Genomic DNA, 110,902 nt, shown 5'->3' on the forward strand with positions numbered 1-110,902 from the left:
GCAATTTAACAATAAAAAACATCAACAACAAATGCATATTTAAAAGCAATTTCCAATCCAGTACAGACTGGAATAAAAAAATTACCCACTTAAAGGTAAAGGTAAATGACCCATGGACGGTTACCAGTAAGTCCAGTCAAAGGCAACTACAGGGTTGCAGTGCTCATCTCGCTTTCAGGCCGAGGGAGCTGGTGTTTGTCCACAGACAGCTTTCCGGATCATGTGGCCAGCATGACTAAACCTCTTCTGGCTCAATGGAGCACCGTGATGGAAACCAGAGCACACGGAAACACCGTTTACCTTCCTGCCCACAGCGGTACCTATTTATCTACTTGCACTGGCGTACTTTTGAACTGCTAGGTTGGCAGGAGCAGGGACAGAGCAACGGGAGCTCACCCCGTCACGGGGATTCAAACCACCGACATTCTGATCAGCAAACCCAAGAGGTTCAGTGGTTTAGACCACACCACCACCCTATTCACTTAAAATACTTGTTAGGAAGGAAAAGCCTATTAAAGGTGCAGAATACAGACAGCACTTGTTATTTAACACAAGTTCCAAATGGCAGATGTCTCCACACTAAAGGTCCAATTCTGACATTGTGTAGACCAAACCTCCCGACTGGGTGATGATGTGCTGGATGCTGTTGTAAACAAAAATTGCCCTTTTCCCTTATGGGGTATCCAAGAGCTCATATAGAGTCCTTACATAGGTTCCCTATTGGTAGGAGAAGATAACAGAGGCCAACCAGAGAATATTGAGAAGCAAAGCAGCCAGTAAGCTTGATCTTTATTGAACTGTTGCAACAGGGTGCTCCCCTCACCCACAGGAGAGGAGGAGGAACCCAGAAAAATGGCGTGCAAGGCCTTATAAAGACTTTTGAAATTGCCCCCCTGTAGATCAAGACCCTCCCCAGAAACATCATACATACATCACAGAAAAGGCGGTCTTAAAACAGAAATTTGAATGTTGTTTTTCTCCTGTTGTTTTTCTCCTGTCCTGGCAGGTTACTTGATTGGATTGCCTGGGTAGCCTGGCCAGTCTTTTGTAATGATAAATACTTAGTTCCTGGGCCAGGTCACAGGCTCACACCCTATTCATATCTTAAATGTGCCCTTAAGACAGGATTTGTGAGGAAAGAGACAATGGAAGGTTTCCCACTTTGACACTGCAGAGAAAACATTTGCTCAGTTTAGGAATCAAAATGGATCCAGGTCGGTCTTCCTGTGCTGATCTATGTACGTGCTTGGTTGGTACACTTATGAACATTACCATATAGCTAAGACCATATAATTCCTATCACAATGCCCTCTCCTGCAGCATGCAGTGACCAGTTTGGTGTTGTGATAGGAATTTTGATGTCTTAGATATATGTTAAATGTTCATAAGTGTACCAACCAAGCACAAACATAAATCAGCACAGGAAGACCGACCTGAAACCATTTTTTATTCCCAAACTTACCTCAAATTATTTCTCTGCAAGGTCAAGGGAAAATGGAAAAGCCTCCCCACTGTCTTTTCCTTCACAAATCCTGTCTTAAGGGCACATTTAAGATATGAATAGCGTGTGAGCCTGTGACTGGCTCAGGAACTAAGTATTTATCATTACAAAAGACTAGCCAGGCTCCCCAGGCAATCCAATCAAGTGACCATTAAACAGGTAATCTGGCAGACAGGAGGTAAACAAAGCACTCAGATTTCTCCTGTTGACCACCCTTTCCGTGACATAGGTATGATGTATTGGGGGGGGTCTTGAGCTACACCCCTTCTGTGATGTATGTATGATGTTTCTGGGGGTGGTCTTGATTTACAGGGTGGCAATTTCAAAAGTCTATATAAGGGCTTGCACCCCATTATTCTGGGTTCCTCCTCCTTTCCTGCGTGTGAGGGGAGCACCCTGTTGCAACAGATCAATAAAGATCAGGCTTACTAGCTGCTTTGCTTCTCAAGATTTTCTGGTTGGCCTCTGTTATTCTCTCCTACCAATAGGGAACCTATGTAAGGACTCTATATGGGCTCTTGGATACCCCATAAGGGAAAAGGGCAATTTTTGGTTTACAACAGTGTGTATAAGAGAGATGAAGTTTAGCTGTCCTGGTCCCAAACTGTACAGAGCTTTATTCACCAGCACCTTGGATTTAGCCCAGGAAGTAACTGGCAGTCAGTGTAATTCCTTCAGCAGCGACATTAATATTGTTGCGCACTACCTCAATTGGTGCCACATTCCAGGGCTTCCAGGCGCTTACCTAGGGTTTGATCTCATTGGGATGAGGGGCAGCAGAGACTGCGAGGTATTTAGGATATACTGTGGTACCTCGGGTTAAGTACTTAATTCGTTCCAGAGGTCTGTTCTTAACCTGAAACGGTTCTTAACCTGAAGCACCACTTTAGCTCATGGGGCCTCCTGCTGCCGCTGCACCACCGGAGCCTGATTTCTGTTCTTTTCCTGAAGCAAAGTTCTTAACCTGAAGCACTATTTCTGGGTTAGCGGAGTCTGTAACCTGAAACATCTGCAACCTGAAGGGTATGTAACCCGAGGTACCACTGCAGGTCTTATTTACAACCTGAGCCTACGTTGGGGGGCTCACAGCATTAACACCCCACGAGGATCTTCTCCCATAGCCACAGCCTTGGATTCAAGCAGAAATCCAGCATGGTTCTCACTCTCTGGCTTCTGCCTGCTCCTGGCCCAGCTCTTCCACATTTCTCCTCCTTCCCACTCACGACCAGCCAGGGAGGGGGGATCCATTTGCCCCTTGCCACGCAGCTGCCAAGCTGGATATATACACCGCTTGGTTGTAGCGGGGGGAGGGGGGACCTCGAAGCGGAAGCGTGAAACGATCGCTTAAAAATTTACCAGCGTAATTTAAGACGTGCAGAAGGTTAAAACCACGCTGGCATAGACTAAAACGAACACAAACAAGGCTCATGTGAGTCCCTCTTCTTCGTGTGTCACTCTACCACTTTTGCCTCTATGGCGCTTCTTCGAGTCCATACGACGATCGCCATAGAGATGGGCGGCATCGACCGACGCACCTGAAACGTAACTGTCAACGCAACGCCCCACCCCTACGCAAGCCAGTACCGGAAGTTCGGCACGCATATCCTCTTCCTTTCTTTCTCCCAGCGGGAGAGGAAACGGAAGTACGCATGCACGCACGCACGCACGCACGCCCAGGCTCTCTTGGGCGAGGTCACGCAAGCGTCGGCCGGTGCGCGGTGCGTGCGTCTCCACACGCATGCGTGGTTGTCGACGGCGACGGCGGCCATCATGGCGGTGTGTGGCGCGGCGGCTGCAGCAGGAGGCGGCGGAGGGCGCTGGTATTTCAGCCGAGAGCAGCTGGCGCGCAGCCCTTCCCGGCGCGCGGGGCTCGACCCAGACAAGGAGCTGTCGTACCGGCAGCAGGCAGCCAACCTGCTTCAGGATATGGGCCAGCGCCTGACTGTGTATCCATTGGGGGACTAGGCCGCGGCAGCTCGAGCTGGGCTGGGTTGAGCAGGGTGCGGGAAGCGCGCTTGGGCCGCCGGGCGAACTAGGCCTCGCCGGGGCTGAAGCCTCGGGGGCGAGAGACCAAGGCCGGGGCCTCGCGGTGGTTCGCGGCCGGCTTGGAACGGGCCACGTTATTAGGCCGCGTCCTACGAAGACCGCGCGTTGGGCCGGGAGCGGGTGGGAGTTGGGACGCGTTTACGGTTGGCCGCGGAGGGTGGAACTAGGTGGGGTCGGGGAGAGGAGACTAGGCCCTGAAGCCTTGATCGAGCGGCAAGGCCCGAGAGAGGAAGCAGTTATTGAGCAACAACTTGGAAGGCGCGCTCATTTGTTAGCAGGCCGGCTTGGCTTGGGATTGCGAATCTAAGATTTGAGCTAAATTTCAAGAGGGTTATTTGCTGGTGGGAAAAGAGGCCAGTCTTGGTTCCTGTACGGACATTTCTCTTTTGCGCAGGTTAATGCTAGTTATACTTAATTGCGGTATATATTTTTTCAAAATGCAGCCAAAGTTCCGTCAGTGTTTCTTGTATTAGGTTTCTTGATTATGGAAGAGTAAATGTTGGTGAGCCCTTAGCAATGCTTTAAAGCTTGGTTCTGATTTCAAAGATGTGATTTAGCCTGGAAAATTAACGTTTGTGTATGTCTGTTTAAAATGTGTGTTCAGAGAGAGGGTCTCTTTACTGTCAGTACAATCCTAGCCAGGTCTACTAGGAAATGAATCCTTTTGTGTGTAGTGGGGCTTATTCCTAGATAAGTGCTATTATGACTGTAGCCTTAGTATAGTGAGTTTACTTAAAGGTCATATGGCACTTAGTGTGATTCCATGCACGTTTATTTGGAAGTCCCATTGGTGTTTACTCTTGGTAAGAATGCAGAGCATTGCAGCCCAATATTGTTTTAGCATTTATTGGTGTTGAACTTCCTGTGTAAGCCTGCATCTGAAGGATAAGTGTTCTAATCATTTTGTAGACATCTGGGATTTGCTAATGTGTGATGTACGTTACCTCAAAAACACTGATTCACATCAGTGTGTGTTGTGAAGACTGGAATACATGGGGCAGTGCAGTCCCTTAAAACCTACAGTTTGCAGATAACCCTTTTAAAATATGCTTGGAAAGCCTTTGTCTGCTTTTTCCTTAACCACAAGATAATAGTTCCCAACTGACTATCAATACGGCTATTGTCTACATGCATCGGTTCTACATGGTTCAATCTTTTACTCAATTTCATCGAAATGTAAGTTTTATTTATTTATTTCCCTATCCATCTGACAGGGTTTCTCCAGCCACTCTGGGTGCCTTCCAGCAAATATTGAAAATACATTTGTATCACTTGTATTAGTACTTTTTCTTAGTTAGAATTGTACATAGATATGTTTCATATTCTCCCTTATCCCACGCAGATTAAGAGAAAGGGTGTGTGCTGAGTATTGTGGTGGAAATCTTTAAAGGTTTTATTCTATGTCACATTTTTCAGAAATTAATTCCAAATAATTTATTATGAAGAGTGTATGAGAGCGAGGATAATCTCTATTAAACATTTGATCTCATTTTTCTGATCTAAAACTACATTTAAGGTCGCTACCAATTATACATAAAGAAGAACAGAACATGAACAGATTCATTTTGTGTTCACTAGTTCACACTAATAGTTAAACAATAAGATAATAGAAGAGTGAAATGTAGTGGCAACAGCAATAGCAAATCCATAATGAACTTAGAGGCATCACCTAGGTCAAATGCTTATAGGAACAATACCATTTTGCTGGTGTCCATTTTTTGCTGAAGAAGAGAGGAAGGTAAACTTCCTGAGGCAACACATTTTAAAACTTGGATGCTGTAACTAACAGGGCACACATTCCATATAAAACTGGATGGTTTTAACCTAGGTTTCTGTTTCAATAGATCTGTATCAAGTTTTGGACTCTATGGTGATCAAGGTAGCTCCTAAATTGATCATCAGCTTAGCAGTGGTCTTCACTTAAGGATCAGCAGTAGAATGCCCCAGGAAAACTTGAAAACTTGCACCCACAGTTCCTTGTACAAGTTGTTCATTTTTGTAACTTAGTTTTCCTGTGATGATAAGACCTGGAGTCATAATGTTTTTAAGGAAAAAAATAAGCCTATAATTCCCAGAAACCATCCTCTGCATTAAATTATAGCTTCTACTGTGCATAATTTGTGCAGTGTGAAAACCCAGGTATTTATATCCCAAATTAGCACTGGTTGACTACTGTTTAATAGCTTTCATATAAAACATTGGTTTTATACAATCCAGTATGTTCTGCAGGTTATGATGCCTTGCCAAATGAATCTTTTAATGTTTGTATATACAATTCAGCTTGTGTACATTTAGTCAAATAGTAGAACTACCAATTCTAAGTTGTTGTTAAGATACTTTCTCTGGCCTTTTTGAGACCAAGGAGGTTTGCTGCCATTTGAAAGAGGATGTTGCATTTAAATTTATTTTCTCTGTAAAGTCTGTAGCACCAGCTGCCCTTTTCCTGGCAGCCAAGGTGGAGGAGCAACCACGAAAACTGGAGCATGTCATCAAGGTCGCTCATGCCTGTCTGCATCCTCAAGAGGCGCTTCCAGATACCAGGAGTGAGGTAAGTAATTGAATACCTGTGAAACATATACAGTGCTCAACAAGTGAGGGAGGGGAAAGGACGAATCCTGGCAGTGCAAGTCCCCTGTGCTTCATTGGATCTAGAGTGCTACAGCTTTGTTGGAATATTATCTGAACAATAGTAATTAGTTCTTGAATATTGCTGGTGCATAGTACAGAAAGCTTTGGGGTTTTGTAAGCCAAATAGCTTGTCTGTCCTGTGTGTTCCTGCTAGAGTGTTGTGAATTAAAGCCAGATGTGTAGCACTGTTTGTATGGGTGGATATTGCCTTCCAGGATCACCCTCTTATGGTGACACAGAAAACGTTGTTTGAAATTCATTCCTGTCACTGCCATTCAAACAGGAGGATTGTTAAGCATATTGTTTTACATCTCACCACAGCCCTTCCTGACAGGACCAGCACATCTAACCTTGCCAACAAGGGGGAAGCTTTATTCTGAAGCCAAATTGAAGGAAAGGGCAAATTTTTAACACACACTGATAACTTCATGGCAGTTGAAGCCATTATGGAATCAAGAGCAGCCTCTTGAGCAAGCATTGTGTCTATTGGGCACTTAACATTTTTTTCCTGGGAATGGGATGCTTGTGCCAATTCTCTCCAGCATTGACTATGATAAAGATTCCCCCTTGATATTTTTTTGCCTCCCCAAGAGAGTGTTAGAAATATGCAGGCTTGATACAGAGTGCCTCATCACAAGTAACCTGCCTGTCCTCTCAACCCCAGGCTTACCTGCAACAAGCCCAAGACCTGGTCATTCTAGAGAGCATAATACTGCAGACCCTGGGTAAGTTTTTCCAAGCGGACGGGCTGCTTCATGAATCTCAGACCCAGGAAAGTTCCGCAGAGTGGAGAGTCTAATCCCAGTCTTCTTCACAGCTGGAGGGCAGAGGCACAGCTGGCCAGTGTGGGAGAGCATCAGTCCAGGCGACAAACCTCACAATTTATGACTTGTTTGATATGTTTTGTTTAGGGTGAATTTATTGACATTCTTGTAAACCAATATGAATGCAAAAAATTGGTTTGGGTTCTTTTTCAACAGGATTTATATTGTTCAGGTTCCATGCAGTGTTCTCTGGATTGAAGGCTTAGCAACATGACAGCCTATTGTTCCAATTGTATGATTAGCTTGGTCATGCAGGGTGGGAACTGGATACCCAGACAAACTGACATGAATTGTTGATGTTGAGCTTTTGCTACTTTGTAACTAATTCAAACAGGTTTTTTGATAGCTGAAACAATATTATTTCTATGCCTTTGGTAACCTCTTGGCTTACAGATACTATCTCTACTGTAATTAGATGAATGATATGATGCCCAATCTTGTTATATGCAGATATTTCAAACACTTTTTTGAAAACACCTCAGAGGTTTTTTTACAATCAAGTGGTATATAAATTATAGTCCCCAATGTACAAAGAAGTTATCCCTGGCTGCAAGGGACACAACAAAATTATCCCAGTAACAATTTCATCAAAGAACATCGCAGAGGAAGAACTTGCTTAACTTAATTGTTGCTGGTAGTAGTTACTGTCTGGCAGAAGGCAAGGCTTCAAATAATATTTTTAAATTGTCTTTCCTGAGCCATTGTCCACTGGGACTTCTCAGACCAGTCCATAGCTGGGCCAAACATTTCCCCTTAAAAGAAACCATTTAAAAACTAGGTTGATACTCAGTGAGCATCTGTTGCTTAAGAGGAAAACATTGCTTGTTGGTGTTTGGTGTGACAGGAAAAGCGCTCTTCCAGTAGATTGTAGAATTTTCTTTTCCTGTTGTTTTAATACAGGTTAGTTTTCTGATTTAGAATGTTCAGTTGTATTTTAGTATATTTGCAGCAGAGAATATGGTTGCCTTAGAAGCTAGACGTTTCTGTCATTTTCTTGTGCTGGATAACAGATTCATTTGAACCTAGGAAGATATTGTGCTTTCTTCTTGCTTGCAACTGAAAACAGCATGAGCTTTAATGGGGAAGAATGAGCAATCTACTTGCCTCCCAGGATCCAGAGGCATTTGTGGTATGTAGAAGCACAAGTATGTTATATCCATGACCTAACTGTCACCTGTTTTTCTTCCAGGGTTTGAGATCACCATAGATCATCCTCACACTCATGTGGTGAAATGCACACAGCTAGTGCGAGGTAAGCAGTGATTCAACACTGCTGTGATTCTGGCACAGCACTTATGACACTTTCACACAGAAGTGGTTGCGTTTCTTAGTCGACAAATTGTTTCTTGGTCAAAGGAACAAGTAAAATAAACAGAGGGTGTTGCTATACTAAATATTCACCCCTTACTCTGGCTTAATATGGTGGTAATGAGTTGGATACAAACTTTCAGAGTATGGCAGTATTAAAGTGGGCATTTACAGCTGATGAGTATATATATATATATAATCAAAGTAAATTCAATATGCTGAGCTATTTCCCAATAGAATATTATTGTATATTAAAGAGGTGCTTTGCAGCACTAACACGTGGTTTTCCTTTTTTTTTTTTTTTCAGCCAGCAAGGATCTGGCACAGACGTCCTACTTCATGGCTACCAACAGGTACATGTTGAAGGCTTACTCTTATTAGCTTTTTTATTTGGGAATGTAGTTCTTGACAATTGTAGAAGAACATCCTTCTAAACTTACAGAAGAAATGCTTTATTGCGCATTTGAATATCAGGGCAGTACATGTCTTACTCTAGAATAAATTAAGGTTTTGTTCTGAAGAAATCTAGGAAATAAGTTGACAATGCTACTAGCTCATGTACTAGCCTATGTTGTGGCCTAAACAAAAAAATAAACAGCTTTTATTAGGATTTTCCTGCTTGGTTACCCTGAAACAATTCTTGCTTGCCATAGGTGGCTGGCTATTTATAATTCCAGGCTAAAATTGCTTTGCAACTAAGTGTGGATCAGACTGGATCTTTCCATCTAGAAGTCAGTGAACACTTAGCAGCATTCATCTGAGATGAAAAGAATTAGATTTTCTTTTGGAAGAAGCTAAATTGTTGGCTTGAGATGGCTTTTTTCAATCTGGAGTTCTCCAGAAGAGAGATGCCTCTTCAGTATTTGAACCCTGCAACATGGTTGAAATCACTTTTTGGAACTATATTGTGTGCAAAGGCTGCCGTTCTATAGATTTTATATTTCATGTTTAGATTTTGTTCTGATAAACATTGCTCAGTTTAGTGCTCTTCTTGACAGTGTTTCAGACACTCATACAAACTAGTTTTCTCTGAATTCAGATGTGGTCTGGTATATGCAGCTGTTTAAATGTTTCAGCTTTGTACTTCATGGAGGATTGAAGTAGGGAATTTTGTGTCTAACACAGCAGTCAGCATCCTTAGGATTCTACTATTCTTTTTTAAAGTAGGGCATATAGAAACTTGGTGACATATGTTGTGCCTTGTGAAATTTCAGAAGCCAGAGAGTAGATACATAGGCCTTCCTGTGACCAATTAATGGGGTTTGAGTTCTCTTTCTAATTTCTTGTAGGATTTTAAAAATGCAAAATAACATACATGTAGATTTTCTTATTTGGGTTACCTTGTTGCAGAGTATATAGTCAGCTGATGTATAATATGCAAAGAGTACTAATTCTGCTGGAGATTAATTTATTTAGAAGGAGGGGGATGGAATGGGCTTGAGGCCTCATCCTTCTCAAAACGCTGCTTGCAAGTCCCATCACCACAGCAGTTGCTTCTTCCTCCACACCTTGTTTCATCTCTGGCAACTGGTGTAGGGGAGGGAAAGAGCAGCTGGCAGATCTCCCAAGGACCACTTTTGTCCCAGCAGACACCATTTACAAATCAGTGCCTTGCCCTGTAGTGTCTCCGGAAGAGTTTGTTGGGATAGAAATGTACCATGAGTAAAGTAGTATCTTGCCAGCATCTCTTTGTTATCAGCCTTCTGGGGCCCATTCCTGTTAGGTTGTTGTCATGCAAGATGATTTGATGCTCTGTGGAACTGGCCAAAGCTTAAAGGGAACTACAGTTTGTCTAAGGCACAACTGCTTGAATGTTGGCTTTTGGATCTGATGCCAAAATCTACTGCCATCACTGATCAGATTGTTGTATCTGGAGGTTTCTGGCACTTTTTGGCCTGGTGAATAAAATTCCTTTGAAAAAGAGCAAAGTAGCCCAAATCTCTTGAGATTGTTCTCTGGTGCTATTGGATAATCCAGCCCTGTGGAACCCCAAAATAGTAACTTCAAATGCAGCATTTTCCCTTTGCCCGCCCTGTTGGCCGTATGGGGGTCCTGGAGCTCCAGGCTGACGGGAGCTCCTGGAAAACCTCGTGGAAGAAGGCTGAAACAGTGTTGTTTTAAGCAGGGCCTGCTTGACGATGCAGAATAATTAAGGCTTTTAAAGCTGAGGGATGCTCACTTCTTGCAGTGTCTGTCCAGCGGGCGGTTGTGTGTGCTGCTGCCGTTCAGGCTTGGGAGCTTACAGCTTTCTGTTTCTCTCTCCCTGCTGGTGATGTCAGCCTTCACCTAACCACCTTCAGCCTGCAGTACACCCCTCCCGTTGTGGCCTGCGTCTGCATCCACTTGGCCTGTAAGTGGTCCAACTGGGAGATCCCAGTCTCCATGGACGGGAAGCACTGGTGGGAGTACGTTGATGGCACTGTAACTCTGGAACTCTTGGATGGTAAGTTTGGAGCAAGGTCAAATACATTCCCATGCACAATGAGGTATTTTATTACCTTGATATCTTCTAAGGGACATTCTCACCAAGGTTTCCAGCATGGCAATAAAAAATTAAGTGGGATTAATTTGATAACTTGAGCCAGTATCATTAGTCCCAGGAATGCTCCATCTGTTGCTGGCAAGGGCAGAAGTTAAAGCACCCTTTGGGTTCTGGCTTGTAAATTTCACGCCTCTTACTACTTGGTCTTCTTGTGTTTATCTTGCAGAACTTACTCATGAATTCCTGCAGATCCTTGAGAAAACTCCTAACCGGCTGAAACGAATCAGGAATTGGCGGGTAAGGTCCTCTGCACACACTGAGCATGGCTTGGCAAAGTTGTGTGCGCTCTTCAGTTTGATAAGTAATGCAGAAATATATGTATAATAAACATCTTCTGGCTGTGAGATGAATATTCAAGAGGTGTATGCTTCTCTACATAAACCCTTCTATATTTTTTTGAAATATCCAAAGGTTTCATCAGACAGCAAGCCGGGGTGTATAGACCCCCTTACTGCAGCCTTCTCCCATAATAGAATTTTCTAAAGTGGCAGGATCAAATGTTGTATGCTGTTGAAATGCGATGTATTCTATTTTCTTGCAAGACAATTTGTGAATGAAAAAATTGTTTATGGAAATGGCATAACAGGACAGCTGCAACAAAACAGGACAGCTCCTTCCTTCCTTCCTTCCTTCCTTTGTCCAGGAGAGAGATCTGGCATTCTAAAGTTGGTATTGCTTTTGTTTTTTCCCCTAGGCCTGCCAGGCAGCTAGGAAATCAAAGACTGATGATCAAGGTGATGATGATTGCCTCTCAGAACAGACCATTCTCAGCATGATCTCCAGAAGCTCCTCTGACACAACCATTGCGGGTCTGATGAGCATGTCTACTTCCTCGACAGCTGGAGGCCTTGCTTCGCTTTCAGGTGCAGCAGGCGACTCTCCAGGGGACCTTGGCACAGATGTGATGTCAGCAGACAGCTGGATGGCTCAACACCCGTCACATAAATTGGAGGTCAGCCACAGGGCCAGTGAAATGTCTTCCAGCACAGATCATCCACATCTCGATAACAGTAGTGGCCCCTTCTCTAAGCAGAGCATTAAAAGTGCACCACTGGCAAAAGTATCATTAAAGGAGTATCGTGCCAAACATGCTGAAGAACTAGCTGCACAGAAACGTGAGCTGGAAAACATGGAGGCAAATGTACGTTCTCAATATGCCTATGCTGCTCAGAACCTGCTTGTGCAACAGCAGCGGGAACGGGATGTGCAGCAGCAAGAGAATAACCCATCTCCCATCATTCTGAAAATCCCATTGGGTGGCAGCTCTGATGGTTCTGAACGGCTCCCCACTGAAAAGCCTGATAAGACCTCATCTGCCCTCAAAGTTCGGCTGACTGCACCAGGGGACAAGCCTGCTGTCTCTTCCTCCAAACCGGAGGAAATAAAAATGCGCATCAAGGTGCCGACTCTGTCAGAACGGCCGGGCTCTTCTGATGAAAGTAGCGGCAAGAGCCGAGGAGAGCACAAGGAAAAACATAAGGTCCATTCTTCTAACCACCACCACAACCACCATTCTCACAAACATTCACATGCACAACCTGTTGCCAGCACCAAGCGGCCAGTGGACTCCAAGCATGGTAACCAAAGTGGCATTGCATCCCATAAAGGTTTTGTCCCAATTTGTTCCTTCCGCAAGAGACCACTTTCTGAGGAGGCATCAGCTGGAGCACATGAACATCAGCCGAAAATCAGCAAGAATTCAAAAGGGGCCCCCATGCCATTTCCCTTTCCCCAGCACCCTGGGCATAGCTTGGATGCAGCTGGTCTCCCTTTTGTCCAGGGCAGCAAAACCAGAGGGGCTCCTGGGAAACTGGACAAGAGCACTGCCGGGGCCAATGGGCATAACATGAACCAGGCCATTGATTACCAGGATACAGTGAACATGCTGCACTCCTTGCTCAGCGCACAGGGCATGCAACCCACCCAGCCTCCCACCTTTGACTTTGTACATTCATATGGCGAGTACTTGAACCCCAGGGCTGCTGCGAGTGTGGATAAACCACGGCCGCCCCCTCTACCTTCGGAACCTCCCCCTCCCCTGCCGCCTCTCCCCAAGTGATTCCCGTTTTTAACTACTGAGGTTGGGCTGCCGTCTGCTGAGGGCATGTTGCTCGTAGTGATCTCCACTGCCTTGTGTGAATGCCCGAGCCCCTTTTTAAAACATTTTTATTATTGGTATGAGAATGTGGAGCCCTTGAAGCTGTGAAAAGATGCACCCATCTTTCTCCATGTGCTTCCCCTCCCCTCCAGTCCTACTGGAAAGAAACGGGGACATGTTTCCTGTCAGACTGATTTGAAGGTCATGAACCAACAGGAGATGGCATAGGGCTATTTAAAATTGTTGCAGTCTTTCTCCTAAAAGACATTTAAAATAATTTAAAAATAAGTTATATATGTTCTTAGTGTTGGTTTTATTTTTCTAAGGTGGACAAAGGAAGGGGATTACAGCAGAAACTGAAATGAAGGCAGGGCTCATGGGCTCTGCGCGCTCCTTAAGTGTTACTTGTCCTGGTGGAAGTTGCTTCCCTCTGAATGGAAGGCAGTGAAGGTTTGATAGGATGAAAAGGCATGAAAACTCTGAGGAAGGCATGAACATTAACTAGAAGCATAATGGTTGGGTAGGGGGTGGAGCTCCCCCCCCCCTCAATTTCTCCCTACTGTGGCTTTTGGTTCCTCACCAGTGAGTGTGGAGACAGATGGCAGACCCGTATTTCCAAGAAACTTTGGAAACAGCAAAGTGTGTTTTAGTTTCTGGCTTTGTCCAGCCCTTCCTGCTGAGCGGGAAGGATGTGGGAACGTGTCTTCCTTAACCTTTGACTTCCTGCCTTGACCACATTTCTTCCATTTGGGTGCCCTGCTACTGTGTGTCCCACCTAGCATAAGGCATTGAAAATAATTTTGATGGGACTGCGTTCTAAAGGTGGTCAGGACTGTGTCTTCCTGCAGGAACTCTGAGGGTGCCTTCAAAAAAGAGGGTCTTTGCAGCAACTTATTTGGAAGTGGGGGTTAGTTTGGGAAGAGGAGTGGGAAGGGAGGCAGAAAGTCAATGTGAATGTTAGAACAGTAATCGTGATTCTGGGATGCTTTGAACTGCATTATGGGATACAAGATTTTCATATTTGCTAGAAGCAGAAAAGGCTTTTCAAAGTATTTGTAAAGACAGCAGTGAGTGGAATCAGGCATATTTGGATTGGAGAATAGAGGAGTGAAAAGAGCTGGTAAAACCTAGATGAATAAATGGGAACTTGTCTCCTCATTTAATGATGCCTGCCGACAATATAAACCTATGGCCAGGTTTACTGTGTCCTGACTTTGAGATCTACGGGAAAATGTGGGAATTGACCCTGTGTAAATTGATTCAGAGACGTATTCCAGCCTAAGTTTGTATTGCAAAAGGCATAACATTCTGACCTGATTCTCCAGTACTGTGTTAAAGTTAAATGGGGTTATTCTTTTTTAAAGTGGCCATATATTTAGTGTTTCTGTAGATGACATCTGAGTGCTTGTTCATTTGACAGGATTCAGCCTTGGTTTGTCGCATCATAACAATTGGACTGAACACTTGGGTTGGTACTCATAAATCCCAGCTTTGCTGTCCTTTGAGTATACATTTCCTAGGTCAGCAAAGTATTTCAGGGCATTCCCACTGCTCTGAAGAAACTTCCAAATTAAAATCTGGAGGATTGTGTGGTGTAAAGCATTGTGGTTTTCTTAGCTGGAATGGAATGCTTTGACTAATACATATCAATAGGAATCTATTCCAGTGTGTTAATAGCAACTAAAAGTTGTGAACAAACAAGGCTAGCAATGGCCTAGGTCTGCAGTCTCATGTGAGAAAAGTTTAATTGCTGCTGGTTAGATAGAGTGTATCATGTTTAAAACAACAAAAGACACTCATCTGTGGGTATCTGTTTGGTTTTTATTGAAGTGTTTTCTCTTAATTTGGAACAATAACTATTTTCCCACCACCTCTTAATTTTTAAAGCAATGGTGTCTCAGCTGTTGATGGTCACAAACTTTGGTCTGGTTTCACATAATCTTTCAGAAACTTTCTAATTCCCAGCTCATATTATTACTATTCTAAGTTTCAATAAATGTACTGTCTCCACAATTTGTCTGTTCTTCTATATTTCAACAGTTGCAAACTGCCTTGGTCACATCCCAATATTTATATACAGCAAAGAAAGTCTGTACAGAAGCATTGGGGAAAGAACCTTGTATCATATAATAGTTCTGGATACAGGACTCATTGTTATCCTTCCTCCTCTGCCTTGTGGCTCTAATTTTTTACACTGGGATTTTACCTATCTTTAAACTGCTTTTCACTTCACCAGTTTTCTGCTTACAGCAGTCTGGGAGTGGGGCAGACAGAGGGAAGTGGCAATGCTGGGCAAATTATTCCCCCCCCCCCCAAGCAGTAGCAGTAGCACAATATCACTTTTCACAAAGTACCATATTTTTCGCCCTATTGGACGCTCCGGCCCATAGGACGCACCAAGATTGGGGGGGGGAATAAAGGGGAAAAAATTTATTCCCCCCCCCACAGGTGCAGGGCTGGGGGCGGGAAAAGCCCGAGCTTCCCCTGACCCCAGAACGGGTCCCAGAGCGAGGTTTGCTCTGGCTGCGCGCCCGGGAGGTTTGCGCGGAGCTGCGCCAAGCCCAGGAGTGCAGGCAGCTCTGCGCAACCCTCGGGAGCCCGGCGTGGCTTCGCGCCGGGCTCCCGAGGGTTGCGCAGAGCTTCCTGAAGCCTGTATTCGCCCCATAGGATGCACACACATTTCCCCTTTATTTTTGGAGGGGGAAAAGTGCGTCCTATAGGGCGAAAAATACGGTAGTAAGCCACCTTGTAAGATCATTGGAACTCCTCTCCAAGCTGCATATTAAATAAAAAGGACGTTGCTGAGCATGGGGAAAAGCCAGAGTCTGCCATCTGCAATAGTTTTTTTAATATCTCAAAAGAAATACAGTCGGACCTTGGTTCTCAAATGCCTTGGTACTTGTATGTTTTGCCTCCCAAACACTGCAAACCCGGAAGTAAGTGTTCCGGTTTTCAAACGTTTTTTGGAAGCCGAACGTCCGATGCGGCTTCCGATTGAGTGCAGGAAGCTCCTGCAGCCAATCAGAAGCTGCACCTTGGTTTTCAAACATTTTCGGATGTTGGACGGACTTCCAGAATGGATTACGTTCGAGAACCAAGGTACGACTAGATTTTTTTCAGGTGATCAATTGTCAGCTGCTATTGATTAACTCTTGCTTCTGCACAACCTGTGTTATGTTTGTGGGGCTTGCTGAAGGTTCCTGTGTGAGCCTCATTTAAATGAGTGACAGTTGCACTGGAGTGATGCCTACTTGATAATGCTCAGTACATCTTTGAACTGGGTGTTCTAACAGAATATTCTTGCCTTGGGCAGCTTGATGGCACAGGTATGCACTAGTATTTCCTTAGCACTTGGGGAGTTTGAAACTAAATGCTCAATAGCCCATCATTTGTATATTATACATCCCTTATACTCAATGCATTCACTCCTTTATTGATTCACAAATATGTAATGAACATTTCAGAAATAAGCTATGCAAATCAAAACAAAAGTACTAAGTAGTTTTTTCTTGGTCACCTCAGTTATGTATTAGGAGGAAGTAACTTAAAGTAAATACCGTATTTTTTGCACCATAACACTCACTTTTTTCCTCCTAGAAAGTAAGGGGAAATGTCTGTGCGTGTTATGGAGGGAATGCCTACGGGTGGCATGCCTATGGATTTTCCTCCTCTAAAAACTACTTGCGTGTTATGGCCGGGTGCGTGTTATGGAGCGAAAAATACGGTAGTTGGTACTTGTTTCCAACTGAGTTATTGCTAGTACTTGCATATATTTAGATCAGTGAAGAGGAATTTGTGGCTCTCCAGATGTTGCTAGATTCCAAATCCAATCCGCTCTAGCCATCATGGTCAGTGGTTAGGGATGATGGGACTCATAGTTCAACAGCGTATGGGGGGGGGGGCAAAATTCCTACTCCTGAATTAAACCTAAAAGAAAATAAATTAAACTCCATTTTTAGGCAATCTAAATTCTACACAAAATAATTTTTTTAGCAACCTTCTGTTATTTCTCACTGCAAAATTCTGGTTCTGCTGGGCTGGGCAATGAACTCTGCAGGGCACTGACGCTCCACCCCGCAACCACTGGCTTACGGTATTATGTTTTCAGCAGGTATGGCCCATGCATTTTCAAGCACAACATACTTCTGCAGCCATAAGGGCTAGAACCTATATTTTATTAATGAAAGCTTAGATTTCCAAGAACCTTAATTGTGCTTAGTTTTCTCCCTCTGACCCCTGTAGAATTGCAACATGTAGCTCTAGTTCCTCATCCTGTGTGTGTGTGTGTGTGTGTGTGTGTGTGCGCGCGCGCATTGTTCTAAAATATGTAAGGAAGTTTGCTTTAGAACATGCTTAAATGTAAATAATGATATAGGTACAGTGGTACCTCAAGTTACAGACTCCGCTACCCCAGAAATAGTACCTCAGGTTAAGAACCTTGCTTCAGGATGAGAACAGAAATCGTGCTCTGGCGGCAGCAGGATACCCTATTAGCTAAAGTGGTGTTTCAGGTTAAGAACAGTTTCAGGTTAAGAATGGACCTCTGGAACAAATTAAGTTCTTAACCCAAGGTACCACTGTATACTGAAAGTTGCATGAACTGCCATGATAGTATGGACTGCCAATTCAATAACAATTCTGCTAGGATGCAATCCTATAGTGGTGGAAGCCCGCCTATACTGCCAGAGACTGGACTATTATTATGCATATTTGTTGCTTTAGGCCAGGCACGTCCAACAGGTAGAACGCAGTCTCCTGGTAGATCACTGACTCCCCTAAAAAAGGCCCATTTTTGCCCTGCATCCCCTAAAAAAAGCTCGACAACTTTGATCAGTCTTTAACTCTGTGAGTAGATCACAGTCTCTTGGGAGTTGGCCACCCCTGCTTTACGGAAACATCTCTAAGTGACTTAAACAAATAATAGTAAAATGCACAAAATAACATGAAAAATAATAAAAAGTCAAGTATAATACTGTAAGTTACTTAAACCATTAATAACAAAACTTTCACCACACCCCTAAAGGAAAACAGACAATTACAAATAAAAACAAATGCCAGGGGAAAAAGAGATTAGTTTGTCTAGTGCCCCAAAAGATGTCAATGTCAGTGCCAAGTAAGCCTCTCTTGGGAAAGCATTCCTTAGATAAGGGAGCACTACTGAAGAAGCCCGTTTTCTTGTTGCCACCTCTGGCCTGATAGCACTGATATGACATGTGCTCTGGCAGAAGTCTCCCAATATGCCAGTGGAGCTGTTCTGCCAGTGAAGGGGGTTATGGGTGGTATAGGGGAGAAGCACACTCAAACCATGTCCCACACCTTTTCATTTTACGACTATGCCCATGATTATAATGGAACCAATACTCGGCAACGTAGCAACGCCTGCCAGTGCCTGGGACAGACCAAAGTTGTTGAGGTTTTTGTTTTGTGATAAATTCAAAGTTTTGCCCACACACCTGCCACTCGAGGGTCATATTCCACATATCTGGTGAAAATGGGCTTTAGTCCCATAATACAGAGGTAGCTAATGCGGGTGTCCTCTTAACTCCCAGCATGTGGAGAACTATGTAAGACCTGTGGGAGATTAGCAGCCAAACCTAACAAATACATATTCTAGCTAGTTAGCTTGAGGAGGGGCTAATTCCACAGAACTGGATTGCTGATAGGCCAATGCTCAGACCATTGAAATACAATTGGTAGAGAGGAGACTCTGTGATGTCATTTCCCCTCTTCACCTGGAGAAGAAAGAGTAATATAGTCTTTCCTGTTCCTCACTTCCTTTGACCAGGTTGGATGCAGGTATCCCTCTGCTTGCTCCAGCTTTAGTATAACATGTATGAAGCTGCAAATATATTTATTCCCCCCCCCAAAAAAAATTACTGGTTATAGCACACAGACATAAACACAGACATTACATTTAACACAACATAAAAACTTAACAATAAAAACACAAAAAATAAAAGAATTTTTTCTTCTTATTCCCTGGTATATTTACATTGCTAAAAGACTTCCTCGACACCTTCCAATCTGAATTTCATCATAACACATATTTAGCAGTTGCCAATTTCCTATTTATAGCATCAATATCCTCTCTCATATAAGTATTTTGTCTGGATAGATTTTACTGGTACTGTGAAATCAGTCCATGATCATAAATGTAGGTAAATCTTTTTAAACTTCTCAAGTAGTTGCCTGATTCTTTATTAACAGGAATAAGAAAGGGAGGTCAGCTTATTCTTATGCTTTGAATTTTGCCACCAACGATGGCGTTTTGAAAAACACTTCAACTCACGCAGCGTGGGCGCCTGGAGGGATAAATTACAATCAGTATATCCTCTCCTAGGGACGCGGGTGGCACTGTGGTCTTAACCACAGAGCCTAGAACTTGCCGATCAGAAGGTCGGCGGTTCGAATCCCCGCGACGGGGTGAGCTCCCGTTGTTTGGTCCCAGCTCCTGCCAACCTAGCAGTTCGAAAGCACGACAAAGTGCAAGTAGATAAATAGGTATCGCTCCAGCGGGAAGGTAAACAGCATTTCCGTGCACTGCTCTGGTTCGCCAGAAGCGGCTTAGTCCTGCTGGCCACATGTCCTGGAAGCTGGACGCCGGCTCCCTCGGCCAGTAAAGTGAGATGAGCGCCTCAACCCCAGAGTCGTTCGCGACTGGACCTAATGGTCAGGGGTCCTTTAGCTTTATATCCGCTCCTGTCCATTAAAATTCATCCCACATGCCCATTCCTTAGAGGAAACATGGTATAAATAAGCAACAAAAGCATCCCTGCTGGCTGCGACTGATGGGGTTTGCGTCTGAGGGCGCCATGTTGGGTCCGTTCCTCCCCAGCCTGAACGCTGCGCGACGTCAGGCATTCAGCATCTAACTTCAAGCCCCGCCCTCTTACGCGGTGGAATGCTGACGACCGTGAACGGCAGCAGCTACAGCCAGTAAATTTGTGGGGTCCCTCCCACTGGCTGCGCGCCCTTGGGCGTGGAGGGGGAGAGGGAGCGGGAGAGAGGCGGGCTGTTTCGCTCGAGCGACGCACCTTTCGACCAATCCTGTCCCGGCTCTCCGCCTCCCGTTCGGGTTGGCTTGCGATGGCGAGCGGGAGGAGTTGCTGAAGCGCGAGGCGAAGTTAAGATGGCGGCGGCGGCGGCGGGAATGACCAAGGTGAGGCGTTGTTTTTTATGTCTCGTTTTTATTCCCTTTCCCCCCGCTTCTTGTGGGCAAACTGCTCCACATAGGAAGGGCTTTTCTTTGGCCAGGCGTGTGCCGGGGGGCTCTGGTGGTTTGGAGACGAGAGCCGAAGGGCAGGGATTCCCTGCTGCTGAGGGCGGCTGCGACGGCGGGTGGGAGGTCGGGCGAAGCCCCTGGCGGGAGGTGGGCAGCTCTTCCCACAGGGGAGCTAAGCAAGTGCGCGCGCGCGCGCCTTACCAGAATAAATAATAACTCTTTTATTTCCCCATTTCTATTTTCTACAACGGCTGTCTCTCTCTCCCCCCCCCCGCCATAACACTCCACTACCTGCTATATATATATATTAATTTAACCACAAGGGAAGAAACGGGTAATCAAGAAGTCTGGCCTAATAACTGAAACGAAGGAAAAGGGCCATAATGGGAAGGGTGGGGGGCGAGAGCCCATTACGTTGCTTTCCTCTCCCAAAACTTGGATCAGCTTGGAAGGGGTTTGGATATTTTTTTCCTTCGTAATTCGATAATTTCTTCGTAATTCGAAACTGATAGATTTAATAGGACCCCCCCCCCCGCCGCGTTCTTATGGTTATGTATTCACACCCTCTGTGTCAGTGGTGCTGCAGAGACTCATAACTTGCTCCTTGCAGACGCGGGCATGAACAGAATTCGCATCCACGTGTTGCCTTCAAGTCGGGGACGACTCACCCCTGTGCCAAGGCCCCAAGAGGCCTTGTCATGTGCCTTTGCTCACCGGCCGTGCTCTCAGCCTCGTTTGGAAGGACACGAGTTCTGCATAAAGCACATTCTTGAAGACAGGAATGCGCCTTTCAAGCAGTGCAGCTACATTTCCACTAAGAATGGGAAGAGATGTCCAAGCGCAGCTCCCAAACCTGAGAAAAAGGATGGGTACGTGTTACGTATGTTCAGATGATCTGTGGAGAGCTGACCAGGCTTCATCCATGTACAGTTGAAATCACATAACTTAAACCTGTGCAAGTTGTGAGATGTACCAAGTGTTCCTCCTCAAATGAAGGTGCCTGTTGTGTTACTGCATGAGTCCTTGCTTTGGGCATGCCTTTGTTAGGTGGCATATCCAGATTAATTTCTGGAGTGGCTGGTTACCTGTATGCATAGCAAAAACAAACTGCAATGGAGTGTTTATTTTATTAGAAAAATTTATAAACTGCTTAATAAAAATCTCCCTCTAAGTGCTTTATGTAAAACCTTAAAAAGTACGCTTATCAATAATACTAGATCAACAAATATTAAAAACACAAATATAGGTAACTAAATTATGTGTCTGGGTAAAAAAAAGGTAAAGGATCCCTGACAGTTAAGTCCAGTCATGAATGACTCTGGGGTTGCGGTGCTCATCTCACTTTACTGGCCGAGGGAGCCGACGTTTGTCCGCAGACAGTTTTTTTGGGTCATGTGGCCAGCATGACTGCCGCTTCTGGCGAAACCAGAGCAGTGCACGGAAACGCCATTTACCTTCCCACCGGAGTGGTACCTATTTATCTACTTGCACTTTGACGTGCTTCTGAACTGCTAGGTTGGCAGGAGTTGGGACCAAGCAACGGCAGCTCACCCCGTCACGGGGATTCGAACTGCCGACCTTCGGATCAGCAAGCCATAGGCTCAATGGGTAGGCTTGCTGAAATCAAAAAGTTTTAAACTGGCATCAAATAGCATAGCAAGAGTGCTTTCCTAATGTTAATACACAGGGAATTCCAAAGCTACTGCACTGTTACACTGACTCCTAGTAGACTCAGAACGAACAATACATGGCACTTGTAGAAGTGCAAGTTCCACAGATCAAAATTGTCAAGTAGGTCAAGTAGGCGCATATGGGCATTGGAAATCCTTCAAGTAAAGTAGTCCTAATCAGTTAAGGGCTTTATATACTAATAGTAAAGCCTTGAACTTGGCCTAGTAAAAAAATCTGTAGCCGGTGCAGATCTTTAATAAAATTGTGGTAGGCTCTCGCTTCTGTTAGTAGTCCTGCTGCAGCATTCTGCATAATTTACAGTTTTTGAGAGTCAACTGCAAAGAGAGCCCGACATACACTGCATAGAAGTAATGCAGTTACAAGCTATTCTGGTCCATCAATGGTTGCAGCTGCTGTAAATGATTTGCTCAGTTTCAGAATCTAGGCTGCCATCAACTGGTTTTGTGTTCATTTCAACACTATAAACAAAATGAAAACATACTTACTGCTTATTGTTTTATTATCAGTACTACTTTAGAAAATTTGGGAGCCACAAAAGGTTGGTTTCTCTTTTGTCTCTCCATCTAGGGTATCGTTTTGTGCTGAACATGCTCGTAGAAATGCCCTGGCACTGCAGGCTCAGATGAAGAAGTCCAACCCTAGTCCTGTGCGGGAGTCCCTTCTCTGTCAGCTGAGCTCCTATGCCAAGACAGAGCTGGGCTCCCAGACTTCAGAGAGTAGCCGCAGCGAGGCCAGCAGAATACTGGGTAAGTGGAATAGGTGGTGACGGCATTGATCTGGTCATTAAAATAGGGTGTGAAGGCTAGGGTCTGTTACATCCTAATTTAAAAATATTTTTAATTACCATTGAAAAGTAAAAGCCACCCAAGAGAGAAGATGGAAGCAGTGGGTGTTAGATTTTTCACTCAGTGTTGTTTTATATATCCTGTTTTTTGTTACATGCCCTTCCCAATGCTGCTTTTTATAACCTGCTGGCCAAAATGTCAGGATGGGCAACTTATTGAACTGTGGAAGGGAAAAGATTTGCAGAATCATAAAGTTGGTAAACTTCCAATTTTCCTTGTCTTCTGATTTCTGATTTATCATTATGCTTTACCTTATATATGTGGCCATGAGTACTAATTTTTGATTTAACAAAAACCCAAATCTCTTGGTTCTTTGGCGTGGGACGAGCAGCCCAATGTACTGGGAAAGGGGAATAATGTTTATATGGCTGGCTTGCAGCATAGTGCCCAATCTGTTCAGGGAAGTTTTTAATATGTGACATTTTAGTGTATCTTTCATCTTTGTTGGAAGCTGCCCAGAGTGGCTGGGGAAACCCAGCCAGATGGGCGGGGTACAAATAAATTATTATTATTGTTGTTGTTGTTATCTGGTTATAGTAGTGTGCAGTTTGTTTCTGTGATCAAGGCTAGGTCTCTGAAGATTATGTAGAACTGTTGGACAATGGAAACTAGAATTAGTTGGTAGGACCATCCCTTTTCTCCCCCCACCTTCCTCCACCTTATGGCCTGCCTTCTCTCTTCCTCGCCCTTCTAAATGCAAGACGCATCCACAGCATATGTTCCAGGGTTTCCCCACATGAATTGGATCCTTAATTTTTTTCCTCTCCAAATAACAAATGGGTGTTATTCTTCCTTCAGATGAGGACAGCTGGAGTGATGGAGAGCAGGAACCTCTTACTGTAGATCAGACATGGAGAGGAGATCCCGACAGTGAAGCGGATAGCATTGACAGTGACCAGGAGGACCCCCTTAAGTGAGTCATATGAATGGTGAATTGCTGTTGTATGACACATCAGAATTAAGAATTCCTCTCAACAGATGCTGAGAACTTCATTCCAAAATAAGTCACCTTCAGGAAAAATGTGGTGGCCTTTGGGTGACGTACCATATAAGAGAATGATTAGAGGACAGGTGGATATTTTAATCCTTGCACTTCTGGAGCAGATACAGTATAGCCATTCTATCAAAATGCAATCTTAGTTGTCAGTTCTGTTTTTTGAGAAGTCCGAAAATAGACTTTGGGAATTCCTTTGTCCCCAGAGACTTTCATTAAAAAGTACATTTAGGCTGCATTTAAAAGTTAAAACTTTCTCAAGGTTGAGAAAATTGTAACCTAAAATATAAAACCAGCATCACCACATACATTCATTCATATATGTGTGAAAGCACCCTTTCTATGTGCTAGCCCCCAGAATGTACAGCAGTTGTTTGTTGTATCCTAAAGGCGTTGGCCAGGTTACAGTGATGAAAGAAATGTTATCCCCTAACCTCTCTAATTGTGATCACAAACAGCAGCTCAAATGAAGCCTTAAAATGGCTCAAAAAGTGGTTTTAATTTTAGAACCAAGCCATCTCCATATTAGCCATTCCAGGTATTTGTGTTGAGTTTGTCAAGTTAGCATCCTCTCTTAAAAGGTTAACAAAAATCCTGCTCTAAGTATTTCTGTTGAAGGTCACAGGTCTACCTGATTCAGTGCTTTGCTGTTAAATGGCTTCCTTTTGCTACTTGACACTACTTTAGCTGGCTCTTCCTTTTTTAATGACTTGAGAAAATGTGACTTGGATTGCTTCCTTATTAAATTGGATCCTGTTTCTGCAGACATGCTGGTGTGTACACCGCTGAGGAAGTGGCACTGATCATGCGAGAAAAACTCATCCGGCTGCAGTCTCTATATATTGATCAGTTCAAACGACTTCAACATCTCCTGAAAGAGAAAAAACGACGGTACTTACACAGCCGCAAGGTGGAACATGAGGCCATAGGTAAACAGCCATTGTCCTGTACATAAGCATCACTGGGTTGCAGCTCAGAAGCTTTGCTAAAGCTCTTCTAAAATTCATTAGGACAATCTGAAAGCAGTTTACCAAGAGCTAGAATGCTTAATGCTTGACAAGTATTTCTGTAGATCTTTCATTACTTTCTTCTTCTGTAGATCTTTCATTACTTTCTTGTTATATCTGCTGAAATTGTTTTCAAAAGTCATCTTCCAATGAGCTAGGAAGTTTCCAAATCCTAGTTAGGAGTACTGCACATCATTTGGCCCTAATGGTAGGAGAATGCATAGGAAGGAATTCAATGTAGTGCTTAGCAGGTTGCTGTGTCAGCACAAACATTTCTGCTTGCCTGATGAAACGACCTGCCTCCCCTGCTCTTCCAGGGGTTCTCCCAACCCCCAGCAGCAATTAGGGGAAAGGGGCAAAGGCCCCACTGCACTAGTGAAAGTTCTTGCACAGGCTTCTGGCAGGGCCACAAGTGTGGGACTTGTTCCACACATGACTTTGGAAAGCATCAAGGGAGATGTGGACTCCTGTAGTTACTAACAAATAGCATACAATTCCTTGAAGTTTAAATGGTGAAGAGTATTTTCCCTTGTTAAATACTCCTACAGTTGACTACACTATAACACCAGTTGGGTAACTTTCCCTACACAGTTTCAAAACTTGATTTCCTTACACCTACCACTAATCAATCCCACAGGTTCTTTTACAAGATTTTACAAGTTAGCTGTCTTGAAACAGTTGCTCTTTAAAGGTGGCCTAAAGCATTCCATAAGGGACGCAGGTAGCGCTGTGGGTTAAACCACAGAGCCTAAGACTTGCCAATCAGAAGGTTGGCGGTTTGAATCCCCGTGAAGGGGTGAGTTCCCGTTGCTTGGTCCCTGCTCCTGCCAACCTAGCAGTTCGAAAGTATGTCAAAGTGCAAGTAGGTAAATAGGTACCACTCTGGCGGGAAGGTAAACAGTGTTTCTGTGAGCTGCTCTGGTTCGCCAGAAGCGACTTAGTCATGCTAGCCACATGACCCAGAAGCTGTACGCCGGCTCCCTTGGCCAATAAAGCAAGATGAGCGCCACAACCCCAGAGTCGGTCACAACTGGACCTAATGGTCAGGGGTCCCTTTACCTTTACAGCATTCCGTGGGACAATCTGCAAGCAGAGGAATGTAGAAAGGGTCCTGTAGAGTATAATCTTGTGGCTTGGTGCTATTCCTAGACAATTTTTTCAAAATTGTGTGAAATGTTACTGGTTTTCATAGTAAGACATTGATTATCCATTTTTACAGCATAGTGGGTTTAGTACAGATTTGTTTTTGTGTGCATTTTGTATTGAATGTAATATAATGTGGATTTATAAACAAGAAGGAAGTGTTGAGCTCAAGTAAAAAATAATCTTCTCAAAAGAGGTTCACTAAACTAGCAGGTGCTTAGTCTGTTGGGATTTACAAGAATCAGGGTAGTGCTTTGAGTCTGTCTTGAGGATGCTTCCTTGGTGTCTTCCAGGTAGCAGCCTCCTGACAGGCCCAGAGGGACTTCTGGCTAAAGAACGTGAAAACCTGAAACGGCTGAAATACTTGAGGCGATATCGGCAGCGTTATGGTGTGGAAGCTCTTCTACACCGGCAGTTGAAGGAACGCAGAATGCTTGTCACTGAGGGTGCTGCCCAGCAGGTACTTGAGTCAGGCTGTGCTTCTGTACCTACTAGGCACAGTGGAGCTAGAAATTGTGGGTTTTGTGATTTTCCTCTGAAAGTAAGGCAGGGGTATAAATTGGCTCTGAAATGTTGGAAGATTTTCAGATATGACACTATTTGTTTTGAACAGGGCACAGAATTATTGTATCGGCTCAGCCTCTTACATTATTACGAATACATGTGGAAAGAGATGTTGAGGTGATTCTCTATTGTGTGTTTTTTGATTTCTGAATGGAAGAATGTATTCCTGTAAGAGCAGCTTTTCCACCAACAGCCTGCAAAATTATCTTGTGCTCTGCAGGCACACACCACCCGTTCTAGCCAGAGGTGTTTGGCCTTTGTGGATGATGTTCGATGTTCCAACCAGTCTCTTCCAATGACAAGACACTGCCTTAATCGTATCCTTTTAACCTGTCAGTTGTCTGTATTAGTACTTCTGGAAGTAAGAGAAGAATTGAATTGTTTTTGTTTTTGTTTTTGTTGCTGTTTTGGCCCTGAATCAAGGCTGCTGGCTTGCTGTAGCCACTGGTTTCAAACAGGCGCCCAAAAAAATGTCTTCCTATGGTCTGTTGGCTGTTCAATTGCTTTAGACTAGAACAGCCAATTCAGTTGGAAGCAACAAGCAAACCTCAAACTACAATAAGGCCACTGTCTATAATAAGACTGATCCCTTCAGAATCACATACTTGAGTAGTTCCAATTCCACGATGATCCTTAAATCTTAAATTCTGAATTTAGACATAATTTGCTTCTGACTTTGTGTTATATTATCCTAGTGGTCTACTCCTGCATTAATTATTCAGCTGCTTTTGGTTTGCTAACTGCTGAAGCCCCATGAGTTTAAAAGCTAGTTTTTACTTTGATGCTAAAGTCCAGCAGTTCCTCCTTAATATGGTGGTGTATTCCTACAGTAAATTTAAGGTGCTTTAGATTATTTATGTACAGACTATGATACTGCACGTGGAGTTCAGGTGTGCACCTTGATATTTTCTTCTAAATAGAAGAATTTCCAAGGAAAATGGAAATAAACAGGGAGCTGTCACCTGCCATTGTATATATCTTATGTACTCTTCTTCAAATTATTCATTATTTTTAATGAAGCATACAAAATGGCGGGCCTGCTGACTTACTAAAAGTCTGCTTTTAACACTTCCTTTTATTTCTTATGTCCTGGAACGGCTGACCTTGCCTTTTCGCAAATCTTGCTTGTCTCCTTTGACTGCGTCTTTAGATATTTGCCAGGATACCAATCAGCTTCTATTTAAGCTGTGCCAAGGGTCAGAAGAAGCACCCTGCAGCAAGCCAGTGCCTGTAAGCCTCTCCGAAGACCCCTGCTGCCCACTCCATCTCCAGCTACCACCTCAGATGTATGTTCCTGAACAGGTACTGTCTGTTCCCGAGGAGCTGGAAGCTGCTTCCATGGATCTGTACTTGAGCGCAGCTGAACTCCGGCCCACAGAGAGCTTGCCGCTGGAGTTCAGTGATGTAAGTGAATTGTAATGCAGCACCTGCCCATGGCACTTCAGAAGGCACAGTTACCTCTAACCTGGGTATGAGTACTTCAGTAATGACATGGGTTGAAGCTACATGTAAATGAGTAAGGGGGAAGAGTTCTGATACATCAAAAACATGGATTATGTGGGAGAAGCAGGCACCATGGGCGTGGTGAACAGGGCCGACATTTGGGTGCAGGAAAAAGTGTGTCACTTGAAAAAGTAGGTTGCTAATGCCATGCCTATCGATATTTCTAGAGGACTTAAATAAATTTGGTACATTAAAATAAAGCAGACCCTATTCTCAGGTTTGCAGTCTAAATAATAGACTAAACTAACAACTGAAGGGGAACAGAGTGAAAACTCAAGAGGTGCAAGATCAAGCTGATTGAGCAAGTGAGGAGGTGAGTGTTTATCAAACATTTAGAGGGCTACTGAGAGACTTCTCGGCATAAGAAGCAAGAAAGGAGGCTGTTGGGGCACGAAGAATGTCATTTTGGATTAATAGAATACTTTCTGGAGGAACAAAGGGGGGGTAAAGAGATTAGTGGGTGTGAGAAAATAAAGATACTTGAAAGTTCTTTTTATAAAAAGCGAAGGGAAAGCTAAAGTAGAGATTGGAGGGGTAATATGATCAAATGCTTCCTCCTCCATGTTAAATAGAGGCACTTACACCTGTGGAAAACCTAGTTTTCTTTGATACATTGACTTTGTATATGCATGTGGTTTTTTTTGGGGGGGGACACTTGGAATGTGTGGTCTCCCAGCTGCTTGCAGAGGTGGTACATTCCTTGGAGGTGTGCTGTTTTGGAATATGTAGTTTCAGCTTTGTCTAGAAAAGCAGCACATAAATATTTTAAAATAAATAGATTAAGAACAAAATTATGGGTTCCTCAGTGTGTATTTGGAGCAAACACTTGTATTTGTGTAGGGCAGTGAATTGATGGCCTGTTGTCATGTTTCTTGCCCTGACTGAATTTTAAGTGAAGTAATTTTGTTGATTCATATAAAGGCATCTTGTTGGGAAAGACTAGAACACAAAAGGGTTAATTGGACCTTTTGTAACCCTTTGAAAACATCAGACCTTTAAAATCCGTATTTAAAAGCTTTTTTTTTTTTTTAAAGCAGCTTTTTCTCTATCCCATAAGTGTTTGTGTGGGTTATAATCCTTGGATTACTAGGATGGCCTGTGTGTTTGTTAAATCTATGTACTTTATTAAAAAAACAAAACATTGTAGACACAGCATGCTGACTGAAATGTCTGTCTTCTAAAAATAATAGTGTAAAATCAGCTAGCAGTTTTCATTCTAGGGCCAGCTCTGAAAGTGGTTCTGAAAATAGTGAGGGTGTCAAGCTTGTACTGAACATAAGGACATTTGTGGAGACGTGTGTAATGGGGGATATTGAGTCCTATCAGGCCATACTCTTCTGTATGGATCCTCTTCCCATTCATGCAGCATACATCCCACTGTAGGGAGAGAGTTGGAGGTCTGCCACATAGTTCAGCAAGGTCTATTGGGTACAGTGAGCACTGATCAGATTAGTTTCTCATATATAACTTGTTCTGAAGTGCAAGCACTGGGATGGTGGCTTTATCATGTGGTTGCAAATGGGGGCATTTTCTGTGGGGAGTAGAGTGTATTAATGAGCTTCTGTGTGGGCCTTTAATGTATTTTCCAAGAGGAACGTTAGGGCTTAATCCCGGCTGCTTTCTGGGTTACACTGGATTCCAGCTGCAAAGCCCTAGGCAGCTTTGTATCATCCCTGATGGCATTTGTGCCATTATTTTGCTGTTTCAATTAAAATCAAAATCTCCCTAGATAGAAGTGTCCATATATTTGTTCTGAAACTATTCTGTTTGAAGTAGAACCTTATCAAGAGGCAGCTAGGATCTGTCTCATTTTATCAAAGTGGCTGTTCTGGAATTGTAAGTATCTCCTTTCTCTGCCCACAAAAGTGACTGTTAAGCTAAAAAGCAGACTCTGTATGCCTTTTAATAAAATAAGGATGCCCGTCTGATTTTCATGTTTACTTTCAGCACATGCTGACTTTGTTTGATTCCTGCTTCCTTTCAGAAGAAGCTGAAATACTATTAGGAATGGGTTAAGGGAAAGGGACTGGAAACACCCTGTTTAGCCACATCTCAAAACGGTTTGTTTGGTTTTCTCTGTGACAGGACTTGGATGTTGTTGGGGATGGCATGCAATGCCCCCCTTCTCCTCTGCTCTCTGATCCTTCTACTTCTCTTGAGAACCAGTTAAACAAAAGTGTTGCTGAAACCCCCACAAATGTGCCACCAAGTGAAGAGTTTGCTCAACAAGGACTTCTGAACCAGGCAGCACAGCCAGGCAGAGGGTTTTTCCCCAGACAAACTGCATTTCCTGCTTCAGAGTTGCTACAAGAGCTACCCTCACAGGTACTGATCTGGGCTTGGAATAACCTGCATGGGGTTCTGGATGGGAGTCAGTAGATCCTTTTAATGAGTGCATTAAGGTTTGCTGGCGAAGGTCTTGCCTCCACTAAAGTCCAATGAGATTGCCTGTTCTGTAAAGATTTTCTTGAAGTCTGCCTGAATACATGCGTAGGCTAGCTACTAAGGAAAAGGCAACCCGTGCTTGTTTGTCAAGGGGATTAGCCATCTGCTCATTGTATGTGTTGGAGGAGGGAAGAGGACCGTCCCCCAGCCGTGTAACATTGCACAGCTGGCCTGGCACATTAATTCAGGGATGGGAAGTGGGTTAGGAGCTGGCAGGTGGCTGATGCTGGAGTTTCCAGAACTGTGATTGGGTTATTACTATTTCTTTAACGTTTTCTCATCTTGCTTTTTCGGTTGCATTCTGCTTAAAAATATATTCACATGAGTTCGGCTTATACCTGTTTGTTGTGCACATATGTGTTCTCTCACTTCTGCTTTCTCAAGATGAGACTGTTTTCCTCCCATGCCCTCCGAAATGGTTGTCTTACCAACCAGGAATCAAAACTGATCCATTCTGCAGGCCTTGAATTGAAGGCTAATGGTTTGCAGTAGCCATTGGTTTCAAGCAGGTGCCCAGAGGAAATTTTCCCCATGGTCTGTTGGCTGTTTTGAATGTTTGAATGGAATAGTCAATTCACTGGGGAGTAACATCAAACAATGGGGGAGAAAGCACCTTCTCTGGCCTGGGTATGACCTGATTCTAGATTTGCTGTATTGCATCCTTTGCATAGGAACACACTAGGTCTAGTTTCTGTAAAAAAAAAAAGCATAGGATACGATTGTCAATTTTATCCTCTCTGTTTTTACTAGAATATACAGCATCTTGTGACAACTGGGCCAGGACTGGAGGAGGGTAAAAAGGAAGAACCTGCAACCAATGGGAATTCAGAACCAGCTTCCATCAGCTGATAAAACTCAAAACAGATGGCCATTTCCCCCCCCCAAAAAAAAGATGAAGCATCTGCTACTCTTGGACTCCTGATTCTGTGTGTTCCTCCATCTCCATGTTAAATATTTCTAGATTAGTGATATCTCTTTCTGGAAGGCCACATGGCTGGCAGATTTTGGGTGCTTTTCTAGTGGCCTTCAGATCTTGTTCCGTTGATAGCCTTTTAGGGTTGGTTGGTTTTTAATAATTCTGGTACTGCTATAAATTCCAATAAGGCATGAGAGACTCTCAATGTTTAATGAATACAAACACTGAGGAGCTACACCTAGTTTATATTTGTAGTCCTAAGTTCATAATAAAAGGGGATGGCTTGGAAAACTGGATTATTGGGAATATGTTTTAAGTCATGGGCTTGTCCATGATAAAGAGGTTTTTGAACTGTGCACTTGCCTGGTGATGTTCGATGGTGTCAATGCTGCACAGCTATTCCTTCTTTTTCTTTCTTTCTTTCTGGCATTTAAGTCTGTAATCAAATATCCACCTGTAGCTTTAACTTGTGTACATATCCCATGTAGTATAATAAAAACACTGGATAATGTTTATAACTTGCTTTTACAACTATGACTTTGATTGGTACATAAGAAGAGCTGTACTGGATCAGACCAAAGGCCCACCTAGTCCAAAATACTGTTTTCACAGTGGCTTACCAAGTGCCTATGAGTAGCCTAGAATCAGGACGGGTATAATAGCCCTCTCTTATGCATAATCCCCAGCAACGGGTATCCAGAGGCATACATTCTCTGATATGGGAGGTAAGTATGTAGCTATAATCATTAGCAGCCATTGATAGCTTTATTCTCTGTGCATTTATCTAATCCCTTTCCAAAGCTGTCCCCCTTGGTGGCCATCATTCCATCTTGTAGTAAATTCTGTAATTTTAACTGATTCCTTATGTCTGTCTGGCTCTTCCAAAAATAATCCCAAAAGAAAAGGGGGGGTGTTAAATGAGAGGCACTTACTGGCATCTTTTGTGGAGTTGTGTCAAAGCAGAAGTCAGCGTCCAAAAAAGAAGAAGTAAACTTGGACTCCCTTCTTTGTTATCCATGTTTGCAGGGAACAGTGAAAAAATGTGTAAACCGTTGGTCCTCTTCATTATAATGTTGGTGCTAATGCTTGTCATGCAACGTTAGAAAGATGCCTCTAGACTTTGAACAGACAACTTGCATGTTAAGTGGGTCACCTTGGCGGTGGTGGAAAGATTAGCACAACTTCAGCAGAAGCTGCCTAATCAAGTGTAAATTGCAGGTGGACATTTTTCAGGACATATCAGAACTCAACTTCATATATGAACAGTTCAGACACAGACTGCTGGATACATGTCTAGAAAGCTTGATAATGTGTGTTAGCACTTGTACAACAAATCTCGTATCCTTCAACAATGGAGTTCTTTATCACTGGTGACAGAAGTACTTTGACTATAATGATACTCTTACAGGAAGTTGTATAATTAGATGAGCAGTGAGACTAGGAAAAGAAAATGAAATATATTGGAGCCAATAAGAAAATTGTTTGGCCACCTTGGTAGTTAGGCAATGGGTAGGATGGTGGGAGAGCAAGCTGAGCTTGGCTTGGGCTGGAACTGCTTTGCAGTAGTACAGGCAGACAAGTATAGTTTCCTTATTCATACTTGGTGCAGTGTTGCCAATCCTGAAAGATTTGATGGACATCTGAAATCCTGTCCCCTGGTGCCTTTTTACATACGTCAGACTAAATAATTGCCTGAAGATGGAGTGCAACTTCTGTTCTCAGAACTGTGTTTTTATATATGTTGTACAAGAGAGGAATAACTTGAGGTGATTTGCTATGTAATCGTATAATTATAAAGTCTTGGGCAAATACAAACTTGTATGTTCTCAAGTGACTTGAGCACAGATTGTTCAGAGCATTGGATTTGGGGTGTGTATTTAACTGCTGTGATAAATGACTTCTCTCAGGGTTGTGGAATGTGGATCATGTGTTCCTGAGCTGTCCAAGCCCTACAACATCAAGCAGAAACACACACTTTCATGTTTCACCCTTTATTACACCAAATCTTGAAAAACAGGCACTAAGTTTGGAGAGAATGGTACTGAAAGAAGATCAGCAAGGTCCTGTGGGAGATTCTAGCTTTTTACTTCCTATATCTGGTAACTCTATTAACTTTGTTTGCTTATGTATATTTCTCTGCCTTCAAAGAGGAATATGTTTTACAAATTTTCCTGAGCACCATTTATTTGCCTTTTCACAAACGCCTGTGTCCTTGAGAATCAAACTTTCCACTAATCACAGAGCAAGGCTTTGTGATGCTTTGCTTCCTTACAGCTGCAATCCTATAGAATTGCTGTATCAACAAAAATAGGACCATGGTACTCCTGTACACCCCATGCTTTCAAACAAAACACACCTCTCCTGTATTGGTCTTTATAGCCACAGCAGGTGCTATAACTCTCCCAACAGTTTGACTTCACTCCTGAAGGTGCACTCTTCACTGTATTTCAAGACAGATGGATGCCAACCAACTTGTATCTTTCTTTTCTCCATCTTGCTTTTACTGTGTCACTTAAAGAAATGCCTCTTCCTAGAGAGGAAAGGGGTGGTCATGCATTGCACATTGGGAAAATGCAGTAGGATACATCCCATACAGTTGCAATAATATGGCAGGGCAGTGCCATGTTCCTCTTGAGAAATGTGTTACTGTGGTAGTTTTCAGGGGTAGAAGAAAACAGGTCCAATAATTGAGCACATGACAATTTTGCTTATTTTCCTTCCATAGGAATGTATGTCTCCAGGTTTTAAACTACTGTATGAGAATTTGCAAGTGTTTAGGGACTCAAAAGTGTTGCTTTCTCTGTTAAGGAAATAACCCGAGCTAAAGTCAAAAGTATTGACAAGGCTCATATCCTTATATTGGTTCTCTCTTTCAATTTCCCTGCTTGGGATTGTGTGACAATTATGCATTTTGCCTTTCCCTTGATAGGGTATACTCATGAACATCACATGATTAAATATTTGTGAATGTTGTGGGGAGGGAGCAAATCAGTTATTCTAACTCAGTACATTTTAAACTATTGCTGAATAGAACAAAGGAATTGTAAGCCATAAATCTATTATTTGACTTTAGTCCATTTTGTGGACCAATGTATAAAAGAAAAAATGGTTAAACTATAATAAGTGAGGATTGTTTCAATCCAGAGTCTGCTCCAAATGACTCCACTCTCCTCATCCCTTGCTACCAGACTGACTTTAACAACTTATTAGTTACAAGAAATAGTAGACTGGGCAGGTTCTTGTAGCCTTCCTATTAGAACAATCTTAATATACTTTAATGCCAAGGCTCAGCTTGGTGATTTGGTCAGGGATTTAAAATATTAAAAGACTTATTTAGGAAAAAAAATTCAGAACAAGCAGAAACAATAGCATTCTAAATTTAAACCGTTTAAAATGGGAAATTATCTTCAGGTTACAGAATCAGAATCTGCAAAAGCAGACCTGGCATTTTCATAAGCAAAGTTTATGATGCTGGTCACTTGAGGCGGCTTCTACCTGAACAGATAAGCCTTCATGATTATATAAGTCTGTCGTTAGAGATGACCTCCTTTCCATCATGGAAGTCTGTACTAACAAGGCTTTGCAATAAGCCTTCAACCCTGTCGAGGAAAGCAGAAAATTAAGAACCTTGCCAGTTGCATATGGCAGTTATCACCAAATCTCATATGTCCATAGTGAATTATAAAGAAAGAAAAATCTGAGCATAGTTCAGGAAAAAGGAAAGCAAAAAAACCCCAAAAATTGTTGAGCCTTTTTTACAAAAATGCCAAAACAGAAGACCCAAAAATGCCGAAACACAAGATCCAAGACAAAGGACGAACTTTCAGAAATTTCCTCCGAACGTCAGTTCCACCACTGAAATCCGGCAGTATGGCAGCACTAGTTATTTATGAACTTTTCTACAATTGATATAAGAGAATGAGTTGTTCTGGGACATTGGATATGTAACAAATTATTCAGTGCTGTATTGAGCTCCTGTTTGTGCTAGGCTTCTGTTGACCTCCTTGATGGAGGGGACTGAAAGGCAGGAGGAGTTGAGCAGAGGCCTTCATTGCTCTGTGGGCATTTCAGTGGCCTCCATCAAGTTACCAATAAAGTTGCAGGCACATCTAGAAAACAAACCCATAGCTTTACAAAAGGGCTAGGGCTCCATACTCTGGATATATCTCTGATGATTCCCAACCTGACCACCCCTATCTCCCCAAAGGATCCCTCTTGCCCACAGCACAAATGTGCCACTTCTTGGTGTTAAGGCAGGGAGCCTACAGAGTTGGCAAGCCTTCAAGGGTGCAAGGGCTCCATCTCCAGCACATGCAGTTGTCTTTAGGGTATAGATCTCCCAGAGGTGGGAGATGCCATGAGGGTGCTACCACGAAGAAGTCCTGTCCTTTGTGGTAGCCAACCCAGCATCAAACAATTCCTCACTTCTGTGAAGCTTCCCTTTCCCAGAAGCTACACGAATATACAAATAGTACACTCAAGTCTGAGAACACATGAGCCTAAGGTGTATTACAAAATACAGAAATATTTTACCTAGGGCCTGAATTTTTTTAAAAAATGTAACCAACCTGTACTATTTTAGTCCTGTGTCATCGGTTGTTGGGCTTTTGGAGGGGGTTGCTGTTGGTTTTTGTGGGAATGTTCAGGGATGCAGGAGAGGATATATTGTTTGATTATATCCTTTCCAACTTGTGTTAACAAGTTCCACAATTTAGAAGAGTAACACTCCCCTTTTTAAAGTTACACAGTGGATGCTTTGCTCAGGCTTGCTAAAGTCTCAATAATACGTTTTTAAAGGTAATTCCCTTTAGGCACGACAAAAAGTATAAAAAGTATAAAAAGAGTTTACTCCCTCACATTCTATTCACAATTGGATCCCAGAAGGCAGACTTAGCTTAAAAAAGTAATGTACACCTGGAAACTATCCCATAAGGCGACAGTCCCTTTGTCCTCTCTTGGCTGCAAACCAAGAGGGAATCTTGGACTAAACAGATGTTGCTTCTTCGACGAATGTAGTCAGAGAGAGATGGCGGCCAGTCCTATGCTTTTGTTACCTGCACAGGTGAGGCCACACCCACCTATAGTCACATGCAGAGGAAGTCTGTCCCAGACAGGAGAAACAGGAAGTTCCGACTGGCTGGTCCAGGCACCGCCTTTTTATGTCCACTCTAGGGATGCTGTACTTGACTGCTCTTGTGTTTCACATCCCCCTGTTTTCTGCATCTTCTTGTTTTCTTTTTTTCGTTCTTGTGAATTACAGTGGTACCAAGGGTTGCATACGCTTCAGGTTACAGACTCCGCTAACCCAGAAATAGTACCTCGGGTTAAGAACTTTGCTTCAGGATGAGAACAGAAATCGTGCTCCGGCAGCGCGACAGCAGCAGGAGGCCCCATTAGCTAAAGTGGTGCTTCAGGTTAAGAACAGTTTCAGGTTAAGAACGGACCTCTGGAACTAATTAAGTACGTAACCAGAGGTACCACCATATGTGGAAATTGTTCAGTTAGGTTGTGTATTTTTGTGTTTATGACACAGGAGTAAATAGTTTATGGGATGCAAAGGAAACCAGGGGAGATGGGGTTTTATGGGAAACCCCCTCCCTGGCATGCCCCATTTAAGGTCAGTGGAGCAAGGAATGCATTCTGATCTCCAGCGATCCGAGGGATTCTTGCTGGGCGGAGAAGGATCTCAGGAACCCGCTCAAGCCCAGGCTCCATCTGGAAAGCAAAACAACCTCTTTCCTTGCCTTGCTCCTCAAGCGTGCCCAAGCCTTTCCCCCTTTGGCAACCGTTGCAAGCCCTGCTGTTGCTGCTTCCCCGGGGCTACTCGACTCACCAGGCATGGCGAGAGCTGAGCTCAGCCTTGGAGGCCCGAGCCCCGCTCCCAAATGAGAAACATCTGGCGCCGAGCGAGCTTGGACCAAGCGCCCATTGGCTGCCGCGGGTCAGGATGCAGGGAGGAGTCCCCACCGTTTTAAAGCCCTGATGACATCACTTTCTTCTGGAGCGGCCTTGGGAGGCGAGGAAGGCAGAAGAGTCTCGCTGCAAGTCCCGGCAAAGGGCACCCTTTTGTGGCATGACAGCATCGTCCGCTATTGACGCCGGGGTGAGTCCAGAGCAGTCCTTTCTTCCCCGCAGCACCGACCTGGATTTCCATTTCCACCTCCCCCTGGAAGACTTTTAACTCTTGCAGGCCGTTTGTGGGTGCATTAAGGGAAACGTTGCAGGCCCCACAATGCAGCCTTGGGTAGCGTTAGCCGGAGCTGGCTGCACGGCGGGGAATTGCAAGGCGCAATATCCCCTCTGGCAGCCGCGTAGAGCGCCTGCCCGGGCCCCTTTCCAAGAACGAGGGTCTGTCTCTTTAAAAACGTGGGTTTGGTTGCAGAGCCCTGACTTTAACCCTTTCCGTACTGGAGAGGCGTCTGTTGAAGGGGGTCTGGAGGAAAGACAGCGGCCCATAATAAGACCCCATCTTGCGAGGTAGGGGCAGATATATCGGGGGAGGTGGATATTTATCTGTCGCTACTTTCGTGGCGTGCCAGGGCGGTTTGCAATCCTGTGTAACAGACAATCTGCTCAGAAGCCAGACCCGTTTTCAATCGCGCTTACCCTCGCGTAGTATTTCAGCCTAAAGTAGGTTTGGGTTGCGTACAGTAAATGAGAACGCCTGGATTTCAGAAGAGCCTGCTACTAAGACATAACGATTTCGGGGCAACGGGGCATTGGAGAGACGTCCGCAGCACGGAGACCCCTGCAAGTAAAACGGCTTTACGTCGGGAATTTCCCCCTATTTTGCAATTTCCTCTGCAAAAAAAGGCGTTCTTTGGGGAATCCATCGTTGTTGCAGCTCTTTCTGGGCCAAAGCGCGTCTCCTCCCCGCCCCATGTGAGGTTCTGCTTCGTGGGGAAAGGGAGATGGGAAGAGTGGATGAGTCTCATCTCATTTCCGCAGCCCTGGAGGCTCCTTTTGCCAGCTGACTCCTGCTGCTGCGGCTGCTGCTCTGGCCAAGGGCGCGCTCGGTTGCTGCAGCCCCAAAGCGCGATAACCGGGCGCGCCTGCCAGGCTTGGAGCGAGTCCCGCGGAGATCGGGGGCGCTGCCTTCCGATCAAACGCTGCCATGCACGCGCGCGCACCGATTTGGGAGGAAACCCCAACTAACTCGGAGGAACTTCTGAGCGAGCTGGCGCAGCACTGAATGGCCGCCAGTTCTGCTCCCCACCCGCAGAATACAGTGCTGCCTTCCGGGATTACCGACCCGTTATCTGCCCCTCCTCACCCGCTTCTCATCCTAAAGCTCCCTAGTTACGCAGGCGTGAAGCGACCCGTTTTTTTTTTTCTCTCTCTCCCCCCCCCCCCATGCCCCGGCCAGCGCTTCCTTCCTTTCCGCATGTTTGGAAGGGATCCGCTCAATCCTTGCACGAAGGACTTCTGGTCGGAGGAAGCCTGGCCGCAGGAACAGCAGAGGTATATTGGGAAGGAGGGGAGCAACTGCTTTAGCCAACCGCTGTTGTGATGCGGCAGGCACATCTGGATGAAACGCTGCTCTCTAATAAGAAGCTGCATTGCAACTGCTCTGTAGGCCTGCTTGAAATAATCATCTCCGTAGCCTCCGACCAACGCAAGAGACAGGGTCCTTGCTGCTTTCTCTACCACCTTATTGAAACCCTTCCCTGCCCACCTGCTTTGGTTTGCCTTGTCTGTGAAATGGGTTTAATGTGAGGAGGGCCATATAGTCCCATATCCTTGCTCTGTGGAGACATAGATTGAATTACCTTCTCTTGCCTACTGCTTCTGTCTTTCAACAGGTGAAGTCCTCTCTTCCCATGAGAATCGGGAGTGATTTATTTGTTGAATTTAGCTGTATTGTATGGCTGTTAAAAGCACAGGAGCCCCTCCCCCAAAAGAGAAAAGAAACCCACATGTGGCAATCAGAGCCTTGCCACAGATTCTGACAAACTTGAGGCAAGTTACTTTGCCATTTCTTCTCCAAATATGCACCAACCTACAAGATCTGCATATTTGAGTGACTTATGTGATGGATGCAGAATGTGGCAGTTGAAAACCCTTGTATGCCAGTTTCATCCTCTTGGGATAAAAGCTGGATAAATATGACTTTTCTCAATTTTACCAGGTCCAAGGTTAACTAGATCTGCACTGTCCTTTGCCTTCCATTGCAGCATGATATATCGAAACAGTAAAATCATCTAGCACAGCTTTTCCCAACCTCCAGATATTTTGGACTTCATTCTCTGATAGAGCACTAGATTGGGAAAGGCTGGGAAAGCAGGCACTTTTAAAGACTGGCAAATTTATTGTGATCCATACTTTCGTGGCATGGAGCCCCCTTCATCAGATGCATTGATGTGCAGTCTTCAGTGGGCAAACATGTACACAACTCACCAACTGAAGATAACACATCATGCATCTGACCAACTAGAACGCACTTGAACAGATTGTGGCATAAGCTTTCATAAAGTGCCACAAGAATCTCTTGTTTTTGCTGCTACAGACCTGCATGCTTAGCCTTCTGGGAGCTGGCATGAGTTCAACAGGAATTTTGTGCTGGAGCACTGCTTTGCAATGCAACCTATGAGTTGTAAGAGCAAATAAGTTGTGGGTGCTGAGATACTTCAGGGATGGAACCTGGTTTAGTAAACGGGATGCAAGGCACTATTGTTGTCAAGATGATATCTACAAGCTGCTAAGGTTTTGTTGCTAACTTATAAGGCCTTGAATAACCCAGCTACCTAAGAAAGTGCCTCCTTCCATACAGATAGTCAGTCCATTTGCCTAGGCCAGAGCTTTCCAATCTTTTCATGTTGGTGACACACTATTTAGACACAGTAATTCAGTTTTACTAGCAAACCAGAGGTTAAACCAACCCCTTTCCAGGCCCAGGAGCATTTGCGTGACACACCATGTAGCTATGCCACATCTAGTGTAGATGCATCTTATGGCAACTCAAAGTAGGGTCTTTTCCATGGTGGCCCCTACTTAACTATTTATGCAGACATTTCCAGCCACTGATTCTTGGTACTGACTTTGCTGAGCTGTGGATATTTTGCCTTAAGTTTTTTTCTTACTTTACTGTACTAGTTTTATTTCATATTTTTTTTTTGCTTTATTGTGTTTCACGATAAAATAATAAATAGATACTATTGAATGCTTTCCCCCCTCACATGCCCTTCCCTCTTACGAAGCAATTACTCTGACTTTGTATTGAGTGTAAGTTTGTACATGTAGTTGATGTAGTTGTGCATGAATGGACTTGGAGAATTCCTGATAAAGGGTGTATTGTGTTGACCACCCATACAGACATGCTGTCTGTGCTCCTTTGCAAACTGAGCATTGGGTATAAGCATGGACAAGAGCCATCACAACCCACACTGAGCGTAAAAGTGAAGTCACTGGAACATTGACGTGCTGCCGTTTCCCTATGAAACTGTTTGGAAAAAGAGAAAAAAGATGCCTGTCCAAAATATTCTAGCATTACGTGGATTCTATCCTGCACTGTTCATTGCCTAGTGCTGCTGGTATTTCAGACAGTCCCAAGTGTAAGGCTGTCACTTGTATGTACCCAGGAAATCCTGACAAGGAAATCTGTCTAAAGCAGTGGTTCTCAACTGGTGGTCTATGGATCCCAGCGGGTTCGCATAACCCACCGGGGGGGGGGGGGGCGTGTCTGTGGCACCACTGACATAATGAGAAAAACCTCAGAGGTATAAAAAATTTCAAAAGTAGGGGGTACATTTTGAAAAACGGGATCTGCTGATTGGGAAGCACTAGTCTGAAGTAAAGCTTGGGTACCTGTGGCTCTCCAGATATTGTTGGACTCCAATTCCCATCAGCCCTAGCCAACATGACAAGTGGTCAAGGATGATGGGAGTTGTAGTCCAAATATCATTGGGAGGGCCCCAGGTTCTTCCTGGCCATGATGTAGAGCAGACTTCCTCAACCTCGGGCCTCCAGATATTTTTGGCCTACAACTCCCATGATCCCTAGCTAGCAGGACCAGTGGTCAAGGATGATGGGAACTGTAGTCTCAAAACATCTGGAGGCCCGAGGTTGAGGAAGCCTGATGTAGAGCATCATCTTAAGCTGATGACGGGAGTCACAGTTCAGCAACAGCTGAAGGGCTAAAGGTTTCCAACACCTGGCCTGGGGGAAGCAGGACAGTGTGTGGGGGGGTGTCTGGTAAGAGCATAATTTAGGAATGGTGAAGGGGACCAAGGTGGTAAATGTTGTTGTTGGTAGTGAGAAATCTTAACAGGATAGCCATTTCAGGACTCAAAAAGGCATTAGCTATCTTTTACAGCTACATGCCCATTGAAAGAACAGGAGGTGCCTCTGGAGAGAATCTGTGGCAGTTTAAACTTCTCCTTTCTTGCATTTACTGTGGAAATATTGGAGAAAGAAGCTTCTAACATGGTGCCTGATCTTTTCACGTAATGTAGGACAGACGACCCAAATTCTGAGGGCGTTTTCAGAGGAGTCTACCTCTTCTACAGTACTTGTACCAACCTGCCTATTTAGGGTGTGGGCTCAGCACCCTAAATACACTCTAGAGAGTCTTGCTTCGGGTGGCAGTCAGTGTCAAGCCCTTTAGATTGTTTCTGCAGCACTGGGAGAGAGTGTTTTTATTTCATTTTCCAAGAGGATCTTGGCTTTTCTCAGGCATCCGTTGAGCCAGATAAAGCAGCGGCATCCCAGCCGCTGAATCTGATGCCTTAAGCCATGACCTCCTTTTGTCTCTGACATCTGTCGGAGGCTGAAGTAGCCCCCATCAGTTCCTGGAGGTTCGAAAGCCACTACTATGTAGCAGGAGTGGGCACACACTGACTCCACAGGCAGTTCCCTTCAGGGATGATAGCAACCTGCCTGTAATTTTGCAGTAGCACTCAGTTCGTGGCGGTTGCACTCCCAAACATTCACTGCATCACCAGTGCCAGAGTTGACACAGTTTGTGCCTGCCACTCATCCCTGGAAATGTTTGAAGAGGAGCTGCTTCACAGGAACAGTACCTGAAAGAGGCATCTGATTATACCACTTCCTTGTCGTTGCAACTGAAACAGGCTCCAGGGGCATAGATGGGCTCGTCTGAAATCCCACATCCTCAGTTCTGAGAGAAGAGACCAGGAATCCTGGCTCCCAATAATGCCGTTGTTTTCTCCCCTCAATTCTAACACCATCCATGTTACTGCAGCAGGTGTCTGTACAGGTAGGTTTCTTACAAATTAAACCACTATATCTCTTTTCATGTAAAAACAGAAATAAAAAAGTTACAGAACCTTCTTGTCTTTACAATTAGGCTGCTGAATTCAGCTGGCCATCCATCTGTGTGGCAGAAAGAGGCGTGTAGAGACCTGACAATGGGAGAATCTTGCAAGTGCTGGTACTATTTTTTTAAATGCTCCTTCTAGGTAAAAAAATAAAGCTATTAGCTAGGAAGCCAGGCTTGTAGGGAGAGAGTGTGTAGCATATCCCTCTCCTTGGTTTGCAAGATTTCTACCACCTAGGAGGCTGTAGTATTTGGTTTGGTGCGCACGGTGTTGTTTTTACAGAGAGTTGTATTCTGAAGAGTGAAAAATACGCAGAGAAAGTTGCAAGTGGTACAGTCTGTCCTATCCTCGTGGGTTTTTTCTTCCTGATTTCTCTGTGCCTGAGCAGCAAATTTAAGTCCAGGTGTTAAGACCCTCCAAGCTGAGCATTTCTTCTAGGAGCCTCTCACTGTTTACTCTTAGCCATTTAATGACGCTGAATGCTGTTGCCTGAAGCTCTGCTGTGCTGGAATATGGGAGATGGATGTAATGTCTATATGAGAAAGAGATGTAGTATCTTTGGTGGAAATGGAAACTGGTGGATTGCTGGACATGCTATTACATTTGTTAATAGCTGTTCATGTGGCAGGGCAAAATGCTTGAGAAGTGTGTAAGGGCAAAAATACACACCCCCCCCCCTTGGAGAAATGCATTCCTTGTGTTTTTCTAATCTGGGCATGGCTTCTGATAGGAAGGAGCTTGAGTCCAGAGCAGTGACTTGTGTGGAGACACAAGACAGACCCCTCCAGGGTGTGTGTTGCGTTTCTTTACTGGGATGCATCAGGATGTGCAAATCCAAGCAGAAGCTGAGTGGAAGGAGGCAAGGTCTAGAGCACAGACATGCAATAGGCAACTTCCTCTGTGGGGCTTTCATGTATTTAATGAACTCATCGGTTTGGGACTTGCTGGTCTCCAGATCTCATGGTGACTGGGTAACTAGTGCCTTCCTGCAGCTAGAATTTAAGCTGGGTTCTTGTTTGGCCAGATGGACTTTTGAGCCCTGCCTGCGTAGCCTTGAGCTGCGTGCAGAATGCTAAAATCCAAAGCGCTCTGCAAAGCTATCGCCAGCCACTTTGCATCTGAGCGTGCATATTGACTGTCTCATAAATGACAGAAGCCAGGATGAGGGAGGGAGGGAGCAATTCTGCACCCCCCTTTGGGTTAGGTCCCTGGGACTTGGGTACCCCACTTCCTTTCTAGCTCCGTAATCCTGATTCCCTCTGAAGCTGTTGGGGGACAGGACGGAAAGGGGGCACTCTCTCCTTTCATGCCATTGTTTTGTGCACAATTACTGACTTTCCTTTTCCTCACAGACAGCATCTCACTTCCCCAGGTCTGCTGTTGATGTGGTGCCATTTCCTGCCATTGCTGCAGGGTGGGATGGGGGGGGGAAGGGGGGAATGTTGGAACAACAAGAGAGTAAAACTCTGGGGCCAAGTTAATGAAAGCTGGAGGAGGGGCCGGCTGGAATGGACGGCCAGGACTGCAGCAACAAGACTCTCTGCTCCACCCAGCGCAGGCAAAAAGGAAAAGCTGCAATGCTCCGTGGTGAATTTTGAACACAAGCAGTGCCACAATTCAAGCCTGCGCCTCTCTACAATGCAACACCACATGGTTGTATGGTGGGCTTAGCAAACTACTTTCCCAACAAGTTAACTTTTTAAGTATTATTGTGGCTCCTGAGGTGCAGCCTGCAGAAATAGTGTCTCTTTGGTGTGTGGGGAGGGGAGAACCTCCCCACACACCAAATTTACAGAAGTTGGCAATTGAGAGCCAGTGTGGTGTAGTGGTTAAGAGCGGTAGTCTCGTAATCTGGGGATCCGGGTTCGCTTCCCCGCTCCTCCACATGCAGCTGCTGGGTGACCTTGGGCTAGTCCCACTTCTTTGAAGTCTCTCAGCCCCACTCACCTCACAGAGTGTTTGTTGTGGGTGAGGAAGGCAAAGGAGAATGTTAGCCGCTTTGAGACTCCTGAAGGGGAGTGAAAGGCAGGATATCAAATCCAAACTCTTCTTCATCCAAACTCTTCTTCTGTGCTCTGGGACATGGGTGGTAAGTGCAAGAAGGTATATGATGTTTGCGGAGGGTTTAGCTGCACCCCAAATAGTCCTCCTTACAGAGTCTTGCTACATGGATTTTTGCTTTGTGCTCGAGATCCGATTACCACTTTCCTGGAAGGTTCAGTGAAGTTACCTTGATTCTTTGTGGGAGGGGAAGAGGCATGGAGACGGCCTTTTCTCTGCAACAAGGTATGCCTTTGGCCTTTGTGCTTCAAAAGGGAACTGAAACAGTCATTCAAAGCAACTCCCTGTGCGAGGGCTTTGTGGTAAATGGTTACCGGATCTGTCGTTGGCCACTAGAGAGCAGTTCCAAAATATTAAAACATAACTTTAATTAAAGCAGCCTTTGTGATATTTCAGTTACAGGTGTCAATACAGTGTTATAGTGTACTGATGAAACAGAAAGTTTTATGAGGAAGTCATCATAAGCAGTTATGGATCAAAAGCAATCATTATTTTGAGTTTACTTAGAAGGCCTGTGACCTCCTTGCACAGGCATCTTAAGCCACAAGTTAAGAAATGCTGATTTGGAGGGCACCGTCTTAGCTGCCCCCATTTCAATGAGCATGCATGCACAAAGGATCCTGCCCTGGGCTGGGAGTTAATGACCTCCAGTTCCTTGGCAGCCTTGACACCGAGGAGCCTTGCAAATGCTCTCGGCAGTTTTCCTTTACTTACGTAACGGGCAGCCTGGGGAGAAAGCTCTGGGATATGTGCTGTCTTAACAAGAGGGGTATTTATGTCGGCTGTTAAAAACCTTGACAGAATCTGAGCAGTTGGGTGGGGTGAGGAGGGTGAACGAAGGACAAGCTGGGAGAAATCTGCAGGGCAGGATGCAAAGTGCAGCTGGCCTGGGCATGTAGACACTGGCGAGAAGGATGTTGCAAATATCAAGGCCAGGATTGCAGGAGTGTGACAGTTACTCTGCATCTGTGCTGAAGTTGTGCTGGGTATCATGCAGAAGTAACAATGGCTGGAGTAATAATAATAATAATAATAATAATAATAATAATAATAATAATGCCCCGCTCATCTGACTGGGGCACACCCCCTTCTGTCTCTGCAGTGCCCATTTGTCTCCGCTCCAGTTCCCATCAGTTGGTCCCACTAGTGCAGGGACGGGGTACCTGTTTGCTTCCAGATGTTCCTGGATTACAACTTCCACCATCCCTGGATATCCTGGTTGGCGTTGAGGAGAACTGTAGTTTAACAGCATCTAGAAGGCCACACATTTTTCTTCTGTGCTCTAATGTGACCAAGAAACAAATTAGGATGTAGCTATTCGAATAAGAGCTGGGTGTTTTGTTTTTTAAATTAAATGATGGATGTTGCAATTGGTAAAGCATAGGGATGGATCATAGCCTTTTGCTTTGCATGAGAAAGGTCCCAGGTAGACCCAGAAGAGACTTCCGTCTGAAACCTAGAGAGCTACTGCCATTTGGTGTGTAGACAGACTGTTGGTCCATTGAGCTTAGTTAGTTACAGAGCAGCTTCCGAATCACCACCTGCCAACCCCAGAACACTCTCTTCCTGTTACGATGTTGGACGATTTTCTAGGTGCAATTGCTTTTATAGCATGTTTCAGTGTACACAGTGCTTTTTTCTTGGCTCTTGGCACATAGGTCACTGCTGTGCCTGTTTTCCCCTGTGCGGAACGATATGAAATAAACTCCACCCAAGGGTAAAAAATGTGGTCTAAACCACCATTTAAATCCATCTCAGCCCAGAGAACTCACACTGAAACTTATTTATAGATGGTACCTAACACCATGCAAGGAACCTCATCTAAATGCTGGAGAGGCTGCATTTCCACAGACACATACCTCCACATGCATGCTCCAAAATTAAATCCTTTTGGATATTGGGGCTGTAGGAAATCTGCAAAATAACAAAACTAGTAATAGAAGCAACTGGCCTGCTCAGTGGTTGTGAGACTAAAATGGAGTGGGTGGAATTGTGCATCACACTAAGCTCCTTGGATACAGGGTAGGGAAAGCATTCAAGTTGGAAAACAAAACAGCAAGGGTGGGAATAAGAAACTGAAGTAATGTTAGCATAGATTACTTCTCCCTTGGCAAGCATCTGCAACAAATTCAGTAAGGTAGCGAAATGGGGTTTGAGAGTCAGGCTCCATTGACACAGCGGTTTGTTCCTTTTACCCAACGTTTCCCTAACAGTTAATTTCTGAATTATTTTTGAGCTTGTTGGAAAACCAGTGGAATATTGTTAGCACCCATTTTCATGTTAGTTCCAGAAACAATGTGTTTGCAGCTCCCTTGCCCAGAAAAACTGTGGGAGTAAAGTGATGAAATTTGGGGCGGTGCGCCAGCGTACAGTGCTTAACTGCTGTTTTCATGCAGCAGTCATGGAGAAACAGAAGCACACATGTGCAGAAAGGGTGCGAGAGAGCAACATTGGCCAGTGGTTCCATAAGACAACAGGGTGAAAGCCACATTAGAAAATGCAACACAAGTGCTAGCAATATAATCTGAAGAGCTAATGCAATATTCCCCACATCTGAATTCACCCTGAGTGTTGGGATGAGATACTAATTCAGAATTCACCTTTGCATTTAACTTTCTGTTGGGCTTGGGCAAGCCACTGTTCTCTCATTCTCCAGCCCTGTTCCCTCTACAGTACAGGGATAACATTGGCCTGCTCTACAGGAGTGTCGTAAGGATTGCTGAAATAAGATGGTGTATGCTGAGGCCGCTCGAAATAGCTAACACCAGGCTCATCTCTTTTTCTTTGCATGCTTAGCCATGACTATCAAAAGTGGGGGGTGGACTTTTTTGGGAGAATAAAAGGGAGTAGCTTTGTGTGTACAGTGGTACCTCGGGTTAAGAACTTAATTCGTTCTGGAGGTCTGTTCCTTAACCTGAAACTGTTCTTAACCTGAGGTACCACTTTAGCTAACGGGGCATCCCTCTGCCGCCGCACCACCGCCGCCGCGCAATTTCTGTTCTCATCCTGAAGCAAAGTTCTTAACTGGAGGTACTATTTCTGGCTTAGCCGAGTCTGCAACCTGAAGCTTCTGTAACCTGAAGCTTCTATAACCCGAGGTACCACTGTACTGAAATAATAATAAAGTGTGTACCCCACCCCACTCCACCCCCACACACTGACCCTTCCAGCTTCCAGCTTCCCCCTTCTTGCTTCACACGCGTAGACATGCTGTGGTGACCAGTTGCAGCTATAAATAACCGGCCATATCCTTGCCTCCGGCTCTGCTGCTATTTTTGCTGCTGCTGCTGCTCTTGTTGTGTCTGGGCATTCAGAAGTTGGTGACAGATGCTTTTTGTTTTATTCCGCATCCTGACACAACCTCTCCAGTTTGAGCAGGGTGCAGGATGGTTGGGGGAGTGGAGACCAGGTCTCTCTCTCAGCTTTGTGTACTTGGGACCCCGGCTTGAGGAGAAGTGCAGCTGTATTGTTTTTAAATCAACTTCCTGCTGCAGACTGTTCCAAAAGATGTAATGCTGACATCCTGGTTGAGTTTCTTAAAGCTTTCTTTCTTTCCTTCTGAACAAGTTGAATGATTCTCTTGTATCTTGGCCAAATTCTTGTTTTGGGCCCCATAAATGGCCACCTTAAGCTTTCAGTTCAGGTATGTGATCTCTTCCTTCTTAAAACGTTCTCCTGAATAGGTGCTTTGTTGCTTCCTCTGAAGAGGACTGGCTTTTGCTGCAGGATGACACGTTGGACGAAATCTCAATCTCTGGAGTGCAACAGAAAACCTGGTTTTCACGCAGTGCCTTGTAAATCCGTGGAATGCCTTGCTGCAGGATGTTGTGATAGCCGGGTAACCAAAATGATGGCTAAATGGATTGGATGAATGTATTGCAGTTATAAGCACTGAGCAGAGAGTATGGTTACACATAAAGAGTGCTTGAGCACTTGCCTTGTGAGATCTGAGTGGCTGCTGTCTGTCTGCAGGAAGGGGGAGAGCTGCTGAGCTAGGTGGAATGCTGGTCTGACTCAGCACGGCAATTCTTATCTTGTTGGAACTATCTTGAGTAATGGATTTTTCACTGCAAGAGACAAGACAGCCTTAAGCAGAAGGCTGATGTATGCATGGCAGAAGTGGAGCTTAGTGTGTGTGTACAGAAAACATATTCGTGATTCACACCAAGACATGTCAGGATGTGAAATGACATGAGAGAATTATTTGTGCCCTCGGGGACCTCACTGGGTCTGACGTTGGTGGTGCATCCACCCTTTCAACAGAACAACCGAGATTCCTGGTTTTGGAGGCGGGGGGGGGGGGGGGGTGGAAGAGGGAAGCCAGAAGTTCTTCAACGGACTCATAGCGATCTGGTTCACATATCATGCAAAGCCAAACCATGGCCTAGCATGAATTTGTTCCTCCTTGGCCATTCTGCCACTGCTCAGAGCTAAGCCATGGTTTGGGTCATGTGCATCTGAATCCAGGCTCGTGGTTTAGCGCTTTCCAGACTAACGATAACCTGCAGCCAAGATTTGTCGTCTGGCTTATGGCTCAATGGTATAGAGACAGCTAAACCACGAGAAGCTAAGCTAAGCTGTGACTTAGCTCAGTGCAGTAGCAGCAGAACAACCAGAGAGGAACAAATTCCTCTCCCAGAGCTGGCTTGCTTGCTCTAGGACCCATGGTGTAGCTCGTCATGACGTGCAAACCAGGCTACGGTATGCTTAGGGGGATGGGGTGGGGGACACCCACCTCCACATTATTGTAGTGTTGCTATAAACAATATCTGAGAATTCTGCCCAGACGCCATTTTTGAAGGACGAATCCCTGCTTTGTCCATACGGCAGCCCTACATTATTGCGATCAAAGTGTAGAGTTGCCTTGGTGAAATGTGTAGAAACCAATTTTATATTGCTTTTGCAATAGCAGATTTATAGAACATGCAGTAGAGGAAAGGTTGATAATGAATGGCAGTGTCTGCTAAACCCTCAAAAGTGGTCCAATGCAAGGGTTTTCTAGCTCCTCCAGCCCCCTTTCCCTCCATGTGTGAGAAGCAGCCTTGCTTTCTTGCTTGCCTATTGCATTTATAGCCCAATATTCCTCCAAGAAACTCAAGGTGTCCTGCATGGTTCTCCTTCTCTCCAATTTATCATCACAACAACCCTGTGCAGTTAGACTGAGAGACAGTGGCAGCCCCAAAGTCTCCCAGGGAGCTTCTGGCTGAGTGAGGTCCAGATCCCTGGTCTCCCAGGTCTTAGTCCAACACTCTAACCACTATGCAACACTGCCTAAATATATTTACACATACATGTCAGGGGGCATCCTGAGCCAATCGGAATCCCTGCTTGTGCGAAGCCACAAATTGGTATGCACATAGCTCTGCTTCTCACATGCACCCAGCGGGATAGAGCTGCCAGGCGTGGCTGCTGGGTTTGTTGAGGGCAGGGCCAGCCCTCAATGCTTTTTGAAGGTGAAAGGTGTTTGTGAACTTGAGTCCACAAGAGTTTGTGCCATTACAAGTTTTCTTGGCCACAAACTTCTTCGCTTTAGTTGCAACAGACTGACATGGCAACCTCTCCAAACAGGGAATCCTATCAATCGCGTGCGCATGCACACACACACACACACACACCCTGCCCTGATACATTTCTCACGGCTTTCCTTCTGTCACCCTATTCTCCCATTATTCTAATTCTGGTTTATTCCAGTTGAAATAATCTGGGTTAGTTATTTATATAATATTGATAATTCCTAATTTCCATAACATGTTTTTCAGGGGCCAGTGTGATGGAGTCAAAATCTTTGAGCTCAGCCTAGAGAGCATCACTGCACAGGGTAGTTGTTTTTTTTTTTTTACTGTAGTTTCAAAACTTTTAGTTTCTTGTATTTGAGGCACTTGGTTTTTTAAAAGTTTCTCTTGTCTTGTCTTTTTTTAGCTGCATTTCTGTTCTCCATTTTCTCTCTCTCTCCCCCTCTCTTTCCCCCCACATAGGATAACAGATGTCCTCCTTTCTCACCATGAGTTTCAGCTTTTGGCCTGAAAAGTGTTTGAGGGTTATAAACTCTGAATCATGCTCAAAGCAGCAAACTCATCTGGTTCTAATTATCCCGCCGCTGCTCCTCTCCACTCTTGCCGTTCTGCATGTTTTCCCTAAACCATCTGATTTGGTGGGACACACCCGAAAGCAGGAGTGCCAGAGGCACCTTGTGAATTGGGACTTTGTGAGGAGGGAAAATAAATAAACAAACCAAGATGCAGGCCAGCAGGATGGCAACTTCCTGCAACTGGCTTCCCAGGAGGTGCATCACAGAATGCTTCTATGTGAAGGCAGGGGAAGGGGCAGAACCGGGCAGCGCCTCTTCCATACGCTTGGGAGACTGACTTGGGTGGAGAAGTCCATGGTGATTTTCTCTGCATGTCAGGAATAGGAAACCTGTGGGACTCGGACTCTCACCGCCGCTGAATGTTGTTCCACACTGGCTGGGCTTTATTTCACCCGGGTCAAAGGCCCAGTTTGGCACACCCCCATGTGCATTTGTGTACACACACACACACACACACACACACAGACACACACACAGGTTGGGATCTTCAGTGGTGCCCCTCTGAAGGTCTCACCCAGGGCAAAAAACCTGCCTACCCATTCCGTAGCCGCGGCACTGCCGGGGCTTGATGGGAGTTGGGAGCCCAGCAATGCTTAGAGGAGCATAGGGCACCCCACCCCTCTTCAAAGAGCTGCAGAAAACTTAGAATAAACTATTCCAGCTGCTCTGTCACTGTACCTAAACCTCATCTAGCGAGTCCCTCCCTTATCTTTATTTCTTGGCTCTTTGGCTTATGCTATGCAGTTTGAAGGGGACTGACACACCTTCCAGCCACAGCTGCTGCTGCTTCTTCTTCTTCTTCTTTGGCAATCACTCATAGCTGAGTAAGATTGTCTTCCATAAACACGGTTTTAACAATGAGACTGTGACTGTGGAGGCCAATTCTGGACCCACACGTCCTTCCACAGTGGGGACATTGGTTTCTGGGCAGGAGTTGATCGCGGTGTAGATTTGTCAAGCGTGCCTTCCTCTTAGCACGTTTCTCCCTTGCGTTCTGAGTTCGAGTGTCTTCCAAGCCCATGACACCTTTGGTAAAGACTGTTCTCCAACTGGAGCGCTCGCAGGCAAGTGTTTCCCAGTTGTTGGTGTTTATACTACATTTTTAAAGATTTGCCTTGAGAACAGTGTTTAAACCTCTTTTGTTGACCAACAGCATTACGCTTTCCATTTTTAAGTTCGGAATAGAGTCCAACCACAGAATCATTGACTTGTCCAAGGGTTGCCTGTGAAACTGTAGGCAGAGCAGGAGATTCTTGCTCCTTAAAGGTTGTCTGTGATCCTGAGGGTGATGGAGGTTCTGCCCAAGGCGCAGACCTCAGAGGGGCTCAGTGCTGACTGAGCACAGTTTTGCGCTTAATAGAACCACAGAACTGTAGAATCGGAAGGGAACCCGAGGGTCCTCTAGTCCAGCCCCCTGCAATGCAGGAATCTTAAGCAAAACCTACATGACAGATCTTATAAAATTCCGATAACAACAGTTTACATTCCATTTATATTTTGAAGAACTCTATCGCTTTGGAAGCAATTTTGTGCGCGCGTGCAAGTAGCTCTCCTTGCCTGGGGCGCAAACTAGCCCGGCGCTGGCACTAGGAGGATGGGGAATATCGACTGGAAGAAATTTAAGGACTATCTACAGAAATATTGTAAAATTAATGAATGAAAATTAATGAATGTTAGAATGATGTTGGACAGAAATTAAGTGGTTTCCTGCTGAAATGCTTAAGAGAATATGAAAAAAAAGGTTTAGAAATAAGTAATAATTAATGGTGAGGATTTGCTGAATTGGAATACAAAAAGGGGAGGTGTGAGGAGGTCTGGGAAATAAGTTAAAAGAAAATAATTAATGGAAATTCCAAGTGTTTTTAATTGTTTTTATTTTGGCATTTTTGTATTTTTGTTATTGTTTTTTTCTTTTCTTCTTTTTATATTGTATTATTTTTGAAATGTTAATAAATATTTTATAATAAAAAAAAGAGGATGGGGAGTATCGCCGCCCCCCCCCCCTCAAAAGGGCGAGACATGGCGCTAGTTTAGCTTGAAATCCTTCAGGCCGAAGGAGGGCCTGTCCGGCGAGGGGGAAGGCGCGCCGGGGCTGCGGGTCTGGGCTGCGCGCAGGCGGAGGGCGGAGCTCGGCGCGGCCCGTTCCCTCCTGCCTCCGCCTCCGCCGCCCAACAATAGCAGGCCCCGAGTCGGGCCGCGTCGGGCGGGAGGATGCCCAGGCGGCGCCGGGGCCTCCATCGCAGAGACGGGAGCGCGCTCGACCCCCGGGCCTCCCGCCCCGCCGCCGGGCGGGCCAGGCGGCCGAGACGGTAAGGAGGCGGCGGCGGCGGGGTGTGAGCCAAGGGGCCCCTTGGAGGACCGCGGGACCTCGAGGAGAATGGCTGGCGGGAGAGCCCGGGGGGGGTGTTATGGAAGAAGGGGGTCATTTGGAGCAGCCTGGGAGCAGAAACCGGGGGGGGAAGGGGGTCAATATATGGGAGGCATCTGCACAACTCTTCTTGAGCCCCGGTGGCGTTGGGGCTCAAGGGGGTCTCTGGAGCTTGGAGGTCGCTGCGTGCAAGGGTGTATACGTGTGAATGCGTGTGCCATTGTGGATAAGAGGAGCAGTGTGAGTTAGGAGGCTAGCGGAGTCCGGGGAAAGATTTGGAGCATCCTTCTACAATTCCTGTTTGGGGAAGATGCGGCTGCGGGAGGATCTTCCACCTTGGCACCTGGTTTGGGGCCCGAAAAGGCCAGCGCTGCTTTGCATGGGATCCCGCTTCCCTTCCTGTTCTCTTTGACCCCCACCGGGACTTCGGGGGTGTACCGAGGAGAGTGGCGCGATCTGAGGCCCTTTTGTATTTAGGGCAATGTGTCATTTTCCGCAGCTGCTTTTTCCTGATTTAACGGGGTTCAGACCCAACAGCCGTCTCGGATGTCTCTGCATTCCCTACGGTCAATCCCTTTGTGCTGAGCATGGAGACGTTGGCACTACCCAGCGGCTTCCCTTTGCCCACCCTCCCCCCTCCCCAAAAGTCCAGGAATGCAGCCAAGAAAACGGCAGTCTTCCCAGTATGCCGGGCTGAAGTCGGCTGAGTGCCCTTGGCTGAGAACTAGTGCGGAGAACTGTGCTAGATGCACGCAGGAATGTTGGCTGGCTGGCTGGCTGGTGCGCATCATGGTCAAGGATGCTAAAGAGGGGATGTGCATGGCAGACGTGGGCAGCTCATCTGCAAGGGAGCCTGGGAGCCAAGGGGGAGGGTGGGATTGGGGAGCACCCTTGCCTTGGAAGAGGAGAAGTGGCCTTTCCACAGGAGACTCCTTAGTGCGCTGCTTATTGGAGCATCTCAAAGCAGCCATTGACCCAAACATCCCAACTGCCAGGTTTAATTAGACCTACTGTGTGTGTGTGTGTGTGTGTGTGTGTGTGTGTGATGCGATGCTGAGGAAATTGGAGTCGCAGAGGGAGTGGGTGTTGCGTGGCCTCTGATGGAAAGCCCTGGGAAATAGTCTCCTTGACCAGTTGCAGCCTCCCTTCTCTAGCCTTTGCCAGAACTGAGGAAAGGAACCCAGAGATTTTGGCTGCTCAAGGGTTAATTGTGAGCTAGAACTGGGATTTTTTTTTAGCATGACTTAGTCCTGAAATGCATGAAATAGTAATCTTAGCATTGCTCTTTGGCTGGTGAGTGCACCATCAACACTGTATATACATAGAGAGAGAGAGGTATGTTAAGAATTGGGTCCACAAATGGATGTCTAGCCCAGAAAGGTTGAAGATCTCCAGGACTCTGAGAACATGCAGTCTTTCCTTCAAGACTGGGTAAACCTTTGGTAGTTCCCATCTGATTGGAGGCAGGGAGGGTTTTTGTGTAATGCAGTCTGGGCAAACTGGAAGAGTACTGTATATGGGCAGAGCTGAGTACACACACACACACACACACACACACGTATACTGTATTGTGTATTTTTATAAAGTGCTAGGTTGGCTTTTGGTTTTCTTGCCAGCTGTATCCACCAGACTTCCACTTTCTTGCTGGAGCGGCAATTAAAGCTAGAAATTGCAAGAGGAATGGTTTGAGAGATCATGGTCCCTTTTTATTATTTCTTTGTTTTATTTCTTTTATAAGATGTATATACCACTTGATTGTTAAAAAACAACAACCCTCAATGCAGCTAACAAAAATATAAAACAATAAAATTGAGGGGAGGGGAATTACAACCATACTTTAAAACATACAAAGTTAAAATACTAAAGCAGGTTAAAATTACCTCAACTTTCTAATCATCTGGGTAGGTTTGTTTAAACAATAATGTTTTTATGAATTATCAGAAGCAGCAGTACAATCCAGATTTCTGAAGCTTCTTTCTGCTAGGATGCGTAACATAAGAAATTTGAAATGTTGAATGTCAAAATATTAAGAAATACTAAAGACCGATTAAAATTAATTCGTAAACTAGTATAGTACACTGTAATATAATACATTAGATGTTTATTATAATAGCAATGATACTGTGTTAGTCTAAATGGCCATGACTGATAGAACAAGATAATTTTTGAAGATTATATATACACACACTTATTCATATATATTTATATTTAATCTGTGAGCATTGTATGCATTATATTCTGTAAAAAGAAAACTAGAATTTCTGCTTTCCTACCCTTCTCTGATTACAATGTTGACACATGTCTCCCCTCCAGATTAAAATATAATTCTTTCTTCCTTCCTTCCTTCTCTCTCTCTCTCTCTCTCTCTCTCTCTGTGTGTGTGTGTGTGTGTGTGAACCCCTCATGACAACAAGGAGTGGATCACTCACAAGAGTGTGTGTAGCAGCTGGAGTGTTGGGTTTAGAATGCTAAATGGGTTTAGAGTCCTGGGTTCAGATCTCCGCTCAACCATACAGCTCACTGGATAAATTTGGGCCGATTAACAACTGGGGGTAGGGTCTGCTACTCTGAGCTTCATGAAAGAAGAGAAGGATTTGATTTTTTAAATTTAAACCACCACAACCACAACATGTACTAGAACCAGTCCAGACACCCAACTGATGGGGTTAAGAAAGTTATACACTGGCGGTGGCAATAGAACTTAGTTCTTAGGCTTGCTTCTTCTTTCAAGTTAAGGTAAAGGTAAAGGGACCCCTGACCGTTAGGTCTAGTTGCAGACGATTCTGGGGAGCTCAAATAGCTGGGCTGTGAAAGACCACCTTCCCCAAGAGCTGCTGCCAGTTGGAACAGGCCATAGTGGAGTAGGTTGAAGATGGTGAGATTTGCTGCACTGTTTCTTCTTGCACCGCTCTTGACTGTTAGGGAGCCTTGTGGATGCACGCACCATGTCCTGTGTCTCTAGAGAGGGATGAAGGATCTGACCCTCCACTTACTGTTGGGTTACAGCTTCCACCATCTCTGCCCCTTGGCCGTTCTGGTTGGGGCTGATGGAAGTTGGGAGTTCAAGCACTTTCAGAGGACCACTGCTTTCTCATCCCTGCTGTGGAGGACATTCTTGGGGACATCCTCTGAATCAGACCACAGCTCTACCTTGTCCAGGATTCTGCCTCTTTAACATATGCCTTTGGGAAGCCTGTCAACTGGACCTGATGATGGGGGATGAAACTGATAGACAAGTCCTTCATGAATTTATCCTTTGGGTGGTGGTGTAGAAGCAATCTTGTTTTATCTAAACCGATTAGAGATTTGTTTGTTGATTAAATGAGATGTAAGTCTTGTCAAGTAAATAAAATCTGGACATCAATTACCAGGGCATGTTCAAGGTCTTGTTATAACATATAAAGACCTGCAAGGGGTTTGACTAGGATGACCCACAGGGTTCCTTCTAACTCTTCAGTTATATGTTCTGTGAACAACTGCCTGAAAAAGCACCTGCCCCTGTAGGGTCGCTTGGATCACCTGGAGAAATTCTCAGAATACCCCAGGGCAGTGACCCCATAGACAGGCATTTTTCTGCTGTTGCCCCTGCTCCCTTCTCCTCTGGTGTACGTGAAGCAGCAACCATCAGATACTTTAGATACCTTACAAAGGCTTGCCTTTTAAAAACTCAGGCATTTCCTGACCCTTTGAGTGCCAGTGTCTATTTTATTTGCTTTTTTGCTGGTTTTAGGTTATCTCTTTCTTTCAGCTTATATTGCTTGCTTTTTTTAGACTCTACACTGCTTCAAGATTTTTGAAATGTTAAGTGGCACATAAATACTGCTAAATAAATAAATACATATATAAAACTCAAAGGGGTGGGTGGGCGGACCTTTTTTGCACTTTGTAAATGTGAAATTACCACTGGAGTGGAGAATGGCCAAGAGGAAGTTATGGGGGGGGGGCATTTGGAGAGGTCCCTGAGTTAAAAATACCTCTCTGTAGCTGTCTGCCCCTTCCACTTCCTCTCCTGAGTGTCTGATATGCCTCTATTCCCTTTTTTGTGTTTTGATTTATTTAACAGAATTTGTATACTGCTCTTGTCAAAACCTGAAAGTGGGTTGCATAAAATGTACAATGTACTGATAAATCAGATACTAAAAACAAGCTAGCCTGAAATTTTGAAAAATAAAATCAAATTATTTAAAATCAAATCAATTTAAATGCAAATTATAAAATAAAATAACTTACTAAAATGCATGTCAAAATTTACATGCCTGGATAGGCTTGCTTGAACAAAAAAGTTCTTAGCTGGCTCTCAAAACAGTACAGCAAAGATGCCTGCCTAATTTCAATGGACAGGGGGTTCCGAAGTGCAGGGGCTGCCATACGGAATGGCTGATTCCTTGGAAGTGTGGAAAGAACATTATGTGGCACTTGTAAAATGCCAGATCTGCAGATCAAAATTGTTGAGTGGGCTTATAAGGCTATAGCCCTAGTTGGCTATTGTGGCTCAAAGTCAATCTTGAATTGCTCTAGATAGAGCAAGGAAGAGGAATGGATGACTCTCTGGGAATGGTCTGACCACCACAACTCCATCGTTCTTGAGCCCACCAGTGACTGGAGGGCCACAGGCTCCCTAGTCCTGGTTTAAAACGCACCACAAAATTTCTAGGGGGGAGGGTGGCATATATCGTTTTTTGTCATTCTATTAGTTAATCCCTTCATTGATTTTTGAATCTCTTCCTTTCAGACATCTCAAAGTGATTTACAATATAATGACATAAATGAAACATATATGTTAAAAACAAATGTGTATAAAAACAATTTTTAAAAACCAACCCTAAAAATATAAAAGCAGTTTAAAACTACAACACATCCATAAAATAAGTTCATATCCACGGCAGGTATCAACTGGGATAAAGATTTCTGATGGCTTGTTGAAACAGGAACATCTTTGGCAGGTGCCAAAAAACCAATAGAAAAGGCAACTGTCTGATATGCAGTGGGAGTGAGTTCCACAGGGTAAGTGGCAGCACACTACAGGCCCAGTCCTCCTGCAGAACACAGCAATCAGTTGGGTATCTAGGGGGTGAGGCGATCTTTTGGGTGTCCTGGTCCCAGGCTGTGTAGGGCTTTGTACACCAGTACTACAACCTTGAACCTAGCCTGGTCGCTAATCGGCAGACAGGCAATTCCTTCAGCAGTGGCATGATGTGATGGTGATTTTTCTCCCCAGTGAGCAGTCGAGCTGCTGCCTTTTGCCTCAGGCAGTAACCCAAGCAACTTGGCTTCACTTCTCTTTCAGGTAGGAGCGACTAACGAAGGCCTGGAGATCCAGTTATCCACAGTGTCTACCTCTGGGTCCTTTGAGAAAGGTAAAAGACCGACGGACACGTGGTCAGCCAAAGATACTTTTGGTGTCTGAGGTGCAAAATCCAGACTTAAGCACTCCCACTTCCCCGGAGAATGAATGATCGTGAGACCCATTCCATTAGGGAGCGTTTGCTTGTGGTCAGATGCGCCTTCTGCTGAAGTCTGCCACCCGAGGTGATGGGTTTCATTTGGCCCTCGTGGGCTTGCATTGGGGCAGATCTTAAATGGCTTGCACAGGTGGATATTTCAGGCACAGACACAGGGTTAAACCTTACATGCTTTGTATGCAGACTCCTATGTTGGAAGCTGTGGCCCTCCAAAGTTAAAGGTAAAGGGACCCCTGACCATTAGGTCCAGTCGCGGACGACTCTGGGTTTGCACGCTCATTTCGCTCTATAGGCCAAGGGAGCCGGTGTTTGTCCGCAGACAGCTTCCGGGTCATGTGGCCAGCATGACTAAGCCGCTTCTGGCGAACCGTAGCAGTGCACGGAAACACTGTTTACCTTCCCACCGGAGCAGTACCTATTTATGTACTTGCACTTTGACGTGCTTTCCAACTGCTAGGTTGGCAGGAGCAGGGACCGAGCAACAGGAGCTCACCCCGTCACGGGGATTCGAACCGCTAACCTGATCGGCAAGCCCTAGGCTCTGAGGTTTAACCCACAGCGCCACCCACATCCCGAAGTTAGAATCATAGAAATATAGGGTCATCTCTTCCAAGTCCTTGCAATTCAGGAATCTTTTGCCCAATGTAGGGCATGAGCCCACAACCCCAAGATTAAGAGTTTCGTGCTCTACCAACTAAGCTGTGTGTTGTTGGGCTCTATCCCCTTGGCTGGGACTGGTGGAAGTTGGGAGTTCAACAACCTCTGAAAGGTCACAGCTTCCCCCACCCCTGGTGTAAAGGCAGCACCAGCTTGAGACTGTTTATTCTCTCCCAGGTGGTGCTAAGAACCTATGAAGCGGTCTTACTCCAAGGCAGACCATTAGTCTGCTGAGCCCAGTACAATCTCCTTTGATAGGCAGCAGCCCATCAAAGTCTCTGGCAGAGATTTGACACCCAAGATTTATTCAATGAGAAAGGCACTCTTTTAGTCCAGAAGATTTATTCCAGTTCAGTGTAGCTTTATTATTATTTCTGAATTGTAGAAAATGGAGAAATGCAAAAAAAGAGGGGGGGGGATCAATATTGGAGAAACGGCTTAATAGTCATTCAGAGGGAGGTTGATAACACCACATTCCCAGCCGAATAAAATCGGTCAGAATGGCTCGGTTTGTACTTAACGCTAAGCCAAACTGTGGCTTAGAGCGAACGTGCAGACTTCCAGAGAGGAGATTGTGACTGCTTTGTTCTCCTCCTGTGCTGCTGTGAGTTAAGCCATGTTACCCAAACCAGGACTTGTGGCTTGTCTCATTCCAGACCCTGCAAACCATGAGCTGTAGTGTTTGCTTACACCTTGTGGATTGTCTGGTGGGAATAAAACGCAAGCCCAGGTGTAGACAACATGCAAAGCCAAACCACAGCTTCGTTCACATCGGGACCAGAGAAAGCAAAGCGGCTGAGTTCTCTGTGCTGCTGGAGCCTGCATGCTCGTGCATTTATGCTAAGCCATGGTTTGGCTTAGTGTTAAGTAGGGACCAGGCCATTATCCGTCTGCTGGAACTGGTATCTTTCCCCAGTTCTTACATCCTGAAGTCATGCACAGGGATAAGATTGTGCAACTCTCCCTGCACCTGAATCTGAAGACACTGGGTTGGGAGGAGAGATTGGCCATTTAGGACAGACTTTGCCATGTGAGCTGCCTGCTTGGGACACTGCGTACAAAGCTGAGCTCTTACGAAGGCCAGGCTGAACCGTAGTTACAGTCTGAACAAATCTACCCTCTGCTCTGCCCCTCAATAACAGCAGCACAACAGAAACTCTGTGTCTTTGTAAGCATTGCGGCAGGCAGAAACCCAACAGAAGCAGCTTCCCCCACCATGTGCAATGCACTTATTGTGCCCATCCAGCTCTGAAAGGGGGAAGAAAAGCTTGCAGCCTCGCTTTCATCACCAAATGCTGTTTCTGTAGTAATAATAATAATAATAATAATAATAATAATAATAATAATAAATTTATTACTTATACTCCGCCCATCTGGCTGGGTTTCCCCAGCCACTCTGGGCAGCTTCCAACAGGAGATTAAAAATACATTAAAACATCAGTCATTAAAAAAACTTCCCTAAACAGGGCTGCCTTCAGATGTCTTCTAAAAGTCAGATATTGTTTATTCCTTTGACATCTGATGGGAGGGCATTCCACAGGGTGGGAGCCACCACTGAGAAGGCCCTCTGCCTAGTTCCCTGTAAGCTCACTTCTCACAGGGAGGGAACCGCCAGAAGGCCCTTGGAGGTGGACCTCAGTGTCTGGGCAGAATGATGGGGGTGGAGACGCTCCTTCAGGTATACTGGACCGAGGCCGTTTAGGGCTTTAAAGGTCAGCACCAACACTTTGAATTGTGCTCGGAAATGTACTGGCAGCCAATGTAGGTCTTGGCTGCCACTCCCAGTCACCAGTCTAGCTGCCGCATTCTGGATTAATTGTAATTGTAAGAGTGGCTTCTTGCTGATGGTTTTTCACCCTCTTCCACCCTGCCCAGGATTTGCTGGCGCTCCTCTGTCTGTGGCAAGGAGCATGATTATTGGCACTTCAGCAGTCTGCTGCCCCTGGGGAGAGAGGTCTCTGCCCTTTTTCTCCAAAGGAAATGATGTCTGAAGCCAAGCTACAGGGAGAGATGAAGCCAGAAGGAGGCAGCAGTGAGCCCATGACAACCCAGGAGCTGCTTCAGAGGCTACGGGAGCTGGAGGTACGTTCCTTAGTTATCTCCCCAGAAGAGTTTAGGCACAAGGAGTGACAGAGGTAATGGCTTAAGACCCCAAGAATCCCCCCCCACACTTTTTGTGAGTGGGGTGGTTTTTCCTTTGGCGAGGGACCAAAATAGCAGCTGTTTCACTTGGCTGGGGAGCTGCCCTGGACCCACTGATGCCTCATTGGCCCTCCGAGGCTTCTGCCAGTGACTAGAAGGTTATATTTAAGATTTTGGAAGTGATGTGAGTGACATTCCGTTTTGCTGGGGAAGGGGGCAGGCTTCCAGGGAAGGAGGTTGGAGTAGGCTCACAAAAACCTAGATCCAAAACAGCTACTGTGAATCTGGTTTTTTATAACACAATAGATTTCATTGTAAATATTCTTCCATAGCAGTTAACAAAGCGGGGTGGCAAACAATTGGGATAATGAACCTGCCTTGTTTCTTTTTGTGCAAAACTAGGCTCATTAGTACATCACATTCCAGATAGGAATAACACTTGGTGGTCCATTCACTTACCTCCATTTATGAAAGATTATGAAGGGAAACAAAATTTTTACAAAGTTTTCCTGTGTCGGCACCCCCCCCCCCAGCCAGGATCTGGATTGAGTTAAACTAGGGTTAGTCAATGTGGTGCCTTCAAAAGGTTGATAGACAACAACTCCCATCATGCCTGACCATTGGCTGTACTGGTTGGGGCTGATGGGAGTTGGAGTCCAACCACTTCTGGATGGCGCTAGTTGGCTCTGCTAGTGCTGTGTTCCACAATCTCTGGAGACACATTAATTTTGTCCATTTAGTCATGTAACACTGTCCATTTAAAAAAAGGAATGTTTGACTTGCCTTTACTGGCATATTTTTGTATGGCAGAAATGGAATAGCTCCTGTCCCCTGGCTTTGAGGCAGAAGCATCTTCTCCCAAGTGTCAAAAGATCACTCTGATGGAATTTAGACCCCAGTGTGCACAGAGAGTGCAGGGGCAGGCTTGCAGGTGACTCGAGCAAGCGAGTAGAGCCATATGCAGTTCTTCTTCTGCCTCCTTCCAGTGTGTAGGAGCCCTTTGCATGAGCAGATTGTGATGTGGGTCCACTTATGGGACAGTGGGCAACAAGCTGATAGAGTGGAAGGACTCACTGCTCTTGTTTCTGAAGGCTGCCTGCCTACTGAAGCTGTTGCTTTTGACCCTTCTGTGTTCTTAAGTATGCAAGAAGATCACTGGTGGATCAGGCCAAAGTTCCATCTGTCCAGCGTCTTGTTCTCACAGTGGCCAACCCTGTGCCCCTATGAGAATCCCACAAGCAGGGCAGGAGTGTACCAGCGCTCTCCTCCTAGCAACTGGTCTTCAGAGGCATACCTCTGCCTTCAGCACTGAGGGTAGAACAGCCATTGTGGCTAGTAGCCATTGAGAGCCTTCGCTGCCACAAAATGGTCTAATCCTTTTTTTAAACCATCCACATCGCTGGCCAACACTGCATCATAGAGGCCTGGGCTTAAGCCTTGGTCTTGCCATGCTGCAGTGTAAAAACTCCCCTGTAGGGCAAGGGAGCTAAAGGAGAGCAGGAAAGGGAAACGAGTTGTGTTTTTGTTTTTAGCATATTTACAAGCAGTTTATTCAGCGGACAGCAGGACAAAAGGAAGACATGTCCGATCTCCTTCGTGTCCAAAAGCAAGCAGCTTAAGCAAAAGCTATACACAAACAGAAGTTCCCAGCAAGCTGTGCTGGAATGTAAACAGACATGTGACACACAACAATCATGCCTGTTTCTTAAGGTGGAATGGAATATTTTAACAGTCTTTGCCGTTTTTTATTATTATTATTTATTAAAGATTTTGTTGATTTACAAAGGTGTGTGCAATGTCTCTCTCTCGTATTCCCCCCCCCCCATGTAACATTTTAACAAATCAGTTTCATTTGTTGGGGAAACAAGATGTTCTTTGCTTCCATTTCTTCCTAGACAGGAAAGCTGGGATTCTGGGCCCTTTTGCTCACCTTTTGTCTGATTATATTCCCAGGCAGAGAATTCGGCTTTGGCACAAGCCAATGAGAACCAGCGAGAGACGTACGAACGCTGCCTTGATGAGGTACAGCTGCCTTCCTTTCTCATTTTCCAAGAGGGCCTTTCCCTTCCCTTTTCCTTTTTTTTGGGGGGGGCGGCGGGACGACGACGACGACTACAGCCTGTTTCAGGGTCCTTAAGAGTTTCCTCCTCTTACCTGTTCTTTACTGTTCTACAGGTAGCAAATCATGTTGTGCAGGCGCTGTTAAACCAAAAGGTGAGTCTCTTATCTTGTGCAAATCTCATCCTGCAAACAATTTAGGGTTTCCCCCAAGAAAGTTGTTTTTGTTTTTGCAGGTGCATTCTGCAATTTGCCATTGGCACCATACTAGTGCATCAGTGATAGATTTACACTGGATCTTCCAGACATCATTCTGCTTTATTAGCTGATTCATTGAAGGATGTGTCTGTAGGGGGTGGGATGGCAGGATGTGGGGCGTAGCGGTAAAGCTGTCTCCCAAACACCAACTTAGAGGGTGAAGCCCACTGACCCTTCTCTTTCCTCAGGACCTTCGTGAAGAATGCATCAAGCTGAAAAAGCGGGTCTTTGACCTTGAGCGACAAAACCAGGCCCTGAGTGGTCTCTTCCACCAGAAGCTGACCTCTGTCTCTCTCTCCCAGGTGGGTCCATTCTTCTCTCTCTCTCTCTCTCTCTCTCTCTCTCTCTCTCTCTCTCCCACCCCACTTACTCTTCTCAGGCACTCAGCCTTGCTCTCTGCATGGATGCACAAACAGGAAGCTTCTTGGTTGTGTGTGATGGAAGTCTTAGAACCATAAAACCAGAAGTGGCTCTTTTTCTGGCATGCTTCAAACTGTTTCATTGAGAGAGCAGATCCCTCTCACACAAAGACTGCTGCTAGCACAATGGTGCTTCTCCCCAATATCCACCTCAGAATTGGACTGGGGTGTGTGTAGAAGAAACCCCAGGCCAGCACATGGGGGCAGGGAGGAGAGGTTTAGACCATTCAACCAGGCCAGCAGAAATGCTTGCGCAGACAGAGTGATCTGCTTAGAACAAGGTTAAATCCCTCCCATCTTTATTTTTAGGTATTTTTATTTTTTAGAAACCTGTATTATTTTTTATCCCCACTGTCCTTTGGGTTTTAGACTGCTTTGCATAGAAACAACAGTCATGGGGTGATGGTTATATTGCATGTCTTTCTATGTAATGTATAGCCTGGTCCTCCTAACGGTGCAGCCTTCGTACATCTTACTCATGTGGTGCATCTCAGCCTACAACCCACCATGTGTTAGGGCATCTTGGATTTCCTGGGGTTGGAGGTGAAGGGACTTGGGCTGCCTTCCGGCATCGCTGTTTCAGCTGCAGTTGAGTTAGAAGACAACCAGAGTGGCTTCTTGGGACTGACCAGTGACAATTGTGCTGATAAGAAGCCTGGGTGGGTGGGGAGAGACTGCAGAAGGAGTCTGAAGGGGCAGCATCAGTGGGTGAATGAAAGTGGGATCTTAATGGAATCTCATGAGCTTTACCCTACGGGGTTTTCCCCAGCTGGCTACTATGAGATCAGGGTGTTGGCTAGAAGGGCCTTTGGCCTGATCCAACAGGCTGTTCTTATTGCTCCCTTGAGCAATACATCTGCATGCCACTCAGTACTTTCCAGTGGCCTTTTCAGCCTTGCTCATCTGGCTGCCTTGCCATTTCACCTTTGGAATTCAGGAATGCATTTTAAAGCAAGCCCGGTGTACACAACATCATCTTAAAAGCCCCATAAGACCATTGAGGGTGGAATCTATTTGTGTGTGGTTTTTTTAAAAAAAATACTCCCTTCCCTTCACCATAATGCCCTAGGGTGTGTCATAGCAATTTAAAAACAGTTTAACTTAGCTTTAACCAAAGCAGAGTGGAAATGCACCTTGTGGAGAGTGGTTTTCCCTCTGAGTGTCTGTGTGAAGGAGGTTGTGAGCCTGTGTGTATCGGCTGCCTGCCTGCAGTTCTACTGAGGCTGTTTAGAGTGGCAGTTCCCTCCCTCGCTGCAGTGCCTTTGCCCTTCATGGTGCTCCTTCTATCCCCAGCTCCCAGCCCATCCTGCTTCCTTGCTCTCGGATCCATCGTCCACCTCCCAGCCAGGCACGGTGGAGAAGCTCCCCGCTTCGTTGTCCTTGGGACACTGCATCTTGCAGAGAGAGGTATGTTCTGCAAAGCACCCCTGCCCTGGATTACCTGTGAGGGTCTTTGCTGCCTCTGCAGCACCTCCCCCCCCCCCCCGGTACTCTTCCCGTTGCATCTCTGTTTCACCGCAACTTAGAGACTGAAGGTGTTTGCTTCCTGGAACGGGGCCCAGAGCCATTAATTGCTGCTTTGCTGTGCGGCTCGGCACTGTGTGTACCTTAGATGCAGCTGACATCTCAAGGTGCCAGGCTCAACAGCTCACACTGAATCATGGGAATTTTGGACACGGCCCAGTTTCCCAGGGAAGAAGAAGAAGAGATTATCTGAGGTGGACCCAAAATTAGAATGCTGGTCTTTTTTTCCATCTGGGGGATACTTTGGGTAGAAGACCTGTTAACAGGCGAGAGACTGTTCCAATTGGTAGGCTTGGGGGGGGGGTCGTCATTCCCAGGTGGCATCGAAAACTGGGGGCAAGCTGAAGCTTTCAGATATGCCTGCAAGGCAGCAGATGCAAGACTGGGCGTTGGAGGTAAGGGCTAAAAAGCCGCCTGGTTAAGCATTCCAGCCCCACCACAGACACCATTTTCCCCTTACGGTCTCTGTATAGCTCAAGCTTCCTCCAGATTTTTTTGCTGAATTTATGCCGCAAGAATAGAGGAGCTTTGGCATGAGCTGGAACTGTTCTTTGCATGGGAAGGGACCGTAGAGCAGTGGTGGAGCACATGCTTGGTTGTGCAGAAGGCCACCGGTTCAGTTGCTGGCATCTCCAGGTGAAAGGTTCTTGGGCAGCAGAGCAGAGATAATGACTGGCTTGGACAACCAAACAAGCCAGGATATGCGTGAGCATCAGGCACCTGTGTGCATCCCTTTCCAAATAGGAAAACAGGTCAGGAACTCGGTTAGCCATAGTTTCCCATGGCATTTGAACTGGGAAACTGTGGCTTGAAGGCTCCCAAACATGCCAGGATGCGAAGCCATAGTTTAAGGGTGGCCTCCAAATCCTGCTTTGCTTGGAAGCCATTGACCACGTTTTTCCTGCTTTGGGCCTAATGGGACTCTGGGCAGCTGAGGCTTCCAGACTTGTCTCCTTGCTTGCACAGAGGGAGGAGCAAAGGGGCTGCGTGTAGATGTGGGAAGCTTGTGAGTATCCTGACATATTAAGCCATGATTTAATCGTTGGAACATGTATACTGTGTGTGTTTGTGTGTATGATCTAGAGGCTTTTACGCTTTGCCCTTTCTGACTCCCCATAGGTTATTTCTGAGGAGCAGTGTGCTGGCACTCCAGGGCCCAACCCCCAGTCCTTGGAAGCCCTGTCCCCGTTCCTGCGCAAGAAGGCCCAGATCCTGGAGGTGCTTCGCTCGCTGGAGGAGATGGACCCCCTGCTTGCTTTCCCCTCCCCTTGGAGAGAGCCTGGGCAGGGGGGCTCTCCAGAAGGGGTGACGGCTGAAGCCTGGCCCTGCCTGCTGCTGGCACAGGGGGAAGGGGTCCCTAGGCAGCCTCCTCCGAAAGGAGAGGGCAGCTCCTCCTCCTCCTCGGACGAGGCCGGCGAAGGCGACCCCCCAGAGAAAGGACACCCCGGGCAGGTGCTGCTGAGCGCTCTGGCCGAGCACAAGCTGGACTTGGGCGACATGGAGACGTACCTGCACCACGTCCTGAGGGAGGCAGGCGACAGCGCTCTGCTCAATGGGGAGCCCAATGGGCCTGGCTTGGTGGAAGCCCCGGAGGGGCAGCTGGGCAGCTACAAGCACATCCAGGCGGTCAGTTGCCTGGAGGCCTTGGGGCCGCCCTCGGCTTGCAGGGAGCCAACTTACCTTGGGGTCTTGGCACCAAGTGAGGGCAAGGACAAGTCCCGCCCAGGCCCGCCCATCCCCTCCCCCTCCAAGGTGCTCAAGTTGCTCAAGATGCCGCCCCCTCCCAGCCCCGCTGCCCTCCGCCTCAGCCCCCAGCTGACCCGCAGCTCCAAAATCCCTTGTCGCAGCAACACCTACGAGGTGTACCACTCCCCGACGCCCAGCCGCAAGGGCTCCCCGGACAGTCCCTTCCCCAGCGACTCCAGCATTGCTGGGGGACACCATTCTCCCAAGGCTGCCCGGCACCTTGTTCCGGTGCCCCCCAAAGTCACGCCAACCTCTCCTGACCCCTTTGGCTACCACAAACCCCACGAGTACGAGAATGTCTTAGAGCTGTCCCTCAGCAGCGCCATCAGTCCTCATGCCCACTCCCCCCGAGACGCCAAGCTGGATGTCCCCGAAGCACTCCCGCCCGCGTGCCGCTCTGCACCCCTCCGTGCTGTGCCGCCCAGCGACGTCTCGCTCGAGCCCTGCCCCTTTGCCGGGGGCCGGGAAAAGCCAGGCCCTGAGCGCAGGCACTCTCCGCCACTCGCTCGCCGAGCCTCCGAGGGTTCCAAGAAGGTGGCAAACGGGCCGAGCAAGCGGGCGCCTGAGGCAGCCAACATGCCCTTCAAAGAACGGCTTACTGTGCTCGGGAGGCTGAAGGGAGCGGAGGGCAAGGAGGCGCCAGGCTTTGAGAAAGGGAGGGCCCCGGCCCGACTCTGTGAGCGCACCGAGGGCTTTGGCGAGGCTCACCCCAGGCTGGGCACCGGAAGCAGCAGCCTCAAGCACCACGAGCCTTGCCATGGCGGCGAACCAGCCCCTCGGTGCTACTCCTCCCACTCGGTTGGCTCCCGTGGCAGTGACCCCGAACACCACGCCTCCAAGAGCCGCTTGCTGGGAACTCCGGGTGCAAGGAACCCTCCTAAGCCCCCGCCACCAGGGAAGAACACCAAGAGTCCTCATGGGAGCCCGACAAAGTTGCCGTCCAAATCCCCAACCAAGGCCTCCGCCCCGGAGTCCAAGCCGTGCCAGGCACCGGCCAAGACGCCCACTAGTGTCGGGCGCAAGAACCCGCCTTGCCTGGACTCAGTCAAGGGCAGCAAAGCTGGACCTCCAGCCAGCATTGAGGAGAAGGTGATGAAAGGTATCGAGGAGAACGTTTTGCGCAGGCACAAAGGAGGGGCGGCAGCAGGTGAGGCGAAGCAGAAGAACTCTAGCGGCCTCGCCAGCTGGTTTGGCCTGCGCAAGAGCAAGCTTCCTGCCCTCAACCGCAGGCCTGAGGCCCCCAAAGTCAAGGAGGGCAAGATGGTCTCCCGCAGGCTGGAGGCTGAGAGCCTAAACATTTCCAAACTCATGGAGAAGGCGGAGGACCTGCGCAAAGCCCTAGAGGAAGAGAAGGCCTACATCAACGGGTTGGCCTTGGACAAGCCCCGGCCCCACGCCTGCGACACCGGCCACAGTCAGCTGACGCTGATGTATCAGGAGGTGACTGCCGAGAACTTCATGCAGCAGCTGCTCAACAGGTAGGTGACGCAACTGAAGCCGGCTTCCTGTGAGAGTTATCGGCATCGAAGAATGAGTCTTGCTGAGGAAGAATCAGCATGGCTTCTGCAAAAGTAACTCCTGTCTCACAAGCTTCTTAGAGTCCTAGAGAGTGCCAGTCAGCATGGGGATAGAGGTGATCTGGTAATCACGGTATACTTGGGCTTTTGAAAACCTTTTGTCAAAGCCTCCCCCACGGCTTCTGAGTAAACCGATCGGTAATGGGTTAGGAGAGAAGGTCCGCTTTCCATAGATTCATAGACTTTGAAGGGACCTTAGCAGTCATTTAGTCCAGGGCCCTGCTCAGTGCAGCATCTGCAGTGCACAATGCAACTAAAATATCCCTGGTGGACAACTGCTTAGCATCTGCTTAAATACTTCCAGCGAAAGAAAGCATACCCACTTCCTGAAGTAGAATCTGTTTTGGGGATAACTAGTTAAAAGAACAGGATGCCAAGAGGAGGACAGTTAGTCTTGGGGGGGGGGGATGTAAGAAGTTGGAGAAGAACATAGGAAGAACTTGTTGGATCAGGCCAAAGGTAAATCTAGTTTAGCATCCTTTTTTCACACTGGCCAGCCAGATGCCTGTGGGAAGCCTGCAGGCTAGACAAGGGTGCAGCAACACACTGCCCACCTACGATTCGCAGCAAATGGTGTTTCTTAGGATCCCCTAAGGATCTGTATTGGGACTGGTGCTTTTTGTCTCATTCATAAATTACCCAAGAGTTGGGGGTGAGCAGTGAGGTGCTCAAGTGTCCTGATGACACCCAGTTGTTCAGAGTGGTAGAAATAAAAAGGAATTGCAAAAAACTCCTGAGTTATCTCTCAAAATTTAATGACAGCTGAGGTTCAAAGTAAGTACAGGAAACCTGTTTGCACTTGTTCAAAGAATTGTGCACACGCTGGCCATTTTTGGACCTGGAAGAGGATGGAATAGGGGCGTGACAGGCTTCTGCACACTGCCAGCATACACAGTGACCCTGAATGCACGCTCCCCCCGAGATCGGGGGTTGCCTGTAAGTGTAAAGTGATGCAAAAATTTCAAACTGCACATATCTATTTGTGGGAGTCTAAACTGGCAGTGACTCGCGAGGAAAGGGATCTTGGGAGTTGTGGTTTACAGCCTGAGGAAGACGTCGACTCAGGGTGCAGCAGCTGATCATTAGGAATGGAGCGGAAAATAAAACTCCCAATATAGTAATGTCTTCATGCATGGAATACTGTGTACAGTCCTTATTGCTGCATCTCAAAAAAAGACAGTGTGGAGCTGGAAAAGGGACATAAAAGGACATCCAGGATGCTGGAGCAGCCTCCTTATAAGGAAAAGTTAATTCATTTGGGACTTTTTAATTTGGAAAAAAGGACTCAATTATGCATGGTGTGGAGAAGTTGGATAGAGAGGTTTCCATCCCTGTCGTAATTCTGGGACCTGGAGTCATCCGGTGAAGTTGAATGTTGGAAGGTTTAGGACAAACAAATGGCAGTGCAATGTTAAACTGGAATGCACTGCTCTAAGAGGTGCTGATGGCCAGCAGTTTAAAGGGGGATTAGAAAGATTTGTATAGGGAAAGGCCATTGGTGTTTACTAGCTATGATGGCTACAAGCCACCTCCAGGATGAGAGGTCACCTGGCTGCACAAATGCAGTCACGTGCCACTTGTGGATTTTTCATGGGCATCTGATTGGCCACTGTGGGGAGACAGGATACCCATCTCTGGTCTGACCCAGCAGAAATCTTGCCATTTTATGAAACGTTTATGTGGCTGGCTAAGAACACAGGACTATTGATTCTAATGTATTAAAAATCTCTATCTGTGCAAAATCTGTACCAAGGTAATCAAATGTTCTGTACCAAACCAAGTTTTTCTGTGACCTGACTTTGAGGAAAGGAGATATTTGCATTACCGCGTATTTCATTTAATTTCTGGATCTGAGAGCTGCTACGGTGTGCAGCATAACTGAAATCCATGCCCAGCTTTCCCCCTAGGTTCTGATGGTGCACAAGGCAACACCCACAACCCTCCAATCCTCTCTTGCAGTCTCAAGGGCCAGAAACTTGCTTCTTCCTATTTATTTTTAAAAACTGAACCAAATTCCAATTTCTACATTTGTGTGATATAGCCACCCTTTCTAGGCAACCCCATTGAAAAGTGGAGGGTTAACGGCAGAAGAGGCTGTTCCTGGGGAAAACTAGTCTGGCTGTGTATGCAGTGAGGTCTCTGAAATTTTGATTTCAAATCTTGGGTGGAAAAGCAGGTATAAAAAACAGGGCAAATGAGACCCTGGTCCATTTTGCTGGGCTATAGAACTCTCAAGGAGACAGACATTTCTGGCCTGCAGGGGCTCAGGGAAATGAGGTGCTTCAGGGAGAATATGGGGTTGGCCTTCATCTTTCTCCCCTCTCACCTGCTCTGTGGCAGGGTGGATGGCAAAGAGGCCCCGTTTGAGACTCACCTGGAGCAGAAGAACGAGCTGCAGGGCCTGCAGAGAGGCCTGCATGATGCCAAAGATGCCCGCCTCATCCGGCCTCCACGCAATGGCATCGTTGGCCACCTCCATGCCTGCCAGGAAGCCCCTCCCAAGGTGAGCCAGTCGTGACTCCCAGAGTCCTCCTGTCCTGGCAATGGCAGAGCGTGTCTCCATACCGCCTGGGGCGGGTGCGTGCGGGTGCCTTCTCCGGGGGCAGGGCCAGGGACTGAGGACAAATAGAGCCCACCACTCCTGCCCAGCCCCCGCCACTGCTGGAGGGATACCAACCCCAAGCGGCTTGGCTATTGCACTCTCCTCGCACGTGAGGGTTACTTGAGAGTCGCTGCTACAGAGACAGCTGCGGCTGTAAAGGCTGCATTTCCCCCTTTGGACTCAGGCTGCCTCTGTGTTGTTGTTTTTTAACCAGCTACTTCTGCACCGTGGCAGCTGCCGTCAAAATGTACAGTCCTTAAAAAGAGCCCCCTTATAAAGACCTGCTTGTGACATCAGCGTCGTTCTGTGCCCTACCTCCTCCTCTCCCCCCTCAAAGTGGTGAGGGGTTGACACAAGAGCTGCGTTTTCCAAGGTGCAGGCAAAGCGCAAAAGCTCTTTGCGCTGCAAATGGTTTCACTCCAATGCCTGAGTATCTGAGTCCTGCTCACCAGCATCCTCTCTCTGTTTCCCTCTAGCTTCGTGATGCAACTTTGCAAGAGGAGATCCCATCCGATGACAGCCTGGCTGAGTCCGTGACCTCCCAGCACTTTGCAGGTGAGCTTTATGGGATGTCACCGGCAGAGGGGACAAAGTGTGGCAGGTGGGCACCTTCATTAGAATACTATTCTGTGCTGCTTTTAACTGAGCAAGGTGGAATGGGGAGGGAGAAGAGCCATTCAGGATGGGCACTCTCATATAGAAGGATCCACTTTCTATAATGATTAATGATTGCATTCTTCCCTAATGTGTAGTATAACCCCCCCTTTTTTTTTTTACACAAGGAGAATCAAGCTCAGTGGAGGCCTTTTGAGGATATTCCCATAATTCTTTGCAGGCTTCCATGAATTGTGCTCCATCTGTACACAGGAAATAACTGGCATAAAGAATTGCTTCCTAGAGTGGAAATGAATGTCTTCTCTGTGCCGAAGAGAAACCTCCTGCGGGAGATCTGGTGGGCCTGTCTCCAGTAACTTTCCCATGAGAAAATCTGCTTTGTAGATTTGAGCCTACTGTTAATAGAATTGTGCCCACATAAATCTATTTTTTTTTTAAAAAAAATTTATTGACAGTTTAAAAGTTACAAAAAGAAAAGATAAAAAAGAAAAAGAATTAAACAATACAATACATTACAAAACAAAAACACTACATAAAACATTAAATTAACAAAACAAAACAAAACAATTAAAAACACATCCAATAATTTCAAAATCTTGTCTTTCAATCACTTGTTTCAGCGACCTCCTCTCACCTCCCTTTTTGTATTCCACTTCAATTACCTGTTTCAGCAATTCCTTTCCATCTTTCTCTATCTTCTGTCCTGTAATTTGTCTTAACATATTCTAACCTTGTTTCCCCCCCCCCTTTAATACATTAACAATCTATCTGTACCTATTTCCTTATAACATTTCTGCTAAAGCCATATAACTTCATTCCATCATTTTTCTAACATTCATTAATTTTACAATATTTCTGTAAATAATCTTTAAATTTTTTCCAATCTTCTTCCACCAACTCTTCTCCCTGATCTCGGATTCTGCCAGTCATTTCCGCCAGTTCCATATAGTCTATCAACTTCATCTGCCATTCTTCCCGGGTGGGTAAATCTTGTGTCTTCCAATACTTCGCGATGAGTATTCTTGCTGCTGTTATTGCATACATAAAGAAAGTTCTGTCTTTCTTTGGCACCAATTGACCGACCATGCCCAGGAGAAAGGCCTCTGGTTTCTTCAGGAAGGTATATTTAAATACCTTTTTCATTTCATTGTAAATCATCTCCCAGAATGTCTTAATCCTTAGGCATGTCCACCAAAGGTGAAAGAATGTACCTTCAGTCTCATTACATTTCCAACATTTATTTTCGGGCAAATGGTAAATTTTTGCAAGCTTGACTGGTGTCATGTACCACCTGTAAATCCTTTTCATTACATTTTCTCTTAAAGCATTACATGCCGTAAATTTCATACCTGTAGTCCATAACTGTTCCCAGTCAGCCATCATAATGTTATATCCAACATCTTGTGCCCATTTAATCATAGCAGATTTCACCGTTTCATCTTGAGTGTTCCATTTCAACAGCAAGTTATACATTCTTGACAAATTCTTAATTTTGGGATCTAACAATTCTGTTTCCAATTTTGATTTTTCCACCTGGAAGCCAACTTTTTTGTCCAAATTATATGCCTCCATTATTTGGTAATAATGGAGCCAATCTCGCACTTTATTTTTTAATTTTTCAAAACTCTGCAGTTTTACTTTGTCTCCATCTTGTTCCAAAATCTCCCAATATTTCGGCCATTTGGCCTCCATATTGAGTTTTTTCTGTGCCTTCGCTTCCATTGGTGACAACCATCTCAGGGTTTTATTTTCTAACAAATCCTTATATCTTATCCAAACATTAAACAGTGTTTTTCTAACAATATGGTTTTTAAACGCTTTATGTGCTTTTACTTTATCATACCACAAATATGCATGCCAACCAAATACGTTGTTGAAACCTTCTAAATCCAACACATCGGTATTTTCAAGAAGCAGCCATTCTCTCAGCCAGCAAAAAGCGGCTGATTCATAGTAAAGTTTAAGGTCTGGCAGGGCAAATCCACCTCTTTCTTTAGCGTCAGTTAATATCTTAAATTTTATTCGCTTCTTCCAGACAAATCTGGAAATATCTCTCTGCCACTTCTTGAAACAATCCATCTTGTCTATAATTTGCAGTGTCTGAAACAAAAACAACATCCTTGGCAATACATTCATTTTTATCACAGCAATTCGGCCTAGCAATGATAACTTCAAATTTGTCCATATTTCTAAATCCTTTTTCACTTCAGTCCAACATTTCTCATAATTATCCTTAAACAAGTTCACATTCTTAGCAGTCATATTAACCCCTAGATATTTCACTTTCTTAACCAATGTTAATCCTGTTCCGTCCTGGAACTTCTCCCTCTCACTCACAGTGCCCACATAAATCTAGTTCTTACATTCGGAGCTTAACTTTTAAAAATGTATATTAGGCTTTGGATTTGTGACGAAAAGTGGTTTAATTTTATTTTTTTAAAAAAATGAATTTCAAAGAGCAAGTACTCCTGTTTGCTTCTAATTCTGATTTAAGAAGGGAATAGCACTGAATCAAGGCTGCGTTAAAACAGATGATAACTGTTGGTTTGAATGCAGTTGGAATATGTGTTCCTGGGATTTTATGGCTAATTCTAGCAGAAAGGAAGATCTGTGAGCTCCAAAGCAGACAAGCGGTTGGCTCAAGGATGCTGGAGAGGAGAGAAGATGGGAGGGGAGGTTTCAGGAACTCCTACCTTTTTTAAGGGAGTCCTTAAACTAAGATTTACAGAATCATAGAATTGTAGAATTGGAAAGGCACCCTATGTCCCATTCAGGGATCAAACTTGCAACCTGGAGCTTTCAATATATACCGTATTTTTCCCTCTATAACACGCAGATTTTTTCTCCTAAAAAGGAAGGGGAAATGTCTGTGCGTGTTATAGAGCGAATGTGTGGTCCCTGGAGCCGAAAAATCAAGCAAAAATCAAATCGCGGCGCTTCACGGAGAAAGGAAAGCTGAAAAGAGGAAGCGGCTGCTTTCCTGCATTCTGCCTCAGGGTCTTACTGCCCACCCTTCTCTGTTTCGTTGCTGTGTTTGCTGAAACGGAACAAAGAGCAGGGAAAGCCCCTCCCCTCCAGGCAAGCAGAGGGGAGAGAGGGGGGGGAAGGGAGAGAGAGGGGGGAGGGGGGAGGGAGAGAGGGGGAGGGAGGGAGGGAGGGAGAGGGAGAGGGGAGAGAGAGAGAGAGAGAGAGAGAGAGAGAGAGAGAGAGAGAGAGAGAGAGATGGCTTGGGTGGGGGGAAACTTTTGCCTTTCTTTCCTCCCTCCCGTTAAATCCCTCTCCTGCATTCTTAGACAGCTGCTTCTCTGCACACCCCTCTCATGTCCCTTATTTGTTTTTCCTTCGCTCCCCACTTAAAATGTGGTTACAAAGCATAGATCCACATGGATCCTCAGGATCTTTGCATTGGGTCACCCCAAATTCACCATCAGATCACATAGCATGTCTATGGCTACAGCCTGCCCCCCCAAAATCACGCACCCACTGTTGCCTGGGGCTGCAATGGTGCAAAAACGTGGTTAAAAAGCATGGATCCACATGGATCCTCAGGATCTTTGCATTGGGTCACCCCAAATTCACCATCAGATCACATAGCATGTCCATGGCTACAGCCTGCACCAAAAAAAGCACGCACCCACTGTTGCCTGGGGCTGCAATGGTGCAAAAATGTGGTTACAAAGCATGGATCCACAGGGATTCTCAGGATCTTTGCATTGGGTCACCCCAAATTCAACATCAGATCACATAGCATGTCCATGGCTACAGCCTGCACCAAAAAAATCACGCACCCACTGTTGCCTGGGGCTGCAATGGTGCAAAAACGTGGTTACAAAGCATGGATCCACAGGGATTCTCAGGATCTTTGTATTGGGTCACCCCAAATTCACCATCAAATCACATAGCATGTCCATGGCTACAGCCTGCACCAAAAAAAGCACGCACCCACTGTTGCCTGGGGCTGCAATGGTGCAAAAACGTGGTTACAAAGCATGGATCCACAGGAATTCTCAGGATTTTTGCATTGGGTCACCCCAAATTCACCATCAGATCACATGTCTGTGGCCACAGCATGAAGCCCAAAAATGATACATCTACTGTTTCATTCAGAATGTTTTTTCCCTTGTTTTCCTCCTCTAAAAACGATGTGCGTGTTATGGTCAGGTGCGTGTTATAGAGCGAAAAATACGGTAAGCTGTTTGGAGTAGAAAGGGTCAGAATGACAGGGAATCCTTTGATGTGAATTCTGACTCCACCTCTTGATCCATGATCCACAGTGTGCAGCTCCCTGACTCGGACTCTGGACAGTGGCATTGGCACCTTTCCGCCGCCGGACTACTGCATCGGGATGCCCTGCAAGAGCGTGCCTAAACCCAGGCCCCGACTCGACCCTCCGTCAGCCGGCCCTTTCCCGGCCAGGGGCCCTCCGCCCGTCACCCGGGTTCCCCGCAAGGCCCGGACGCTGGAGAGGGAGGTGCCCAGCGCAGAGGACCTGCTGGGCCCCAGCAAGCACCAAAGCATGCCAGCTTTCCACGGCGTCTTAGCCAGTGCCGAGCCGCCCCCCAGGCACCGGGATTGCAGGGATCGCTGCCCAGGAGGTTTGTATCGCCCAGAAGGTGGTGAGCAACGGGAAGGGGGACAACCGTTAATTCTGAATTGTTTTATTTGATGTTTTAATGTCTTGTAAACAGCTTTGAGATTTTTTCTTTTAAATTTAAACTAGTATAGAAATGGTGATGGTGATGGTGAGAATAATAATGAATTGTTCTGTCCAAATACAGCTTGTGGGGAGACATGCAAGTGAGCAATCTCTCTTTCACTTATTTGTCTGGACTCGTGCAACTTTCCTGCTGGGCTCTTCAAAAGCGACGGGGAATTTGGCTTCCCCCACCCACCCTAATGAATTTGGCTTCCCCCACCCACCCTAATGAATTGCACCTCCGCTTTCCCCTCTCAGACCTCTGCAACGAACCCAGCAAACCACGGCACGCACAGCAGAGCAAGAACTGGACTTTCCCCAATGCCAAAGCATCCACCGGCACCGACCCCTTCCTCTGCTCCCCTCATGGCCTGGAGGGCCTTCATGGTTCTGCAATGGTAAGTGAGGGTGGGGTGACTGGGGGAAACCAAGGTGCCCAGCTCAGGCCAGGGGTGGGGATCTTTTCTCCCTCCAGACGTTACTGGACTGCAACTCCCACCATTCCTAGCCAGTGGCTGTGCTTGCTGGGTCTGATGGGACTTGTAGTTCAGCAAGATCTGGAGGACAAATCTTCTCCCTAACTTGTTTAGGCCATGCCTCGCTCTAGCCCTGGCTTGCAGATGGAGCTTTCAATGTGCTGGACATTTGGTCTTCTGTTCCAGTCCACTTCCACCCCCGCCATCCATTGGTATGTTCCTCAGCTCCTAAGCAGCCTTGCTGCTCTCTGTATCCGCAGGGCTCTGCTTGCAGCGTTGTCGAGAGGAGAAGGGCCTCGTCGGATGGGCCTCAGGCCTCGCCGGCCTTCAGCACCAGCAGCAGCCGCACCCCCAGCGCATCCGACGTGGGCGAGGAGGGCAGCACGGAGGCCCGTTCCAGGGATATGGGCCCAGAAGGGCAGCCGGGCCTGGAGAACTCCGAGTCCCTGAGCGACTCTCTTTATGACAGCTTGTCCTCCTGCGGCAGCCAGGGTTGAGCGTGGCGGGAGGGGGCAGAACGGGGCACAGGTTTCTCAACATGACACCGCCACGTGCTGCTTCGGAGGGCCACACGCTTGCCCATGGGAACCTGCTTGATTCTCCCAAACCAAATCTTGGCCCTGCACCAGAGCACGGCGATGCGTCTTCCACACCCAGCGCCCCCCACCTGCCCCCCTCCCCAAAGGAAGGAAATGGGACCGTGAAAACCATGACACCAGGAGGCTCCTCTGCCCAAGAGAAGAAAGGGGTCCAAGGAGGTAATACAGCGTGGTGGTCATGCACATGGACTCTTGCTGAACGCCATTAGGCCCGCTTAGCTTATGGGGGGTGGGGGATCTAAAATGGCGACCCTTTGGTTGAAGCACGGGAGATGGGGGTGGGATCTGTCTTATTTTGCTTGAACCCTTGGCCGCTTTATTCGGTTCATAAATTCACTGTGAGAGGCGTTGGATCCAAGGTACGCTAGAAAAATCTGGCCTGGAGTTGAGGTGTTCTGAGTAGAGTATGTTTGCCAACCTGGTGCCCTCTAGGCGCTTTGGACTACACCTCCCATCATCCCTTCCCTGTGGCTGGGGTTGGTGGGCGTTGTGGTTCAAAGCGTCTAGCAGGCCCCCAGGTTGGCAAAGACTGGAGCAGAGGGTGTTCTCTTGAAAGGGTAGGTCATTGCAAAGGTGTGGGTCACCTGTGCAGAGCTTGCACTAGCGCAATATCCTCACCTCCTTGGCCCCCATTTTGCAGGTGAAGGTTGCTGAGCGATGGTGCTGCCTGGGCCTCTTAAGCGCCCCTCTTTGCGCCTAAGAAGCTGCCCCTTTTACCTCGTTGGCTGAGCGTATTTCCTTCTCTGCCTTTCATCACTTGGAGAGCATGTGCAACTTTGCCAAATCCAGTATTTCTCACCACCCAGGAGGAGGCATAGGGCTCCTCACTCAGTTACACGTGACTGCTGGAGTGTACCAAACAAGATTATTTGAGTGGGGTGGGGTGGGGTGGGGGTGGGGAGCGAGCGCAGGGATTGCCGGGTAGTGCTTCTACCTCCCTCTCTTTCATGAAGTAGCTCCCACAGCCCTTCTTCCCCACTGGAACCAACTTGGCAGGACACTTATTATCCAGAACCTCACATGCCTGGGACTTAACACTTCTGTGGGTTTCAGGAATGGCTAGCTGGGTTCCTCACTCCCCAACCCTTCCTTGTATCCCCCCATTTAAATGTTAAGTTTCTAATGTTGCTGTTTTAGTTTCCACACGTTCAGGCCCCCTCTTCTTTCCTTTCCCTGTTTCTAAAGGAGCCCCACGTGGTTCCCCCGATGGTGCTATTTTGCTGTGTACAGGCCCCTTTCCTTACGAGTCTTCCTTACGTTGTCCTTTTTTTTAAAAAAAGAAGAATTTGGGTTTGTTTTTTTAAAAAAACAAAACATTAAGATGTCTTTTGCTCCTCTACTAATTTATATAAGTTATTGTGAAATGAGGCTGTTTATTGTCTTTTGATCTCCCAGGAAATAAAGGGGTAAAAAAATGTGTGTGTGTGTTGGATTGGATACATGGATTTGGGGGGAACAACTTGCACAGCATTCTCCTTCTCCCCTGATGCCTTTTCTCTTTCCTGAAAAGGGGTCTCTCATTCCCCTAAGCGGTGTGTTTCTGTACCTTTTGATGTCTGGGGTATACCATTTCCCAGCCCCCATCCCAGTTTAAAATGATATTTTTTCAGTCTGCTCCCACTAATACAGATCCCTGACCACATGCGTGGAATTCTACATGTATTACTGTAGCAGCAAGCATGGTTTCTAAAATATTGGACCTGGAGTTGTAGGACACCCTGGGGGGATGTTATAGGCCACAGGGCAGCGGGGAGATAGTGATAGCACACCGGCTTTTTCACTTTGCATGAAGAAATGAGGTTTAGTTTTAGTATACAACAGTGGCTCACAGGCATACATCAGGGGTGGGATGCTAATAAAATTACTTGTTCCAAAGGAGCAAGGAGGGGCAGGTTCTTGAATTAGGGCTGCATATTCATGGTTCTTGTCGCAGTTCAGGATGGTGCTGGTGGTGTCAGGTGCTTTGAGTTTTGGACAATGTCTTTAAAAAGCCAGTTTCTTTGGGGTTAAACTGAGGAGCAATGGTTTCAAACTACAAGAAAGAAGATTCCACCTAAACATTAGGAAGAACTTCCTGACAGTAAGAGCTGTTTGACAGTGGAATTTGCTGCCAAGGAGTGTGGTGGAGTCTCCTTCTTTGGAGGTCTTTAAGCAGAGGCTTGACAACCATATGTCGGGAGTGCTCTGATGGTGTTTCCTGCTTGGCAGGGGGTTGGACTTGATGGCCCTTGTGGTCTAGGATTCTATGATTCCATTCTATGATTCTAGGTTTCCTAAGACAAAGTGGTAAGATCAGGCATAGGCAAACTCAGCCCTCCAGATGCTTTGAGACTACGATTCCCATCATCCCTGACCACTGGTCCTGTTAGCTAAGGACGATGGGAGTTGTAGTCCCAAAACATCTGGAGAGCTGAGAGCCAAGTTTGCCTATGCCTGGGTAAGATGGTTTCCATCACAGGCCATTCTGCCTCCCAGCTAACAGCACAGAACGACAGCTGGAGAGGGGCTTGGTGCTATGTGAGGAACTGAAAGAGTCTTCTGGTTCATCTTGCCTTGCAAGTGCAAAAGGGGGGCTTCTCTGTCAGCTGCCCAGGGTAGAAGATTCTGATCTTAAGAAATGCCATTTACTGGCTGGATGTTTAAGCAGTTGCGGGGGCCATGTGCCAGGACTATTTCTTCCATTACCTCGCTTGCCTCCTTTATTGTTAGGCTGATTGCAGAGGTTTGACGCAGGAAATCCTTCCGTCCTGGAAGAGAGCAGCATGGAAGAGATTCTTCCGTGCCCTTCCTTGCAATAGCATTGCAAGAGGCAGCGAGCTCCTCTTTCGGAGAACAGCCGCCTCCTCTTCTGCAGCTCCCTGGTGCTCCCTAGTGGCCAGAGGAGGAGCGCCAGTAGCAACAGCCTGCATTGCTCAGCCCTTACATCACTTTCCAAGGACTGCAAATAGAGGCTGTCCAGGATTCCAAGCTGGCCTGGGCTGCTCACGAGATCTTCAGAGCAGGGATCTGCAGCAGGATCTATGTAACAGTGGCAACGGCAAAAATATTCCCCCTGTAATTTTGGCTGCTCAAACCAGGGAAATTGGGGGGGGGGGGTAATTAGGAGGAGACTTTTGGTGAAATTACCAAGTTCAGTTCCGATTCTGAAACCAATTTCCTTGGCTCAGAGGAACCCTGTTCTTTAATTCTTACTCAAATGGTTCCCCCCCTCCCATTGCCTCATCTGGTAGCGCTTCAGGATCTAGTAACAAACAGCCAACAAGCCCGTGGCTTGGTTGCAGTTGCTTTAAAGCAGGGGTCAGCAACCTTTTTCAGCCGTGGGCCAGTCCACCGTCCCTCAGACCATGTGGTGGGCCAGACTATATTTTTTGGGGGGGAAATGAACAAATTCCGATGCCCGACAAATAACCCAGAGATGCATTTTAAATAAAAGCACACATTCTACTCATGTAAAAACAGCAGGCAGGCCCCGCAAATAACCCGAGATGCATTTTAAATGAAAGGACACATTCTACTCATGTAAAAACACACTGATTCCCAGACTGTCCGCAGGCCAGATTGAGAAGGTGACTGGGCCACATTCGGCCCCCGGGCCTTAAGTTGCCTACCCCTGCATTGTGGTTTTGAGTAGTAATGCAAGGCCGATACCAGTGGGATTGTAAAGGCAACTGATCTGTAGTCACCCCGCACCCCCTCCCCAAACATCCCTCCTATTAATGTCGGTCACAGACAACTGCAGTCTCACACACATAGTGTGCCTCATTCTTCCTATGCATCTGGAATGCTGAAAACCTCTGCAGTATTTTTCACTGGCTGGAGACTTTGTCTACAGTCATAGTCTGTCTTGGAAATTAAAGGAACAGGAGGATTTGAAAAGGGGGCCTGGTGGCTAACCTTTACACAGTTGAAATTTCAAGGCTGTGTTGAGGCAGGAACCATAAAGGTAAAGGTAAAGGTACCCCTGCCCGTACGGGCCAGTCTTGACAGACTCTGGGGTTGTGCGCCCATCTCACTTAAGAGGCCGGGGGCCAGCGCTGTCCGGAGACACTTCCGGGTCACGTGGCCAGCGTGACAAAGCTGCATCTGGCGAGCCAGCGCAGCACACGGAAACGCCGTTTACCTTCCCGCCAGTAAGCGGTCCCTATTTATCTACTTGCACCCAGGGGTGCTTTCGAACTGCTAGGTTGGCAGGCGCTGGGACCGAGCAGCGGGAGCGCACCCCGCCGCGGGGATTCGAACCGCCGACCTTTCGATCGGCAAGTCCTAGGCGCTGAGGCTTTAACCCACAGCACCACCTGCGTCCCGGCAGGAACCATACACTGGAGCAATTAAGTTAGCCCCAAGTGGCTTGCACAAATATACTTGCAATGCATATGAGGCTCTGAGCAATGTACATTATTCAATGTACATTATTCTTCAATTGTTACAAGCCATTAAGGTGGCTCTTTATTTATCTCCCTATTGTGGGGAGGGTGTGTGCCTTGCCTAAGGCCACTTATTCATAAAAAATAAAAGTAAGCATGCTGACTACTAGGGGGAAAACAAAGCTAAACTTGTAAAGGGAAATGCCCTTATTAGGCACCCCAACAAACCACTTTTTCATTTTTTCTCATATGTTTCAGGAAGCTTTTAATGTTTGATGTTGCTGCTGTTGTTTTCACCTGCATTTTGGTTGGAAGCCACCTAGAGTGGCTGGGTGGAGTATAAAAAAATTATTATTAGAGAGATAAGAATTTTGAACTACCTTACAGGCTTGTTGTATCAATCAATCAATTAATCAATCAAACTTTATTACAGTCACAGACCAGCATAAGATAAAAGCATGTGAATAAAATAAAGCACATAACTTAAAAGAGGAAAGGGCTAAAAGTTAAAATGTGATTATGACTCATATAAACTTAAAACAGAGAAACAAAAGACAAGCAGTTAAAAGTGACTGTAAGGGAGGGAATGTGAAGCAGCACAAATCTTGCATTATGGGCCTTCAGTTTAGGCCTGGTTTAGCCGTCCTTAGATGGATGTCCATCGTGGCAGCGCAAAATCTGGGTTTTCAAATTGGAGTGCTAGGGAGATAGAGTTGTTCTGCACATTCTGGCAGTTTGTGCAGTATAGACAGGATGAACCTAGTTCGTATATCTGTATAGTATTGGCAGTGAAAGAAAGGCATGTTCCATTGTTTCCAGAGCCACGGGGGCATTTTCTCTCCTCATATGGTGTTTTCCCAAAACAGCCTTTCTGGATGTCTGAAGGGAGGACTGGCAGTGGACCAGAGGGAAAGCCCTTCGCTGTTTTGGAATATCAAGATTGGTTATATATGGCATTTGGGAGATGAGGTGTCTCCTGGTTTCACTAATTAGGAATTTCACCAAGCTAAATCTGCTTGGTGTTCTGTGTCTTCTACACACTGTCTAGAATTGTCATCATGTTTATCACTGCCTGTTTCCATGTTGTTTGGAAATCATTCTTAATAGTTAGAGGAGCAAGGGAAGGATAGTCTCTGTCAGTCATTAAGTGTGGCAAGCCACACTCTGGCCTCAATTCTTATGAATCCAGTTTCAAGACATAGGGTAGCATTGGAGACGTGTTTAGGCACTTGTAGTGGCTGATCTCAAAACCTTAGATTGTACCAGTTCTAGTGGTGCACAATAGGCAGAGGGGCCTAGCTGGGCATCATATAAAAGCTGCATAATCGATTAGGCCTCGAATAGTTTGAGGGCTACAGGTATATCGTGTCCACCTTTAGGTCTGAGGTACTTAAGTATAGCATTTGTTTTCTCTGGGCGTCCCCTGCACCATGGTCCCCATAAGCTATTCTGATCACCCAGAGCTATGCTCAGGTTATTGAAACAGGTGACCTGCTCAGTCTTATGGCCATCGGTGTACCATGAATGAGGTCTGGGCCTTTTGACAAAAACCATAATTTTGGTTTTCTGGTAATTGAGTTCTAGTTTGCTCTCACAGTATACTGCCAGCGTTTGCATGGCTCTTTTAAGGCCTATAGGTGTATCTTGAGAGGATTGCTGCGTCATCTGCATAAAACAGCACTGGGATGTACTTTCCTGCCAATTTTGGGGGCTGGAAGTTCATGTTGAGGAGGTGGGGTACCATATCATTTATATAGAAATTGAATAAGAATGGGGCCCATATGCTCCCTTGCTTGACACCTTTATCAGTTTCGTTTGTATTGGATAGATGGCCCTGAGGGGTACATCAAACTTTTAGTGAGGGCCCTTCATTTAGGGTGTGTATTAAGTATAGCAAATGTCTGTCGTGTGGAGGTCTCCAATTTTTCCCATAGCTTTATTATAGATATAGTGTCGAAGGCTGCTCTGAAGTCTATAAAGTCCACATAGGGGGAGACAGTGTTACTAGATGAGTACTTCTCTATTAGATGTTGAAGAACTAAGCACTGGTCGCTAATCAAGTGGCCTTCTCTGAATCCTACTTGTTCCTCTGGAAGTATATTTTCTAGTTCCAGTCAATTTTGGAATTTCAGTTGTAGGTGTCTTGCATACGGTTTACTTATTATGTTAAGGAGACGGATTAGTCTATAGTTGGCGGGGTCCCCTTTCTTCCCTTTTTTTTGTATATTGGAATGATGATTGAGAATCCCCAGTCTTTGGGAATACATCCATAGGTATCAATACAGGTGAAGAGGCCCAGAAATCCAGATTGTTTTGGGTGGCCTCTGCAGATATTCCTGTTTCAGTTGAGCTACCAGGCTCTCAATCTCTGTCCCACTTTGGGAGGTTCACTCTGTTTCGAGGGATTTGGCCTCTCTCACCATGACTGGCCTTGTAAAGTTCCTGAAAATATGTCTCCCAGATTCTTGCTGGGCTATGACATTCCATCTTTGGCAGTCTGTTAGTTTGGGAGAGTCTTATGGTATTCCAAAAAAGAGTGGGATTATTGTATTTAGCTGCTGGATAACCCGTGTCCAGTCATTTCTTGCTGCTTCCTTTTTCTTCTAATCCAGGCATCCCCAACCTTCAGCCCTCCAGATGTTTTGGACTACATTTCCCATCATCCCTGACCACTGGTTCTGTTAGCTAGGGATCATGGGAGTTGTAGGCCAAAACATCTGGAGGGCTGCAGATTGGGGATGCTTGTAGTGCCTTTTGTGATGGAGGTCCAATGCAGCAGTTTGAGTTGCATTGGAGACATGAGTTTATGAGAGCTTTTTTTGCGCCGATGCAGTCCTTGTTGAACCATGATTTGGCGTAGTGTTGATGATGTCTCCACTCTATACCTCTATTTTTGAGGTCTTGGTATAGACTGAAGTTCAGTTCTGAGCTCAGCAAAGACCCAACTGCTTTGACTAGCATTACCCTCTCCTTCAACGATAACTACCACTGACAGAGACATCTGTGATGCCTTGTAACGAACAGAGGCACCAGCCTTGCACTATCACAAATGATAAAAGCACAAGGTGGGGAATGGAAAGCAAAGCTGGCAGCCTACAGCCACCATTATGTGATGTAGACTTGTTGCTTTGGGAATCAGTATAGGGGAGAGCAGCAGGGAAATATGCATGAAGTACAAGCTGTGTTGATGACCTGCGTTGCCAAATAAAAAGTAGATGGGGAAAGGTTAATAGGCCAAAGGTTTGGAGTTGCAAGAAACATGAGTCATAGGGAATGCCAATGAAGCCACATTTTTGAGAGGCAGGGGGAGGTTCCCTGTCTTAGCCTTAATATAGGGGTGGGAAACTCAGCCCCTCAATGTGGCCCTTGGGACTCTCCGTGGGCTTGAGTGCCCTGCTCCAGTCAGCCTTTCAAGGGCTTTATGTTTGACTGGAAGGTGTTATTGAACTGTGTTAATGCCTCTTGCTTGCATGAAGTGACAGTGATAGGCAGGTGAGTGTGCATCTTTTTTGGGTGACTGGAATGTAGCCCCAATGTACATTCCTCTTCAGTTATTGCTTCACCCAGTTTTGCCTCTGGCCCCATTTACCACCAGCCTGTGGCCCCTGGAATATTGCCCTTGAGGGTTGGCATCCCTTCGGCAGTTTCCTGCTGCCCCCATGTTGCCTGCTGCCTGCACAGATCTCATCCTGCAACTTGTACACAGCCAGTTAGTTAGTCCTGTGCAGCACAGCAACTGTTGGAACTTCAGCTTATTTTGATTAAGGAGCTATTTGGCTAATGTTGTATGTTATCTGACAACCGAGCTCACTTAAAGATGCCAAACTGCTTTTCCCCCCAGCTGGGGACAGAATAATGCATATCCCCCCACCTCCTATTTTTACATTTAAGAGACCTCATAGATGATACTCTCCAACACCCCCAATTATAGATCTGTGCCTTCCTCTCCTGAAATGGGGCAATTGGACTGGCATCCATCTGTTTCGGGAGACAATGGAGGGGTGACCCTTTGGGGGCAAAGTCAAGGTGTTGGAAGGTTGCAGCTCTTGCTTATGGCTGTAGTGACCAAGGCAGAAGAGCTCTTTTGTTGCAGCTGGGGCAGATGAAGGCATCTGGTTGTGCTGATGCAGATGCACCCAAGGTGTTTCTTCTTTCTGCACTCTCCCAGCCATCATTCCTCCTATGGTCACTGCTAGGGATACATCACCTATGTCTCTAGGCACTGTGGTTGTCTGGCAGGGTTGATGTTGTCAGCTCTCATGTCACATTTGCAGACATCTTTGTATGGGCAAAGCCTAAGGATCCCTGGACACTTATAGGTGGTGATCTTCCTCCAGAAAGTTAGCAATGAACAAGCTTCTTGGGGGACCAGCTGACCCCTATATACATGATCTTAAGTCCAGTCGCGAACAACTCGGGGGTTGCGGCGCTCATCTCACTTTACAGGCCGAGGGAGGCAGCATTTGTCTGCTCCGCAGACAGTTTTTCCGAGTCATGTGGCCAGCGTGACTAAGCCGCTTCTGGTGCAACGGAACACAGACACCAGAGCACGGAAATGCCGTTTACCTTCCCGCTGGAGCAGTACCTATTTATCTACTTGCACTTTTTGGTGTGCTTTAGAACTGCTAGGTTGGCAGGAGCTGGGACCGTGCAACAGAAGCTCATTCCGTCATGGGGATTCGAACTGCCGACCTTCTGATCAGCAAGCCCAAGAGGCTCAGTGGTTTAGACCACAGCACCACCTGCATCCCCCATACCTGGGCCACATATCCATCCAGCCACATATAACTTCAAGGCAGTGGCAAGGCACCAACTGTCTTGCCAGCACTTCAAGCAAGGCCACCCTTCTACCCTAGAACCCAGCCCGGAATATGAAAGTGCAGAGGGGTTCCACAGCAGACCACATGGAGAGGAGCTGAAGGCTTCCTGAGCAAAGAAAGTTTGAAAGCCGTTCTGAAATTCACAGGCCATTGAAAGCCAAAGGAGGTCCAACAGCCTCAAATGCAAAATGAAGAAGTAGAGGTAGGTTAAAGTTTGAGGATTTTTATTTTAATATTTTTCCCGTACAAAGCAAGACAATGTAAATTTCATAGTTGAATCAAAACACCTTTGTTTCTTTAAAAACCCTGTCTCTTCACAGTAGGAGTCGAAAGAATGCAGCCAGAGCCGGCCCTCCAATGAGCGACAGAGTTTAGTCATTACTATATTAAAACCTGTTAGACAAGGTCTCTATAAAGTAGATCTGCTGAAGTTTAGTTCTTGGCACTGGTTCCAGAAAAGAAGGGGGACGGGGAGGGGAAAGGGAAAGGGAGAGGGAAGGCAAATCCTTTATCCAAAGCAAGCAGAGTTGGAGTCTGGCTTCAGGTGCCAAAAGGGCAAGATAAACATCATCTCATTTGCTGGAAGGGAAGCTTTTTAAAAAGGCTCCTTAATGAGCTTGTAAGCTCCAATGTTAAGTGCATGGATGCCACCCTGTCCCAGCATGCAGGGGCAGCACGATTACCAAATTGACCTCCCCCACCATTGCATAGCAGTCCACTGTGGCCCCTCCTCCAGACTTTTGACCTGCAGGGCCTTGTGCCCAGATGCCCAATTCCAGCAAGCAAACTAGAGAAAGGGGCTTTTCCTGCTCAGCAAAACCTACACACTTTGGGATGCCAAGGCAAAAGAAAAGACGGCAATCACCTAGCTCAAAAGGACTGTGTTGGCAGTTGCTAAAAACCCAAAGGATGGGAGTTCCAGGCTAGGATTTCTCACTTACACAAATCAGCTAGTTTTTGCTACCCAGCAGCAGAACTAAATGGGATTTAGGGCGGGGAGTGAGAGAAGAAGCTGGGTCAGTTAAGTGCTGGTCCTGGCCATCTCCCAGGCACCGTCCACAACAAAAGGGAGAGCTAGAGTTTGCTTTGCATCCTAACACACCCTTGTGCGTAGCTGCTTGAGCGACGCCAATCCGGGAAGAGCCGCGCAGACTGGTTCAGTTTCTTCTCAGGCAAGTGTGGGCACCGTAATTGAAGAATTTTAAATGACAGCAGAAATGCTCCCAGGGCATCAAGGCGTGTGCCGGTTATAGTGGAAGAAAGGTCAGTGAAGAGGAGGAGGGAGCATGGGCTACCAAGTAAGAAAACTTGTGGGATCACTGCCAATATGCTAGGCCTGACTAATAGTAGGGCCTGATGGATTGGGGGGGGGGGGAAGGGAGCTTTTGGGTGTTTGTGTACGTTATGTACAGAAGTGGAGCAAAGCCAGACTCCAGGATTAGGATCAGCCAGTCAGCTTTTTCAAAAGGCTCCAAAACCTCGAGAAAAAACCCCAACAACAACCCAATTTCCACAAAGTATGAAAGTGTCACAGATGCTTCTCATTCACACGGAACAAACAGAGGGACACTTTTAATGCAGGTCAGATTGGAAGGAAACAAGAGACAAAAGGGGGGAAGGGCAAGAGAAAGGAAGCCTCACACAGGCACCCGCTGTCCCTTCACTTCTCTTTCTTCTTCTTGTTCTGAAAGAAAGGGACAACACCACATCAGCGCCCTGGATCCTGGGAACAAAACCAGCTTAGCGTTCTGGAGCATGACCAGTGGAGGCTCTTCGATGAGAGCAAATCCGGCACTGCGCCCCCAATCAGTCTACCTTCAGCACGCTCCCACCTCCCTGCCTATCTGCATAGAGTGGGGTGAGCGATGCTAAACAGTTTTCGGCCAAGGGCCACATTCAAGGTTGGAGCAACCCTCCAAGGGCCACATGTCAGCCATGGCCAAAGTTGCCACGGGACATTCGCTCTCGCAGAGAGGCACTGTGCTCAAAGAGACATGAAGGCGCTCACCACACCAATCCCCGTGCTGTGCTGGGAATGAGAATTTCTCTGCCTGAACAGCAAAGAACAGGGACCCTTCCTGCCCATCACAACCCTGGGCTGGTAGCCCATTTAAAATGTCTTGGCAGACCTGATCCAGCCTACAAGCCGTTGGTCTGCCACCCCTAAACTAGGACATACAAGGTGTGTTGTGAATAAGCGATGATCCCTGCCACCATGAGATGATGCTCACCTCGCTCATGCCCAAGATGACCATAAGCTCCCGGAAAATGTTGACAAAATCCAAGAAGAGATCCACACAATGCCTGGGCAGGGAGAGAAAGAGGTTGAAGTATTAGGCCAGAATTCCTACTGGACACCACTTCCTCTAAAAAGCACAACCTATGTAAGTGGCTGATGCTAGAGACACCATCTGCCACCCCCAGGCTTCCTTCGCCTTTTGGTATATTGCTCCCTAGTTAAATTCAGGTTCATTTAGCTAGGAAGTATTTTAAGCCTCTCTTCCTGGAAGTTCAAGCCGATTTCCAGTTTGGCCAGCCCTGTGGCCATCCAGAACAAAGGATATTTGCCTTTTTCATATTGCATCCAACAATAAAAGGCTACTGTTGCACCTTTCCCCTATCCCGTTACCGCAGCTCCCAGATCTTTACTCCTCTGTTCCTCTACTCTGTCTGGTCCACCTTGCCTTCTTAACTCCTACCCCCCACCCCACCACTGGACACCCAGCAGCTACCATTTCCACACCCCATGTACTCACCAGATGTAGTCCTTATCTCCATTCTCGGCCTTCTCAATGATGAGCTGAGTGTCGAATAACACAAAGCCACACATCACCATAAGCCCAATGTAGAGGTTAGCCTGGAGGAGGAAGAACATGCATCAGGCCAAGGGCAGCTAAATCAGATTCCTCGAATTGGCCCTACCCACCTGCTCAAGATATACATTCCTAAATCCCAGAAATCATACTGCTTTAAATTATTCAGGGCTGTGTTTCCTGCATAATCATGGCACAATGAGGAAAGACTGCAAAATGATGGGTCACCTCATTCAGAACCCCGAAAATCGTTAAGGACTGCACTTAGATTTTTATTTTTTTAAAAACCCAACTTCCCAGCCCTTCTGGTTGCAGATATGTATTTGATCTCAGAGGTCAAAAGAGTATGAATATGATTTCTATTGATCTGAAGGTGGAGCTTTAAGTTCATATACAGTGGTACCTCGGGTTACAGACGCTTCAGGTTACAGACTCTGCTAACCCAGAAATAGTACCTCGGGTTAAGAACTTTGCTTCAGGATGAGAACAGAAATCGTGCTACGGTGGCAGCGGGAGACCCCATTAGCTAAAGTGGTGCTTCAGGTTAAGAACAGTTTCAGCTAAGAACGGACCTCCAGAATGAATTAAGTTCTTAACCCGAGGTACCACTCTATAGGTCTTTGCCTCTTCCCAAGACTACCAAGAGTAGAATTCTGCAAGGTTTCTATAGTTTATACAAATCGTGGAATTTGGGTTATCCTGGGTTGTTGTTTTTTAAAAATGATGATAATAATTGTTAAAGTGCAGGAGTGCACATTGGCCTGCCTTTATTTCTGTAAAGCCAAAACAAAGGGAAGCTGAGCACGTCCCTACAGGGGACTATTCCAGGGCAGGTTTGATGCCAGCTCCATGCTGAAAAAGGCAGCATTGCTGGAATGAGATGCTGCTGCTGTCACAGGCAGCCAACCTTGCGGGCCTCCTGTAAGCCAACAGAGCCCAAGGACATAAAGACACTCACTGTGAAGAGCCAAGTCGAGCCCACGAAAATGTTGATCAGGGAGAAGAACAGCATCAGGAACAGGCCGGAGAACAGGACACCTGAAAAATGAAAGCAGAGCTGTGGTGGGCACTGCAAGGTTGCTAGAAGGGTTCTTTCTAAGGTGGGGGAGGGGGAGGGAGAGGGGAGATGATGACCACCTGGCAATCTTACCTCCTAGGTACAGGTAGGCACGGCGCTTGGCATAGAGGGCGCTCAGCGAAAAGCAGCTGAAGATCACTGCTGTCCCCATGAAAGCTGTTGGGATGATGCTATCGGGAGAGGAAAAAGCAATAGTTGATGCCTGCACCAGAATGGACAAATCTAAGCCTTGGGGACACTGTAAAATGCCCTTTAGCAGCCCCAGTGAGACCCACAGGTCCATCTCATGCCCCCATGCAAGTTACTGAACCTCATTCAAGAAGCGGACGTTCTTTGTAGAGCAAAGATGGTATTTTGCTTAGATGTATTTGTGGGGCGGGGGAGAGATTTGGGCAAATGGTGGACTGCAAGGAGATGGCTTGGATGAAAAGGCATGACTTTTGGAATCACAATCCATACCAAAAATATTGTGTTATGAACAGGAAGTATGCTTAGAGGTACAGGGTGGGAGGAAATCTTTTTGCTCTTCCGATTAAAGTTATGGTTTGATTTAAGTTCAGCAAGAACTGGTCAGGTGTTTTTTTTTTGTGCTGGGTGGAGGGTCATGCGTGTGTCCACTGGAATCAGTGGGAAATGAATCTGGTCCACCAACTCATTCAAATTTGACCCTTGAAGTGCATATGTCGGGTGTGGTGAGGGAACGGGGCAACCGAGTGGCGTTTTCTTTTTACCTTGGGTTGATGGCGATGCACATCTCCAGCAGAGGTCCTAGGTTGACTCCTGGAAGGACAAAGGGGTACAAATTCAGCCAAGAGGCAGGAGAGAGAAGGGAATTCTTGTCCATTCACCATGTATTTCGAAGAAAGCCAAAATGGTTAACCTGTGTGTATTGTGCACCCTTCAGAACAAACATACAGGTTGTCTTGTTTTTCCCCCACCTGACCCTAAACTGAAACCCAAGTACAAAATGCCATGTAGAAACAGTTTTGAAAATCTCAGTATTTAGACAGCAACTATGGGGCCCTAATCTTCAAAGTAGTTCTATATGGGGCAAATCATTGTGTGGCAACCACTCCTGTGATGATCAGAGTTGGCTGGATTATTTTGGCCTCCCTCTTGGCCCACGCACACTCATACACCCATGTCACGCAACAGCCACTCCCCTGTGGGGTGATCTTAGGCAGCTGCTGCAGGCACACATCTGAATAACAACTGCAGGCATCTTTGCTGCTCTGCCGGAAGGGCTTGGATGCATCAGGACGTGAATTGTATATTTCCCTTACAGAAGACCCATGTTTGCAGATCAACATCTTTTAAAAAAGATTTTAATATTGTATTTTTTACACTGTTCTGACCTGTCCTCGAACCTTTTTTTGCTAAAAAAATAAGTAGTATATGAACACCAAAAGCAGTTAATGAAGTGTAACTCCAGCTGACATTGCACATGTCTGCTCTTCCAGCATCACGTACCAGTGAGGAAGGCAAAGCCTGCCAGCATGCTCAGCCGTTTCTGTTCGGTTCCCTGGTTGTGGGGTGTAGCCATCAGCCAGATCATAAGACCCAGTGCTCCCAGGCCAGTCAGCATTCCAAACTGCAAGACAAAGTGGGAAGGGTGGAAGTTAGCACAGGCTGAGCGCAGAGCAGAGGTTGGGAAAGGCATTGCGCAGGAACAGAAGTGGCTGAAATCTACCCCACGGAGCCCAGGTGGTTTCGTTTGAATGATCCAGTGCATTCTATAGTCTAGACAGGGTGACAGCCATAGATAACCTGACCTGCTCAAAGATACTCTAGGCCCCTTTGCAGGGTTTTCAGCTCACTCAGATGTCCTTTAACTTCTTTTCACTGCAGACTTAAGAAAAAAACATGGGAAGCAGCATTCTACCCAACTGCAGTGTTGGAAGTGCTTCTCTCATTTTCCACTGCTCTGGCCAATGAGTATGAGACACCAAGATGCTTCATGAGTTTGCGTTTTAATGTTATTCAAATGTAATCTATCCAATAATTTAAAAACAGATTGAACTAGCTGGCACATCATTCCCCCCCCCCCCGGTCTGAAATGGCTCCGTGGCTACACCACTGGGTTCCCAGCTACCACTGTTGGGCTGCAGTCCTGAACACGCTTAATCAGGAGTAAGTCCTAGGAAATCAGTGAACATAGTGCGACAGACTGCTAGGAAAGCAGACGAAGGACTGCTCTATCAAGATATGGCCCAGATAACGATATCCAATAGGATCCTGTGCTGCTCATTTCTGAAGGCTGTGGCTGGGCTCCGTTCCCTGAAGCCATCCTGCAAGCACCAGTCCCCAACAGTCAAGGTGACCTCACAGCCCATACACACATCAGCGCCAGAGCGCACTTACCTGCACCAGCTGAGTTACCACATTGATGTAGGCACCAGCCGCTGCTAGGAACATGCATAGCGCAAAGCTAGCATAGACCTTCTTCAGGTGCTGCTGGGTTGATGCAGAGCTGCAGAGGGCAAAGTGAAGAAACAGTCAGTCAGTGTCATTGCATCTCAAAGCACCTAGAATCACAGCTGCTCCTTGGCTGGCTGTTTGCCAGTTCCTGGGCACTTAGCAAACTAAACAAACAACACTGGATCCACCACAGATCACCTGAAGAACAGAGGTGGGGAAACTTATTTAGCCTAGGGGCTGCCTTTCCAACCTGAGGAGGGCACATGGTTACAGTGGGCCTTGCCAAGACCAGGTGAGTGCAAACATTCACCCACAAACATTATGCCTAGTCAGCATCACTACGCACAGTCCCTGAACCAAGTTAGGCTTGAAAAAGCATCTTAGAGACCAACTAAGTTTGTTATTGGTGTGAGCTTTCATGTACATGCTCACACACGAAAACTCATACCAATAACAAACTTAGTTGGTCTCTAAGGTGCTACTGGAAGGAATTTTTTAGTTTTGTTTTGACTACGGCAGACCAACACGGCTACCTACCTGTAACTTGAAAAAGCATGTTAGCTTTTTTCCAAGTCTAACTGGCCAAGGGGGCAATCTTCCTGAAGAGTGCAATGGGTGGCACGTGGGTTTCCATGCTGCAACAATAAGGCTTTACCCCGGAAGACTAACTGTGGGGAGGGGCATTTTTAGTGTGGGTTTAAACACTCCCCAGCTGGAACTCCCGTAAAGACACGCCTCCTCCACTGCACTTAGGCTTGACAAAAGCCTTATACCAAAGGCAACAGAAGACTTTCTTTCCAGCCTAATTGCAGTGGGGTGAGGAAAGTGCACTGCAAGCCAGGTGGGGAGCGCACAGCAGCTGCATCTGACCCATGGGCTGACAATCCACCCCCCCAATTTAAAGGCATTTGACACACAGCTTCTGGAGCTGGGACACCACTTTCCCCTGGGAGATGGTATTAGATATTCTCAGATTGGCTAAGAGAGGAGCTAGAGCTGTTGGCAAAACTGGAAAAATCCCTGACAAGTTCGGTGCTGGTTTGCAGCACCTACTTTGTACTGGTGCTCCTAAAAAATGGGTGCTGGCACTAAACCATGTAAATGCTTTTCCAGCCTTGGCCTCTACCGACTTGCATGTAAGTCGGGAAATGCTTGCACAAAATTTGGTAAGTAACACCAAACAGTAAATCCTGAGAACCTTAAAAGATGAATTTATACTCAACAAGCCCTTTAGAAAAACAGAACAAAACAAAAAACCACACACACACACACACACACACACACACTTCAGCCTGAAGGTCTAGAGTGCGAGTCAATATTTGCAGTAGTCTCAAAAGGCTGTGATGGGGGAAGCAGGAAAAGGTTGGCTGAACATGCGAGAAAAGTTCTTTGTCTATCCCATAACTGACAGAAGCAGAACAGATTACACAAGCAGGCAAGTTAAGAAACATGCATTTGCTTAACTTCTACCAGCTGCAGAATTTAGTTTTTATTGACGTGGAAGTTTTTACTCAAGTGGAATATTTGGGTTCTGAGCCCAACACGTATACAGTCTTGCACCCAGGGCCACAGGGAAGCAGTAAAGCCCTATTTCTGGCTCCCTCATCCCCATTCGCCATCCACAATAAGGGACAGATCACAAGATTACCTTGCTGTTTTCATGAACCAAAAATGACAAATAAAAACAATCTCCTGCAAAACTGCAGCCTGCAGTAAAACACAGGCCAAGGGTATACTCACATGTGGGAGAATTTGAAGAGGGCATCAATATTTATGTTCCTGTTGAAGACATCCATTGTGCTAGCTGGTAGACTGATGCAACTCTTGGTGTCAAAATACTCAATCTGCAGAAAAAGATGAAGAAGGCCACATCAGAGAGGTGGGGGTGGAGAAAGACAGTACAGTTCTTTCCCAGGAATGAGCAATGTGATCCATGAACATCTGGAAACACCTGCCCCTTTTAGCAACAAAACTCAAGTTCTTCCTATATGGCTGCCCAAAATACTTTAAGCAATATTACTCAGCCCATAAAGCTGCTCCAAAAGGGATTCACACACAAACACACACACACCCCTGCTTCCTAGTACAGTGGTACTTCGGGTTACATACGCTTCAGGTTACTGACTCCGCTATCCCAGAAATAGTACCTCTGGTTAAGAACTTTGCTTCAGGATGAGAACAGAAATTGTGCTCTGGCGGCGCAGCGGCAGCGGGAGGCCCCATTAGCTAAAGTGGTGCTTCAGGTTAAGAACAGTTTCAGGTTAAGAACGGACCTCCGGAACGAATTAAGTACTTAACCTGAGGTACCGCTGTAGTAGTCTAGGAACACGAGTACTCCTTCAGAGCTCCTAGTCTCTGTTCAACTTCAAACAAGTTAACTAGGATACAGAGTTTCTAATAGAGATACACTGCAACTATCTTACTAACTTTGAGCCTACTTTGTCAGGGGCCAAGGGAGAGGAGTCAAAGACCCCCCCCCCCATGGAAGGTCAAGCACGATGTTACTCCTGGAATGCTGAACCTTCAAACAGCTCTCCCTACTTCAAGAAAACGCACATGCATATTCTATCCAGCCTCCCCTTCAGGGCAGATTCTATCTAAATCTCAACCAAGAACTCAGATTTCCAAATATGCAGTGAGAAGGAGGGAGGAGAAGACTTGGGACTAGCCACAGACAAAGGCTCAAGAAAAGGGTTATTTGTCCCACCCCACCGTGCTAAGGAACAAAGAAGAGGATGCTTACTTTAGACTCGCCAAGCACAGCCCCACACACTGCCTGCCTGCAAGCTGATCCCCTTCGCTGTAGTCTGGGCAATCTAGAGGCTTCAACCGTTTCACCGGCTCCAGGTCCTCTTGGTATCTATGGTGCAATTATTGCAGGCTGTTGCAAGGCTAACTACAAGTTCTCAGGGAGTGGGGGAATTGGCCTCACTGGGGAACTTTGCTTCACAGCTTGGCAGCTGGAAAACACTTGCATTAGCATTCCTAATGACCTCCCCAGGCAGAGATGGGGAGGAGTTACAAGCCATGTAGCTGCCATAGCCAGAGAGCAACCTGGAAACAAATGCACTGCTCCCTGCTGCTCAAGGTGGGATCCCTCCCCTTTGCTGTGTTATGCACCAACATGTACAGGTATTTTACTTGCCCAGGAGAGCACCACAACTGTGATATGACTGGCCCTGTCTGCTTGTGCAAATACCCCCCCCCCGAAATTATCATGATATCTGATGTAGCCTCTAGCAACTGATGCAATTGACATATGAAAACCAGTTCAGCAACTAATTCCTTACCCTTTTGACAGAGAGGAGAAGGCTCTTGGGCAAGCTTACAAAAGTAGGCCTGGATTGTCTAGCAAGGAGAGGTAGCATGAAGGAAATGCAAATACTGCAGTAATTGTACACCCATTGCATGGGGTGACATGATGGCACTTCCTCCTTTGGCAGAGATGGAAAATGCCTGTCAATATCTGTCTCCTACTTTTTAAAAAAGCAGATCTAATCTGATCATTCCTTCCAAGTGTTCAGGATGGGGCCACTTCATTTTATTCTCGCAGCAACCTGTGAAGTAGGCTATGCCAAGAAACTTCCAATGCCACCTAGCTTTCTTTCAGCAAAGGTCGGAAGACTGATCTTCCTGGTCCCAGCTAACACTTAGGGCTGGCAGATCCCAACCCCAGGCAGAAAAATCTAAGGGATCCAGCTTGTAGCCCATTATCACCCCTCTCAAGTGAAGAGGATCCTTTCTGCACAACTCAAGCGCATTTGCAGCGTCGTCATAGCAAGGCCCTGAAGTAAACCAAGCTACGGTTTACCACAATCACGTGAATGTGCTGGCCCCTTGGGAGAAGCTCACTCTCACTTTGTCCCTCCCTCAGTCCTTGTGCTTAAGTTGTCTCCTTAGCCACAAACTGTAGCAAAGAACAAACCTTTGCTAAAGAGCACAATTAAGAAGGAGAGCTTAACCACAAGTCCAGGTGCAGACAATATGTTAAGCCAAACCTTGGATGGGTTGCCATGCTAAACTAAAAGGACTAGGGAAGGTTAAAGTGGCTGTGATTTCCTCCTAAGAAGCCAGCATGTTTGCACATTTGTGTTAAGTAATAGTTTGGCTTAGTGTTACCTGCACATGTGGCCAATGGCTGAAGCCGAGGACCCTAAAACAATCGCCCCTGAGTTTGTCATTACGTTATAATCAGAGGCTTCGGTGAAGTTGCTGTCACTAGAATGGAAAGTAAAAGAGTGATAGCACACACAAGGAACATGCGCATGCACGCACACCCCTTGGCTCTTAGCAGACCTCTTCATCTGTATTGCTGCTGTGTGCAAGGCCAACCTGCTGCAGGCAAGCAGAGAGGTAAATGGAAAAATAGCAGTGTAATGACAAGGAGTGCCAAAGGCATTTTCCCTGCACCAAAAAAGTGAGTTCTCTCCAGTTTCAAGCACTCTGTGCCAAGGATAGGGAAACTGGCCCTCCAGATGTTGCTCAACTCCCATAATCCCTGACCATGGAACCTTCTGAAGACCACATGCCAGTGATAGACAAGTTCAGAGGCAAAAGTGGACAGAGCAATGAACACAACTCTTACCCTTGTGCAGTAGGCCACATTGCCACCACACAAGTCAGACACACATTTATCCATCCTTTATTCAACCAAGCAGCACAATTCCAGTTCAAGGACACATCCCAAACAGTTCAGGGGGAGAGTGCAACTTAGGAAGAGTCTCACGGGCCTGAGGTTCTTCACCCTCAGTAGAAGTGGGCAGGCCCAAAAAAAGCAGGGAGGGGAAGAATCAGAGGGGAAAACTTATCTCTTGATTCTCCCTCTCCCCCCAGTAATTTGTGAAAATATTATAAAATGTGTTATTTTACAATGATGAATAAAACATTTTAAGTCAAGGTGTTAATATATCTACTCCCCAAAAATGATTTCTAAAAATTATGCAAACAGAAGACTTACTTAAGACTATGCACAGTATCAGAGCATTACAATACCTGTGCACCGAGAAGAAGCAAGACCTGAGTTGTACATGGAGAGTACAACTCTTAAATGCAAGAGCAATGTGCTTTCTGCCCCTAGGAGGCACTGCCATGGTCAGCTGAGAAGGGAGAAGGATTCAATGCCTTCTTTGCTTATAGACTTCCTCTCAGAGGTATAGCTGGTGAATCTGTTTCTGTCCTCTTCACTAGATCTCAAAGGACTGTCCCCTTGAGTAGGTCTCAAATCTGTCATCATTTGATGACAAATATGAAGATGCGGAAATTGATAGCTAGGAAAATGAGACTGATTTAATTTCATATACTTTCACTGAGTCTTGGGTTCTCCCCCAGTCTTTTTCTTTTATGGAATTGAGTGCTTTATGTCTGCTTGACACTGTGGAGGCCTGAAGGAGATATAACAACTTTCAGAAAACATAATAATTTGCTTTGCTCAACTATAACGGTTTATGGTTTCTTCTAGTTTTATTCTGCCTGCACCATATAACTGGCTTGTAGCTCTATTTGTAACAAAATATATTTTTTGTAAAAGAAGTAAATTTATTTACAGTCTGAATAAACTGTAACCTTTAACATACCAAACATGATCATTCTATGGCAAGCCAAGTTAATACATTTTACTTTCCTAAAGTGACACTCAATTTGTAAATAGCAGTAAAAATGATTAGTGCATATTTTCCTATTTTCCCCCAAAATGTCCCTGCCTGGAAAAAAATAAATAAATCTTCCTCACTGTTTTTCTTCATTGGTTTCAAAATTTCTGGAAATTTTACATCATTTTATGAAGAGTAAAACAGCAGAAGGCCCAACTGTCTAACTAATTACACATTTATTGACTGCTGTAAACATGGGCTAGCCTATTTAGAAGGAGATATTTGCCCCTGTGTGAGCAGTTCTGTAGAATTTGGAACACAGCTATTAAGTCCAAGGCAAACCATCATTCTGAGAAGGCTTCACAATAGCCACAGAAACCCCCTGCACGAGGTGTTCTAGAATAATACAGGCAATTGTGGGTCTTTTTCTCTGTGATTTGAGAATGAAAATCCATGAATTGGAGGAATTTTTAATGGCACCAATACTGCAACCAACCCCAAAGATCAACATACTATTGGTTGGTTTGTTTTGTCATTAAGACACCATATCCAAAGGTTCCTTATGTGTCTCACATATTGCCACAGTGCAGCCATGAATCTAGTCAAACCATGCAATATTCTTTTTTTCTGTATTTTCACTTTTAGAAATAACTATGTTCTGCAGCACTCTAGCTTGATGCTGGGCTGCCTATAATCCAGATGCTTTTGTATAAGCCTGGAACATCTGAATTTAAAGTCACTTCCCTCCCCTCGTCCCATTTGACAAATAAAACATTAAACTGAATTCCTAGAATTGTGATTTGCCAGAGCCAGGTTGTGACTGCTTTAAAAAAATGTAATTTAGCCTCCTGTTGCATCAACAGAGGCTCACATTAGACAATTCTTCTCTAGGAGCAGGGTAGTTGGCCAGCTTGTAGGATGGAGATTGAATGTGAGCAGGAGAGCACATGTGCTCATGTTCAGGAATGAAGTAGCCCTGCCTTGAAATCTCAGACCTGGGAGTGTAAGACTTGGTTCATCTCCCTTGGAAAACAGAATGCAAGATCCCAGCTACAGAGTTCATGCCATTTCAAGACACTGCTGAGCAAGGATCATTTTAGCCATACCCTGGAACAGAGAAAGTCAAATACTGCCAGCAGAAAAGCTAAAGGCTCCCAGTTTCAAGAAAGCAGGATAATCACATTGCCTCAAGAGGTCATATACACCAGGGGTGCCCAAACTTTTTTCAAAGAGGGCCAGATTTGATGAAGTGAACATGTATGAGGACATATACTGGCACGGGGACCAGATTAAATCAACTGGCGGGCTAGATTAGACTTTGGACACGCCTGATATATACCCTCTTCCAGCTTAGATTTGCCCTACATCTAAAGAGTCTTCAGTTCTCAGAGGTCTGCAGATGCAGAACGCGAAATTATGCTCTTGAGACCCTGAACATTGGCCATCTTAAGGTACAAACTTGTTTTTGGTGAAGCTTGCTAGAAAAGAAAGAAAGAAATGTAACAGATAATTCAAGTGATAAGAAGTTCTCATGTGAGTCAATATTGGGGCACCAAAATGGGTCACCCTGTGGAGGAGGAAACATGAGAGAGAGTCACATGCCATCCACAAACTCCTCCCAGATATTAAGAGCTATTCAAGGCAGAAGCCAAACCAGACCGAAGATGCTAAATAAGATTTGACATGTGAGGTTTGCCTCCTCCATAAAATGAGGGTGGCAGGGGGTGAGGGAGGCAGCAGGAAGTGGATTTGTGAAACGAGTGAGCTTTATTGTAGAAGCCAGACCAAGGTAGGTTTCACAACATGAACCAGTGATCCAGAAAGTCAAAGTGAAATTAGCAAGTCCTCCCTGCTTCTCACTCAAGACTTGATGCCTCTGGAAATGGATGTTAAAGTGGAAACATGCCAGGCTGAGAGGTGATTAGAAAGGTAATATGCCTCCCAACAATAGTCCCTTTTGGAGTTCTGCGAAGCATCTGTAAGGTGCCTATCAGTGACTGTGCTGATCCACAGGCCACTTTAAGGAATAGCTGGAAGAAATTCCTATCTTCCTTACAACTCTCTGGCCATAACAAACACATAAAGCTGCCGTATAACAAGGTCAGCCCATTCGTGGCTCTAGATCCGTTCCATTTACTCCAATAGGCAACAACTCTCCAGGACCTCAGGAAGCCCTGCTATAAATAATCACTTAAAAAACATGGAGATACTGGGAGCTGAATCTGGGACCTTTCTCTACAACTAAACTTTGGTTCTTCGGTAAAACTGAACCTAGAAACCAACTGGAACTAATTTTTCCAGACCGGAGTCCATTTCCAGCTGCCAGTCCTAAAACAAAATCTAAGAACATGTAAAACATACCACATTTATGACCACAATTATTTTAAAATATTATCTATTAACTCTTTGCAACTTAAAACTCCTTCCAACACATCAGGTTGCTTTAGATCACTGGTCTTCAACTGGTGGATCAGGACCCCCCTACTCTGTCTGTCTGATCCAAAGTGGGTTGCAACAGGAACATTATAATAATTCCATGATAAAAGATTAAGAAATGGTACCCACATGCATGTTTGGGTTAAAGGTGAGTCCTGGGTCTGAAAAGGTTGAAGACTACTGCTTTTTGGTAAAAAAAAATCTATATTTTAGTAGCAGAAGCCACAAATTCCTTTGTCTATCCCAGGCCGGTCCACCATCCCTCAGACCATGTGGTGGGCCGGCCTATATTTTGAAGGGAAAAAATGAACGAATTCCTATGCCCCACAAATAATACAGAGATGCATTTTAAATAAAAGCACACATTCTACTCATGTAAAAAGACGCTGATTCCCGGACCATCCCTGGGCCGGATTGAGAAGGTGATTGAGCCACATCCGGCCCACAAGCCTTAGGTTGCCTACCCCTGGTCTATTCATTAAGTAAACAGACATTTCCCCTGCTGATTAGGATGGCCTAACTTAATAACAGTAATCCTCCAACAAGCAACCAGTGTTCAAAATTTGCTAGGCGCATATTTCACAGGCTATTGGCCACTTGTGAACAAGTAAAGATGGCCAGGTGCCATGATAGTGCCTGACACCACCATCTGGAGCAGTGATGGCCAAACTTGGCCCTCCAGCTGTTTTGGGACTACAACAACCATCATCCTAGCTAACAGGACCAGTGGTCAGGGATGATGGGAACTGTAGTCCCAAAATAGCTGGAGGGCCAAGTTTGGCCATCACTGACAGAGGTACATCCATGGGAATCCATGAATCTTGACTGTTTCACATACTAGTGACACATCCTGTATAATTCTATTCATTATATTTTATCTGCACAATCAGAATGAATTTCAGGAACCAAGTTGTATTGAAAAATACTACTTTTGAGCCCTCTGGCCCAAAAATGGCTACTAGGCATTCCGTTTTGGAGACTAACTCTGGTTTAAGTAGCCATTGGCACCTAGCTTATATATATGAGTTTCTAACACTGCAAACAACCTATTGAGTTGTAATAAAAATAAGATGGATGCTTCAACCTAGAGCATAAGTAAGGTTCTCAACCAGCTGAGTGCCACAGTCTAAACTTGCATTTGATCTTAGACTACGAGATTTCTTAAAACATTGTAGGCATTGTTTGAAAGTACGCTGAAACAATAGTCTTCCTGAGCTTCCAGGAGACTAGATTGTTCAAAGCAATGCTGCTGCTACAGCACCCTTAGCCAGGGTGAAGATTGGGAACTTCAGGTCACTGGTAAATCACTCTCCATACAGATATCAAGTGTCTCTCTTTTATAGAAGGTGCTTAGGAGGAGAATAGGCCAACTGTTGACAGAGAAAAGTCACAGAACTGGATCAAAGAATTAGATAACGCCGAGTCCTTAAAAACACTGAACAGCATTGTTGTTGTATAAAGTGATTCTTAAGATGACTTATCAAGTAGCTGTGGTCTTTGCTAAACTAGCTAAATACAAAGGGTCTCTTTTAAATTACTCAACTTTCCTCAATCTTAGCTCTAAGCAAAAGGGCAGGTGTATTTGATCATGGTAACCCAAGAAGTAGCCTTTGGGGGAGGAACTGCAGCGCTGCGGCAAGACCACATGGCTCTACGTGCATCAACTCCCAGGTTCACTCTCTGGTATCTCCAGTTTAAAAAAGAAGGTAGAGGCAGGCGATGGGGAAAAGCCCCTGGAGAGTTGCTGCCAGTCACTACAGTGGGCTGGCGGGACAAAGTCCTACACGTCCCCTGCACTTTCTACAACTCAGCAGTACCTTAAAAAAATCTCCCACATTTCTTCTCTGTGCAACAACCAGGGGTAGTACAGTAATTGCAAAACAATGTCAAATGGTCAAGCCTAAATATCCACAGAAACTTCAGGTGAAATGCACAGGCTTGCATATTGTAAGAGTTCATAAGGAAACAAGCCACCACACCTGCGGTAAATGCTTTTCAAATCCATGTTCATCCTCCTGATTCTGTTAAAACTGACCAAAAAACTCAGGCGAGCTTTTGTGGGGTGGGAGGAGATTAAACTCTCCATTTCTCATGTCAAAACCTAGCTCTGTCCACAGTAGCCCAATGTTTACAAAAATCACTTGGCTCGACTGAGCCCTTAAGAGGAAACTATCATCCAAAAGTAAACCCTTGCTGTAACTTGATTCTATGTTAGCACAACCAAAATAGAATTACAAGTGAAAACGAAATCCCAGAAAAGAAAGCAAACTTTGGAAGTGCTTGTGTAATCCAAGTTAAATAATGAACCTGCTTATGAGGAAATAAAGAACCCATGATTGTTTATCAATAACTAACCAGATAACACTTAGTCATAGCTATAACCTTTAACCACTGAGGGCTGCCTTAGAGGGACAGCTCTAAGGAGACCGTCACATTTCACCCACCAGTACCCTGACACAGTAACTTACTAGCTGCAAAAGAAAGGAAGGGGAAAAGGATGGAGGCAAGGGGTAAGCAAGCCTCCCCTTTAGAGCCCCAAATAATGGGCAGGATGATCCTTACAGCCAAATGACAGGAGAGAGAAAAAAATAATGTCACACAATGACCCATAACATCACGTGAGCACTGTGACATCAGAAAGCCAGCCAATCAGCTTTGAAGTTCTCTACTGTGGAGCATCTGTCAGGCTTCTGCTCAAGCAACAGGTTGCCATACTCCAACTATCCCAAGCTCAGGAGAGGAATTTGGTTTGAGAACCAGAAGCTCCCTACTCCAGCAGGCCCAAGAAGCAATATTAACAGGATGTAGATGGGGCAGATTTTAATGTCCAGTTCTCATATTAATCTCCAAGGGCACCAAACACCAGTCAGTTATGAGAGCATACAAGTCATTAAGCAGCTGGAATTCAAGAACTACGTCAACACTATGTGTTTGAAGTTGCAGCTATTTGCACAAAAAGCACCATGCCATTTAGCCAAATCACCTAACACGTCATTGGGTGTGGATCCTTTGATCTGTAACAACCACAGGAACAGAATTTACTAAGAAAACAAACTTGCACTGGGGTGAGGTGAAATTATCCCTGGCTGAGGTATCTCATTTCTAGATATAGATGATTTGGCTCAAATCTGCCTGGGATACGCAAATATATTTGCTCTGAAGTCCTGCTCCTTAGTCTGGACATGAGTACACAAAGCTGGTGGTGCTCAGGATGGAGGGAAAGGCTAGCTGCGCATGCCTTGTAGTTATTTCACATGATCCAAGACTTGGTTTTGAGAATGAACCCACATTTCAGGGCCCAAACAGTACAATATAGGGGCTTCCTCACTACTAACGCTCCAGAGCAGAGGGGAACACCATGCAGCCCTCCAGGTGTTGTTGGACTACAACTCATCACCTCTGACCAGTAAGCCATGTTCCACACAGCTAACCCAGAGCATGACATCTAAAAGTTATAATCTGAAAGAAAGAAAACACTTCACCAAACAAATATCCAACAGCAAGTTCAGAGACTATTCCACAATCAAGTAGTCCAATATACCAGCAAGTTTTGTTCCATATTTTCTGGGTTCAGGTTCCATGCCTCGAGTTTTTGACATCTGAAGATAGTCATCTTCAAATATCTAGAGGGTTGTCACATTGAGTGAGCAAACTTGTTTTTTGCTCTGGAGGCTTGGACATGAACAAATGGATTCAAGCTACAAGAAAGGAGATTCTGACTAAAGAACTTTCTAAGAGTAAGAGCTGTTTGAAAGTGGAACAAACTCCCATGGGAGGTGGCAGACGCCCATCTGCTTAGCAGAGATTAGATGGCCATCTGTCATGGATGCTTTAGTTAAGATTCCTGCATTGCAGGGGGTTGGACTAGATGACCCTTTCCAACTCCACAATTCTATGAAATATGTTGAAAGCACAGGTGAGAGTTATGGTGAGGAAGCTGAAGCAGATGGGAGGCCAGTGTGGTAGGAAATAGTTATCTACCATGACTACAGAAGAGGAATGTTCTATGGGCCGCCTTCCAGTCCTTTCGATGCTCAAATACAAAGACAGACAGCAGCAGCAGAGACAACAGAGGCCAACTCTAAGCTTAACCCTGACTCAAACCAAATAGTTCTGGACAGCTGAGTGCACTAACGCCCCACCTTCCCACCCCTCAGCAAAAAAAACCCCTACTCTTGCCAAAGCAAGCAGCAATACACATGCCACTCCCCCCCCATTCCCCATTTATCTCTTTGCACGTATGCCCCCAGAGGGAAAAAACCGCAAGGATTACAGAACAGATCAGTCAAAATTAAACAAAATCAGATTAAACAAGGCCTGTTTTCAAACTCCATTGCTCCGCAATGGTTTCCTTACCCCCTAAGCTTTGCATCGTTATCTATTATTTGCCACTGTCAGGGGCCGCCTCACAGGCGAGCGGAGCAAAACTCAAGCTTCCTTTGCGCGCTTTGCAAAGACTATTTAATAGTTAACAACACAGTGATCTGGCTAAAAGCTACGAGCAGCAAACCCAACGCTGTAGACACGGGACAGGGTAACGTGGGAAGAGTCGACTCCACGGGACCCTGGAGCCCGGGAGCCAGTTTTCGGGAACAACCCGCCACTCCTCCTCCGGGCAATCGAGGGAGGTTCGACCCACCGTGATATGGGGTGGGGGGGAGAGAGGGGTGGGGATCCCTATGACGTCAGCTCTCACAACCCCCCTCCCCCTCTGAAGAGACTGACCAATCCGAGAGGCGGAACCAGGCGGAGGGGATCCTTCCCTCCCTCCCTTCCTTCGCGGAGCCCGACACAAAGGGGCGGAGGGGAGGTTCCAGAGCGGGAGGGCCACTTCCGAAAAGGCCCCTCAGATGAGGGAGGGGAGGCTTCGGAGACCGCGCAGGCCGAGGGGGGCCGGGACCGGAAGTAGGCCCCAGGGAGGCGCGACGGCGGCCCTTACCTCCCGCGGAGGATCCTCTTGCCTCGGCGACAACAGCGGCTGCTGCTCCTTGGCGAGCCGTACGTGTCTCTCCCCTCGGACGCCTCCGCCCCCTCCCGCTTACGTCCTCCTTCCTCGCCGCCGCCCCATTGGCTCTCTCGCCCCCAGAAGTCCCGCCCCGGCCTCGCATTGGTATTTAACCAAACGCTCTGCGTACCTCGGTTTCGATTGGCCGGCTGCTGACACCTTTTCCCTTTCATTGGTTGCGCGGCCGCGCCCAGGCAGCTGCCATTGGTCCACCTCGGGGTGGGGGATGGGGCGGAGGGGGCAACCAATGAGAAGCGGCGCTGAGGTGCGACGTCCATTGGTTTTCCAGCGTCGGGCCAATAGGCAGCGCCCTTGGTAGGTTGCGGCCCGATTGCGACAGCTCGGTCGTCTCCCCTTTCCCCAGAAGTGGCACGCGGCCCCCTCGTGGCGGGAGCGCGAGGAGAGCAGCACAGGGCGGGCTGCGCAGCGCCTCTAGCGGCGAGGTTGATTTGGGCTGTGCGTGCGGCGTCCCGGCGCATCCAATGGCGTGGAGTGCCATCTACCGGCCAGTGCGCCTCACTGCATCTGAGGTCGCCGGGGCTTTTCTGCAGTTCCAGGCTGAGAGCCTTGCAATGCTGTCTCCGCTGGGCTGCAACCCTTGGCATGGCCGAATGTCACGTGATCCCACGCCGCACTGCAGGCTGGTTATTGAAGGCAATGAGTCCAATGGCAGCACTTGTTCAAAAGGTTATAAATTGGAATCATCATCATCAGAAAATACGGTTTTATATATGAAACCACAATAGTATCAGCTGTCATATGCATCTTTAAAACAAAATAAAAAAAATCCTTCCAGTAGCACCTTAAAGACCAACTAAAAAAATTCCTTCCAGTAGCACCTTAAAGACCAACTGAGTTAGTTCTAGGTATGAGCTTTCGTGTGCATGCACACTTCTTCAGATAAAGTACCTAGAACTAACTCAGTTGGTCTTTAAGGTGCTACTGGAAGGAATTTTTTTACTTTGTTTTGACCATGGCAGACCAACACGGCTACCTATCTGTAACAAGACCAACTAAGTTAGTTCTAGGTATGAGCTTTCGTGTGCATGCACACTTCTTCAGATACCCATGCACACGAAAGCTCATACCTAGAACTAACTTAGTTGGTCTTTAAGGTGCTACTGGAAGGCTTTTTTTTTATTTTGTTTTGACTATGGCAGACCAACACGGCTACCTATCTGTAACTGGAAATATGCATCTTTAATAGTGTCAGATAGATATACAATAAAACGCCCAAAGGGTGGGTTATTGGTTTTTGTTTTATTTTGTATTTTGCATTCTCATCTTTTATATTGTTTCTGCTGGCCAATCAGTGTTACTAGACCATATGTTTAAATGAGTCCATATGTTAAAATGGTAAACATACACGCCAATGTGTGACTGCCGCAGAACTGAAACTCAAATTATCCTCTACCCCAGCTAAACCTTATTGTTCATCAAGCATGTCTATACAGTCTCTGAAGCCTATAAATGTTTACTCAGAAGTAAGTCTCCTTGGTTAACTTATATGCAGAATTCATCATGCGAAAGGCTGGGCTGGATGAATCCCAAGCCGGAATTAAGATCGCCGGAAGAAATATCAACAACCTCAGATATGCAGATGATACAACCTTGATGGCAGAAAGCGAAGAGGAATTAAAGAACCTTTTAATGAGAGTGAAAGAGGAGAGTGCAAAATATGGTCTGAAGCTCAACATAAAAAAACCTAAGATCATGGCCACTGGTCCCATCACCTCCTGGCAAATAGAAGGGGAAGAAATGGAGGCAGTGAGAGATTTTACTTTCTTGGGCTCCATGATCACTGCAGATGGTGACAGCAGCCACGAAATTAAAAGACACCTGCTCCTTGTGTTCAGTGGGGCTAGTTTCCAATAGGATTTCCAAGCCTAAATGAAACAATTTAGCTCAAAATTTGGATTATCCAACTGCAGTCCTAAGAATATTTATGAGTAAGTAAGTCCCGTCAGAAGACCCTGATGTTGGGAAAGATGGATGGCACAAGGAGAAGGGGATGACAGAGGATGAGATGGTTGGATAGTGTTGTTGAAGCTACCAGCATGAGTTTGACCAAACTGCGGGAGGCAACGGAAGACATGAGTGCCAGGCGTGCTCTGGTCCATGGGGTCACGAAGAGTCGGACACGACTAAATGACTAAACAACAACAACAACCAAGTCCCGTCAGGCACAGTCAAATGTCATTTCCAAGTAAATATGGCTAGGGCTGGACCAGGGGTCAGCAAACTTTCATCATGGGGCCAGTCCACTGTCCCTCAGACCTTGTGGGGGGCCGGACTATATTTTTTTTTGGGGGGGGATGAACTAATTCCTATGCCCCCCAAATAACTCAGAGATGCATTTTAAATAAAAGGACACATTCTACTCATGTAAAAACATGCTGATTCCCGGACTGTCTGCGGGCCAGATTTAGAAGGCAATTTCAGATCCGGCCCCCAGGCCTTAGTTTACCTACCCATGGGCTGGACCATACAAGTACTGCAGTTTAGCTGATTTATGAATCAAATGTTTGCCTACATTTTTTTTAAAAAAGTAACATTTGCTTACAGCCAGAATAATAGGGTATCCATTGTATAAATAAATGTGAAATACAGTGGTACCTCTGGTTACATAATTCTTTCCAGAGGTCTGTTCTTAACCTGAAACTGTTCTTAACCTGAAGCACCACTTTAGCTAATGGGGTCTCCCGCTGCTGCTGTGCCGCCATGTGATTTCTGTTCTCATCCTGAAGCAAAGTTCTTAACCTGAAGTACTGTTTCTGGGTTAGTGGAGTCTGTAACCTGAAGCGTATGTAACCTGAAGCGTATGTAACTCGAGGTACCACTGTAAATAAATGTGAAAGCCCACCATTCCACTTCAGCCTGGTCCCAGGGACCTAGCTCATGCGTTATTTGGAAGTGCAAACTTGCTGCATGTACCCTGGTATTTGCAAGCGCACTGCAGGCATGCACCATGAAGCCACAGCCAATAGTAGCTCCACAGTGAATGTCTGTTGAATGTGCAGGTGTGCGTTCCTACCCTTAAGTTGAGGTGGCCAATTTTTGGGCGCCATGAAGGATGGCAGAGTTGGAGGCAGACCGGCCTGGCTGATGAAGACACAATGCACAATGTGCTTCCTTTGGGAAACATCTCAGTAGACTGTTCTTCAACTTAATGCGTGTGCATGTGGGTGGTTGTCAGTACTCAAATTATGAGGGGACTGGACCTTTAAGTGTTGCTAACCACAGTATATAAATGTTTTTAAATAAATAATGTTTAAAATGAAATTCACACGCCATAACCTTACATATATTCCAGCTTTTGTCAAATAATGCCAACTAAAAACAAAAGTACCCAAAGTGGGCATATCAAAAATGGGCTACGGCCCATCTGCACCCCTTGCCCCACCATCCTGGATTTGGAGCCCTGGTGGGGAGTGCCATTTTGATTTTCTTTCTCAGGCAAATAAAACATTTGGGGTGCTTTTTGTGCACAAATTTGCATTTTGTTATGTACTGAAGTTCTCACCCTGGGCCAGCAGGGGGATACTGTAGATAGTTCGGGTCCACATATGCAAATAAGGGATTGAAAGTGACGTTCAGTGATTGGATAGTTACAGAAAATGCTTACTGTTGCGTTCTAGTGGAGCTCTATATAAGCAGGCTGGGTGAACCCTTCAGTTCAGTTCAGTTCTGGCCTGTGAATAAACAAGAGCTGTTTGAAGAATCGCTGTGTCGTCTGATATGTTCACCCACAACTTAACACATTTACTAACATGTGTTTTCCCATCACGCTTTATAGATTTCCACCACTGTCAACCCCGCTGAACGTGTGGCCCCTGCTGAACTTGCACTGTGCAAGGGATAAGTCCAGCCTTAAGTATCCACCATTGTATTCTAGGGCAGTGTTCCCCAACCTTGGGCCTCCAGCTGTTTTTGGACTACAACTCCCATCATCCCTCGCTAGCAAGACCAGTGGTCAAGGATGATGGGAATTGTAGTCCAAAAACAGCTGGAGGCCCAAGATTGGGGAACACTGTTCTAGGGCAACCACTACCTGCTCTGCAAAGCTTGTGGAGTTTGTGTATGAGGGATTTCCCCAAAGCAAATGAAGAAAGGCTGGGCACATCAAATGAGCAAGAATTATGTAGAATGTGCTGTCACTGCAAGGTGAGGAAGAGGCAAAGGCAGCTAGTTTTTCAGCAAAGCCAATAAAATGGCCCTGCTTCTTTCTTTCTCTCCCTCTGCTGCAGCCTGATAGAATTGGGACCCCACTCAACATCTTGTGGGAGAGTGGGGCATTGTCTGCATAGCCAGAGGCTGTTTTATAGACTGTTGATCTTCCTCTCTCAGCTATCCACAAATGCCAACAGAGTTATAAACTAGCATATATATGCAGTATATGGATCCAGTTCCATTAGGCTGCAGTGGAGGGAAAGACAGGAAACACTAGCTCTGCTGAGAAAGGTTGCTTTTTGCATTGT

General features: G+C 46.0%; 4 protein-coding genes across 9 annotated transcripts; 3 read left to right on the forward strand and 1 right to left on the reverse strand.

The window, feature by feature from the left end:
• The first annotated feature begins 3,233 nt into the window (after positions 1 to 3,233).
• On the forward strand, positions 3,234 to 14,960 carry CCNT1 (cyclin T1). 2 transcript variants are annotated; one of them, XM_081844456.1, is made up of 9 exons: positions 3,240 to 3,447; positions 4,642 to 4,723; positions 5,967 to 6,095; positions 6,840 to 6,900; positions 8,189 to 8,251; positions 8,615 to 8,660; positions 10,587 to 10,750; positions 11,016 to 11,086; positions 11,544 to 14,960. In XM_081844456.1, the coding sequence occupies exons 1-9, from the start codon at positions 3,272 to 3,274 to the stop codon at positions 12,906 to 12,908; spliced, it is 2,157 nt and encodes a 718-aa protein (XP_081700582.1). In that variant the 5' UTR covers positions 3,240 to 3,271; the 3' UTR covers positions 12,909 to 14,960. The 2 variants fall into 2 exon arrangements, 1 of the variants encoding a protein (XP_081700582.1); XR_014151996.1 differs by lacking the exon at positions 10,587 to 10,750 and having other exon boundaries at positions 3,234 to 3,447; positions 11,544 to 11,613.
• Positions 14,961 to 19,960: 5,000 nt separating this feature from the next.
• On the forward strand, positions 19,961 to 31,796 carry KANSL2 (KAT8 regulatory NSL complex subunit 2). Of its 2 annotated transcripts, none has more exons than XM_081850291.1 (10): positions 19,961 to 20,106; positions 20,780 to 21,038; positions 22,429 to 22,607; positions 23,505 to 23,619; positions 24,466 to 24,629; positions 26,144 to 26,310; positions 26,635 to 26,731; positions 27,565 to 27,818; positions 30,003 to 30,242; positions 31,113 to 31,796. In XM_081850291.1, the coding sequence occupies exons 2-10, from the start codon at positions 20,788 to 20,790 to the stop codon at positions 31,209 to 31,211; spliced, it is 1,566 nt and encodes a 521-aa protein (XP_081706417.1). In that variant the 5' UTR covers positions 19,961 to 20,106; positions 20,780 to 20,787; the 3' UTR covers positions 31,212 to 31,796. The 2 variants fall into 2 exon arrangements, with proteins under 2 accessions (XP_081706417.1, XP_081706418.1); XM_081850292.1 differs by having other exon boundaries at positions 27,565 to 27,716.
• A 5,048-nt stretch (positions 31,797 to 36,844) lies between these two features.
• Positions 36,845 to 79,333, forward strand: NCKAP5L (NCK associated protein 5 like). Of its 2 annotated transcripts, none has more exons than XM_081844328.1 (13): positions 36,845 to 37,381; positions 58,359 to 58,428; positions 61,066 to 61,272; positions 63,286 to 63,354; positions 63,508 to 63,546; positions 63,837 to 63,950; positions 65,361 to 65,474; positions 66,711 to 68,815; positions 71,255 to 71,417; positions 71,993 to 72,071; positions 76,406 to 76,726; positions 77,086 to 77,225; positions 77,564 to 79,333. In XM_081844328.1, the coding sequence occupies exons 3-13, from the start codon at positions 61,171 to 61,173 to the stop codon at positions 77,798 to 77,800; spliced, it is 3,483 nt and encodes a 1,160-aa protein (XP_081700454.1). In that variant the 5' UTR covers positions 36,845 to 37,381; positions 58,359 to 58,428; positions 61,066 to 61,170; the 3' UTR covers positions 77,801 to 79,333. The 2 variants fall into 2 exon arrangements, with proteins under 2 accessions (XP_081700454.1, XP_081700455.1); XM_081844329.1 differs by lacking the exon at positions 36,845 to 37,381 and adding an exon at positions 52,839 to 53,012.
• A 7,960-nt stretch (positions 79,334 to 87,293) lies between these two features.
• On the reverse strand, positions 87,294 to 106,497 carry TMBIM6 (transmembrane BAX inhibitor motif containing 6). Of its 3 annotated transcripts, none has more exons than XM_081845368.1 (10): positions 106,359 to 106,497; positions 95,136 to 95,239; positions 93,339 to 93,447; positions 92,448 to 92,568; positions 91,709 to 91,757; positions 91,050 to 91,147; positions 90,858 to 90,937; positions 89,843 to 89,943; positions 89,318 to 89,390; positions 87,294 to 88,770 (listed from the first exon to the last, which is right to left on the reverse strand). In XM_081845368.1, exons 2-10 carry the CDS (start codon positions 95,189 to 95,191, stop codon positions 88,747 to 88,749), a joined length of 711 nt encoding a protein of 236 aa, XP_081701494.1. In that variant the 5' UTR covers positions 95,192 to 95,239; positions 106,359 to 106,497; the 3' UTR covers positions 87,294 to 88,746. The 3 variants fall into 3 exon arrangements, with proteins under 3 accessions (XP_081701494.1, XP_081701495.1, XP_081701496.1); XM_081845369.1 differs by lacking the exon at positions 106,359 to 106,497 and adding an exon at positions 103,888 to 104,036; XM_081845370.1 differs by lacking the exon at positions 106,359 to 106,497 and adding an exon at positions 96,139 to 96,286.
• Positions 106,498 to 110,902: the final 4,405 nt, after the last annotated feature.

Source organism: Podarcis erhardii, assembly GCF_964252035.2.
Source record: "Podarcis erhardii genome assembly, chromosome: 2".
Taxonomy (NCBI): domain Eukaryota; kingdom Metazoa; phylum Chordata; class Lepidosauria; order Squamata; family Lacertidae; genus Podarcis; species Podarcis erhardii.

What these genes read in the sequence shown, in the direction of transcription:
- KANSL2 (XM_081850291.1), top strand. Translation starts at nt 20,788, where the DNA reads ATGAACAGAATTCGCATCCACGTGTTGCCTTCAAGTCGGGGACGACTC. An exon ending in GGTGGAACATGAGGCCATAG is followed by an intron (nt 24,630 to 26,143) that starts GTAAACAGCCAT and finishes GGTGTCTTCCAG; the next exon opens with GTAGCAGCCTCCTGACAGGC. An exon ending in TGCCGCTGGAGTTCAGTGAT is followed by an intron (nt 27,819 to 30,002) that starts GTAAGTGAATTG and finishes TCTCTGTGACAG; the next exon opens with GACTTGGATGTTGTTGGGGA.
- CCNT1 (XM_081844456.1), top strand. Translation starts at nt 3,272, where the DNA reads ATGGCGGTGTGTGGCGCGGCGGCTGCAGCAGGAGGCGGCGGAGGGCGC. An exon ending in TTACTCAATTTCATCGAAAT is followed by an intron (nt 4,724 to 5,966) that starts GTAAGTTTTATT and finishes TTCTCTGTAAAG; the next exon opens with TCTGTAGCACCAGCTGCCCT. An exon ending in ATGCACACAGCTAGTGCGAG is followed by an intron (nt 8,252 to 8,614) that starts GTAAGCAGTGAT and finishes TTTTTTTTTCAG; the next exon opens with CCAGCAAGGATCTGGCACAG.
- NCKAP5L (XM_081844328.1), top strand. Translation starts at nt 61,171, where the DNA reads ATGATGTCTGAAGCCAAGCTACAGGGAGAGATGAAGCCAGAAGGAGGC. An exon ending in AGAGGCTACGGGAGCTGGAG is followed by an intron (nt 61,273 to 63,285) that starts GTACGTTCCTTA and finishes TTATATTCCCAG; the next exon opens with GCAGAGAATTCGGCTTTGGC. An exon ending in ACGAACGCTGCCTTGATGAG is followed by an intron (nt 63,355 to 63,507) that starts GTACAGCTGCCT and finishes ACTGTTCTACAG; the next exon opens with GTAGCAAATCATGTTGTGCA.
- TMBIM6 (XM_081845368.1), bottom strand. Translation starts at nt 95,191, where the DNA reads ATGGATGTCTTCAACAGGAACATAAATATTGATGCCCTCTTCAAATTC. An exon ending in TGGTAACTCAGCTGGTGCAG is followed by an intron (nt 92,569 to 93,338) that starts GTAAGTGCGCTC and finishes TTTGTCTTGCAG; the next exon opens with TTTGGAATGCTGACTGGCCT. An exon ending in TCATCTTGGGCATGAGCGAG is followed by an intron (nt 88,771 to 89,317) that starts GTGAGCATCATC and finishes CCTTTCTTTCAG; the next exon opens with AACAAGAAGAAGAAAGAGAA.